The 144,179-nt window shown below is 33.1% G+C and overlaps 10 protein-coding genes across 26 annotated transcripts; 7 read left to right on the top strand and 3 right to left on the bottom strand.

Annotated features, from left to right (window-relative positions):
• Nucleotides 1-80: 80 nt before the first annotated feature.
• On the bottom strand, nucleotides 81-2,837 carry LOC107840214 (LYR motif-containing protein At3g19508). Of its 4 annotated transcripts, none has more exons than XM_016684005.2 (3): nucleotides 2,269-2,670; nucleotides 2,095-2,150; nucleotides 81-458 (listed from the first exon to the last, which is right to left on the bottom strand). In XM_016684005.2, exons 1-2 carry the CDS (start codon nucleotides 2,476-2,478, stop codon nucleotides 2,097-2,099), a joined length of 264 nt encoding a protein of 87 aa, XP_016539491.1. In that variant the 5' UTR covers nucleotides 2,479-2,670; the 3' UTR covers nucleotides 81-458; nucleotides 2,095-2,096. The 4 variants fall into 4 exon arrangements, with proteins under 4 accessions (XP_016539491.1, XP_016539489.1, XP_016539487.2 ...); XM_016684003.2 differs by having other exon boundaries at nucleotides 2,075-2,150; nucleotides 2,269-2,669; XM_016684001.2 differs by lacking the exon at nucleotides 2,095-2,150 and having other exon boundaries at nucleotides 2,269-2,687.
• A 9,195-nt stretch (nucleotides 2,838-12,032) lies between these two features.
• Nucleotides 12,033-16,411, top strand: LOC107879491 (endoplasmin homolog). 3 transcript variants are annotated; one of them, XR_007043744.1, is made up of 6 exons: nucleotides 12,033-13,001; nucleotides 13,449-14,540; nucleotides 15,344-15,464; nucleotides 15,614-15,767; nucleotides 15,850-15,930; nucleotides 16,032-16,276. XR_007043744.1 is itself a non-coding variant. In XM_016726525.2 (5 exons), the coding sequence occupies exons 3-5, from the start codon at nucleotides 15,627-15,629 to the stop codon at nucleotides 16,152-16,154; spliced, it is 345 nt and encodes a 114-aa protein (XP_016582011.2). In that variant the 5' UTR covers nucleotides 13,134-14,540; nucleotides 15,344-15,464; nucleotides 15,614-15,626; the 3' UTR covers nucleotides 16,155-16,276. The 3 variants fall into 3 exon arrangements, 1 of the variants encoding a protein (XP_016582011.2); XR_007043745.1 differs by having other exon boundaries at nucleotides 12,034-13,001; nucleotides 13,583-14,540; nucleotides 16,032-16,411; XM_016726525.2 differs by lacking the exon at nucleotides 12,033-13,001 and having other exon boundaries at nucleotides 13,134-14,540.
• A 31,144-nt stretch (nucleotides 16,412-47,555) lies between these two features.
• On the top strand, nucleotides 47,556-49,435 carry LOC107840213. Its single transcript, XM_016684000.2, has one exon. It carries the CDS (start codon nucleotides 47,708-47,710, stop codon nucleotides 49,322-49,324), a length of 1,617 nt encoding a protein of 538 aa, XP_016539486.1. The 5' UTR covers nucleotides 47,556-47,707; the 3' UTR covers nucleotides 49,325-49,435.
• Nucleotides 49,436-57,898: 8,463 nt separating this feature from the next.
• On the top strand, nucleotides 57,899-58,617 carry LOC107879490. The gene is made up of 3 exons (XM_016726524.2): nucleotides 57,899-58,210; nucleotides 58,308-58,324; nucleotides 58,503-58,617. Exons 1-3 carry the CDS (start codon nucleotides 57,899-57,901, stop codon nucleotides 58,615-58,617), a joined length of 444 nt encoding a protein of 147 aa, XP_016582010.2.
• An 8,120-nt stretch (nucleotides 58,618-66,737) lies between these two features.
• LOC107840212 lies at nucleotides 66,738-70,330 on the top strand. 6 transcript variants are annotated; one of them, XR_007043743.1, is made up of 4 exons: nucleotides 66,749-67,056; nucleotides 68,253-68,371; nucleotides 69,679-69,898; nucleotides 69,998-70,330. XR_007043743.1 is itself a non-coding variant. In XM_016683997.2 (4 exons), exons 1-3 carry the CDS (start codon nucleotides 66,908-66,910, stop codon nucleotides 68,671-68,673), a joined length of 291 nt encoding a protein of 96 aa, XP_016539483.1. In that variant the 5' UTR covers nucleotides 66,751-66,907; the 3' UTR covers nucleotides 68,674-68,718; nucleotides 69,679-70,007. The 6 variants fall into 6 exon arrangements, 3 of the variants coding, with proteins under 3 accessions (XP_016539485.1, XP_016539483.1, XP_016539482.1); XR_001665204.2 differs by adding an exon at nucleotides 68,651-68,718 and having other exon boundaries at nucleotides 66,750-67,056; nucleotides 68,253-68,413; nucleotides 69,679-70,007; XR_001665205.2 differs by having other exon boundaries at nucleotides 66,751-67,056; nucleotides 68,253-68,413.
• A 3,502-nt stretch (nucleotides 70,331-73,832) lies between these two features.
• Nucleotides 73,833-75,133, top strand: LOC107840211 (zinc finger protein 7). The gene has a single exon (XM_016683995.2). The coding sequence runs from the start codon at nucleotides 74,362-74,364 to the stop codon at nucleotides 74,881-74,883; it is 522 nt and encodes a 173-aa protein (XP_016539481.2). The 5' UTR covers nucleotides 73,833-74,361; the 3' UTR covers nucleotides 74,884-75,133.
• Nucleotides 75,134-78,142: 3,009 nt separating this feature from the next.
• On the bottom strand, nucleotides 78,143-85,143 carry LOC107840209 (TIP41-like protein). The gene is made up of 8 exons (XM_016683994.2): nucleotides 84,860-85,143; nucleotides 83,485-83,670; nucleotides 81,898-81,985; nucleotides 80,611-80,724; nucleotides 80,436-80,495; nucleotides 80,311-80,352; nucleotides 80,055-80,183; nucleotides 78,143-78,374 (listed from the first exon to the last, which is right to left on the bottom strand). Exons 1-8 carry the CDS (start codon nucleotides 84,997-84,999, stop codon nucleotides 78,258-78,260), a joined length of 876 nt encoding a protein of 291 aa, XP_016539480.1. The 5' UTR covers nucleotides 85,000-85,143; the 3' UTR covers nucleotides 78,143-78,257.
• A 7,717-nt stretch (nucleotides 85,144-92,860) lies between these two features.
• LOC107840208 (pathogenesis-related homeodomain protein) lies at nucleotides 92,861-101,959 on the bottom strand. 7 transcript variants are annotated; one of them, XM_016683988.2, is made up of 9 exons: nucleotides 101,555-101,959; nucleotides 98,379-99,111; nucleotides 97,494-97,659; nucleotides 97,276-97,399; nucleotides 97,055-97,167; nucleotides 96,396-96,956; nucleotides 94,814-95,083; nucleotides 94,019-94,108; nucleotides 92,861-93,892 (listed from the first exon to the last, which is right to left on the bottom strand). In XM_016683988.2, exons 2-9 carry the CDS (start codon nucleotides 98,846-98,848, stop codon nucleotides 93,191-93,193), a joined length of 2,496 nt encoding a protein of 831 aa, XP_016539474.1. In that variant the 5' UTR covers nucleotides 98,849-99,111; nucleotides 101,555-101,959; the 3' UTR covers nucleotides 92,861-93,190. The 7 variants fall into 7 exon arrangements, with proteins under 7 accessions (XP_016539474.1, XP_016539476.1, XP_016539478.1 ...); XM_016683990.2 differs by having other exon boundaries at nucleotides 98,379-99,106; XM_016683992.2 differs by having other exon boundaries at nucleotides 98,379-99,103.
• A 22,744-nt stretch (nucleotides 101,960-124,703) lies between these two features.
• Nucleotides 124,704-127,454, top strand: LOC107840207 (probable indole-3-acetic acid-amido synthetase GH3.1). The gene is made up of 3 exons (XM_016683986.2): nucleotides 124,704-125,319; nucleotides 125,604-125,705; nucleotides 125,825-127,454. Exons 1-3 carry the CDS (start codon nucleotides 125,000-125,002, stop codon nucleotides 127,188-127,190), a joined length of 1,788 nt encoding a protein of 595 aa, XP_016539472.1. The 5' UTR covers nucleotides 124,704-124,999; the 3' UTR covers nucleotides 127,191-127,454.
• Nucleotides 127,455-135,091: 7,637 nt separating this feature from the next.
• Nucleotides 135,092-142,538, top strand: LOC107840206. Its single transcript, XM_016683984.2, has 6 exons — nucleotides 135,092-135,712; nucleotides 137,012-137,217; nucleotides 138,391-138,664; nucleotides 139,019-139,126; nucleotides 140,933-141,177; nucleotides 142,045-142,538. Exons 1-6 carry the CDS (start codon nucleotides 135,506-135,508, stop codon nucleotides 142,148-142,150), a joined length of 1,146 nt encoding a protein of 381 aa, XP_016539470.1. The 5' UTR covers nucleotides 135,092-135,505; the 3' UTR covers nucleotides 142,151-142,538.
• Nucleotides 142,539-144,179: the final 1,641 nt, after the last annotated feature.

Raw genomic sequence — 144,179 nt, 5'->3', positions numbered from 1 at the left:
CTATAAAGAAGTGAGAAAAGAAAGAAACGAGGATGCTTCCTTCCTGTAAAGCACATTGGCCTTGAACGGAATCTGCCTAATATAGTAACATTTCGACATTCACTATTTCATGAACCTGAAGATAATTAGGGTGCTGTGTTTAATATGTCATACAGAAAAAACTACAATTCAGAAATTAATTCTACCGGATGAATACCTCTAAAAAAGTAAAACACAACCAAATCTAGGAATGATATATGTGTTGAAAATCTGCAGTTTGAAGTTATATTACCAGAGACTTCCAATAAAACTAGTACCAGAGACTTCCAATAAAACTAGACTCACACACTTACGCCCTAAATAAAGAAGAATAATGTTATCATTTCATTGTCTAACAGAGAACTTCTCCCGATGCTCAAGGAAGCTTTAGCTTTGTTGTTAGATGCCACAATACAACCCATCAAGGACCGAAGAGAAACCTGGGTAGAGCAAAGAAAAAGTCCGTAATTATTTCTATAGCATACACACTTAATGCATAGATCAGTGATTCTTTAATTGGAACTCAGATGGTAAGTTATGATCCTATAAACATACTCCCCTAGCAAGATTCATGTGCAAACCGTGTGTGAGAACCATCTCAAAACCCAAATCCTTCAGGAGTGCCCTAAAAATACTTATTGATGCAACAACGTAAGGTGATTAATCATGACAAAAGTTTAACTTCACATTTTAATAATTCAACCTTTACAACTTTACTAAGCACCCCTTTAGAATCGGTAACTCTTCAGGAATAATACTGAGCAGAGAACTGAAGCCTCTCAACTATGGTGTCACTATGACAAACCTCTTGTGTTACCCCAAATACCTCACCATATTAACATATTAGTTTAGTTCAACATCAGCAAGACTCTAAGTGGCATCCCATAATTAAACCTGGATATCATCCACTGTGGTCATGATGTATAGTTTGCAATGTGGAACTGACAATAACTAAGGCGTCTAACTATCAAACAACCCGACTATCATAATGAAGCACTGCAGTATTAAGTAAGATGATCGGCTTCATGAAGGTTTGGTAAATCAGTAAATGTATTGGGATTTTAAATTACCCACACATGTCCAGAAGAAGAAATGAGTCTCCAAGTGTTTGTCCGCCCATTTCCTATCAAAGTACTTGTCCATCACATGTGAAAGTTTGACATGACCTTAGTTATATCATAGATGGATCTTAATAAAAAGACAACTTACCACTTCGGCAGATCTTACCCAATTTTTCTGTCTACCTTCCAAGGCAGGGGTAAGTAAGGCTTGTGTATACACTACCTTCCCCAGGCCCCACTTGCGGGACTACAGTGGGTATGTTGTGAATTTTATTTTGAACAGTTATTAGCAGAACTTAACTATTTCAAAAGCTAGAACCTTTTTGAACTGTAACAATCTTCCAAGACAAAAAAGTTTACACCTTTATATAAGAGTGTTGGTTCTACCTCCATAAGTTACTTTCTGATATATGATAATAGACACTTGGGGTCGTTTGGTGTTAGGTATAAGGGATAAGTAGTCCCGGGATAAAATGATGGATTATTTTATCCCATGTTATGTTTGGTAGGAGGTATTAGTTAATACCGGAATAACTTATCCCATCATTTATCCCATATGCATGGTGGGATAAGTTATCCCGCATAATCCCGGGATAACTAATCCGGGATTAATTCTCCCGGGATAACTATTTCCCAACCAAACGACAATTGAATCATAATAAATGCATACATCTTCCAAAAATTTGCCAGTTTCCAAAAGAAAAAAAAAAGTGCATGCATCTCCCAAAAGTTTGTTCTTTTGATAAAAAAAATTGTTTCTACATGCCCAAGCCCCTTTTCCCTTTTTCAATAACCTCTTCAATCTAAATTCAGCAAAAAACATAAAAATGAAAAGCAATTTGGCCATGACTGCGAGCAGCTAAACCACGAATAACAGAAACAGAGATTCTGAACTCTGAAGAATCAGAAAACTGTATACCAAATATCTATTGCAAAATTTCCCAAATTAAAGAGCAATAAAATAAAACAAAGTTCATTGTGAAATAGTAACAAACAGTCGGTAGACAAGATGAACCATCAAGCAGAGCATATATTCTTCAGTCGATCCGCCGCAGATTGGTCCACCGAATACTACAAATAAGTAGAAATTACAAGTGGGTGTCTCACAGATGCCAAATCCAATCCAATCAAATGCTAAATAATAAAGGGCACCAATGAGTAGTACAATAGCCATAGCACGGGTGTGTACCTTTTTGAGGACCCATATAGAATGGTTGTAAGTGCGTTGAAGGAGTTCTTGGAGAGCATTTGGATCATTAGAGTCGATTTCTCTGTAGTTGACGAAGTTTTCTCTGGCGTATTTAGCGTAGTAAGGCCTTGTGTCCTTTGGAAGTCGCCTCACTAGCCTCAGCACTTCCCGGTAAGCACCTATAGCTTTCTGCATTTCTTCAACAATCATTTATCACTAATGCAATTCCCAAATCTTGATTGGTACTAACGCAAAAATGTTTAGCAAAATCCCCTCAGTCTGGATTGTTCAGCAAGCTATCGAATGTGCAGTGTTATCCTTTTCGCGGATCGGGTTCGGATTTAGGGCCGAATTATTGCTGACCTATTGAAGTAATAATACGTTAAGAAAATTTTCATATACATTTTTCCATGTTATTATACATTCCTAATGTAACGCATGGAAGATTTTTAGTGAAGTATAAAAAAGTTCAAATTATTTTCAAAGATTCCAAATACTTTAATATAATAATATAAATATAAGTAAGTATTTTAGTGTGAGCACATATATATTTTATCATCAAAATTTTCAAGTGGTTGATGATCATCATTTTTACATTTATCATGCAATGTATCTTTCCCTTATGTCAGAGACTAAGAGAGAGCATAAATTTTAACCATATTTGTGGTACTATTTTTTATATATATATTTAAAGGAAAAAAAAAATTTGGCCACAAAAAAATTGACTCAAATTTGATCACAATAGTAAAAAACTCTATTCACACTGTAAACTTTTCATCCTAAATTTGAATTTCTAATATTACTTTATTTAATATCCATTTTTCTATACATTGAAAACTATCCTAATATATGGAAATAGACAATTTATGTATTCTATTTTAATTATAATTTTTTTAATTAGCAATTACATAATTAAATAATAGTCAAATGTAGTAGTATGTAATTAAGAAAACAAAAAATAATTAGTACAGATTTATTTATTAACTGCTAGTTTTTATTTTTTCTTTTTCACGTTTGGAGTTGTTTAATTTTAGTTCAGCTTTTAATTCTGTATAGTTTATACTTTGTGCATATTTTAAGAAATTTAATTAATTTGTTTTATTTATTTTTTATCTAGTTTGACTTTATAATTTTTTTAATTGATGTGAAAATTAGTGTATGAAAATAGAGTTTTAGAAGTGAATTTCTTAAATAGTTACCCAAGTTTTGAAAATTTCCTTCAAATATTACTTATGTTTCATTTAGGATCACAATATCACTCAACTATCACTTTTTTCCTCAAAAAAAACTAAACACCTCAAAAGTCGTCTTCTCTCTTAGTTAGCATGTCATGACATTAAAACTTTTTTAAAAAAAATGCATTACTTTTTTTTTTCTTTTTGAAAAAATCCACTAGTTTATAAAAACAAAATTTTTATACTTAGAAAAACTTTATTGGTACTAAAACTTGACATATATTTTTTCAAAGGTTATTCTTTTGAATGGTCACTCATATTTTTTGAATTCCCTATAAAAATTATTTTTATTTTTATAAAGATAATAACATGACTCAACTATCATTATTATCCTAAAAAAACAAAAAAATTCATATGTCTCTTTCTCTTCTAATTAGCAGGCCATATTATTAAATTATTTTTTTAATAATAGACCTATTTAAATCATCAAACTTATTTAGTCAAAATTATATTCTCATTCTTTTCTTTAAAATAAATATATTAATTAATTAAGAAGAAATTTTCATGCTTAGAAATCTTTTATCATTATTTAAACTTTCAGTTTTTTCTAAGTTAATTTCTTGGATTTTTATCAATGTTTCTGGAGTCGCTTATAAAAATTATTTTTTATTTTTGCTAAGACAATAATGTCACTCAATTATTAATATTTTTCTCAAAAAATCACTAAAGACCTCAAAAGTTCCCTCCTCTTCTAATTAGCATGTCATATCAGTAAACCAATATTTAAAAAATAATAATAAACATATTAACTCAGCAAATTCATTTAACCAAAATAATAATTTTATTTTTAAAAAAATCTATGTTAATTTATTAAGAAGAAATTCTCATACTATTTTTCTAGATGATCATTCAGGTTTTTATATATAATTAGCCTACAAAGATCAGTTATTTTTTAAAGAAAATAATATTATTAAAGTAAATAAGTTATCTAGAAAGTTTAATTTGCGTAAACTAATATGGTAAAGATTAAGTTTTGGTAAAGAATTCCTAAACAGGAAATTTAAACTAGTGCATTTTTTTCAAAAAAAAAAAAAGTTATAATTTTGAGTAAATGAATTTGATGAATTAAATGATTTATTATTTTAAAAGTGTGATTTTAATGGCATGGCATGCCAATTAACATACTTTTAACCACCAGAGTTGGCATAGTAGTTCAGCGCTATGTCCCTTAAGCAAGAAGTCGGGGGTTCGATTCCCGCCTCTGGCGAATAGAGCAAACTCTGTGGCCAGTTTCCTACCGTAAAATGTGCTGACCGAGGAACGAAGGATTAGTCTCACGGCTGCCGACTGTGGGGATACCTTGGGAAACCCAAAAAAAAAATTAACATACTTTGAGGTGTTTAGTGTTTTTTTAGGAAAAAAGTGATAGTTGAGTAATATTGTGGTGCTAAATGAAATATAAGTGATATTGATGTTTTGTATGGCTGATAAAGAGTCAGTATTGTTGTTGAAACAAACATTCCATAGGTTCTCAAGAACATTTGGATTGGAAGCAAATGTGGATAAAAGTTCAATCTATATAGCAGGGGTAAATAACACCCTAAAAGGTGAACTACTACAGATTATGGGGTTTACAGGGGGTGCTCTACCCTTTAAGTACCTGGGAGTACACTCTCTACAAAGAAACTGACAGTTGCACAATGCCTACCTCTAGTAGAGAAATTCTCTGCCAAAATCACATGTTGGATAGCTAGGCTGCTATCTTATGCTGGTAGGCTTCAACTTATCAAGGCAGTATTGTTTGGTATGCAGAGCTACTGGGCACAGATTTTCATACTACCCAAAAAAGTGACAAAGATGCTAGAAGCTATATGTAGAACTTTCTTATGGACAGGCCAAGGGGAGATATAAAAAAAAATAATAGCATGAGAGAAAATATGTCAACCAAGCTCAACAGGTAGACTGGGGGTAATTGATTTGAAACTATGAAATAAGGCTACTATACTAAAACATCCGTGGGCTGTCTCAAAGAAAAATGATACTCTATGGATCAAATGGCTGCACTACTATTATATCAAGCAGAGGCTTCTGAACAATATGTCTACACTATAAACTGCAGCTTGGGTGGTGAGGAAGATCATTGATAGTAAAAAGTTGTTACAACCACGCTTGCAAAGCCAAGAGACACTGATGCAAGCACTAGACAAGCTAGTACAAGAGGGCAAACTCTCAATAAGGAAGGCTTACCTGAGTTTGCAACCACAATATGCAAAAGTTTCCTGGAAAAGCATTGCTTTGCACAAACATATCCATCCCAGGTTCAAGTTTAATCTATGGCTAGCAGTGAGTCAGAGGTTAGCTACAGTTGATCGACTTCATAGAATAGGGATTCAAGTGACACCAGAATGTGCCTTCTACAATCAGACTGTAGAGACATTTGGCCACCTTTTCTTTGAATGCTCCTACAATAAGATGCTATGGAGTACCTTGGTAATTAAAATGGCTAGGTTTCAACAGATGTGTACTGACCTGGAATCAGGAATTGGACTGGATTTGCAAGTTAGCCAAGAGGAAAAATGGATAGGCTAAATGTCACGGCCCGACCCGAGGCCCTGGCCGTGACGGGTATCCCGAACCACACAGGCCCGAGATACCCCTGCCACTCCCCAACCCACTAGTGATATTGTCCGCTCTGGGTTCAGGCCCACACGGCTTTAAAATGCATCACTAGGGAGTAAGGCTTTCTCACTTATATACCCAACATCCCTCCTGTGTTTTATCGATGTGGGACTTCTTCCTAAGTTGGGGTGTCACATACACCCCCCTTACGGACTCAGCGTCCTCGCTGAGGTTTTTCTCACCGAATGGGATTTGCCTACACTCAGGACTGAGGTTTGCCCCGCCTTAGCGGGATTCGCCTATACTCAGTTTGAACTCTGGCCCACATTGACAGGGATGACACAAGAGCGACTCTGATACCATTTTGTCACGACTCGGCCCGAGGCCTTGGCCGCGACGGGCATCCCGAACTACACAGGCCCGAGATACCCTTGCCACTCTCCAACCCATAATGATATTGTCCGCTCTGGTCCCAGGCCCGCACGGCCTTAAAATGCGTCACTAGGGAGTAGGCTTTCTCACTTATATACCCAGCATCCCTCCTGTGTTTTACCGATGTGGGACTCCTTCCCAAGTTGGGGTGTCACACTAAAATAACTTGTTCCACATTTTCTACGACTGTGTATTGCATTTGGAGAGACAGAAACATGTTAAGGCTTCAGAAGGAGAGACCCAATATGGCAAAAACCCGTAGAGAGATTGTACTGCATATGCATGTTCAGGGAAGGAGTAAAGCTACATGGCAAAGCACATTAAGATCATTGAATCATTTCCCTATTTAGTTTTTCTCTGTAATACCTCTTGAATTATGTCTTCAGTAAACTTGCATAGTCTATAGATATATCTTAGGTGGTAGTTGGTCAGCTGCTACCCGGTTATGTAATGTCACTTTTGATTAATAAAAACCGAGAAAATGGTCAAATACCCCTTCCCCAACCTTTACCTTGAATCCCAACTACACACTTATACTTTGAGAAGGTCCTATAACCCTCCTGAACTATTTTAAAATGAAATTATTACCCCTCCAACGCTAACATGGTAAGAGAGTGTGTTTCACTCTCTTTAAGGAGAGTGAGAACGGAAATATTTTATTAAAAAATTATTTTTAATATTTCTTTAAATAAATATATATAATTTTAATTCTTCTTTTTCTTCTTCCATTCTTGTTCTTCTCCAATTCTTCTTCTTCTTCTTCAATGGCATCCAAGAATGGCAATTAATTTTTCTTCTTCTTCTTCTTCTTCAATTCTTCTTTATCTTCTTCAATGGCATCTAAGAACCCATCAATGACAATTAATTTCTTCTTCTTCTTCTTCTTCAATGGCATCCAAGAACCCATCAATGACAATTAATTTTTTTTCTTCTTCTTCAATGGCATCCAAGAACTCATCAATGACATTTCTTTTTATTCTTCTTCTTCAATGGCCCTAAGAACTCGAATTACTTAAAAATGTTGAATCAATTCAGATTGGAAAATAAAGTCAGCGAAATTTTGAATTTTTTGGTGCCATCACTGTCGCGGCTCCATCACTGTCGCGACGCCATTTTGTGAAAATCAAATATTTTTTGGACATTAATTATTGATTTGATTTTGATAGGATTACATATCGTGTGAATTCCATATGATTCATTATGCCATTGAAGAAGAAGAAGAACAGAAGAAGAAAAAGAGGAAGATGATGATGATGATGATGATGATGACATGGCATGACGTGAAATTAATTTTTTCTAGTAAAAAAATAATATATGACGTGGAATTACGTGGCATGACACGTGGCAGCGCGTGTAGATCACAAATCAAAATAAAATCTGGGTATGAATTTTTACAGGGATATATATTCCACTTTAAAATAGTTGGGGGGGAGGGGGGTAATAATTTCATTTTAAAATAGTTCAGGGGGGTCATAGGACCCTCTCAAAGTATAAGTGTGTAGTTGAGATTTAGGGTAAAGGTTGGGGGGGTATTTGATCATTTTCTCAATAAAAGCTTTATTATTGATAAAAAAAAAAAGCATGTTTTGACATGCTTAAAATTTTGTTATTTTACATTTTTCTATAGATAGATATACTAACAAAATACTTCGTGGTTAAATGTTAAAAAATGTTTTGCAATAATCTAACCACAATATTTTTTTTCGTAACATTTGTAGCAATAAGTGTGGCTAAAATGTATTTACATATTTATAATGGTCCAGGACTAAGAATTTGTAATTATTGCTACGAAATTTTATTATGTTGCAGACTATAGTTATAAAGAAAATTTTATTTTACAAGATATATATGTATAGTACGTGATTTTATTCATGACAAATAATTTGTATCTATCTTCATATAATTAGCGAGAAATTATAAAATTTTCTTTAGATTAAGCATATCAATTAATAAAATATTTAGGTATAATAATTTATTTATTCAAATTTTATTTGAAACTCATAAATAATCCTATAAATTTGAATTGAGTCGAATAAGGAACACCTCCAATTAAATGATAATTCTTAAAACACTTGATCATGCTGAAGTTTGAGTGAAACATATTAAAATTTTGTTTAAATTCTTTACAATTAGTTAATTGTAGTTAATATAATCATTTATTTTTAATAAAATTATATTTGAGACTTACAAGTTATAAAATTGAACAGCATCATTGACAATACTAATTACACTAGACCGATAAAGATATTATTTCGATGAAACAAGTCTAAAGTAAAATTTAGTAGAGTTAATTTGTTTAAATTTGTTATAGTTACTTAATAAAAAATAAGTAAATTTAATCACTTATTTATTTAGATATAAATTATTGTATAAATACACTTTTATTATAACTATGTCCAATTATTAATCATTTGTTCAGCTAATTATAACTACATTTATAATAATTATTAATTAATGATTTAATAGTAGACCATAAAAATATTGTTCAGAAAGATGAGGTTTGAGACTTCGTCATAACACTTGATCAAGGTAAAACTTGAGTGAGACATAAGAAATTTTGTTTATATTGTTTTAAATAGCAAATTGAAAGTAAATACATTGTAATTACTTATTTATTTAAATTATATCTCAAATTTGCTAGTAAGACCTGGTAAGCCTCAATCAAATCAAATTATATTTAATCACTTATTTATCTAAATTATATTTCAAATGTACTAGTAAAATTCAGTAAGATCGTATCAAATCAAGTTATTAACACAACTAATTATCTTAGATCGATGGTGTTTGATTTTATAATAAAGATTGTCTAGTCACTATATAGACAAGATATAATATCTCGCTCTCAAATGTAGCCTTTTTAGTTTAGTGTTGCTATAATAAATTTTCATCCACGATAAAGAATGATTATTAGCTAGAAAATTCTGTCAAAATTCATTTCGTCATAACAAATAGTAATGAAACTTGAAGCAAAAACTTAACAATTGCCATAATTTTTTAGAATTTGAAATAGAAAGTACTCATTTAGTTACAATATTTTGCTTGAGGTAATTTATTTTACCTTAAGATTTAGTATTGTTCCAGTAACTTATTATGTCAGAGACTTGTCAAGTTATACTTATGCGAGAGCATCCTTTTACTGATATAAAGATAAGAGCTGATTCCACTTTTCAATTAGTAAATGATTCACATGTATAATTTTTCTCTACCACTTTTACTTCTCCTATATCTTTTTTAAAAAAATTATTATGAAATTAAATCAATATTTTTTATGAGAACTTAATTCTTTTTCTTTTCATAATTTTTAAAAAATAATTGAGGTATGTGACAATTGTGGAACTATACTGGACATATTGTAGGTGAAAACTAGAAGAATTAAAAAATCGAATAACTGAAATAAAAGACAGGTCAAATTTATCGGCGAGCACCTAACATTTAGTCTGTCATACAAAAATATTTTTTTAATTTTTTTAACATAAAAGTCTTTTAAAATTGATAGACAAAAAATACTTTTCTATTTTGTGACACAAAAGTATCCTATCTTTAAAATTTAGTACAAATTATTTAATTTATTTTTTCAGAAGGTGTTTACAAAAATTACTATACAAATACATATATTAGTGCGGAAAATAGTCAAATTACATTTTATTCAATATTACTAATATTAAATTAAAATTATTATAAAGAAATCAATCTAAAGAAAACAAGTATAATATTGTATAACCCCAACAAGTTACGTGTTAAAAAGTAAAATATTAGAAATGTTTCTAATATCATTCGGAATGTAATTAATTTATTTTGGACCCCTGTCATATTTTCTATATGATATATCAAAATTCAGATAAAATTTACCTTTTAATTAACCTGATCAAAATTGAATGACTTTAAATGACAAAAATTAAGAAAAAAATTACTTTTATGTTACAAATTTTTAAATTTGAATGACTTCTATGTAAAACAAATTAAAATAATAATAATAATAATAATAATAGTAATAATAATAATTAAAATATAAATTTTATAATTGGATAAAGTGTACATAATAATTTATAAAATTATATTATAAATATAAAATTAGATAACTAAATCAAAATCATCTTAATAAATTATTATTTTTTAAATAATAAAGTTAGCCTTACAATTTGATAATAACATGTGAAAACGAACGAGCTAAAAAATAAGAAAAACAAAAATAGTTAGTTGAGGAGAAAGAGAAGAAGGTGAAGTGGATGATATGGTGGAATCCACTTTATAAAATCAATTAAATGCTTTCCTGCATAATTAATGATAGTTGTAACTATGATTCATTGAATATAAACTTTTGACTTTTAAGTTTAGGAAATAACAAAACTTTATCTCCCTTTAATTTTAATTTTTTTTAAAATAAATTAATTTATTTTAAAAAAGAAAGGCTATGAAATTTTTTTCACAATTGTGGCCATTTAGCACTAAATCTTTTTATGTTTTTAAAGTCAAATCTTTATAAAACTTTTTAAAATTTGGTACCTCTTAAATTTTTCTTATTCTAACGTTTTTGTATTTATTTCTAGATTTTTAAATTTTTCTTTAAATCAAATTTAGTTGATTTAAATTTTTTAAACTAATGAGAAAAATTTCAGTTGTCATTTATTCTGATTATTTTCTACTAAAAAAAGATTTTACTATAAATATATTTAATTACTGAAAATTTCTAATAAGGAAAAGTTTTATCACAAATATACTTAATTAATGAAGACATCAAAAGGTTTTAACATAATCAAGCAAGAGATAGCTCATTGAGGGTCTGATTCAAGATCTCCGTCAATTTAATTAGTGTTGAAATAACAATTCAAAGATATTTCAAGATTCAAGAAGTACGATGATTTGTTGAAATTTTCAAAAAAATATAAAGATTGTTGTTCATGGTCAACCTTTTAAATTTAGATGTGAGGAAAAAAAATCTTTCTTTTTTACAAATTCAGTTAGTTGATTAAGAAAACTTTTTTTCATTTATTAAAACTAAAAAAAAATTGGTAAGAATTAAAAAGAAAAAAGGGTTATGGAGCTTTAGGAATATGAAGATGAAGACGATGAACGCGGGCAGGGGTGGTGGTGGGGGAGGGGGAGCTTTTCTTTTATTTTTATTTAAGAAATTGTTATTAACATATTTAAGTGTAATTTTTTTAATAAAAATAAAAGAGTGTTTGATAAATTTTATGTGCTTTATGAAAGTGAAGCACACTTTCCTTGTCACATCATTATTTTATGAGGGATTGAATAATTTAGGCGTTCAATAGGTTTCAATTAAGGTGTTTAAGTGAAATCTCGAAAAAAGTTTAAAGGACTATCGATGACTTAAGCCTTAAAATTATGTCTCGCTAAACTGTCGATGTGTAATTTTTGGTTCTTATGAATATGTGACCTGATGTTATTATTGCTCAAATTTAAACTTTTAATAAGTGAAGCTTCAAGTACTATGAAGGGTATTAATGTAATTTTATTTTTCTCAATGAATATCTCTTAAAAAGGGATATTTCAGTAAGTTCACCTTCATCTTCCATGTCTCTTCTTTGAGGTTGCACTCTGTGTGGTGTGTTCTGTATAATAGGGTTCATGCTTAGCAGCAGAGGTGGGCCTACGTATAGAGTAGGATGCACATGCACCCGCTAGGCTTGAGAAAAACTCTGTATATATAGGTTGTATATCTGTATATATACCAGTAAATTTAACTAAATATATGTTGTACACTCTCAAAGACAATTGATTGTGTTGGTGCAATGGTTGAACTTATAGCATAAAATTTTCTTTTTGGGTAGAGGACTTGAGTTCGAAACCCACCCAACTACAATTGTTTTATTGCTCCTTTTCCCAAGTACAATTTGCAGCAGCATTATAGCTGCTCTCTTCCAGACAACATTGACACACATATTATTTATGTATTTTTAATTTTATTCAAAATACAAGTTCTCCTTCAATTTTAAATTGCTCCTTTTCCCAAGTACAATTTGTGCAGCATTATTGATGCTCTCCCCCCAAACAACATTGACACACATATTATTTATGTATTTTTAATTTTATTCAAAATACAAGTTCTCCTCCAATTTCAAAAGGTATAATGCTTATTTTATTTTTATTTTTTAATCATTGACTTATTTTTTATTTAAAAATTAGCAATTTAAAGTTTGAAGGGTTAAATCCAACGTTTTCTTGTAGCAACCATTTAGCAAACAAATCTCTCAGATTTTTTATTTTTGAAAAACTCTCTATTATTATTAAAAATATAAAAGTGCATCGTATTCAAGTACGATGAATAACACTCTTTTGTCATATTAAATCAAATTAATAATATTTAACAATATTAAGTTTTCAAAGAACTATATGTCGAACTTTGACACTATCAATTACTATGTTTAAATATAAAGGCCACCATCAAGCTCAAATCCTGGCTTCGCCTCTGCTTAGCAGTGTGTCGAGAAGTGATCCTGAGTCAATGTGATGAAGAAATTTCACGTTTGATTATCGACATTGAAGGTAATTTTTGTTTAGATCATAAATTTCTGAACTTTTTCCTTTCAATTTTTGGATTTATTTGCTTAGTTTTCCCCCCTGAAGTCTTGATTTTCCTATTTATCCAAGTTATAATTGCCTTTGAATTTACTCTTTATGTGTATTGTGTTTTGGAATTTTCATATAGGTTGGAGAAAGTATTTGAATGTGACTTGCAGGAAACTGTTTGGAGGTGCTGAAAATTAATATCAAAATGCCAGTGTGTGTTATTAGTTTTCTTAACTACTTGCTAATCAACAGATCTCGAAATATTATACTTGAGAAGCATTTCGAGGGAACTTTTATGTCTCTTCACTCTTTTGGAGATCATTAGTTTCCTTCTTTACGTGCATGTTGTGAGCTCGATGTTTTTAGAGTCATTATATCTTTGTGATCTTTCAATTTCAAGTTTCAAATTTCAAATTTGACTAGGGGATGTGTTGAAGTTGGGTAAATCACTTAGAAAACACGAAGAGCTATATGTGGAGCTATGATAAAACTGAAGCGACTTCTGTGGATGAACAAAGGTATATTTTGATGTTAAAGGTAGTTTCATTTGAATGTAGAGCTATGATAAATCTGAGATGACTTTTACGGAAGGAGGAATTTGATGGCTTGTGCTCAAACTGGTTCTAGAAAAACTGTTGCTTTCTGGTTTCCCATCATAAGTGGGATCATGAGGGGCCAATTTCCTAGACATCCACGTTCACTTATGGCATTTCCTCTAGCTCTTATTCTCTCTTCAACGAGGGAGCTCTCATATCAGGTAAGTTTTTTAGGTTATTGGTTTGTATATACTCTAACAAGAGAAGAAAATATGAAGAAGAATTAATTTCTTTGTACATTGATGTATGGTTTACTTCAGAAAATAAGTTTTATCTGAAGGGTTGAGAGTTATATCGTGATCTGCAGATTTATGATGAGGCTAAAAGATTTTCATATCAAACTGGCGTCAAGGTGGTTGTTGCCTATAGTGGTCCAAATATGGAACAGATTTCCACCTTCTCAATATATGTGTAGTAGTTTTTCTTTAATGTTATCAGTCTAAAAAAAATGTAGTTGCTTTTCTTTTTAACCTCTTTTCAGGAAATCTTGTGGGCTCGTAATATAATATAAGAATCTGAGGGTGAGGCTTGAGAGAGATTGCTTCACTGCATTGTTTAATGTGCACAAGTTTTATCTTCCTTTGGTACCATGTCTTACATTTTGCCCTTCTTGATCAAAAAAAACTTTCATGTGATTTATTTCTAACAGTTATTTTATGTCATGACACTATTAACAACTTCGAGAATTAGAGAGAGGCGTGCAGATTATTGTAGCAACCCCTAGACGGTTGGTAGATTTACTTGAGAGAGCAAGATTTTCGTTGAAGATGATAAGATATTTAGCTCTAAACGAGTCTGACTGAATGCTTGACATGGGTTTTGAACCTCAAATAAGAAAAATAGTGCAACAGATGGACATGCCTCCGCCAGGTGTACAACGACTATGCTTTTCAGTGCCACTTTCCCAAAAGAGATTCAGGTTATGTTTTTACATTGACAAACTCTTCATTTATTAGGTCGTTCTGCATATTTGATCAATTCAAATTGAAATAAAATGATCCTAACAATATTTGGTGTGGTTTTTCTGCCACATCTCTGTTGTATTTCTGAGTTCTGTCGAGCTTTTTTAAACCCCATTCTTCTACTCTTTTCCTCAAATCGATGACCATTTATAGCTATTATACATTTTCTTCTTTTCTTATTTCCTGCACCCATATCGTAGTAATGCAAATATGACGATGGGTTAAAAAAAGGATATTCAGTGTGCATTTATTTATTGAAGCAAAAAGAAGATATTGTTCCTTGCATAAGGACGACAACAAGTTTGAGTTTGGATTCATTTATTGTGGAACTACCTTATGGCTATTGTAGAACTTCCTAAGCCCTGACTCTTGTGTTAACTGATGAACTCACGAAGTATAGTTCCCAATAAAATAATTGGTATAGTAGAAAAGTAGTGTAATGTATTTGCTTTGTGAATAAAGTTATGTAATTTGTTTACTTAGAAGTGTGTAGTCGTGTATGATAGGTCGAAAGATACAAACAAAGTAGTGCAAATTTTGTTGTGATAATGCTTGTGTTATGACTAGCCTTTATGAATCATGTAGATTTTTTGTCAAAATTCTGAGCTTATATGTGTTGAGTTTCAATTTATGAATATTTTGAGGCCTTTATTGCTTTGGTCCTGCTTGCTATTTGGTGTAACATGCTTTGGTCCTATTTTTTATTTGGCGTAACGTACTTACTTTGTTAGTAAAGTTGGTGTTTGGTTGTACTTGATAGATCGAAAGATACAGACAAATGCAGAAGCTAATTCTGCTGCACCAGTAGATCCACCAGAGGTTGAGGAAAAGCATGGTGTTGTTCCTAATTATTTATGGACTGATTCTGATGTCGCTAAAAGGTTCATGGAACTGCTGTTGATTCACTTAATTTTTACTCTGATTTTATTTGTTCATTCAATATTAATTACGATAAAATTATGTGCTTAGGGAAGTTGAGTCATTTCTTTTGTTCATTCAATACTAAGTATTGTATCATTATGTGATTCAGGGAAGCTGAGTCTATGTCAAGGAAAACTCTCCGAGCTAATGCGGAGAAGTTTGAGTTCCAGGCCGAGGTCTCTTGGCTTATGGACATCCTTATCAACTCCCTTTACAGTAACAAGGACATCTTCTTGACGAAGCTTATTTCCAGTGCTTCTGACGTAAGTCTGAATTTTAGTTTTGGTGTCTATTCCATGTGAGCTGTAAAAAGTTTGTTCTGAAATTATTTGTTGTTTATTTCAGGGACTGGACAAGATCAGTTCCCTTGCACTCACTAACAAGGAAGTTCTTGGTGAAGGTGATAATACTAAGCTCGATATTCAGGTTAGTGATTCATACCTTGTAGACTTACTCTATCTTTGTTGGTTACCCATTGAGAATTTCTTTTTGAGCTCATTCAATTATGGTTATTTCATGGATTGCAGATTAAACTCGATGAAGAAAAGAAAATTCTTTCCATTCATGACAGATGTGTTGGTATGACTATGGAGGATCTAAGAAAGAGTTTGGGAACCATAGCTAAATCTGGAACTTTAAGAGATTTCTAACATAACATTCAAGAGAAATTTGTTTCTTCATAGATTTCTAAAGTTCAAGAGAAATTTGTTTCCTTTGTAGATTTTTAACATTCAAGAGAAATTCATTTACTTTATAAATTTCCAACATTGAAGAGAAATTTGTTTCATGTATGAAAAAATACTATGAGTGTCTATGTCTCCCATCAGGGGGTAAGGGCCAGAATCCAACAAGGGTTTGGGCCTAATGTATTTCCCCACAACCCATTTACATAAATAGTGTAACAAACAATGGAAAAAATACATAAAGTAGCATACTTAAGTATTAAATTATAAAAAATAGAGATACTATCCATAAAAATACCTGAAGTTTGACCGGATTACCAGTTGAGCATACTGAACTTTGCGGGGGCTCCTATTACCCCCAGACTTTTTTTTTCATATTTTAATGGCATATATCTGCCATTTGGCACACTGCGTGTGATTCACGCGCATTGAGCACGTGAACAGTGTTAAAAACGTTTTAAACTCTTTTTTTTGGCCAAACAGCCCCTTAATTTTATAATTATTTAAAGTTTTATATTTTTATTTAATTTTTCATTCTTCTTTATTCTTTTTTCTTTCTTTCTTTTCTTCAACAATGGTTGCTCCATTGTTGAATTGAAATTTAAACAATGGTTGCTCCATTTTTGAATTGAAATTTAATGGAACTCAATGGTTATAATTTAATGGAACTCGCTAATTGAAACTCAATGGATGATTCGGAAGATTCAAACTCGGAAACTCGCTAATTTAATTTCGAGTTTCATTAATGGAAATTGAATCTTTCGAGCATGAAATTAAATTTTTCGAATCTTCCGAGTTCCATTAATGGATTTTTCGAATCTTCCGAGTTCCATTAATGGAAATTGAATCATGAAATTAAAATTTTCAAATCTTTCTAGTTCCATTAATGATTTTTTTAAATCTTTCGAGTTCCATTAATGGAAATTGAATCTTTCATTGAGTTTTCAATTAGCGAGTTTCATTGAATCTTCCATTAATAAAACTCACTAATTGAATCTTCCGAGTTTTAATGGAAAATTAATGAAAGTTTCCATTCAATTATTTGAAAAAACTTTCTTCATAAACTCAATGGAATCATTTGGAATATTTAATATGGTTGTAATTGTGAAAAAATATTGAAAAGTGATAAAATGGAGAAGAAACGACGCGTGTACCACACTTCCCACAAAAAAACTGGGTATACGTTTTGAGGGGGTATTAATTCCACTTTAAAAAAGTCTGGGGGAATTAATTCCAATTAAAAAAAGTGTAGGGGTAATAGACCCCCGCAAATTTCAATATGCTCCACTGAAAATTTGGTTAAACTTCAGGTATTTTCTTGGGTATTATCCCTAAAAAATAACAACACTTTTATCAAATTGCATTTTGTAGCATATGTATTTGTATTTTTGTAGCAACAGTTTGCAAAAATACAAAATACATATCGATCATAAGGGCAGTAAAAATCATATGTATTTGTATTTTTATAGCAACAGTTTACGAAAATACAAAATACAACTTACTATGTAATTATGAAACTGTTGCTATGAAACTCATAATTAAGGGGATAAGTATGCTATTTCTGAATTTTGTCCATTAAATAATGTTATTTGTAAATTATAGTATATTTTTATTTTTACCGTTGATAGCTTAAATTTTTAAATAAAAAATAGTTAACTATATATACAATTGTTATAAATGTATTTATATTATAGTGAATGTCTATCAAGAATATAGATAAGATTTATCAAGATTTTCCTGGGTTTTGTTCATTGTATCCTCAATCTGATTATCTCTCATTCCTCAAGAGAAATAAGAATTAATCTTTATTCTCTCTATTTATTCTTATTGTTCTTACTTTATATTTTATAACACGTTATCAACACAACTCTACCCAACGAGTTGAGTTTCATATAGTCTACAAATTTGTCCCACGTCTAAAAAGATTTGGTACCAATGACATCCTTAGTAGTAATAACGTTGTTAGCGGTAAATAACCATATATTTTGCTCCCTGTTATTAAGGCTAAAGATAATTTATAAGTCGTAATACATTAAAAGGTATGCAGTAGTAATAAAAAATAATTATGTATAAATTCCTTTTACCCACTAAAAACGTTGAACCATTCTAATTTATCTGCTACACTTTTATTGGGATTTGGCTCCCTTTCGCTTTTAAATTTTTTGAGTTCTTATTGGAGTAATACGGAAAACACATATTCCATTTCTTCAGTTACTTGAAACTCATGAGCATTTTATTTTGTTTGATACCTGCACTAAAAGTTTTAATCTAAATTTTGGCTTTGTCATCTCCAACGTAACATCAGTGGCAGCCACACTTTAATAAGAAATCTAAATTTTGGCTTTATAACATCAGTGGCAGCCACACTTTGATAAGAAACACATGAGCATTTTATTCTTCAGTTACTTGAAACGAAACTTATGAGCATTTTATTCTTTAGTTACTTGAAACGTAACATCAGTGGCAGCCACACTTTAATAAAAAACTCATGAGCACTTTAATAAGAAACTCATGAGCATTTTATTCTTCAGTTACTTGAAACTCATGATCATTTTATCTTGTATGATACCTTCACTAAAAGTTTTAATCTAAATTTTGGCTTTGTCATCTCCAACGTAAAATCAGGGCAGCCACAGTTTAATAAGAGATCTTAAATATATACACATACATAAAAAAAATAATACTCTAATAATTTAGAGTTGTCTTTTTTATTCTTGCATATTAGTTGTTTTTGGTATAGTATTTTCAAAGCCACATAACCTTTAGCTTCACATATTATTATTAATAAAAGCAACAATTTATTCTAATCAATAAGATGTTGGCCATTTATTTTCAATACATCAACTTGGATGTTATTGTTGAAACTTTATTATTAATATGAAGTTTGAGTTATTTAATTCAAAGTTCTAAAACATTTCTAATAGAATTAGATATGTTTCTTTCTTTACTTCTTTTTTTTTTTGAATAATTTTTTTAAAATTATTTTACAATCTTTATTATTATTTCAAGTGAAGGTAAAATAATAAAATTTACCATTAAAATTTTGTGAGGTTTCAAAATTTTGAGGGACTAACGCTTTACTAGTCTTACTTTTAAGCCACCTTTGCGTGACACACAAATGCCTAATCAAGTATTAGTATCTTACTATTAAATGTAAATAATAAGAAAAAAAATACCTAAAATAAAGATGAACGATTGTTGCAAAACTACCAAAGTACCAATCAAATTCGTGAATATTTGAAAAAGAAAAAAATGTAGGTGGTATATATATAATGAGAATAAATAAATAAACTAAGTAGCCAGAGTTGTAAGTAGGTAATTTATTGTTCTAGATATGAATAAGGATTTGTTTTGGTTAACTAAATTTGGACCATAAATTCGTGAATATTTGAAAAAAAAAAAAAAAGAAGAAGTAGGTGATAATATAATGAAAATTGTTATAAATGTATTTACATTATATTGAATGTCTATCAAATAGGATCTATCAAAATTTAGTTAATATCTATTAGAATTTGAAGTATTTATGTGAGAAATTAAGAGTAAATTTCCCTAGGCTTTCTTCATTTATATTATCCTCAAGAGAAATAAGAATTACTCTCTAAGTCTCTATTCTCTCTTTATTATTTTTTTTTATTCTTTTATATTTCATAACATGTTATCAGCACGAGACTCTGTCAAATTATAAATATAAAGGTAATTTCTCTTATGTTATTTGTCTTTTACTACTAATGATATAATTACTGTTGAATTTGAGAAAAAATAACTGATTTGGAACCACTTATATGTTTGTTCATGAAGAACAATATTGTTAAAAGATACGGTGATGAATTTAACTCTCATAAGAAGGCAAGTGATTGAACGTACGAATATAAGCGTGAAGGGACAATATGTTGAAAAAATAGATTATTCTTCAAGAATTATTTATGGTTCTTGTTTTCATGGATCAACTAATGTTGGGATTTGATCCCTCAAAAGCTGAAAAGTATAAAAGGTGAATATGGACCCGTTCACCAGTTATGTGATCTATTAAGATGCATCGATATAATATGATCAATGGTACGTTTATTGTCAACCTGCAGTTTGACGTTCATAAAGTTGCTTGCTCAGTAAAATTGAGTTAAGAAAATAACTTTCAGATTGTGTAATGAAGACAATTCATCTTTATGTTGATGGTTTGACATTGAATGCCTTCGATAAATAACTAAATCATTGCTAATGAGAACAAAACTTCATGTGTTGATCTGAAATATGATATATTGCATACAATAGCACTTGTATGCATTAAATCAATAAATTATGATTATTTCTTCCATCTCAATTGGTTCAAGGTCAGGAACCAGCTATTCCATCTAATAGTTTTGATGTGCGGTAAATGATTAATGAATATATCATGATGCACAAAGATGAAATCCTCAATGAAGATAGAGGTTGAATGGTAGTTTTCCTAACATAAGAGGGAAATTATAAGTTTCTATGAAATATATTAGAAATTATCACGGATCCTTATTTAAAGGATAATTCAAGTCAAATGCCGGAAGCATTTGTTGACTCAATTTTTGTATCATATTTAAGCTACAAGTTCTCCTATTTTGCATTCTTAAAGAATAAAGTCTACACATGCATGAAGCGTGGTAGACTAATCGGTTTCAACTGAAATAATCCTTGAAAATAAGGAGCAAATAATCATAATAAGAAGGCAATGTACTCTTGAAGAGCCTACGACTTAACACTTCATGAAACTGTAATACCCCGTATTTTCCTAGCTCAGTTTAGCTCTCAGTTCACGAGAATTCCTATATAAATTTTTCAATACACTTAGATTTTTCCAGTTTAAGATTTACCAAACTGTAGGAAATTCAGTCAGCTTTCCAACGATATAAAGTTCGCCCAAATTCAATTTTTGGGTGAGAAGCTATGGCCCTTTTAGTAAAACAGTATATATCAAATTGAGCATCATCGCGTCACAAAGATAGGCCAAATGACATTCGTTAGTTTCCAGTGAGACACCTCGATTCCAGCACGCCGCGGTGAAGTTTCAGTTCCCAATTGGCAATTTTTAGTGTGTCAAAGCGATAACGGCGCGTCACACCAAAGTCCATTATGCAATTGTCATTTTTTAGTAGCCCGATGCGATATCACCGTGTCGCGCCAAAAGAGAATTTCGCGATGGTCCATTTTAAACAGTTTCAGCTGACTTTCAGTGGCTCACCGCGATGCCACCGCGTCGCGGTGAAGGCCAAAATCAGGAATCCAGTGATAAAAATTTTAATTCTTTTCAGGGTTAATTTTATCCTTTTCCACGGCCCTAATCAGTCTAAACACGTGATTTAACCCTTGTTGACACTCAATTTTTGCTCTCCGTGCTAAAAATTAACGTCTTCAGGCTTCCTGACAGTTATAGGGCACAAAATATAATTTTCACATATTTTTTTATAATTGATAATAAAAATTGATGTTTATCCTTACTTTAAAATTTTTTTAATTTATTTTTATATTTTTTTTACTCTTTTTAATTTATTAATAATTTTTCTTATTCTTATCAATTTATTATTTCACAAACATTTGCACACGTGCATAACATTACATTTTTATAAAATTTCTTAAATTAATTACATTTTTGAATATTTTAAAATACTATTTGTTGATACTCAATTTTGTCCATCCTTTCTTTTAATTCATTTTCTTGAGCTTCCAAATTAATAGTAAGTTGAATATTTTATATTTCACCACTATTTTAATTTATAACTATTTTTACCATTCTTATTTATGTAATACCATTATTATTACTAATTTTAAAATATTAATGTGTTATCAATAACACTACTATTATTTTATTTTTTTTATTTTTTTAATCGCTCATTGTTGCTTTATTTTTAAGTCTCATATTTATTAAAGTAGTCATGCATACATCAAATTTTTTTATAATTTTTAATTATTATTATTTAAATATATATATTAAGCTAGCTATTAATTTAGAAGCTCAAAAAAATCAATTTAAGATTGAAAAGGACCCAAATAATAAATGGGTAGGAACATGGATTGACCAGCAATAATGCAAGTTGCATAAAATTCGTTGTTGTTTCTGTTAAATACCTTTCTTTCAAATATTTTTAAGGCAAAAAGAAAAAATTGTCTTTCCTTATGTCACATCTAAAAAAAAAAGGTGTCTTTAATGCTTTGTTAATTACAGCATGGTAAAAAGTGTCAAAAAAGGGATCAAGGGAAATCTTTATTTGTTGGTATTTGTCAGATTTTGCAACGTTCAAATTTCAACTATTTTAATTCAAATTTCCACCTACGACATAATACACTACACCTATATATAAATAGACATACACAGCAAAATAGAGAGACTCCATTTTTCTCAACATCTCCTCTCTCTCACACCGTTAACCCATCGGAGTAACCATTTTTGGCGAGGTTCCAACCACCAAACCTTCTTCATATTCCCCTTTACCACAAGACCAACAACTCCATGCCTCCCCTCTCCGTTGTCAGCAATCGAAAGAACCAAAGAAACTACTACAAACCACCACAGCCAATCCATACGCCGCCTCTTCTTGATCTTCACCACTGCTGGCTCGCCGGAGTTGTGACTGGTGAGATCTAACTGAGAAACCACCACGTGCCACCACCCAAGCCCAGATCTGCCGCCATCAGCCACATCGCGGCAGCCACCCCCTTTTTCTTCCCCTTTCGGTTTTTTTCATCAAGAACTGGCCATTAATTGGCCGTACTCACGTTTTTTGGTGTTGCTCCAGCATACGTCGTTGAAGCAACGCCAACCTTTATTTGTCACAGTCTTCGATCTGCTTAATAATTTGCCTATTTTATGGATTTGGGTAGTTTATGTGGTGCTTTAACATTTCTTTTTCTACCTTGAATTCTTGATATTTTGGATATTTGGATTGCCTCTGTTTTGTTCACATTTCGATGACTTTAACACCTTTTTATGGTCCGTGTTGCTCTATTACTGTATTATATAAATTTTGGGGTTGTGTAGTTGGTGCTTCCACCCCTTTATTAATTCTGGATATGCTTGCTGACATATTATACTGATAATGGACAGATACTACATTATTTTTGGCCAACGAAAATTATTATTATTAATTTTGAGGCCTCCATAAATTTAAAAAAAATGGACTTTACGTGTATAAATGCATAATAAAGAAATATTTTTGGGCAATGACGAAACTTTTGTAACATCACGACAAAATATAAAAGGTTTTGTGATTCGTATCTTGGCGAGGCGATTTAGGACGGCCGATTAGTCGAGCAACCATTTTGCAGTCATGGCGAATCTAAAACTTAATCCGAGCCCACACTATTTAAAATTTAATTTGAACCCACTTTTTAACGAAAAATTACATTTTTTACATACCTTTTTTAATTTATTTTTGATAATTATTTATTCATTACTAACATTTTTTACAAGTATTTATACAGGTTATTTGGAATACTCGTCGGGAGTTGCATTCAAAGATGACCTTTTAATTTTGCATTATTTTTTATATTTATATTTACAAGTGTTTATTATTTTGCATTCATCGCTTTTAGGCAAAACTTAGCCCGTTAATACTTACATAAAATAATTAACTTTATCAAGTAATTCATACGTTTACATGTTACATAATCTTTTCTTTAAAACAAGTTTTCTTATTTCGATTTAGTACATATACTAATATAATTTTGTTCATATTTTTACAAAACATATATTATTTTATTACACTTAAATAAAAGAGTCAGGTTAATTAAGTAATTTAAATTTTTTAGTCTTTTCTTCTCAAATAAATTTTACTTTTCTTTATAACTTTAATCAAATAAAAAATATATTACTTGTAAATACATTTCTTTGTATGACATATTATAACATACCTTTCTTTTCGTGTATTATAAAATACTTTTCACATGTATTTACACATTTTATTTATACATATCTTGTACATGTTTTATAACAATATTTTATTTATTTATATACATATACCTTTACATAATTTTAAATATTTATATTCTTAAAGAATTACTTTATAATTAAATACATATTTTATATTATTTTAAATATTTATACCTTCTCCCTCATTGATAAATTTAGTCTACTCGGGTATCATATTTGTGGATCCTGAAGGATGTCTAATCCCTTTCCTTCGGGATAACTTCAACCCTTATCTAGAATCTTAAATTGATTTTTCACAGACTAAAAACATTAATAATACTTGTTAATAAATAGGTTTCCTTATTTTCCTTAAAAATTAGGTGGCGACTCTATACAATTTTCATTCTTTTAGAGTCCATAACGTCGTACTTGTTTTGACCTCGGGTAAAAATAGGACATCGACAGAATGACGACTCTGCTGGGGAAGCACAATAGGTTCTAACCATGATTGAATCGATTTTCAATTGAGGGAGGTATTTTTACATTTTTTTTATATGATTAAATTTTTTGATTCCTTACGTGTTACACTGCAAATTGTGGAAATTTTCTCATAAATTTTTTACATTTTTTGTCCTTAACATGCTTACTTTAAGATTTTTATGATTTATTATGTTATTTGTTTTACATATTTTTATATCATGCTATGTGTGAAAGGATGCAAGCCAAATCCAAACTTGTGTTCCTTATTTGTTTGAATAACACTACTTGTTACTGCTTTATCACTTGCATTTTCCTATCGAGTCTTTGGCCGTACAAAATTCACACACTGTGGTACACGCGAGGGGTGTACTGCACTCCTCCGAACCTTCTTTGGATTCCTTAGTTTCAAAGTCAGTGCAGTTAGGTTAGTGCACCTTCTCGCAAATTTTTAGTCCTACTCTTGAATATTTAGGGAAAAATCCTACTCTAGTAATAGGTCATATTGCATATACCTTAGGCGGGACGGTCCAAGGTATCGTCTTCGCAACTAGGATGCCACCCTTTCGTCAGAAGGTTATGAAACCTTTATGACATATTTTGTGTTAGAACTGATTCAGATAATCCTGAAATCGAACATTAATGGATTTAGAACAATCAAATTGGCCTTTTTTTTCTCTTCCTTCATTCGACATCATTTTCATGTCAATAAACATAGAGTATTACCCAAACTCTCAAATATTTGACACCATTTTCATGAATACAGAGCATTGTTAAAACTCCGCTTCACAAGTATCTTTCTCAAATTTCATGAAAGCCGAGTGTTCTAAAAATGCTTTGTTTTCGTTTGACTTTCTCTTCAAGTTCTCAGATAGGGAATGTCACTAAAAAAACTCCACCTAGGTCTAACTTCTTTTGATCCAAACTAGAGTGGAATGTTGTCAAGCATTCTTCCAATATTTGATTTCTTTTTTTAGTGAACAAACGTAGAATATTATTCAAAACTCTACAATAATTTGACACCCTTCTTCAAAACAATGAATGTGGAATATTATTCATCTTCACCCACTTCTAACTCTTTCCAGCCAATGAGTGTGAGGCATTGTCGATACTTTTCCTCCATTCGATATCTCTACCACAAGATCCTCATTCATCAATAACGAGACTTGAGTACTCACTTCTTTAAAGGCATCATTGTATCCCGCTTCTATCAATTCTTATCGACTATACAAACCTCTTTTAGCCACCCTTGTTGGATATATTCCCTTTTCAAGAAAACTTAACATTGTTCTGAATCCAAAATGTGTCAAAATCTAGATTTATCTATATCAGTTTATTTGAACGAAGGCCTACCTCTGGCAAAATGAGGCTCCACAATATAAGATGCACTTACTTGATGTTGTCAGAATGTGCTTGTCTATCGATATGAACTAACTCCTTAACTTTCATTTGTGTTGGTATTATCCCCCCGACAGAGGTTAATTTTGTTGATCGATAGAACTAGCCGACTTAAGCTATATATCTCAAGGATGAACACCAATACCATCGACCAGACCAGAAGTGTTCCAACCCCAATAAACGTATCAGGGATTTTCAAAAGACAAGATAATGCAGATAAAGATAAACATATGCTTCTTTTGGAGCAACAACTCGAGATGTTAAGAGGAGAACTGCACCAAGGAAAGGATCCCACACATCCATCCACGGCTACTCTACCGCGCCCTCCTAATATTTTGTCACTAGAAACTCCAATACCTAAACACTATCAGTCAGTACGACCTCCCACAATGACTGTTGGTTTAACAAATCCATCATCCCCATTCATACGCACCCCACATCCAAATATTGTCACATCTGCTTGTTATATTCAACGAACAAATCATGCTACCTTTCAAGAACAATATATTTCTCTAATATGAGTGACTGAGACACCCATTTTCACCATGCCCGCTAAAAGTAGGCTTCTGATAAGTGCAGGAACAAAAGAGGGGAATGACAAAATCGTAAATGAGCTTCGTAACCTAAAGCGAACGATGAAACACCTCCAAGAAACTTAAGTCAGCAAGCATTTGGACTATGAAGATTTATGTATCTATCCAGATGTTGATTTGCCAATCGGGTTCAAGCCACCTAAGTTTGACTTGTTTAATAGAACCGGGGATCCTCATACTCATTTAAGAGCGTATTGTGATAAATTGGTAGGAATTGGAAAAATAGAAGCTCATAATGAAGTTGTTCATTAGAAGTTTGTCTGGTGAGGCTCTCATTTGGTACACCAAAGAAGACCCTCGTCTTTGGCATAAATAGAGCGACATAGGTGAAGACTTTATGAATCGTTTCAAGTTTAACATAGAAATCGTACCTGATCGACTTTCCCTCACGGTATACAAAAGAAGACCTCTGAATCATTCCAGAAATATGCTCGACGATGGAGGTCCGAAGTAGGAAAAGTTGAACCACCAATGGACGAAGGTGAATTGACGAAATATTTTATCCGTAGTCAAAAGGGTATCTATTTGGAAAATATAATGTCCACATTGGGGTAGAAGTTTATCGATTGTGTCAAAATGGAGAATTTTATTGACGAGGCAATAAACTCTGGAAAGATTAAGTTGACAAATAACTCGAGCGAGTCTACTCGGTTAGAGTTCATCAAAGGCGCCAAGGTGGAGAATGAAGAAGAAGTATCTATTGTGATACCACACCACTCAATACCTGAATCATCCAATCACTTCAAAATCCTGATAACGAGCCGATACAATTACCGAATCACAAACTACATCATGCCTATAATATCCAACAAAATTACCTTCAACCCCAAGCTCCCACATACCAAAATCCACCACAACTCTGTGTTCTAATCCAAGTGTCAGTTTATCAAAATCATACACCTTCTGCAATTTGACAAAATTCAAAAGGTAACCGTAATTGAAGCCGTACTTAATTTGTTGAACCATTGACACTTTTGTTTGAAAGATTGAGAGGCGCAAATTTGCTGCAACTCGAGCTAGGAAAGATTCCAAACCCATTGCCTAAATGGTTCGAAGAAAGAAAAAAATGTGCTTTCCACTCTGGAGTTTAGGGGCACGATACTGAAGATTGTAATAGGCTAAGGCATAGAATTGAGTGCTTGATTGAGATCGGGGCAATCTAATGTGTCGAAGTGCAACCAAATGCAAATTTTGATCTGGTGCCCAGTCATGAAAAAAGAAGATTATATATGACATGAGGGACACCATCCTCCATGCTAAGTCAGCAAGGCCTTCATAATAAACCACTTTACAGAGAAGCGCTAACTTTAGCGGGAATACGATGGAAATGAATTCAAGTTGATCAACTCAGAAATAGGCAATATAGACCTATATTTGAGGGCAAGGATTCCCCTATGATTATCATATAGCAGAACTACGTTCTGACCTGATTTCTCATGGTGAGATACGTAAGCAACCCTCATTGGGTTCAGTCATACTTAAGTACAATCATTTCTTCTTTTGTAATTGGAACTACGTGTGACCTGATTTCCCTCGGCGGGATACGTAGGCAGCCTATGTAAGGCTCGGTCCCTTTATAATACAAAACTCCATTTTTCCCTAACGATGAGTGAAACATGAATGCGACGGTATCCAGAAAACTCAACACAATCCATCAAGACCATCCCGAGATACGCAGCGAAGAATCATCGAGAAAGTCTCTCCAAGAGACTGGGGCAAAATTTGAAGAATGTTTTAAAGATCAACGAAGGATAGGACGTTCAAGTTGGAAATGTTACAATCAAGGTTGATTTGTACCAGATAACGCAAGTCATCACTAAAGCTACAAGGCATCAACAGACTGACCAAAAGGGGCACCCCGCTTTAAAGACATATTTAACTGACAAATGATTATGTAACAATTAAAAAGGTTGTTATGTCTGTTCTTGCAAGTTATTTATTTTCTAACAGGTACACAAAAGGACGACTGTAGTGGACCCAAAAAGAGTTCATATACGAAGACACCCACAAGATAAGAAGACTATCAATGAGGCGCCCAAGAAATATTTAGAGTTTGCACGGAGAAGACTCGCGCATGTTCCCAATCCTCTTACTTTCATCAAGACGCAAGTCAGCGAGACTACATATGAAGATAGCTTATACAACGTGTTTACTACTCTTCCACTCAAAACCATGACATGAAGGAACCGAAATTGAGATGCAAATCTCAACGCTTGATCGACTCCAACAACCTATAAAAGCATCAATCAAATTAAAGAATGCTTTAATGCTAAGCGTTAGCGCAAAAAAAGAAGTGATAGGATTTTGAAGACTCTTACACAAGAGAAACCACTCCAATAAATGACCAAATGAGATTTCAAAAGCAAGATCATGATTATCAATCTTACCATTCTCCATCCACCCATCATTGTGACTAAATTTTCTTGATTCTCCTTACGCAGAATTACGTTTTGACCTGATTCCTATTCTAGGATACTTTGGCAGCCGAGACAGGCTCGGTCATATCAACAAAATATTCTCTCCATGCTTTTAAATTTCATTTATCATCTCAAGCCACATCAATCGTATCGCTTTGACAGAGTCTTAGAGCAAAGATCAAGATGGAGAAAGTCCCCACCAAAAGACGTAGTAGTATAAGCACAATATATGGAGTTAGGAAGTGTCACTACTCTAAATCCCGAATAGATTACCGATTGTCTAAAGATTTAAGGACGAGATAGCTGCTAGGCTGAGTTCTCGATCAATGCAGAATCAACACCCCCTCCTCAAACTAAAAAACTTTCTTTGAGCGCAGGTACAATGATGCTGCAGCAAAGTTCAAACATCATGGAAGCCAGGAAAATGCTCAAGGAGGCACGTGTCAAGTATCTTACAACATTCCATCAGAAACTCAACATCACATCTCTATCACAAGCCAGGAAGCCAGGTTTTATCAATTCATTTGCTAATACTTTCTACCTCTAAAAGAATTTCTTGATTTTTTGCAGGTCGCATTAAAGGGATATCCCCATTAAGACTCGTTCATCAAGTACTAACAGTTGTTCTCAAAACTCTAACATAACACAGGGCAGTCCGCCCCAAACAATAGGACAGGGCAGTCCGCCTCAAACAATAGGACAGGGCAGTCTGCCCCGAACAACAGGACAAGGCTGTCTGCCCCAAACAATAGAACAGGGCACGCCCTCCCCCAACAATAAGGCATATAATACAACTTTCACTTTCTCAATTTACATTTCAGCCGGCGGAAGCTATTTACATTTCAGCCGACAGAGGCTATTTACATTTCAGCCGACAGAGGCTATTTACATTTCAGCAATTTCTCAGCCGACGAAGGTTATTTACATTTCAGCTGGCGGAGGCTATTTATATTTCAGCCGACGGAGGCTATTTACATTACAGCCGGTAGAGGCAATTTACATTTCAGCCGACGGAGGCTATTTACATTTCATCAATTACTCAGCCGATGGAAGCTATTTATATTCCATCAGCTGCTCAGCTGACGGAGGATATTTACATTTCAATTACTGCTCAGTCGACGGAGGCTTTTACTTTCAAATAGCTACTCAGCCGACGGAGGCTATTTATATTTCAGTTATTACCCCGACAGGCGGATTGCCTTAAAAACAGAAACAATACTAGAACATGCAGTACAACGTGGAACTATTCTCTTAGCAGCAAATTGGGGCAAGCTAGCGGAATGTCAGACATCCCTAGTTACGTCAGGAATTTCGGCGAAGAAACTCAACTCGACCCAAAACTCTCATTTTTTATAATCCTTATTATCATCACTCAGTGTCATGTTAATCCAATACTGGGGCAATCTTTGAAAATTCACAGTCTCCTTTCCCCTCAAAGTCCCCAGCAAATATTACTTTCCATATCTCCTCATTTCCAACTACCCAAACAGCTAATTTTGGAACACGCACACGTATTCATTCCATTCGTGTTAAAATCTTTGCTATCATCCTTGAAGGAACCCAGTGTCACCATAACTCTACACTGGGGAAAATTTTGATATTTATCAAAACTTTGCTATAATTCGAACTATAAATGACCTGACTTCTCATGAAGCCCGAGATATGTAGGCAGCTCAGAAATCGAAGCCCGGCCATAATCTTTCAAAAATTTTGTTTTGCCAGAGAACAAAATTGGTTATGTCAACGTGATTGCCCAAAGATTTTCACATAAATCTTTGTCCACTCAGGGGCAACTGTTGACACCCAATTTTTGCTCTCCGTGCTAAAAATTAACGTCTTCAGGCTTCCTGACCGTTAAAGGGTACAAAATATAATTTTCACATATTTTTTATAATTGATAATAAAAATTGATGTTTATCCTTACTTTAAAATTTTATCAATTTATTTTTATATTTTTTTACGGGAAAAGACATCGTTTCCACCCCAAACTATACTCGAAAAGTCGAAGACACACCTAAACTATACTAGTGACCTATTACACACCTAAACTATAAAAAAGTGAAACTATTTACACCCTGTCAGGCTACCATCACTTGCATGTGGTGTAGTGTTTTACACGCACTGCCACGTCAGCACCACATCAGTAAAAAGTATAACTTTTTTATAGTTAAGGTGTGTAATAGGTCACTTATATAGTTTAGGTGTGGATTCAACTTTTCGACTATAGTTTGGGGTGGAAACTATGACTTTTCCCTTAATGTTTTTAGCCGTTTACTTTTGTTATTTAATAGGCTGGACGCGCCTAAAATAAGTGTAACACACGCGCCTTAGAATGAGGGTTGCGGGGAGGTAATAATATCACTTTTTTATAGTTAAGGTGTGTAATTGGTCACTAGTATAATTTAAATGTGGCTTAGACTTTTTGGATATAGTTTAGGGTGGAAACGATGCCTTTTTCCTTTTTTTTACTCTTTATAATTTATTAATAATTTTTCTTATTCTTATCAATTTATTATTTCACAAACATTTGCACACGTGCATAACATCACATTTTTATAACATTTTTAAAATTAATTAGATTTTTGAGTATTTTTAACATTTTTTATACTTTTAATATTTTTTACATTTTTTTTCATAATTACAAATCAATTTCTACATGTTTGCAAAAGCTGAGTCGAATCAATTATTTCAATACAAATGCAATAATAATTTGGTGTCTTGTCACATTAATACAAATAGTATTTCTTGATACCCAATTTTGTCCATCCTTTCTTTTAATTCATTTTCTTGAGCTTCCAAATTAATATTTTATATTTCATCACTATTTTAATTTATAACTATTTTTACCATTCTTATTTATGTAATACCATTATTATTACTAATTTTAAAATACTAATGTGTTATCAATAATCCTACATTTTTAATCGATCATTGTTGCTTTATTTTTAAGTCTCATATTTATTAAAGTAGTCATGCATACATCAAATTTTTCATAATTTTTTATTATTATTATTTAACTATATATTAGCTAGCTATTAATTTAGAAGCTCAACAAAATCAATTTAAGATTGAAAAGGACCCAAATAATAAATGGGTAGGAACATGGATTGACTGGCAATAATGCGAGTTGCATAAAATCTATTGTTGTTTTTGTTAAATACCTTTCTTTCAAATATTTTTAAGGTAAAAAGAAAAACTTGTCTTTCCTTATGTCATATCTAAAAAAAAAGGTGTCTTTAATGCTTTGTTAATCACTGCATGGCAAAAAGTATCAAAAAAGGGATCAAGAGAAATCTTTATTTGTTGGTATTTGTCAGATTTTGTAACGTTCAAATTTCAACGGTTTTAATTCAAATTTTCACCTACCACATAATACACTACACCTATATATAAACAGACATACACAGCAAAACGGAGAGACTCCATTTTTCTCAACATCTCCTCTCTCTCACACCGTTAACCCATTGGAGTAACTATTTTTGGCGAGGTTTCAACCACCAAACCTTCTTCATCCTCCCCTTTACCACGAGACCAACAACTCCACACCTCTCCTCTCCGTTGTCAGCCACCGGAAGAACCAAAGAAACCACTACAAACCACCACAGCCAACCTATGCGCCGCCTCTCCTTGATCTTCACCACTACTGGCTCGCTGGAGTTGTGACCGACGAGATCCAACTGAGAAACCGCCACGCGCCATCACCCAAGCCCAGATCTGTCGCCATCAGCCACATCGCGGCAGCCACCCCCCTTTTTCTTCCCCTTTCGGTTTTGCTCATCAAGAATTGGCCATTAATTGGCCGTACTCACTTTTTCTGGCGTTGTTTTGGCATACGCCGTTGAAGCAACGCCAACCTTTATTTGTCACAGTCTTCGATCTGCTTAGTAATTTATCTATTTTATGAATTTGGGTAGTTTATGTGGTGCTATAACATTTCTTTTTCTACCTTGAATTCTTGATATTTTGGATATTTGGATTGCCTCTGTTTTGTTCACATTTCGATGAATTTAACACCTTTTTATGGTCTGTGTTACTCTATTACTGTATTATATAAATTTTGGGGTTGTGTAGTTGGTGCTTCCACCCCTTTATTAATTTTGGATATGCTTGCTGATATATTATACTGATAATGGACAGATACTACATTATTTTTGGCCAATGAAAATTATCATTATTAATTTGAGGCCTCCGTACATAAAAAAAAATGGACTTTACGTGTATAAATGCGTAATAAAGAAATATTTTTGGGGAATGGCGAAACTTTTATAACATCACGACAAAACAAAAAAGATTTTGTGATTCGTATCTTGGCGAGGCGATTTAGGACGGTCGATTAGTCGAGCAACCATTTCGCAGTCATGGCGAATCTAAAACTTAATCCGAGCCCACACTATTTAAAATTTAATTTGAACCCACTTTTTAACGAAAAATTACATTTTTTACATACCTTTTTTAATTTATTTTTGATAATTATTTATTCGTTACTAACATTTTTTACAAGTGTTTATACAGGTTATTTGGAATATTCGTCGGGAGTTGCATTCAAAGATGACCTTTTAATTTTGCATTGTTTTTATATCCTTGTATTTGTACAAATATTATTATAATAAAATTTTATTTTTTGGGGCGTTGGGCGGGAATGCTTTTATACATAATTTCATCGCTTTTAGGCAAAACTTAGCCCGTTAATATTTATATAAAATAATTAACTTTATCAAGTAATTCATACGTTTACATGTTACATAATCTTTTCTTTAAAACAAGTTTTCTTATTTCGATTTAGTACATATACTAATATAATTTTGTTCTTACTTTTACTAAACATATATTATTTTGTTACACTTAAATAAAAGAGTTAGGTTAATTAATTAATTTATAAATTTTTTAGTCTTTTCTTCTCAAATAAATTTTACTTTTCTTTATAACTTTAATCAAATAAAAAATATATTACTTGTAAATACATTTCTTTGTATGACATATTATAAAATACCTTTCTTTTTCATGAATTATAAAATGCTTTTCACATGTATTTACACATTTTATTTATACATATCTTGTACATGTTTTATAATAATATTTTATTTATTTATATACATATACCTTTACATAATTTTAAATATTTGTATTCTTAGGGAGAGAAATGTAGGAAGAAAGATAGAGAGAATAAGAGAGTTAGAATAAGTAGTTTTAGGCCAAGGTTAGGGGGTGGTAACCGCTTCCAGTTCCATCAGAAATTCTCAGCCTCAAATCCTTTTTCAGCTAGTGCACCAGTTCCAAAGTGTCAGGCTCTGAGTCTCAGGGTAGTATAAAAAGAGGTCGTACCAACCCACTTTGCCAAAAATATGGTAGAAATCATCAGGGTGTTTGTAGAGCTGGTAGTGGTATGTATTTTGGATGTAGTAAGCCAATCCGCAAGATGCGAGAGTGTAAAGTAATAACTCAGAGGGGAAAGGGTTTGCGCCAATAGTGTCAGTCTAACCGTCCCCTAGTTCCATCCGATCTCTCGACTCAGTAGGGTTGATACAAGCATGAAGAACACAAAAGAATACAATGCATGGTCAAAGGCTCAAGCTTCAAAATTGGCAAGAGAGGGCAAACCAAAATTGAACCTTGAATGCAATTGAAAGAGGATTTCACTTGTATTGGATATTTGGTAAGAAAGGTGTGCTTGAGGAAGTGTGAGTCCTTTGGGTCACCTAAGATAGTGGGTTGAGCTTACATTGGTGATGTGTGTTTGAAGGTATGATACACCTTCTAGTGCTATTCATTGATGGAAGTGAGGGTCTCTCTACTATCTTTAGTTTATGCATCTCTTCTTCATCTCTTTTCTTCTAAGTGTGTTGTTTTTTCTTTTGTGTGTTTGCTGATTTTTGCTATCTAGTGTCCATTTTCGTGTGTTGATAGTCATTAGGCTATCACTGCCACTTCCAGTGCCACCAGTGGTTAACACCAGAATAAACTGTGTACACTCTAGTCTCGTCATGATTAGGAAAGTTCTCCTAATATAGTTACGAGTACGTTACAAACCCTTCATATTCTTATGTATTCTTTATTAGACTTGGAGCCTTACTTTCTATTGTAACTCAGTATATATAGTTGTTACTTTTGGTGTTAGTCCCGATACTCTAGTAGAGCCCTCCTCAGTGCCTACCCCAGTAGGTAAACATATTCCAGCCAGACGAGTATACAAAAATTGCTCGGTTACAATATTCCAGAAAATCCCTTCAGTTGATTTCAGTAATAGAGTCGTTCAGTTTTAGTTTCCTGATAGACCAATCATTGAATGAAGGGGTAGTACCTTAGTGCTTAAGAGTTAGACGTGTTTCTAGATTCTTTTTGGAGTCCTATGACAACATATAACCCAGAATTAGAAGTATGAACCCAGGAGTTTAGCAGCAGTAGAAAGGTTGGGATAGAGTTATCTGAATTCGGGCAGGCTATATTTCATGGGGCTTGTTGCATGAAACGTGAATCAATAAGCTTGAAGCAATGTATGCAAGAATTTAAGTTTGTTGATTTGAAATATATATTGTTGATGTAATGTAGTATGTGTAGGCTATGATGAAAGTAGTATGGTTATCAAAGACTTGGGGGTATTCATGTTACGTGTTAGAATCTAAGTTTAAATCTTTAAAGATTAAACTAGTAGAAAGAAGAGTTGAGAATTCTAAGTTAGTCAGTGTTGAGGTTGCTATATGATGATTGTCGGGGTAATAGAAAGCTAAGAATTGTGTATCAGAATGAAGTACTAGCAGTGGACCTTACATTATTAGGTGTAGTCCTTCAGGATGAGTTTAGTGTTTATGAGTATTGTTATATCTCAGACTCTAGAGTAAAGTGGTTTCAATTTGATTTAGAGTTTATTAAGTGGTTCGCAGACTTAGAATAACGGCTTTAAGCTAAGGGGGATATGGTAGAATAAGTAATTAAGTCGAGCTTTCATATTTTAGTAGTAATATCGGTATGTGTAGAAAAGCAGTGAGAGAGGATGATGCCCAACCATCTTTACCTCAATGCAAAGTTTTGTACTTCAGCTATCACGATATCTACTCATGTCTTACCTGCCAGCTCTATGATCATAGCTCATACTCGTACATATTATTGAAAATCATGTGCGCTCACAGGTCTTAATATAAGGAGTTCCAGTTCACTCAGTGCTATGAATCATGTTCCATGAATACAGAAACTCCAAATTCAGGTCATGCAGCTCATGATTCATGTACTCATGCTTTACAGTATGCTCAGTTCCCATGACTCATGCTACACTCCTAATGATCAGCTAAATTCAGATTATGTCATGTATATCCTTAGTTTAGGTCTCTTGATAAATACATGATGTTGATATTCTATTCCTTAGGCCTCAGTTAAGTGTCAAATTCGATATAGTGTCCATTCATGCTTCAGGTCCTCATACTTTAACCTTTCAGTGAACTCTCCTTATGAAATGATGTAGTAAGGAGCAATTACTTAGATCGGAGAGAGTAAATGTTTCATGTTAAGAAAAGATTATTGCATGCTTGTTTTACATGAGGCTGTAGTTATAAAGATAGGCTTGAATGTCATGTTGGTGTGTAAGTGAATAAATATATTTCGCATAGCGAATGGCTAGTAGGAGGTTGTATTTAGTTGTTAAAGGGAAAATCAAAATTATTCAGGAGATGGAAAGTTATGAAATATGGTGTGTATTGAATTCACGGCTTAGGCTAGTACTACAGTGTTATGTGTGCATTTCATAAATTTGAGTAGTCTTGAACATAGTGGGAGAATTTAGTCCAGCTCAGACCTCAGTAGTTAGAGTTATTAGAGCCCATGTGAATATTTTCAGTATCCTCAAGTGAAATGCGGTGTTGAAGTAGAAATTATAGTTGAGGGAATAGTTGAGAGAAGTGGCTAAGATTGCAAGTTAGTAATTGCAGTATATAAGTCTTAGTAACTCTATCTTAGATGATATTTCGTAGGCCTTGCTTCATATTACAGAATTTTATCCATGTTGTGATTTCTTATTCAGATGTCTTATTCAGACCATGCCAAGATTCCTTGCTCCCTAAAGTCATTAGAACAAAATAGAAAGAGTTTCAACGAAATTCTCTAGTTGAGTATAAGTTTTCAGCATGAGTTAGTCCATAAATCCAGCAATTTAGATTAGCAGTCAGACAGACAAGTTTGTATAGTTTCCTATCTTTCCATCTATTCGTACTATCCGAAGTCTTATGAATATGACTATTCTAGGATGGAGCATCCTGGTAGTTGCGATTTCAGCCCAGTTCATGTATCATGCCTCAGTTTTAGATCCCAGATATTTAATCACGATTCCATTTGTAGGTGCCTCGTGCATCATCTCAGTCTTTCCTCAGTATCTAAGCAAAGTCAGCATCCTTCGGGGGACATAATATCCCAAGGGAGAGATGCACTATAATCCCCTGAGCTTTTATATCCTAAACCTTTCATTTTCTCTTTACATAACAAGATCCAGTTTGAAGTAATGGGTACTCATAAGTTGACTCTCCCGTTCCAATCTCAGTCGTATGACCATTCCCATGTCATGGCATGTATTCAAGGAATCAGTTCAGTTCATGGTATTCAGTTCATGTATCATGTTTCAAACTCAGTTATGTTCTTATATTTCCGTTCATGCATGTTCAGTAAATGATCTCAGGTTCATCAGTATTCTCATCTTGAGGTAACAGTCTTCCTTAGATTTACTCAGTTCCATGCTCAATTACCCTTACAAACTTGGTATCAATTACCCTTGCATATTATCTCTATGACAGTCATGCATTCAAATTTATGAATCAGTTCAGCCATGTACTCATGCTTCAGTTAGGCATGTTCAGTATAAAAACTCAGTTTATCAGTAGTTTCGTTCATGTAATCATGATTTAGTTGAGTATGTTCAGTATGTAAACTCAATCTATTAGTATTCTCAGCTTAATCAGTCTCATTCAAGGACGAATGTTTCCTAGGGGGAGATATTGTAATACCTCGTATTTTCCTAGATCAGTTTAGCTCTCAGTAAACAATAATTCCTATATAAAATTTTCAATACACTCAGAATTTTTTAGTTTAAGACATATCAAAGTGTGGAAAATTCAGTCAGCTTTCCAACGATATAAAGTTCGCCCAAATTCGATATCCGGGTGAGAAGTTATGACCCTTTTAGTAAAATAATATCTCAAATTGAGCATCATCACGTCGCGGATATAGGCCAAATGACATTCCTCAGTTTTCAGTGAGACACCGCGATTCCAACGCGTCGCGGTGAAGTTTCAGTTCCCAATTGGCAATTTTTAGTGTGTCAACGCGATAATGGCGCATCGCACCAATGTCCATTTTCGCAATTGTCATTTTCAGTAGCCCGGCGCGATATCACCACATCACACCAAAAGGAAATTTCGTGATGGTCTATTTTTTAACAATTTCAGCTGCCTTCCAGTGGTTCACCGTGATGCCACCGTGTCGCGGTGAAGGTCAAAATAAAAAATTCAGTGATAGAAAATTTAATTCTTTTCAGGGGTAATTTGGTCTTTTTCCATGGCCCTAATCAGTCTAAACACGTGATTTAACCCTTAATAACCTAGTTAAGTCATTATTTTATTTAATTTTCCCCAAAATCAAGAACACTTTCTTCTAATTAACAAAACCCTAGCCTTCAAGAATCAAGAGCAATCCTCAAGATTCCCATAAAAAATCTTCAAGAAGTCATCTTTCCAAGTATGTCAGGTGTTCATCCATGGGCCCTTACCACCCATGGAGTTCAAGAACCCTTTTTCAAGAATACAAGTTTTCAAATTTATGATTTCCATGCTTGAATTAGATTGTATGCATGTTCATGATGTTGTTTGGGTTTCAGTCCTTGATTAATTACAAGTATCATGAAATTAAGATAGCATGTGTGGCGAATTATGTGATTCTCATGTTAAACCCTTGAATTAACAAGTTGAATGTTGTATCCATGATATTTATATATGTTTAGTATTTTATGAAATAATCATCCTCCCCAAGTGTTTGTTAAAATACCTATGTAAATTGAATAGTGCAATCATGATATGTTAGCATATTTTCGATTTATGTACAAGTTCATGTCTTGCAAGTGTTTGACAAAATATCTCAATGAATGAATCATGACTAAGTGACAAGCTAGCATGCTTTCAAGATTGTGCCATGTCTTACAATTGATGTTATCGAGTTCTGGGGGTATTTAGTACCCGAAATCTAGATATATACCTAGAATCACAGTAGTTACAGAATAATCTCAGAAATATCACAAACAGTGGTACTCAATCAGTTACAGAACTCAGTGAAACTCAGTCCAGTTTAGTTTAATAACCAGTGTCATTTAATTGGGAGTAGGATTCAGCACCGAGCGAACCCAATGATAGGGGCTCACCTGTCAGTAGAGGGTGTGATCCTAAGTAGAAATCCTTGCATTCCAAAATTACGTAGCCAGCGTAGGTTGAGATATCAACCTACCAGTTGAGGGTTGATAAGGTGTTTTACGTGCCAGTTGGGGGTAATACCGTTCTCATTTGGGCATCTGCCAAATGAGGGTGACTCTATAGCCTATTAGTACCCGTGGCACAGTATTAACATCCTTCCAACTGGGATTACAGATTGTACCCTAAGCAATTCAGAGAGGGGCATATTGGTTAGATTATTACCTCTCAGAGTTTCAATTTTAGTCTCAGCAAAGAACTCAGTTCAATTCTATAGAATCAGGACTGTCAGAAACAGTCACCCACTTATCAGTAATTTAGTTATCAGTAATCTCAGATATCAGTTTCTCAGTTATCATAACTCAGTACTCAGTTTTAGTATAAATCTCAGATACAGTATATGTGTATATGCACAGTATAGCATAATCAGTGTTTACAGTAGCTTCAGTTACCCATGTATTCTGATTCAGTTATATTCATATCACTCAATCAGTTATTATTCATACATATGAACCCATGCATTTCAGTATTACCTCATCTAGCATACCAGTACATTCCATGTACTGATCGCATACTCTTTTCTTGCGCTATGATGTATCATATCATAGGTTCGGACACTCAAGTTCTTGATTGCGCTTAGCCAGATTCAGTTAGCAGCAACAGACTCAATAGTGAGTCCTCATCCATCGAGGATATTATTTATTTCAGTATTACAGTAGACTTAGTATTCTATTAGTCAAAGTTAGTTGGGGGCTTGTCCCATCAATTCCACATTCAGACAGTTTAGTTAAACGCTTTTCAGACTAGAATAGTTCAGACAGTATTCAGATTTTAGATGTTATTATCAATTGCTATATTTATTAGTATTTAAATTATGAACCTAATGAAATTTCATCCTAACTTCCGCATTATTTCAGTATTATTATTCAGTGCTCACAGCAGGTACCAGTCATGGGCTAGTTTGCGGTCCTTCGGGGACGTAAGCATCGTGTGGTGTCTGGGGTGCAAACTCGGGGCGTTATAGAAATCTTTTAAGAGGTTCAGGTACCTGAAAATAATAAGGTGATGAGATGTCAAAATGTTATGTCGCATTGTGAACCGATACAAAATGAGAAACCGTTGACGATATCTTTGATATAATATTGTTGCAATATTGTAAAAGATTACGAGGATCTGAATTCTATGTTAATTTAAGTATGCTGACGTATAAACATTTATAAAGTGACATGAAATAATGCATCTTGATAAGCATAACACTTACTTAATTTGCAGTTCAGACATTTAAAGATGTCACACATATTGATATTGTCACTTGACAAAAATCTATATGAAAATCCTTAAAGGATTTAAAATGCTTGAAGCATAACAAGTTTCTGGGAAACTTGTTTATTATCCTTATAAGAGATAAATTGATGCTTGAAAATTATTGAAACTCTTGGAGAGTTTTCAAAGCAATAGATTATTTATTGACATGAGAAATATACCAAATTAAATTGGTTATGAAGTACCATATCTTAATACAATTGATGCACTAATATATCTTGCAAATAGTACAAGGCCTGATATAGGCTTTTTGGTTAATTTATTAGCAAGGTATAATTCTGCTCCTACTAGGAGAAATCGAAATGGGATCAAACACATGATCTTATTTTATTTTAAAGATTGCAGTCTCGATCTTGCTAATTATGTTGATGTTGTGTATTTATTTAACCCGCATAAATCTCGATCTCAAATATGCAATGTGTTCACATGTGGGGATACTGCCATATCTTGAAGATATACAAAATAATCTATCTAGTCACTTCATCGAACCATGCTGAGATAATAGTTATTCATGAAGCAAGTCGAGAATGTGTATGTTTGAGGTTCATGATACATCTCATTCGAGAAAAATATTGTTTGAAATGTGATAATGTACCCACAATTTTATATGAAAATGATGCAGCATGCATAACACATCTTAAGGGAGGATTCATAAAAGGAGATAGAACGAAAAACATTTCACCAGAGTTTTTCTACATACATGAGCTCCAACAGAATGGTGATATTAATGTGCAACAAATTTGTTCAAGTGACAATATGACTAATTTATTCACAAAGTTTCTCTCAATTGTAACTTTCAAGAAAATGATGCATAGGATCGGGATGCAAAGGCTCAAGGATGTTCTCGTTATGAGAGTTAATACGCGTTGTACTTTTTTTTCCTTACGAGGTTTTGTCCCACCGAGATTTTCATTTAAGGTTTTTAATGAGACAACCTATATGCGTATTGTTAGAGATGTGTACTCTTTTTCTTTTACCAGATTTTTTTCCACTGAGTTTAACTAGTAAGATTTTAGTGAGACGCATTATATATCAATTAGACATTCAAGAGGGAGTGTTATAAATGTATTTACATTATAGTGAATATGTACCTGTCTAATAGTGAGAAACTAAGAGTAAATTTCCCTGGACTTTCTTCATGTATATTATCCCTCAAGAGAAATAAGAATTATTCTCTATTCTCTCTCTTCTTCTTTATTTTTTTATATTTTTCTTTTATATTTTATAACAAAAATAAATAAACTAAGTAGCTAGAATTGAAAGTAGGTAATTTATTGTACTAGCTATGAATAAGGGTTTGTTTTGGTTATAACTAAATTTGGACCATTGATTTTAAAATGGGACATATACCCAAGTATCTCATATCCAAGTATAACAATTTGGATAACGAAATAGAGCCGGATAAGTTTGAAACGAACACAATTAAAGAAAATGTTACTTTTTAAAAAAGGAAAAGTATGTAAGTGAAAAATATTATCCTAAAAATATTTATGTATAATCTGAATTAATAATAGAGTTGAGGTGGGGCCCCCAACCAACCCCCTCTCCTCCTCAATTTTAAAGAACTTATTTTTTTAAAAATGTTTTATAAAAAATTCAGAAAAGACTCAAAAAATCCTGAATTATCAGAAATAGCTCAAAAATGCCCCTCGTTAGATTTTTGGCTCAAAAATACCCCTCCATTAAATATTTGGCTCAAAAATAACCCTTCCTTTAACGGAATTCGAAAAAGGATCAAAAATACTCCTGAACTATCTGAAATGGGTCAAAAATACCCCTCTGTTAAATATTTGGATCAAAAATACCCCTCCCCTTAACAAAATTAAATTATTTCGATTGAATTAAACCCTAACTTTAACTTTTTAACCCTAATACTTTAATTTTTTTTTATATAAAAGTATTTTTTAAATTTTAAAAATAAGATAATGCAAAAAAGTATTTGAATTATAATATAAATTGGTTGAATTTGATTTGAAAAATAAACATACATTTATTCTAAGAGGTATTTTCACTTTACATCTTTTTAATCTTTAAAGAAATTAACGAAATATAAATTAACGAAATTAATGAAATATAAATTTTCAATTAAAGAAATTAACGAAATAAAAATTAAATGATGAACTTTATATAAATTAACGAAATAATCGAAATAATTTAATTTCATTAAATACCCCTCTGTTAAATATATGGCTCAAAAATACCCCTCCCCTTAATGAAATTAAATTATTTTGATTGTGTTAAACCCTAACTTTAACTTTTTAATCCTAATAATTTAATTTTTTTTACATAAAAATATTTTTTTAATTTTAAAATAAGATAATGAAAAAAAGTATTTGAATTATAATATAAATTGGTTGAATTTGACTTGGAAAATAAGCATACATTTATTCTAAAAAGGTATTTTCACTTTACATCTTTTTAATCTTTAAAGAAATTAACAAAATTAACGAAATATAAATTCTCACTTAAAGAAATTACCGAAATATAAATTAAATGATGAACTTTATATAAATTAATAAAATAATCAAAATAATTTAATTTCATTAAATATCCCTCTATTAAATATTTGGCTCAAAAATAACCCTCCCCTTAATGAAATTAAATTATTTTGATTGTGTTAAACCCTAACTTTAACTTTTTAATCCTAATACTTTAATTTTTTTACATAAAAGTATTTTTTTTAATTTTAAAATAAGATAATGAAAAAAAGTATTTGAATTATAATATAAATTGGTAGAATTTGACTTGGAAAATAAGCATACATTTATTCTAAAAAAGTATTTTCACTTTACATCTTTTTAATCTTTAAAGAAATTAACAAAATTAACGAAATATAAATTTTCACTTAAAAAAATTACCGAAATATAAATTAAATGATGAACTTTATAAATAAATCTTTCATTCATCAGAGCTTTACCCTTGCTATGAAAATTAACAGTGTCCTATAAATCATGGATCATATTATCCAATCCCATTAAAAGAAAAAATTATAGTAATTATCCAGTATTTTTCTCAAAGTACTAAATTTATCATATTTAAAGGGTAATATGATAAAAATATTTTTATTTTTTATTATTTAATGTGTCAAGTCAATAATAGATAAGTAAAGATAAATGAAGGAGTAATGGTTACTTTGTCGATTCTTATATTTGCGTGCACCGCTAAATCCATTCTAATAAAATCACACTTTCGTGGAGTACGAGTTTAAAATCACTTTAACAATTAAACTCTCTCGGGAAAATTAAGCCGTGAAAATTCTGCTAATTAATTGACAAAAACCATATATAGAAATTAAAGCAACACGTACGTCTAATTCACGAGGGTCCATTACTTCGTTTTAAGGAATTGAGCGTGGAATATCGTATACCGTAAAGGCCAGTTGCACGAATCATGATCAGGAACTCCCAAACGATACTGGAAAAAAAAACTCAAAAAATGGTAACTTCTTATACTTTCATCCAATTTATTTCTCTTAGTTTATATTTTAGTGCATTTTAAAAGAATATCTTTTTTCTTTTGTGCAACTTTTTATAATTTTAACTTTCACATATTTAAGACTACTAGTATAGTTTAAGCAACTTTACGCGTGTAACTCGCTTCAATGAGTTTAATTCTATAAAAACACTTTAATATTATAAAAGAAAGTATGTCTTGATTAATAAATAAACTGATGATTTTATAAATACGAAAAATGCTTAAATGAAAAATTTATATATTCATACAAACTCATATAAAAGTACTAATCTTAGCATACGCGTTTCACGCGTGTAATTTGCTTCAATAAGTTCAATTTTATAAAATTAATTTGATGTCTGTTTTTTTTTTGACGAAAATCAATTTCTGTTTGACTAATAAACTTAGAAACAAAACAACTATTAGTATTTGACTAACTATAAATAGTTGACAAAAACTTTAAAAGTTCTTTTAAATGTATTTTTCTCAAAAATACTTTTAAAATAAAATTACCTTTTTTTAGTTCATGAAAATAGTTAACGTTAAAACTCATTTAATTTGTTAAATTTATTTTAATCCAATCCCTCATCCTTTGATCTAAGGTATTTTCAAACATATACTTAATTATGTAATCAGAGTGTCTTTCATGTCATTTAATATAGGACCTTTATAATCAATTAATATTTTATTTAGATTTTTTTATTATTTAAATGAGTTTTTTGACGTGTGTTTTAACATAGATTGCAAATTCATGTAAATGACAAATATGATTAATTGAGTAACAACTCAACAATTTAAATTTAAATTAACAAAAAAAATTTCCTAGCCTACAAAAAGAATTTTTTTTCAAAAATTGGCCTCATAATCATTTTCATGAGGTATTAACATACCTTATAATGCAATACATGTGCACGCCCACAAAATCAAATCATTCTATTAATCAAGCACAAACAAATATAAAATATTTTTGTTCATAACAAAAAAAATGAAAATTACGAAGATCCATTAACAAAAATTACAACTTTAACTCATAAATTTCTATACTAAAAAATATATTTGTGAACCTAGAACATAATTAGAGTTGAAATTGAATAATATGGTGTTATGCAAAGCTTACATTACAAACATTCACAAAATAAGATTATGAAGAAAATTATAATAAAAACAAACATAATATTTAATATAAATAAAATAAATACCAACCCTTTTGGAAGTAATTACACTCTCTCCCGCTTTTTTAATTATTTTACTCTTTCTCCTTATTAATATACATAACATAACCGACATATACATAGCATTCTGTGTATATGTTGGGATATGTTAAGGGAGTTGAGATTTTTTGTAATATTAAAAACATAAATTGTGTATTTGTATAATTTTTAGTATTTAATATGCTTTAGTTAAATGACTTACATATTAAAAAATTAATATTACAAACACAAAATCTAGAGGAAATAAATTCTCCAAAATATAGTATCATAAATAAATATATGCAAACTATAAAATCATTAGAAAGTGTCATTAGTTTTAAAATAAATAATTTTGTTAGAAGACTCTAACTTCGACTTATATATAATTAAAAAAAAAAAAACAGATAGTAGAAAGAAGTTATGTCCCAATTTTAATCTAATACTTTGAATGAAAAAACATGCTTGCAAGTTGCAAAACATCATTTATTAAGGAATAATAGTTATTTACATTGATTAAAAAAAAATTACCTTTATGATCATGTTTCTTCTGAGAGGAACGCTTAGAGCTGACTTAATTTAGATCATCGTGCCATATACCTTAATAAGATCAATTTTGTTGTCTAGCTCATATTTGACTTTGCTTACTTTTGATATATCAATAACCTGCATGAACGCATTGTGGAGATCACAATAACACCAAATTAAGATTTCCATATAGACAAAAATATAGTAATAAATCCTTTCTCATTTTTTTATACTCATTTACATGAAAGACTTAATGATCCCAATGTGCTAAAATCCCCCACAATTGAGATAAACAAAAAAAAAAGAAATGAAGAGCCTGTCGACGGTCATTTTTCTCAAGACGACAAAGATATGGAAACAATATTCAGCTTATGACCGTATTTTAAAACAAATACTAAAATAGTGGTGGATGGTAGAAGAAACAGGTTATGGTAGGATGCATGGATTGTCATACTCCTCAAAAAATACAATAAATAAAGTTTATTAACAAATATAATGATGATATGTTAGATCTCATGATTTATTCACAATTAAACTACATACATATAATAAAAAATTAAAAGAAAATTCATAAATTCATATAACAAAGAAGGCTAGAAAACTCTAGTCATGAACGCAAGAAGAAAGCTTTAATTAATTATAAATTATTAAAATAAAAAAAATTTCAAGTAAACTTTGATCAAAATACGACTTAAATAGAATTAGAGACATTTTTATATAAGATCAAAAAAATTATATAAGGTAAAATTTTATATGATTTAGAAGTTTTATATAAGGTAAAATTCTAATTGATTTAGAAGTGTTAAATAATACAATTTCATATCTGAATCAAATAATTTTTTTCCTTTTGCATAGATTTTTTTTTTTTTAAAAAAAAGAAAGATATTTTGATTAGTAAATTTTTTTATTTTTTTTTTAAGTTTCCATGCGTGTTTCCTTTTCAACAAACATAATTTTGGTTCTTAATTCTTTTTCCCTTTTACATCACTTTCCTCCTAAAAAATTGCATATAACTCCTAATAAAAAAATTCAGACATTATATTTAATTCTTTTTAGGTGTGGGATTTTTATTTTTTTTTAATCCTGAGTATTTAAATAATAATTTAATGATAATTATTTTTAAAAAATAGTAAATAACGATTTTGTTTATTATGAAGTATTTTAATGAAGGACAAAAAGTTCAAATCACTTTTCTAAGGGTCTTTACACTTTTAATATATTATAGATTATAGATAAGATTAAATGATTTTTGTAAGCAAAAGATTTAAAATTTCTTATTACTGTTTGTTAAACTTCATGATAAGTCAAAATCAGTCAAGCAAATTAAAAGGGAGTAAACATTATCTTCTCATACATTAAATTTGTGTTGCTCTCGTCGAAACCCATGTCTCCATTTTGTCATTGAAACATCAAATATGGAAGGTTGCTAACTCTCCACACACACTTTCTAATAAATCTCGTAGAAATTTGGCATGCATGCATGACTCGGACGTCCCTCCTATTTTTACACCACATAAGTCTCTATCCCAATTTAGTATAGAAACCATAAGAAAAAACAAAATTTGTATGTTTTCCCCACTAATGCACTTCTCCAAATACAAATCAAATTAAAATAGAAAATTATTTACTGGAAAAAAAATATATGGAGCATTTAATGCAGTAGAACTTAAACCTCATAAACACCCAAGTCCTTCCTATAACCACAAATTCTTTCGGACATAATTACCTCCATGTTGGATACCCTCTATTCACTCATTCACTTTGCTTCTTCACTCTATATAATCTTGCATTCACCTTAAACTTCCAAAAGCAAACAGACAACAAAATCAAAACAAATTATGGATGTTTGGTCTTGGATATGTGAACTTCCTGACTCCGAAAAATGGAGTACTACTGAGAATGACGATAATTCCTCTATCACTTATAATCTTGCCACTTCCATAACCAATTCCAATCAGTCAATTCAATTCAAAGCTGAGAAAAAACTTGAACCTAACTCAGAGACTATTAATTCTTCATTAGTCTTCTCTATATGTTTGTTAGGGTTTCATGACACCTCTCAAGAAGAGGTGACTGTCTGGGTTTCTGACACGTGTCCTCTTTCCTCAGACAAGCCATTCTTGCCACTTGTTCTACAGCTGCTTCAAGAAATCATCTCATGTTCACCCACGGCGCATGGTAGCACATGTCCACGTTCGCAGCTCCAGAAGCTCCAACCCGACCCGGTTTTGTGGATCTTTGATTCACATTCACCCGAATCATTCTCAAACTTCTTCAATCTCATCTTCCTCACGCGTCTTTTCTGGATGCTTGCGTTCGACGCGCCGCCAGCGGTGGGGTCTCTATACTTCCACTCGCTGCTAGCTCCGAACCTTGAAGCCTTTTCGTGCAAGCACGCGCCAGTCCTTCGAACCTTCTTTATTTCAGTAGGGACTGACGTGGAACTATGTTTCATGCGCACGTTTGGGTACATGTTAGCAAAATGGTTGATTTTAAGGGAAGTTAACGGCGTAGGATTAAAATCGTTAACGCCGTTAGCACCTCATTACCTTGGGTTCTCCTATGCCACGGAGGCTCACGGGTTATGGATCTTAAAAGGCTACGCGCCTGTTAAGGCAATGAAAACCAGGCGCATGAATATTGACAACTTTCAATTTCCTGTAGTTGAATCAAAAGAAATTGCACTAAAATATACACTTGCCCATCAACAGCTTGAGGCTGTGATACAGTTCGAATATACAGTCGGATTCTATGATGGGTTTATTCAGGTTAGGGCCCGCTTGGATAACATACGTCTTGGTGTGGCAAGATTGGGCTTTAACAAAAATGACGATGATGAGGACTCTTATTTGCAAGAGAAGCATTTTCCATCTAGGATTCGAGTTTGGGTTGGGCCAGAAGTAGGTGCTAATTATGTTGGTGGGTTAAGTCTGGGCCGGTCCACTAACAACGTCGAGCGCGAATTCGAGATGCAAAGAGTCTTGAAGGGCAATTTCGGGAATTCAAAACAATCGGAGGTCAAGACAAGGGCAAAAATGGCAACAAAATCAAAGCTGAAAAATTGGAGGTGGGACCAAGAAGCGGAAGGGAATGCGGTCGTATACGAAGCGATATTATGCGACCACGTGTCAGGCTGTGAGATTGCCACGTGGAAGCCGGTTAACGGGGATGAAAAGAATAATCAACTTATGAACAATTTCAGAGGAAGATATTTTGGAGGGAATAGGGCATTTACTAAGAAGGGTGGTTTGGTATTTGCAGGTGAGGAATGTGGTGAAGAAGTAGGATGGAGACTGAGCAAAGAAATGGAAGGAAGTGTGTTGAAGTGGAGAGTAGGGGGTCAAGTATGGTTAAGTTATTGGCCTAATAATGTAAGAAGTTCATACAATGACACAAGGCTTGTAGAATGGTGTGATGAGGTAGATTTGCCTTTGATTCCTGGGAAAATATTTTAAGAATAATATTTAATTAAGTGACTAATCACCTATTTTATGTAATAGTAATATATTGTGTAAGCTTGTGTATATTATGTATGTTTATGGGAATAAATCTTCATATTTGATGAAGTGTGTGCAGCTTCTAATTTTTTGGCTATATGTTTATAGGAAATAAAGCTTGTTTAATTAATAGTCATATTATAAACGTCAATTCAGTAGTACAAAGCTCTTTATGTATTTTGAGCATATTGAAAGTAGGGGTGGACATTCAATTTGATTGTTAAATATTGATTCGGTTTTTCGATTCTCAGATTAACAAAAAATGACAATCATAATCAAACCAAAATTATTTCGGTTTTTACAAATTCGGTTCTGTTATGAAATAACTAAAGAATAAAGAAGAAGAATAGAGAGAGAACAGAGAGTAATTCTTATTTCTCTTCACTTGAGGGATGAATTACAATGAAGCAAAACCATTTTATTTATAAGAGAAAATTAACCTTGGGGTTTGTAACTTTTTCTTAAATAAACATACACAATATATGATAAAGTAGATATTCACTATATATGGCAAAGTAGACATTCTGTATATATGGTATATTTATAACACTCTCCCTTGAATGTCTAATTGATAAATAATGTGCCTCGTTAAAACCTTACTGGAAAAAATACAGTTGAAAAAAAAAACTAGTGAAGGAAAAAGAGTACACATCTCTAATAATACGCATATAAGTTGCCTCATTAAAAACCTTACAAGGAAAACCCAGTGGGACAAAATCTCGTAAGGGAAAAAGAGTATAGCGCGTATTAATTCCCCCTAATGAGAACATCCTTGAGCCTTTGCATCCCGATCTTATGCACCATCTTCTTGAAAGTTATAGTTGGAAGAAACTTGGTGAATAAATCAGCCATATTATCACTTGAATGAATCTGTTGCACGTTAATATCACCATTCCTTTTGTAGCTCATGTGTACAAAAAAGCTTTGATGAAGTGTGCTTCGTTCTATCTCCTTTGATGAATCCTCCATTGAGATGTGTTATGCATGTTGCATTATCTATGTATAAAACTGTGGGTGCATTGTCACATTTCAAACCACATTTTTCTCGAATAAGATGTATCTTGGACCTTAATCATATACATTCTCGGCTAGCTTCATGAATAACTATTATCTCATCATGGTTCAATGAAGTGGCTAGATAGACTGCTTTGTATATCTCCAAGATATAACAGTATCCCCACATGTAGATATATAGCTTATTTGAGATCGAGCTTTATACGGGCCAGATAAGTACCCAACATCAGCATAACCAACAAAATCGGGACTACAATCTTTAGAGTAAAATAAGCCCATACGTTGGATCTTATTTCGGTGTCTCCTAGTAGAAGCAAAACTATACCTTGCTAATAAATTGACCGAAAAAGGCTATGTCATGCCTTGTAGTATTTGCAAGATACATTAGTGCATCAATTGCACTAAGATATGGTACTTCATAACCATGGAGTTCCTTATTCTTTTCTTGAGGTCGGAATGGATCCTTATTAAATTTTTGCATGTTTCTCATTTAAGCAAATACTCTATTGCTTTTGAAAACTCTCCAAGAATTTTAATGATACTGGAATCATCAAATTATATCTTATGAGGATAATAAAAGTTTCCCAGAAACTTTATATGCTTCAGGCATTTTGAATCCTTTAGGGATTTTCATATAGATGTTTGTCAAGTAACAATATCCAACATGTCAAGTGTGACATCTTCAAGTGTGTGGACTGCAAATCAAATAAGTTCTACGCTTACCAAAATGCATCATTTCAGGTGACTTGATAAATGTTTCTACGTCAGTATGCTTAAATTAACGTAGAATTCAAATCCTCATAATCTTTTACAATATTGTATCAAAGATATCGTCGACGATTTCTTATTTTGTATCGGTTCACAATGCGACATAACATTTTGAGATCTCATCACTTCATAATTTTCAGGTATCTAAACTTCTCATAAGGTTTCATGAAGTGTTATGTCATGGGCTTTTCAAGAGCACATTGCCTTCTTATCATGATTATTTGCTCCTTATTATTTTCAAGGATTATTTCATTTGGAACCGATTGGCCTATCATGTTTCACGCATGCATAAACTTTATCCTTTAAGGACACAAAATAGGAGCACTTGCAGCTTAATATGAGATGCTTTCAGCATTTGACTTGAATTATCTTTTGAATGAAGATCCGATGATAATTCCTAACATATTTCATAGCTACTTATAATCTCCCCTTTTGTTAAGAAAGCTAACATACATACTCTATCTTGATGGATCCATCTTTGTACATCATGGTACATTCATTACTTGAATACCGCACATCAAAACTATTAGATGGAATAGTTGGTTTCCGATCTTGAACCAATTGAGAGAGAAGAAATAATTATAATTTATTGGTCTAATGCATACAAGTACTATTGTATGCAACATATAATATTTCATACCAATACATAAAACTTTGTTCTCATTAGTAATGATTCAGTTATTTATGAAAGACATTCAATGCTAAACCATCATTATCAAGATGAATTATCTCGATTACACAATCTGAAAATTATGCTCAATTTATATTGAACAAGTAACTTTATGAATGTCAAACGTAGGTTGACCATGAATGTACATGTGATTATCTTATTGATGCATCTTTTCAACATATCATAGGATAGGTGAATGGGCCCTTATTCACCTTTTATTCTTTTCAGATTTTGAAGGATCCAATCCCAAAATTAGTTGGTCCAACCAACTTATCATGAGAACAAGCAACATTAAAGTTCATGAAGAATTTTCTAATTCCTTAATATATGTTCAGTACTCAGTATGCACATCTTCGAGATATCGCAATCGTTCATGTCAACTTATGAACTTTTAATCTAGTAAACTCCAAGTTTACCATGATATGTGTTTTTGCTTTAGTAAATTTCAGATTTACTATTATATGAATAAATTTCAGAGTTACTACTTCAGAAGTAGATTTTAAAATAACTCATCTCAGCTATTCTGCCTCTTTCGGAGGTGAGTTGTCATACCATCACAATCAAGTACACGTTTATATTAATAAGTTTCACTAAATATTATCACATTCACCCCAGAGAATGGATCTGTGCTTATAATAATCAAAATTCACATTTCCCAAGAATAACATATAATCGTGTCTTGAGCCTATCAATTATGATAGCTTATATATCTTATAACCTTTTTCATCATATTGTTACTTAAGGAGCTCATCATATTGCTACTTCAAGAGAAAATTGAGGCATACATATGATGTAGAGAATTTTTCTCTAGCACATCTTATAATCATAATAAGCGTGCGAAAAATATTATCACTTTTGATGATTATTATCATATTGTCTCTCCATATTTATATTCGTGCATTCAATCACTTGTCTTCTTTCAACAATGAAGCAAGTTGTCAATTTTCAGATTTATGCTACCACATTCACTTCATGGAATAGAGCATATTAATGGAATATGTTTCATGACCTTTTATTAAACACCCATTATTTTGTCTTAGCCATCATAATATCATTAATATGGTGTATTGAGATTCAAACTCAACATCTTATCCATATAAAGACGCCTTAGGCATAAATCGATGGGACTTGAACCCAAATATTATCATTTCTTTTGATAATATTGTTCTTGATGAATGAATTTAAAACATAAATGGTTCCAAACTAATTATTTTTCCTCAAATCCAACAATAATTATATCATTAATAGAAAAATACAAATAACATAAGGAATTACTAATCTTGACCTTTAGATTTATAATCTCACCTTATTTGACAGAGTCCCGTGCTGATAACATGTTATAAAACAATAAATAATAAGAAATCGAGTAGAGAGAGAATAGAGCGTAATTCTTATTTCTCTTCACTTGAGGGATGACTTACAATGAAGCAAAATTCCTTTATTTATAGGGGAAAACTAATCTTAGGGTTTGTATCTTTTCCACAAATAGACATACACAATATATGGTAAAGTAGGTATTCACTATATATGGTAAAATAGACATTCACTATATATGGTATATTTATAACAGGTTCGATTGTTTCAGATTTGTATTTCGATTTTAAAGATTAAAGTAGTGAGCATTTAAAATTGGTGATTTTTCTAGAAAAATAAATTTATTTTTTCAAACCTATTTTTCATTCCCAAATATAATTAATTCAACACGCGTGAAATAACTATAAATATCGACCTCGCTGAGTCGCCGCCGTTAGCGTGACGGCAGTGGCTGCCCTCAACAACGACTACCGACGGCAGTAACGAACTGAGCAAACGACTGTTGTTGGCGATGTTGAAATTTCAAACGAACTGAGGATGGTTGAGCGCCGCTGCAGCCTTCACGTTAATGTTAGGATCTAAAGTAAAGCAATATATTAGGATTTAGGGTTACTAAATGATTATAATTTATGTATTTGTATGTTATATCAAATTATATTATATTTTTAGTATATTTACATGTATAATAAAAAATATATATAAATTATAATATATTATTTATATAATTTTGATTTTTTGATTTATCCGTTTTTTTTTGAAAAATCCAAAAATCAAACTGTTTAATCAAATTTCTAAAATTTGAAACCAAAATCAATTCGAAAAATTCAAAAATCGAACTAAAATTAAATTTTGGTTCGATTTTTCGATTTAGACCAAAATATGATTAGCCCAATTGAAAGACACTTGTCAAGGCTGAAATATGTAAAACACAGACCAGCCAAAAACATGTCCACAAAAAAAACTCTATAATAATCTTGTAATTAAAACTTATTTTGGGTGGACAACTTAAGGTCGGGAAAAAGAATATAGATTGAGAAGAATCCAATAAGGATAATCAATCCAACAATAAAAATTACCCTAAAATTTCTTCATAAACAGTTACTCCCTCCATCCCAAATTACCCGTTTCAAATTGAGATGTCACATTGATTAAGAAAAAATAATTAATAACATGGTTAATTTATCATAGTACCCCTATTAAATGATGTTTATATTTTAATTTGAAAAAAAAATAATTAATGCAAAGGGTAAAGCATGAAAAATTTATTTTGTCTCTTCTTGATTTATGAAAAAAGATATGTAAAATAGAAAATTAAATTAGAAAATTTGAGACGAATAGTTTGGGACGGAAGGAGTACTATCAAATACTCCATGTAAATATTACATGTTCCTTGCATAGGGTTATAGGAGTACAATATCGATTTTTCCTGTCATATGTGTTATATTTACATCTTCAAGCATTTTCCATCAAAATACATGAATATCTGATTTTGTCTGAAGCTAGAGCTTGAGCTGATTGGTTTATTCTAAAGGTTGCGCTGGATCGTCTTGTTTGAAAATAAGTTACTACTTATATAAGAAGTAGTGTACAAAAATTAATAATACATATACACATACATACATACATACATACATACATATATATATATACATATATATATATATTATTTTTTGTTGGGTGTTTGACTCGTTGCATTAAAATTGATATACAAAATATTTTCTTTGTATTTTTATTTATCATATTTCACTTCTCAAGAATAATTTATCACGATGAAGTTACAATTAAAGTAAAAATACGTATTAATTAATTATGAGTTAGTGATAAAAGTATAGTGAAAAATATAGGTGCGGATAAGTTTTTGTCCTTACAATGACTATTTTCTAAGAAATGAATTTCGTGTTCTATACCCACCAATAATTGCAGAAAGCTACGGTCGTTTGAGATGTGGAATGAGATAAATAAATATATTTCATGAAATTATTTTATTTCATCTTTTATATAGAGTAGTAATTTTATTATTTTAATATAAATAATGAATAAAATAATTTCAGAACAGCTAATTTTCTCAAATCAAACGTAGGATAAAATTGACACCGAAATTATTTTTCTTGTCGCATGTACCAAAATATTCACCATATGAAGAAATTGGACTAGTTATGCAAATTAATCATGTACAAACATCATAAATCCCCTAACTTAAGAAAGTAATTACACAAAATTCCCTCTTATTTTCTCTCTCCTGAATTTTGACAAATATACTTATACAATCGTCTACACATTATACAATCGTCTACACATTATACTTTGATGGAATGTATAATGAAACTGTTATTCCTAAAATTAAGGTAATTGAAATCAGTAATTATATCACTGTTCCTTAATTAACGATAATAATTAGATATCATTAACTCATATATGGATAAAACTAGTAATTGAAATTTGAATTTCAAAAAATAAATAAATCTACAAGTCAAATATATTTTATGTATTATTTGATTGAAGATCTAGAAACGAAAAAGGTTCTAGTGCTGAAAAAAAATTCTTCAAAAAAAATCTCAAATAACAACAAAATTGTTCTACATGCGTTCTTCAAAAATTCAAAAAGCAACATGAACATCCCAATATTGCTGCGGCATTCTGAAATTTGGGAGTCAGAAACTAGTTATAAGTCATACAAAAGTGACGCAATAATTGTTTCGGAAAGTATTACTTTGTTGAAATTGATTTCTACTATCGCCATGGAGTTGGATATAGACGAAGTGCGTAAAAAAATTGAAGTGAAATATGTGGTTGAAGGAAACTCTTCTCCAATTGTAATAAGAAACGACAATGGAGTGAGGGTTTACGTTGATTTAAAGAAACAACTTGCTGGTTTGGTTAATTTTTCGCTTTGTATTTCAAGTTGCGACAAAGCCAATAGTGAAATAGAGTTTGATAAAGCCACTGGTTCTGTAATGTGTATCGAGTGTAGTGAATATGATTCGGTTGCGTTAACAGTTGTTGAAACGGATAATCAGTATGCTCTATATATGCCTGAAATGAAAGTTAAAAACTTCATTACTGATTGCAAGAATACTGAAATAATGGTGAGTCAGATATACAAGGATAAGGAAACTCTTGTTTCAGTAATGGCTAGACACGCAATAGCGAATGGATTCAACACAAAAGCGAAACGATCCGACAAAAAAAGGTATGATGTCAATTGTATCTCCTGATCTTATAACATATTGATTTTTTTTATGTTAAGAAATTTATGTTGTGTATTTTTGTCAACTGTTGATATGTAATGCTATCATACGAATGTATAATGTGATATTTTATGTGTTGGGTAATGTATAATTAAATCGTGTCAGGCGAAGAAATGTATGATGCATTGGTTTAATAGATTGTGAACTCGTTTGTCTGTTATTACTGTTTTTTTAAGTAAAAATTTTAAATGTATAAATTAAATTATACATTACAGAGATATGTATAATATAACTGTGGCATTGAAAGTTTTTATTTTTTTGTTATTAATATTTTAATTTTTTATATTTCTATTTTATACATTGATTAAGTTTTTATTTGTTGTCGCAGATATCTACTGATAACATGAATACATACTTTATGAAATTTAATTCTTTGATTAATGTGTTGTATTATTTATTTATTTTTTATTTTAAAAAAGTATGTATAATGTAGATTATACATGCAGAGAAATGTATAATATTACTGGGCAGTTGCTGGAATAAATTTATTTTCTTTATATTTTCAAGATTAATATTTTTAGTTAATACAATGACTAAGTTTTTATATTTTGATGCAGCTATGTACTCATTTGTCGTAACGAAGATTGCCAATGGGTTATAAAGGCCTCTTGTATGAATGAATCAGAATTGTTTGTGATTAAAACATTTGTTTCGGAGAATAGTTGCAGTCTTAGGGACCGAGTACTGAATAATGTAGTTGCAACAAGTAATTTTGTGAGTGAATTTACTACTCCAAAATTAATCAATCACAAAAGAAGACACACCCCCGCGGACATTATCGAAGAGATGAAAGCTGTTTACGGAGTCGACATTAACTACATGAAAGCATGACACGTAAAAGAGAAGGCGGTTGTGATGCTTAGAGGTGTACCAGCAGATGGATATAGAAAAATGCCCTGTTATATATATATATGTTGAACCAAGTGTATCCCCAATCGCACATTCGGATGCATAAGGCAGTAGATAACGAGTTTAAATGCTTATTTATTGCATTGCGTCCGATGATTAGGGGTTTTGAATTTTGTAGGCCTGTTGTTGTTGTTGACGGGGCACATTTAAGCGGTCCATATGAAGGAATAATTGTATCGGCAAGCACATTAGATGGTGCAGGTACTGTGCGTTTAAATCAAACCTTATACATTGATGTTTTATTTATAATAAATCAAACCTTGAGTTTATTTTCTAAAAAAAAATTATTGACTTTTTTAATTTATATGTAGGTTGTATTCTGCTATTAGCTTACGGTGTTGTTGATTCAGAGAATGACAACACGTGAATTTGTTTTTTTCACAAGTTTCGAGAGGCATTTGGTGAAAGAGGCAACATGTGTGTTGTTTCAGACAAAAATGAAAGTATCATAAAAGGTGTAAGCATTGTTTATCCTAATGTCCCTCATCTAGCTTGTATATGGCATTTATGGAAAACATTTGCACCCATTTTAGGAAAAGCAAAGATAGACTTAGTGACATTTATTATTCCATGGCTAAATCTTATAAAAAAGAAGATTTTGAATATATTATGTCAAAGGTTGCTAAGGTTGATCAAAGAGTTAAGGAATATCTGGAGAAAACTGGGTATGAAAAATGGGCTCGGTGTCACTCTCCTGTAAATAGAGCTAGAATGATGACTTCAAATATAGCCGAATGTATTAATGGTTGTTTGGTTGAGGTTAGAAAACTTCCTATTCTAGATTTCCTAGAAGAAGTTAGAATCTTATTTGCTGCATGGAATTGTAAGAACAACGAAATTGCATCGTACACAAATACAACTCTTGGCAGAAGATTTGAAGAAATTCTAACTCATAATGGTGTTAAATCTTTGCGGATGACGGTATGTGTTAAAATAATTATGGAACAAAAACTTTATTTTACATTAAGTGTATATTAATATTTTTGCATCTGAAACATGTTATGGCTTTTGGTAACAGGTTAAACCAGCAGGGAGGTATCTTTATTGTGTTTATGATTCAGGATAGAGGTACATTGTAGATATTGAGCGTGGCACGTGCAATTATGGTCGATATCAAATTGATGAAATACCTTGTCCACATAGAATTGTCGTATTAAAAAAGTAAAAATGTGGATGTAAAGGATTATGGTCGTTATTGCTCTAAATTGTACAGGCCACAAACCATAGTGAAGACATATAAACTCCCGATAGTTTCAATGCCAGACAAGAAGGATTGGAATGTTCCATGTTTTGTTGATGATGAAGAAGTTTTGCCGCCCAAATATTGAAGACCTCCTGGTAGGCCTAAAAAAGGAAGGCATCTGAAATCAAGTGAATCATTATTTTCAAATTCAAACCGCTGCGGTAAATGCGGAAGAGCCGGTCACAATCGTAGGACTTGTGGTTTCTTTCCAAATGAATCATGATGAAGATATTATGTTTTTCTACATGTTGATTGTTTGTTTGTTTTTAGTAGTATAATCATATTAATTAGATTTCTTTGGAATGTTGGAACAATTAATTTTAAGTTTTTTGGTTGATATTTGAGTTTCACTTGTTCATTTAATATTTAATAGTATTTGAATAGATTGTGTAATTTTTTGTTTATCATATTTTGTAACCATATCACTGTAATTTTCAACTGATTGGTGTAGGTGTTATGTTGACTGGAAAATATAACATTCACTTAAAAAATAATTGAAACATAATATGTACGAATTGTTCTACGTTAGTATTTAATGAGTAAAAAATGTATGATTTAGTGTTATACATTGTGTTGGTTTATTATCTTTCATAGGAAAAAATGTCATTCTAATCAATATTAATTGTTACACGTTATACGTTTATATAAAGAATGGTTTTGTTCATTTAAGAATGTATAAATTAGATTATACATTTGTATCATTGTATGAAATTGTGTAATACTTTATAAAAGTGATTCTGTTAAACTATGTTTGAAAAAATTGTTTAAGAAAATATAAAGTGTGACAATAGGAATATATGTTATGTGTAACATATATTTAACGTATTAATTATTAGTGTAATGTAGTTTTACCTTAAAAGAAAATTTACGTTACAGTAAAAATATTATGTGTTCGAATGCAATGGCAATATATTTTTATTTTTGTTTGTACAAGTAAAAAAAAAAGAATATAAGGCAAACTCAAATTAGATAAAAAAAAAAAGTTTGTTTCATAACAGTATTGTGTAAGAAACTGCTAATCAATTGCTTCAAAAAAAAAAAAAAGACATACATAAAATGTTCATTAACCATAAGAAAGTATTAGTGGAAATGTATAACATTAAACACCAAAATAAGAAATAGTTCTTTCAATGCCAACAATTAGAAAACATTGTCACTCTAAAGTAACAATTGCATTTGCTTCAATTTTTTCGATAACACTTTTCCTTAGTCGAGGCGGATCTCCATTATCACTCGTGTACTCTTCATTTGCCTTTTTCACTCCGTTATACCACAGTAAGGAAGCATAGAGTGCGCATTGGCATGCAGAATCAAACCCACATGAATGAACTTGTAGTCCTTCTCTTAATATTTCTGCATAGGCATACACAAATACGCCACAGTCCCTGCTTTGAAAAAAACAAATAATAATAATGATCAGTAAATCAATTCTAACATTATTATACATGAAAAATAAACTATAATTTACTTACAAACTATCAGACGCTTGTTGTGGGATATTTTGCGCATAGTCAGCATCAAATGGGATTTCATTTACAAGACCAGTTTGCTGAGTAATCTTTCCTTTGTAAGCTTCAAGTGATGGCCAGTCAGTTCGCTCGATCTTATCATAAAAGCCATTGTCTGACAAATAAGTTGGAAGCATAACTGCAAGCTTTTGTATTTCAATTGGAGGTTCTTTTTTCCTTTTACTTGACAGTGAGTCATACACACATATTAATCTTTCCTTCAAAACAATCACAGTAAATACCCAATAAAATTTTTTACCGCAGTTAATTGAAACATATACCTCATCAACCATATATCATGGTAATCCAGCAGGCATACAGAATCCCTGAATTATATTAGCAATAGCATCTTCATTCTTAGCCACTACAATTGATTCTGCATAGTCTTGTTGCGTAGATAGGTCAACTGCCGGTTCCGCTGGATAATAGCGAGTATGTGTTTTCTCAACATATGTTTTAAAGAAGCAGCTTGTTGTTGTATATATATAATTATCACCCAGCTGAATTTTTTATTTCTTTCTCAAGTGGTAGAAGATCACATCTAAATGCTACAAGTGAAAACAGGATAAAATAGTAAAAACAAATCAAAAAAATAGTAGCTTCGACCTTAATTGTTGAGTAGATGTATGATATACAACTATGCTGTAGTTACATGGTATTATACATGACATGTTGGTTAAACTTGAAGAAATTATAATGAAAAATACTGCATGTATGATATGTTATTATACCTTGGCTAACATGTATAATATGCTATTATACATACGTTTTCATGTATGCTATGTTATGCTATTGTTGAATATTAAGTATCAGCAAAAGAACTTATGATATGGATAATAGTTAGAATAAGTTACCTCATCGTTCCAGCATGTCTTGCGTTCAGACATCAAGTAAAACTAATTTTTTGACTGTGGATATGCAACGACAAAGTCCAATTTTTCGTAACCCAACCCAGAAGCATTTACTCGATAGTGGTTGTCCGTCTCTTTCCTGAAAAATAATCATTGATTATATATGACAGTAACCCTTAAGATTAAGATGACAAAGTATTGTTAGGCAAAAATATAATACCAAATTTCTTACTTGGCAGAATGAGTTTTCAGCAATCCTACTACGGCAATCCACTGGGAGTAATCAATCATCAATTCGTAAGGCAAATCTTGGTTGATGTTGTACCCATCAAAAGCATACTTCAGCTTCTCCTCTTTATCGATATCCACCGTATCCTTAGAGTTAGAACCATACTTTGAAATGTATGGTGACCTTAAAACCCTGGACTTCTTTCTTTCTCGTTTGACAGGTGCTTTTGATTTTGAGGCCTGAAGCTTCTGAACTTAGCATCAGGGAAGTCAGGTGGAATCCGACTGTCTAGAAGGTCCCAGTGTCTTTCGGTCATTTTATTTGAAGCACCAACATCCAATGACTTTGTAGTCGAAGGTGTTGACAGACCAAATAAAAGTGTATCTACAGCTGATTGTATTGAATCAGTTATTGTCCCACCAACTTCATCCTACGTGAACACATAAAGATTTGAAATGTATACATAAAATATTTGAATGTGTAACTATAATAATGCTTACAATATTTATGTTAGAAATCATGACAACATCAATATAAAAAAAAATAGAAATACAGTAGAGAAAAAAATTAATACATTCCAGTTGGTTCAAATTCACAGAAAAAATTTGATATGCACCAAAGAAATAACATTAAGTCCCAATACGTACTTTTACAAGGTCGAACACGTAGAACAATATTTTTGTGTAAAAAAAAAGTAAGTGTTAAGCAGAAAAAAATAACCTGAACATCTGTCACATCAGTAGATTTCTAATTTTTCAAATTCACTTCAGTAACATCTTCTTTAGCGGTTAAATTCACATCCTAAATTAAATAACAATTATCGTGTATTAACATTTATTTAAAGTATAATGTAAAAGTTTGTGATGAAGTTTTACACCAGTGATAAGAAATTTATATCTGTAATGGGTGCATTTGAATATATAAATATATCAGTAGTAACAAATGATGTAATATTTGATGCACAAATGATTTTATGACATTAAAAACATAAATATGTATGATGTTAATCATGAACTACAATCTTTATGTTAATGAAAAAGTTTGTATGTTGGATGTATGACTGTTCTTGATACATTCAATTGAATGTTTTATGTAGATTTAACTGTCCTAATATGAAGAAGTTAGAAGAAACTACATGTGTATAGAAACTTATAGTAGTAATAAAACAATATTAGGGACATAAGAATACCGACAAATCTTCTACAGCTGGAATGTTCTTTTTTCCCAACTCTTCATCGCTATATTCTTCTTCATATGCCATAATCTCATCCTATTATTTATGTGTTAATTATCAATATCCAAGTTGCATGTAGATAAAAATTTGTATTTATTAAGACAACTGTTAAACAATGTGCAAAATATTGAAAGCGTCTAGATCACTAAACTGTTAGTCATGTATGATGGATGTTTATACATCGACATAATTAGATAACAGTTACTAATTGTATGATGTTCAGTTATACTTTCATAAAAATAAATCAAATCAACATTAAACAATTGTTAGTTATGTATGAGGGTAACTTATAACCGTGTAAGGTTAATATATACACTACATTAACAAATGTATAAGGTTAACTTATTCATCTGAAAATTAATATAATCTGTTAATCATGTGTGATGGTTACTTATTAAACAACAGTTAGTCATGTATGAGGGTTGTTTAGATGTTTAAATATTGAAAGCGTCAAGATTGATACAACTATATATTCAACCGATAAGGTTAATATCTTTTTTTCAAAGATAAATATAATGTACATAAAGATACCTCCAAAGCTTGAAAATCAGAACAATCCTCATTTTTAAAATTATCCTCACCACTTGCGTCCTTATCGGATGCATTCACATCCTAAATTAAATTACAAGTCACTTTAATTAACAATTCTTCATAAACTTGTTTTCGGTGATTCTTGAATGATGTAGTTTAAGTATGTGTAAATGACATTATTATTAACGAAGAAATTCATAAATAACATGTGTTTTGCTGAAGGAAAATGTAGAAAGTTTAATGTATAACTGATCATTATACATTCAACTTAATGTATGATGAAAAGTTAAACTGCACAAATTTAGTACGTAACAAGTATTCAGGAAAAAAATACCAGCAATTGTTGCTCTTCAAGAAGGTGTTGCTTATTAGATTCTTCATCACGAGACACTTTCATATCGTTTAGTGATCCCTTATTATAATCTTCATGCTATTTTTAAAAAAATATATTTATTTTTTATAAGGTAAGTATGTTGATTTATAGTAAAAGAACAACATAAGTGAGAAAAAGTACCTGCATATCAGATTTATGTTGTCTTTTCTATTTGTTGGATCCGTCTTCTTGACTTTGTTATTGTTCATCAATTTTGTCCTCCTGTATAACAGCAAAAATCTGAATGTATGAAGATTTCATCAACGTTATGCAAAATATAATGAAATTAAGTTGTTATACCTGTGATTCCTTATTTTGTTCATTCTTCAATGCTTTGACAACCTCAGCAGGTATTTTTAATATTAATGTAACCAGTTCGGCCATCTTTTCAACAAACTTATCACGTAAAGGAAAAAAATTTAGTAGAAACACATCATACTATTCTGATAAAATGTACGATGAAGAAACTAAACTTACACATTTGTTGATGTAATTCTTTATTTCATCACCATCTAAACTTGATTTAGAAGTCCCTTCAGGCTGTGTGGATGATAAAGGAACAAACTTGTGCTGGTGACTCTGCGGAGAAACACCAATTTCTACATGATGTTGATGTTGAATTTCAGACACACCAATTTCTCCCTTGTCTGGTGTATCCTTATGCTTTTCACGATACAAATCAGATCCATGATGTACTGCATGACCACATCCAAATGTATCATCATCCATCATCGCTTGCTTTTCTTGATCAAACATGACAGTCTTTCTTTTCTTCAAAGGTTGGTCAGGTGATACAGGCGATTCAAAACTAGCCTTCATAAGGATTTTTCGCAGCGGTATAGTGCTGAAATCACCAAATTCTTCAGCAATGATACCAACACGCTGTTAAAGTTCAACTACTGTCCTTTTCAACTTTCCAGAATCAGATTTCGAAGCATAAGTTGTTGGATCACATATCTCAAAATCTTTTGAAAAGGACAAATTCAATCTGCTAACTTCATCGGTTGTAGGTTGTATATTCTTGTAAAAATGCTGGAAAGAATAATAAAAAAATAAAATATTTACAGATAAATGAAACGACGTGAATAAACAAAATAAGTACAAAGTTAAAGAATTACCTTAGTGAACATGCCAGACATAAAAGATTCATACTTAGGCCTTATACACTGCACCGATCAGTTTAGTATTCTGGGAATAGCGTTCCTCTGACGGACAACAATTTTTTATTCTACTTCGGAGCAGCACTCAAACATCCAAACATTTAGAACGTGTGGCATTCCACCCAATGAATATAACTGCTTCACAGTGTTGAAATCCTGTTGCCAGGAACTCATTAACTTTTCAAATGTGACCTTCCCCCATGAAAAGTGAATGGACCGACCGTCCTCAACAATCTGAAAGTGCGCAACACTTATTGGTGCTTCCTTATGCTGAGAAAACATGAATGTATGAACAAAGAACAATATCGCTAGGTTCAGAGCACCTTCAGCGTTATCCAAGTTTCCATTTTGCACCCATGTTATCAGTTTTGAACAAGTTATTGCTCCTTTATTGTAGGAAAAATATCTCAACATCAACGCTGATTTAGATGATGAAGTATACATATAATTATCAATATTATCGGTACACTTCAGACCGTTTATAATGGCGAACTCAAGCATTGTGAATTTGAGGATTTCCCCTTGTACCCAAACATGAAGCTCGTTTTTGTTATCCTGCTGAATTCCAAGCATGAGTAGGCATTTTGAAATCTGTCTTATCCAGTTGCACCGTGGCAAATCCAAAAATATGCCAAAAATCGTATTTCTAAATGTTTCCAATATATTTTCTCCAAAATATTCCTTTATCTCTTCCTCGAAAGCACAGTTACATAAGCTCCCCATATGCAATGGGTGTGGTGGGATTTTATCAATTCGGTATTTCATGCCCTGAAAAAGAAACATAACATAATTAGCTAACAGTTAAAGATTGTATGATGTTCATTTATACTTTCATAACATAAATCAGACTAACATTAAACAATGGTTAGTCATGTATAATGGGTAAGTTATAACTGTATAAGGTTAAAATATACACTACACTAACACATGTATAATGTTAACTTATACATCTGAAAATTAATATAATCAGTAAAACATGTGTGATGGTTACTTATTAAACAACAGTTAGTCATGTATGAGGGTTATTTATACATTGACAATTAAATTATTAGTCATGTATGAGGGTTAATTATACATTGACAATTAAACAGTTAGTCATGTATGAGGGTTATTTATACTTTGACATAATTAGCTAATAGTTAGTGATTGTATGATGTTCATTTATACTTTCATAACATAAATCAAAAAGTATGATGGTTAGTCATGTATGAGGGTTAATTATACATTGACAATTAAACAGTTAGTCATGTATGACGGTAACTTATACATATAAAATTTTAAAGAGTACCCTAATTAAACAACATATACAAATGTATGATGGTTATGTATAAATCTAACAAATTATGACTGACCAAAACATAAACAGAAAATACACATGTATGAGGTAACTTATACATTTCAAAAATTAATATCAGCTTTATTAGAATGTATAACCTTTACAATAATATTTCAGATCAACTATATTATACATTCCTTTGATGAAACACTAATATATGGTGTAATATTATACATGTGTCAAATTACACATACATTCATAGTAAATACCTTCGGCAGACGTGGTCGGCTGGAATCGTCAAATTTCTTTTTACTTGCTTTTGAAGTAGACTTCTTCGATTTAGAAGCAGCCTTATCCGTCAATTTCTTCATTGTAACGGGGTCATTTCTGTGTTTTGATCGATTCTCTATCCAATCAGGATCCTGTTCATCAAATGTAGCAGAAACAGATCCAAGTGAAATATCTTGTACAGTTGTATCTAACTGAGTAATTCCTAAACTAAAACTTGGAGGATTATCCATTACCAAATAAAACTAATTTAAGTTAACAGTATCGTAAAATTGAACTAAAAAATAAGAAAATCTCAGATCTAACTTGTATCATATGAAAAATAATGAAAAGATGAACTACTTAACTTGAATAAGATTGAACAATACTATAATTTGAACATGCAAAAAAAACAAAAAACGAAAAACCCCTGATTTGAAAAAGTTGAAAAAATAAAATAAAAAAATAATGAAGTACAATATTAAAAACAAGAATAACTTACAATTTGATAGCGACAAGTAGATTTTACTTCAAGTATGCCGTGAAAAAAGGGGTTTCAAAAATGGAGTAAATAACGGTTTGATAATGGGAGCATAAGGGAGTAAAAAAGGGAAGGATGAAATCTGTTGTTACATGTATAATGTTGATGAGAGAGAAAATACTCAATAAAGGAATTTTCGTAATTATTATGAAATTTGTGTAATTACTTTATTAATTTGGGATTTTTTGTAATTATGTAATTTAAATTTGTGTATATATATGTAATTCTTAGATTAATCATAGTCCCTGGGTTTACTTGGGCCGGCAAGTACACGTTCATTTCCCTGGTCAAGCGCAGCACCGTAGCATAACCCTAAACCCTAATCTAAACCCACAAAGAGAAACTGGCTCACCATTTTGGTGGGTGTATTGGGATTTCAATCAAAGAGAAGTGAGTCGAGCAGGTATGGCTTTGCGTGGTTCCTTTACGAGATCACTCATTTCCACCGTTAGGGCTTCCACTTCCCGTTCATCTCCCTCAATTAACCGCGTTCGCACTCCTCCCATCTCCGCCCCTCGTTCCAACACGCGCCGCTTCTCATTCACCACTCCCAGGTCATCCATCTTACTTACTTTTGAAATGAATATGCATATAAATAGAGAGGCGTAGTATTTTTTGTTATTGAACGATGAAATAAAATTAGAATTACATGGGCGAAATATCAATTAGAACGGTGGGAGGTGGCAGGTATCCCGTGGAATTAGTCGAGGTGTGCGCTAGCTGGCTCGGACACCACGGTTATAAAAAAAATTTATAGCAGAATGGATGGATGACTGACCACTGTAGCTAGTTTTTGATCGAGGCGTATCAATTATTGTTATTGAATGATGAAATTAAACTGGGATTGGATGGAAATATATATTAGATGGGGAAGATTGGCATGTTAATTATACTAGCGTGTTAATTGTTGTTATTGAATGATGAAATAGAACTAGAATCAGATGGGTGAAATACAGCGTAATGGATGGGGAAGATTGACATGTTAATTATATTGGCGTGTTAATTGTTGTTATCAAATTATGAAATAAAACTGGAATTAGATGGGTGAAATACAGCATAATGGATGGGGAAATTGACATGTTAATTATATTGGCGTGTTAATTGTTGTTATTCATCAGAGGTAGAGGTATGGACTGCGTACATCTTACCCCCCCAGACCCCACTAAGTGGGAATACACTGGGTTTGTTGTTGTTGTTGTTGTTGTGTTAATTGTTGTTATTGAATGATGATGGGTGAAATGCAGCAGAATCGATGTGGAAGATTCATACTAACCGTTGCATCGAAGGGTGTATTCTATTGGTCATTGAAGTGGGTTGAGAGCCATGAGGTCTCAAGTTCAAATCTCAACAGAGACAAAAAAACATTAGGTGAGAGTTACATGGTAGCTTTCGTTGGTGGGAGGTGACAAGTATCACATGGAATTGGTTGAGACGTATTAGTTATTTTTATTGAATGATGAAATAAAACTAGATTTAGATGGACAAAGTATAGCATAATGGATGTGGAAGATTCATACTGACCACTGTAGCTAGTTTGTGATAGAAGTGTTCTATTTTTGAACATGTGTTTTTTTTTTTTGAACATGGTGATGGAAGTGTTCTTTTTGTTGTTACGAATTCCATCAATATTATTACTTTTCTTTGCCTAAAAATGAATTCCATGAATATTGTATTTAAGATTTGTTTCTGCACTCTTCTCCCAAGAAATGAAAAAAAATGTTTTATCACGATTTTTTCTATATCTGGTTAGGACATTGGGAGCTTTGGGGTGTACTCAGTCATTTTTGCCGTTGCACAATGTGGTAGCTGGAACTCGATTGACTTCTCACTTGACAGTTAACGTGCGGGCTTGCTGCGAGCTGTATCACGGTACCTTCCAACGTTCTTGTCAGGATCGCTAATAGTTTCTTTGTGAGTCTTGTTCTGTTTTTAGGTTAGAAGAAATAAATGATTATGTTTAGAAAACAGTTTTAGACTTTGTTTCCACGATTGTGTCGTCTACATCTGGAATTGCTCTTTTCAGCGTGCTCTTTATGTGCGTAGCGAGAATGTTGTTTGCTTTTTCATTGGTGAACTGAGTGGTGTTCTAGATAAATATTGTTTTTGTTTGTTGATATTGGTTGTTAAGAAGGAATTGGGGATTTATAGGGAGGAATGGAAAAGATGGGTGATGCCAGCAGCACTTCCAAACCTCCAGTTGGACATTTTGCAACATTGTAGGTTTCTTATATTCCACCTTCCCTTTTTTTTTAAATGGTTTTTGATAATATAATAGCATCCTAAGTTAGCAATTCTGCATTGTTGATGAAAATAAATGTGCATTGAGTGGGAGAAATGATAGGTCTTGAGAGTTTGAGTGGCCTTATAAGAATTAGGTAGTCATTTGATCTATGGGAGCTATTCATATGTCTGTATGATCGGAGCTGTTTCGTTAGTTTAAGCCGAGCATAATCATGGTGTTTTAAGGAAGTTCTAGCCAACTTTTGTCTTTCTGCTCTTTTGTTGTATTATGACACTATTGTAAATTGTTAGTTATTTCCCAAATATTCCTATTCATTTCGTAGTATTGAAATAATAGAAATTACCTCATAGTTCAGGACGGTTTCTTTCTATTATAGACTGTAGATCTGTAAGTAGTTCAAGACAGTCTCTCTTTGCTATTTTGTTTTCAGATAAATGGAAAACTTCTATATTTTGTACAAAACCTAAACAAGCAGACTTCCATTTAATTCAGAAACATCACCTAATGAGCTTCTTGTCCACATTTCCCCCTAACATTTATGAACTGCAGACCAAAATCAAGCAGCTTTCCATCAGCAACTTTTCTCTAAATAGCTTCCTCCTATTCATTCGCCTAGTAGAAGTTTAGTGTTAACTAGGCGTAGGATCACTCAATCAAATCCACTTAGAGTGCTGTAATATAGTGTAATATTCTGATCCAGACTTGCAGATGCACCATTACCTTGATTTGTAGCTTTGAGTGCTATGTGGAGTGTGTCATTGAACAAGATTTCTATGTCAAAGAGTATCAGCACGTTTCCATTTGTTTTCGATAGTGGACCTAAATTGCATGAGTTGCTTTTGGAGCCTGGCAGCCTGTCACTATTAGAATTGCTTTAGTAGTTCCATAGACTTGCATTAACTAATACAGATACCATATGATTTATATCTAACAGGTACTTGAACACACGGTTACTGGAGCAGCACAAAGTTGCTTGAAGTTTATGGTAGTCTTGGCGGGTAATGCATCTCTGACAATCTGTTTCAGATGCAGAAAATAATAGCTGTAATTTTTCATGTTCAGAAGATAAACTAGAAAATCTGTTTTTGATGGGCAGTGTCATAGAGATCAAATTTATTTCAGTTTAGTGCTCATTCGTGCTTGACCTATCTTATGTAAGCAATTCGAGATGCTTCTTTTTCTGCATTTCTTTCGCAATCTTGTATGATGTCAGAGTGGGAGTTTTACCAATATGGCTGATAAATTTGAACCAGGTTAGCTGTCTATTGTGCACATACTTTTGGAGCAATCGTGTCCCTTACTGGGACCATCTTTTATTGTTAAACGATACACTGGACTACTGGAGGGATGATGGGCAGATCTGCCTAATTACTTGCTTTTGCTGCCTTTTCGTTGAACTTCTATAGAACCCTTACTTCTATGTTGTGTAGATTTGAAAGGTCATTTCTGTTATGCCTATCCAGGAAAATAAATTAGATTTTTATGATGATAGCATTAATCAATCAGTACTTGTGTTCAACTATGTAAATTATTTGTATTCAAGTGGTGGCCAGTGAGAACAATTTCTAAATTTTTTATCTCGATGAGGTGAGAAAGAGCAAATGAAAAATAGTAGCTTGTAAAATCGTCAGTCAAGTACTGGTCCAAAATAAGAAGGCGGGTAAAAAGTGGAACCTGCTCCTTACAGTGTGCGAACCTTAATAACGAATACACATCATCAATGGGTGTGATGAGATGATGTAAATTCGTTTTCTTCATCTTTAATTAGAGGTGTTAAGGTTTGTATTATGGAATGAATAACCTTTCAGCAGCGGGCCCCTTACCCATCTGCCTATTATGGATGTATTCAGATATTGAATGATCAAATTTGGGAAAGAAAAAAAAAAATACATCAATCAACAAACTTGGGAAGTATGTACTCCCTAGTGTTTATTTTACTTGTTTATAATGAACTTTGTATCGCACTGTTACCTAGTGGTTAATATAGACAAATATTAGGTGATTTATCTTCATTTATTTTGACATTGATGAATTGAGGGTAAAACATTAAAAAAAAAAGCATTTTTTCTTAGTATACTAAAGTTGACAAGTAAAAGTAAAAAGTATATATTCAATATAATAGACAAGTAAAATTGAATGCAACTAGTAGGACTCGGCATCGAAAATAGACCAACAAGGGACTGCAAATTTTTCAGTTTATTTTGTCTTTCCAAAAAATGGAATAAAAGGCTTTCCGATATCTACACAGCTAATCTTCAAATTCCTCTTGATCTTTTATTCAGGGAATCTGATGTGACCGCTATAATTCAAACTCTTCTGCCGAATATATTATTCCATAAATTACAAAATTTTGGATTAAATTAATGTAATGAGTTACTCAACACAACACTTGCCTTTATATTTAATCAAAACTAAAAGTGTTGATCGCAAATAGAAATCGATACACCTTCAACCAGTATTTTAATATTTTATCTGAAGTTCAAATACTAAAGTCCAACATAGAGGAATCATTACCCATATTTGCAAATATACTTTAATAGAATGTATGGCCAACTTGCTAATGGAAAAACTGTCTCCGTAAATCTATTAGTGATTTGGTAACCCCTCATGACAAAGAATGGTCGAAAAAGATGTATCTTTCCAAAGAGAAAAGTTTGAGTAAACAAAAAAGTAATTTGGCATTTTGCTTAAAGGTGGTCCTCATGATGCCCCTATGAGCTTACCCATGATATGATACCTTCTTTCTCTAAAGTATGCTAGCTAGTCTCATGCAAGTCATCAAGTACTTCATTGTATCTTTACCATAGTTGACCTTGCACTTGCTCAACTTTAATGAACAATTAAAGATCTCCCCAACATGGTTGTGATGGAATGGTTGGATTCCCCCACCTTTAACCAGAAGATTTGGGTTTGAGTTCCCAATATACAAAAAAAAAAAATCCCATTAAGAGCACTGCCCCAAAAATGGGTTATGCAATGCACCAAATTTAAATCAATCGAACTTCAATGCATGGACTAAAAGGGGACACAAAAAAAGAAAAGAATAATTAAAAGATCTCCAAGTTACCCAAGTACATTCAACCAATCAAGAAGAACATCTATCGTTTTCATTATCTCATTCTCTCCGTCCGGCCAATAATCAACAACACCGCCTACTCTTTGGATTTCATCCCTTTGCCACTTTAAAAAAGAAAAGCACCATTTTGGCTTCCAATTGCCCAATCCTCCAATGCTAAAAATTCTCTTCATTTTATATAGGCCCCCCACTAGAAAGAAGTGTCTAAATCATAGAAAAAAAAAAAAATACTTTGAGATTCCTCCATCTCTTTTTGGGAAACCATAGTTCAGAGGAAAGGTTCTTTGAGATGAAGGAAAGGACATATACATTGACTAGTCGCATCATCATCGTTATCCTCCTCAATATATGCCTTATCAGTTATTTCATCAATTCTTCAAATTAGGTCAGCAGACCTATTGCTTTCTTTAGTACCTATAAGCCAAGGAATAAACCTAACTGGTACTTTGGACCACATGGAAGCTTTGGAAAGTTGGAATGCACCCACTTTGGTGTATCGTACATGTATCACAATACACTAGGCCAAATAAGTTTTTTCATAGTACTACTAGGTCTAAGGACCACTTACTTTCCAATGATCTTTTTTGCTAATGATGTACGGATGATTCCTGTAAGCCTTGATTCAAGGAAAGACACGTCGAACTACCAAAACCAATAGTGTGAACTAGCGATCGGCATAATAATAGTTGAAAAAAATATGGACTACCAAGGTTCAACGAAAAGCGCTAAGAGATCCATTCTCATATGTCTACGTCTTGGTACATGGTGCACGAAAACTGGCTCGAACACCAACCTTATTGTTAAGTATTCCACATCGGAAAAAGGATGGGTAATTAGTCTCCTTACATGAACTTGGACAATACTCCCCTCATGAGCTAGCTTTTGAGGTTAAGTTAGACCCAAGATCCATTCTTTACACCTTATTTTTTTAAAAAAAAAATGGCAACCCACTAACGTAACATATAAAGAAAGAGGGATGTCTACTTCGTGAGGCATTTGGGATGTAAAAGTAGCATTTCATTTTCTGGAAGTGAACTAATGACGGAAGACACTAATCAGCAGGAAAATCCGAAACTGTTGTTGAAAATGTCTGGAAACAGACAATCTTTAACATACATTGAACTGATTATTCCCTTCAACATATGTGACAGCATAACACTTCCTTACGTATGAACCTCAACCAAATATTTGGTGCTCCATAAAAGAAAAAATCATCGATTGACAGTAACCAAATGATCGTTCTAGGTTCAGCTGCAAAAAGTTTTTATTTTTCAGATAACAGCGGGACGGTGGTAGCCCAGGTCTACTTGTTTTAACGTAGACTATTCCACTGTGTACTTATTACCTCCCAACAGATTCAGTTGCAGAAGATTGATCTGTTTCTCAACAGAACAAATATTTTACTCAATTATTGAAGGAGAATATCTTTATCTCATGGTAAACTGGGGTTTCTGCTGTTCATATACAATGCCCACTATTCTGTCAGAAAGAAACCCCAACATGAAGACACCCACATAGATACTCATGTTTAGAAGAAAATACTAAACAAAGTTGGAAAAGATGCTATCTCATCTCTTTACTATTTTAATCACTATTATTGCCAAATCTTTGGACCCTACCACTCCATGAGACATTGAAACAAGGCACACTCAATTTAGTATGACTCTACCACCACTCACTCCAACATCTACATTCTGCTTCCTAAAGCTTCTCATTCACTCATTCTTTCACCCGGGAAACAAGTCACTGCTGGTGGGTTCCATCTTATAATACTTCCACACCAACTTAATATGAAAGTTTTCGCAAGCTACAAATTTTTACCCCAACACGATCAATAATAACAGGAATAATAATGATGGAGAGAATAAGAGCAGGAGATTTATTCCTTGTATCCTGCTCTAAAAATTAACTAATTCTTCAAAGTGGACAAGCTTCAATATCAAGCTGCCAAATCCAAAAAAAACACTGCCTTTTAAAAGGATATTAGATCCATAAACTTCAGTCATGTGATCACTAAATTCTTATCATACTGAATACTAGCATAATCTAATAGTACATCTTATTTGACAGAGTCTACATTAAAAGCAACTACACAGCAGGCAAAAGAAACTTTAGGACTATGATTAGACCATAAATTGAATCACAATGATTCTCAACTTCGGTTAACTCCAAAGAGAAATTGTTAAAGGCGAAATTATTTGATTAGATACATGAGAAAAATAGAAGAAGTGGGGGAATCGCGGGCTTGACAGGGACGGCAGTGAAACATGACGTAAGCATTGTCCCCTGGAACACCAAGCCTCACTAGGTGGGGACAGTGAAAAGAGATATGATAAATTTCAATACCTAATCTCACCTTCACCTCCAGCATGATCTCATTTTTATTCCTTGCCTCTCTAATCTCAAGCCCTTTAAGAGTCCGTCCTTTTGGTCAGTATCTCCACAAAGCCTCTTCCCACATCTCAATATTTCAAATTGCCTCTTCAGTTAAATTGTGGGGAGGGAAGAAAAAGGACTTCTGTAATTGCAACATCCAGCAGAATGAGAAGTGCTGAGGATGGCAGCCGAGGAACTTCAATACTTGATCAAGGTGAGTGGTTGAGTTTGAGCTTAGGAAGAAACTCACCTTCAACATCAAAAGAATCCGAGTCGCAAACAAGACCTACTCCTGGCAAGGTTTTTTCATGTAACTTCTGCATGAGGAAGTTCTACAGTTCACAGGCTCTAGGAGGCCACCAGAATGCTCACAAGAGGGAAAGAGGAGCAGTGAGACAATATCAGTCCCAGAGGATGATGACAATGATGGCCTTGCCTTTCAACAATCCCATGTTCAGATCTCTTGGAATGGTTCCCCACTCACTTGTGCATAAAACAGGCAGAGATGTAAGTACAACTGTGGCAAGGTTCAGTGAGGCTAGTGTAGGCTTTCAAACGACACCTCGTTCTAATCCAGTAGATGAAGGATTGGACTTGAAATGGCCAGGGAGTTTTCGACTAAATCCACAACAATCAGAAGACCAGGCCTCAAATACAAATAAGATTGATCTGAATCTCAAGTTGTAATTATTCTACTCATCTATCGCAAATGGAACTATTATATCCTCTCCTGTAACAGCTTCAGCTTGGTTCATTATTAGTACTTGAACCGACTGTATGATCTGAAAAAACCTGTTTAGAGTAAAGGATCCTACAAAAGTAGTGCTCCTAAATGTCAAGATTTCCAGCTTAAACCTGTCAGATGAATGACACCTAAGATGTAATCTGTACTTTTCAGTTGCTTTTATTCCTATTGCACTTAGAACAACTTTTTTAACGCCTTACTCTCTCCCAATTAGTGGCAGAAGGTTATTGAATTATGCAATTACAATCTTTTGGTATTAACCTTCAGCAATCTAGAAACTCTGACAAATTCCAATTAGAATTTTAGAGGAAACATCAATTTTCTGTCTTGGTTTATTGATGATTTTATAGGAAACAGCCTTCTCAAGGCAGGGGAAGGTATGTGTACACACTACTACCCTCCTCAGACCCCACTTGAGGAATTACACTGGGTTTTTTTGTCGTTGTTGTTTATTGGTGAATTTAAAGAGGAACATTTGCAAAACAAAGAAAGTGAGTGCATGAAACGGAGCACTGAGGTAATAGTGCAGATGGAAGCTATGTGAGTCCTCATACTGAGAAAAATATTTGATCAGATGTATGGTTAGCAACATCTAAGAAAAGGATATGGATAGCTCTTCCCTACTTTCTATTTTAGAGGGCGGTGGATAGTGTTCAGAACTAAGTCGTCACAGAGTACACTGGGAAAAGGAATGAATGGGCCTTCACTTCTATTGTTTTCAACATGTCAAATGTAAGTTGGACTTCTTTCCACTATCGCATGCCAAACAAACAGAACCAAAATGCCTTCGGGTCAGCAACAACACTTAAGTGCGCTACACGAAGCAGCAAACACAGAAACCCACCAATTGCACCACTCTAGAATTTTGTTAAACTTCTGCCACACATACATAAAACACACAAGTTTAAATAAGAACATTTTATATTTTCCAGTGCCAAAATAACAGAAATCTAGGCCTACTTTATTCAGCACCAAATTCAGCAAGCCATTCTCTACAAAGTGCTTCAAAAGGTTGGTGTGAAAGCATGTCGGTAATCACACTACATGTTCAGAGCTGTACCCTACTGCCATCATACTCTACAGAAATAGCCCACCTACTAGTAGTCAACTCTCAACTTTCAGACTGCCTAATGCATAAGAGATAACAACGTAAGATATTATCTCATTGTAACATCAAATGTGCAATCAATGCAACTTCAGTGACATACTTCAGAACCCACATGACCAGTTTGAGTTACAATATTTCACAGACAGTAGCAAAGAGAACTTTTTTTTACCCACCTCTAGGAGCTCCCACCCTTTTTGCTCCGTTGGTGACTCGAACCCACAACCTAAGGGTTTGAGGTGGAGGATTCTTACCATCCAAGCAACCCCTCTTGTCTAGCAATGAAAACTTGACTTCTCAATTTGGCAATTTTAAAGTTCCGAGCAACTCAAAAACTTTGAGGAAGAAGTGGCGCTTCCTCAAGTCATTGCATACCGTGCACTTTCTCATAAAAACTTTTCTACGGAAGAGGTAGTGCGCTTCTATTTGACATGAGGCAGTTAAAAGGAGCGCTAGCACAGGTCATAACACCTTCATTCCCCTCCCACCCCCACCTTGAAATTTTGATGTTACTTTTGATTGCTTTGAAGCTTTTATCCTTTGTATCGATTTGACAAAAGCCACCCAACACCACTTGATCACCAGTTTAGATATTACAGTCAAGAGTTACCTATACTAGGAATGCAAACTATTTTGCATTATAAGCTTTTGTTAACAATGGTACAAGATTCTGTAGAGCTTATAACATTTTTAGGGAATTTAATTCCTTTCACATTTTGCAAAATTACCACTCACCACCTCTGAGGCTCTGACCACTACATTTATTTCTTTAGATGCTGCATACATGCTTGAATGTACTTCATAAACTTATTTGCTCTGCCCCACACCATCTAAGATATGCCAGTATGACATACCCTTGAAGCTAGCGTCCCTGCTTAGCCTACTAATGGCAAATGCCCTTTAGATCTCATCATTTCCCTAGCTGTACTAGCATAGACCATCAAATGTGAATGGACTTTGCAAGCTTCCGGACATAGATCAGAACCACACCCCATAGTTGAAGGCAATCTCTTTTACATGTTCGAATAAAGCCTTGCAAAGAAAAAGTTCGAAGAAAGTAATTATGGGAAAAAAAGTTGGCTAGCAACTGACGTGTAACTAGTACCCTGAACCAACGCCACCACCCTGGCAAGGAAGACTTCTATATATTCATCTTAGGTTTGCAACATGTCCTTTCAGCCTTGATTTTTTGGGTAACAAACAAGCACACAAAATAGTTCTGTTGATGAAGGCAGTGAAATTCAAACTTAGAACCTCTATCAGCTCTGAGATCATATTGAATTATATGAATGTCTTATCTAAAAGCACAAATTTTTGTATTTATTTATTTTACTTCTGAAATAATAATCATCATAACTTGAAGATTATAATCATAAATGGGTTCTGATTCGTTCACGAATAATATTTGCTCCTCAACCAAAAGTTAAACCACTGATTTGTTTGCTCAATTGGATCTTATACCAAGGGAGGAAGTTTAACGAAAAATATACTATGTGCTTTTCATTTTTAACTTTTTACTCAGCATAACTCTTCTAGTGCAATCAAAACACTAGCAGCAACCTCCTCCCAAGGAAGCCACTAAACTTACAACACTTAATCCCTGATGAGATGCCAATAGACAATTTTATTGGCTATGCTAGGAAAAGACTCTGATAAAACCACAGATGCATCATTTTGGGAGTTCGAAAATCAAATGCTCGCAAAAGAACTTTAGTTGGGAAGGCGCAGAGTTTCAAAAGTTTATCATTCATAGAGCCTTTTTCAACGGTGGTGTCCGGCCAGTTTGCATGCACCTCGATTATTCCACCGGGTATCTGTTACCTCCACTAGCACAGATACCGGGCAACTTTGCCTATCAAGACCTAGGTAAATGGGAAAAAGTCACCCAGTGTTTTCATGGCTCATGCCTCATAGAGCATTTTGGTTCTTTTGAAAAAGTCCCAAATGTAATAGTCTCTACTGTGTCATTCCACTCTTCCACTTATCCAAGGCGCCATGTTCTTGCACTCTTTGCATGTATCAATCGTGTGTGATTTCTCTTCAAATCTAGACCACACTTACGTGGGGAAGATAATTAAAGGTCGGAAGAAAAAAAATTAAAAGCCGGAAAATCAAATAATTCCATAAATTCGTTGAAGATAATTATCGACTAAATTCCACAAATAGGAGGAACATAGAAAGAAGGATCTGATACAACAATGTTGAGCACACCTAGTGCTTACATGGTATTTCAATACTGAGCTTTTGAGCCTTCTGCATTATGATGGGAAGCCTTTCACTAATAATGCTTGGATCGCTATATGCAGCACAATCAGAAGGATATCCTTTCTGCAAAAAATAAGAAGAATCTGAAAGGAAATTCTACAAAACAAACTAGAAGTTGAGTAAATACAATCCAAGACCAGAATAATCCTAACATACCCAATATATGAAGTGCTAACTAGATACAAACTTTGAAATCTGTTCTTCCATCTTTTTATCCAGCATTATCTTATGCCTTTCAATGTGAAGAATCTGTTGACTGCTTGAGGCAATTGTAGGATCAAAAAATCAGCAAGGATCTTGTGGAATACAGTTGCCATCGGGTATGTATTGGGTTTTGTGGAGCGGAAGAAATTCCAGATGTTTTGAAGGGAAAGCTGTTTCTATACATCAGCTAAAGTACAAATGACTTTAGTTTTTGGCTTTTTGGTGCAATATACAGGATTGAAAGGAGGTAAAAACTTGTTTACTTGATCAAAAGAAAAAGTAAAAGGAGGGAAACAGCGAGTTAGATTTTATTGACTCAATGCGGGAATAGGATCTGTCCATTCTTTTTGTTTTTGGATAAGGGGGTCTCAGTAATTTTGAAGCAGCACTATCTTAGTACATTGCTGTTTACAGTTTTACTATCTTTAGTTACCATTTTTTAAGAAAATAGATACAAAGTGCAAATATAAGAAAAAATATCTGCTTCACTTAATTGAACCAACTAAACTGAACTCTCTCAAAATTCCTACCATTGAGGTCATAAATAGGGAGAGTGTATGCCATATAAATAGTGCAGACATTAGTTTCAAGAAATTCGACATTCAATTGTCAAAGCTATTTTGAGATTTTGGTCAAAGGGAGCCCAACTACTTCTCTTTGACTTTTCCCATCTCTTTATATATCTTTTTTACTATGCGTACTTGCACAATAGGGCATCTTTTATAGTGGTTTAGGCCATTTCTAGAAGTATAACTGAGTCCTAGTAAAATTGATCTTTAGAATGTCTAGTTACACCTTAATCCCTTGATATTCTAAGGCAGCACGAGGTTTTAATCTCCAAGACTTATGCTTCTTGTTATTAGTTGTAATTGAAACATGAATTGTAATGTAATGGTCTGGTTATGAAGAAGATTGTGATTTGAAAACGTGGAGTGTATAGATAGCTTTCTACCCTTATGAGGGTAAAGAGGGGACTGTCCACCTTCCCACCCGTTTTCTCCTACTTGCTCTTCTCTTCTTTGTTTCCTGTATTTCTTCTCACTGCACTAGGATCTGGTTTCCTGATCTCCGTAAGGCACTACAGAGGCTATCTTATTCCAACTCCTAATCTGTTCTTTATGAAAATCCTCCCGAAGCCAGTCAATTATTCTGCTTTATGTAACTAATTTCTACACCACAGTCTACAGAAGGAGTAGATGAATGATTTCTCCCTAAAAATACAAAGATAAAGAAAAATATAGAATGTCTGCTCAAACAATAAGAAAATGGTCTCCAGTATGCCAAAAACCCTATAATGTCTATGCTATAGAACATATTTGGAAGGCACAAGAAGTTACTGACAACGCAGATAGCAAAATTAACAACTTTGAGATCGATAACAAATTTTAGCAACTGTGGAAATCTAGTGTCATCATCATAGACAGATCAATAGATCTATATAGAAGTGGGAGGGCTGGGGAGGTCTCCCTGGTACTACTCTTTATCTTTTTTAAAAAATAGATCTCGCTGGTGCATGTAGATAGATGATATTGGACTCACAGAAGACAAGGCTTGAAATGTGGCTTCTCTCCAGCAGCTTTCTCGGAGAATAACTGATTTCATATGCTCCCCAAACAAACAATGTAAACGAGTGTCTCTTAGCCTCATAAGCACTCCATCAACTCTAAGCTGTGTAATACATTCAACCATCAGTAACATAGATTAAGAAACAATAAATTGGTTGCAACTAATGGGTTCCCCCGGGATCCATGGTATTGATTGTTTATGTAGAAAATTTTCCAACAGAGCCACTCACCCAGAAACGCAGCAATAGGAACCAACCACTTGGCATGACTCTCTAGAAATACACAGAAGTTGTTCATCAGTGAATTGAAAGTCAGACATATTGATATGACTTAACAAGAGCCAGAATAACATTACCACTTTCACAGTTAAAAGTGAGATTCCATTATCAGCAAGTTCATCCTCATATAAGATGATCTGTTGAACGAAAAAAAATGAAATCAACTTGGGTACTAGATAGGCAACAGAATAAAAAAGGGACAATACTGTTCAGTTACATGACCCACAAATCACCAAATTCTGATTCACCAACCTCATCATAAAAGAGAATAGGTTCTTTTGATGCCAGTGCAACCAAATCAATTTTGTCCATGCAATTCTCCCATTGAAGACTGCTGCTGCTTTCATTCGATAACCCTCTAACAAACTTATTATACAAAAGCAACAAGAATAGTTCAAATAACTTGAGTTTGACAGCGAAAGAGCAATAACTAAAAGAAAAGATAGAAAAAAGAAATATAAATAAAAATGCCCTCGTTCAAGCAAATTAACATTCCAAGTGATCAGGGATTATTGGTAATGTGTAACTTAAAATGCAACATTCTGAGCCACTGGAGGATAGCACAAAATAACTGATGAAACAGCCTAACTAAGGTAGCATGAATTAAACCACCTGGCATATTAGCTTTAACAAATTAGAAAGTGAGAATGAACAATAAAACATCCTCAAAATTACTTCAAATAAATTAATTTTCCAAGTGAAAGCGATTATTACTAAAGCGTAACTAAAATGCAACATTCTTGACTAGAAACTGAATCATGGAACTTCCCTGAATGTGGTTTGGCCCAGGAAACTCGTATGGAAAGTCAAAAGTCCTTTCAAGGTTTCTTGTTTTATCTGGCTGGTGGCAAGGAAAACTTGCCTGACCCAAGAGAAGTTACAAGGAAAAGGTCTTCAGATTTATTCAAGATGTCCATTATGTGGTCAAGATGGTGAAAGCAATGAGCATAGTTCTTACATTGCAAAACGACTACAAATCTGTGGTGCGTGTTATTTTGTACTCTTGGTATAAACTGGACTATGCATAGTTCTTTAATTGCTGGAAGAGTGTGGGTAAGAGAGCATGTGAAGAAGATCCATGACAGATCATTCTAGCTTGTGTATGGTGGACAATATGGAAGAAGAGAAATTCAAGATACTTTGAAGACACTAGCAATCCTATCCAGGAAATTAGGATGAATTGTCTTAGCCTCTTCTCTTTTTGGTGTAAACTGAACATGTGGGTGGAAGTAGGTGAACTGGTAGATTTAATAGGCAAGGTGTAAATTTTTGTTTTGTTCAGGAGCCCCCTTATACTTTTGTATGTAAAGTTCACAACTTAGTTCCATTTTGTAGCCGAGTCTTACTGTTAATACAAGTGATTACCTTTAAAAAAAAAAATGCAACATTCGATTCACTAACTGGAGGATAAGGACAACGCGTAACCAAGGTAGCAAGTTTAAACCAGCTGGTGTATTAGCTTTAAAAATCTAGAAAGTGTAAGTGAATAATACAACGTCCTCAAACTTTAGTATTACTCCAATGATATAAGATTCAGACCTCGGCATTGCTTTCTACAGTTTCACTTCCACTATAAGGTGTTGTGAAGGTATAGTCATAGTCAAGCACCACCTGTTGCAAAGGTTTACTGCAAACACGGACAAAAAAGAAAATGAGAGAAAGATAGAATCAGGTAAAGAAAGAGAAGGGCAATAATTCTACAGCCAATGCATGAGTTACTTGTCAAAGATAGCAGCATTCATGCAAATATAGCAAATGGAATATGGCACTAGCCTAGAATAAAGTATGAATGCAGGAGCGTGGATCTCAAGAAAAAGGCAATGACAATGATTCTAATTCATCTAGGACCGTTGTAAACTTCACCATGTCAACACGTCATAGTAAAAGTACACAGCAACAACAACAACAACAACAACAAACCCAGTATATTCCCACCAAGTGGGGTCTGGGGAGGGTAGAGTGCACGCAGTCCATACCACTACCTCTAAAGAAGTAGAGAGGCTGTTTCCGATAGACCCCCGGCTCAAGACACAGGACAATATACAAAAACATCCAAAGTATGAAACATGATAAAACTAACATAGATACGACATCCACAAAAATAATGTACATTACCAAACAGAAGAAACCAAAGCCCCCCTAACTACTGACTACGATTCATCCACCCACCTTATCTCTCTATCCTAATGTTTTTCCTCCAAACCTTTCTATCCAGGGTCATGTCCTCAGTGAGCTGAAACAGCTCCATGCCACGTCTAATCACTTCTCTCCAGTATTTCTTCGGTCTACCCCTACCCCGCGTGAAACCATCTAATGCCAGCCTCTCACACCAGCAAACTGGGGCATCCGAGCCCTTCCTCATCACATGACCAAACCATCTCAACCTCACTTCCCGCATTTTTTCCTCCACCGATACCACTCCCACCTTCTCCCAAATAATCTCATTCCTAACCTTGTCAAGCCTTGTAAGACCACACATCCAACGCAACATCCTCATTTCCGCCATCTTCAACTTTTGGATATGAGAATTCTTGACTGGCCAACACTCCGCTCCATACAACATAGCCGGCCGGACTACAACTCTATAAAATTTGCCTTTAAGCTTGGGAGGCACCTTCTTATCGCATAAATGATTCTAATTCATCTAGGACCGTTGTAAACTTCACCATGTCAACACGTCATAGTAAAAGTACACAGCAACTTAAATAAAAATGAGATAGATGGAGGGCTTAACTAAAGAGGATCCAGAAAGAATGATATGTTAAATAAGGATGAAATTTGATATAAAATGCAGTTTTGTAAATTTGAATATCAAAAGCTTTGGTTTCCCTGTTGCTAATCTCCCCCCCCCCCCCCCCCCCCCCCACCACCACCCCACCGGGACTCCACCCTCTTTTCCGACCCCTATACCTCCCAAAATAGAAGCTGAAATTGGTACTCACTCCTGGCACACAACGTAAGCTGAATGAGTTCTTTAGAAAATTTAACCACCCGAAAAGAAGTGCACGCTAACAGCTATTTCAGGGTTTCTGTGAACCTCACAAAAGATATTCCTCTAGTATATCCAGAAATATTAGCAGATTACTTTCTTTCATCAGCTGAAACTAACTGGAAAGCTAATAATACCTTCTGAATTTCCATTTTGCAGCTGCTGGAACTTCAACAGGTGGTAATGCTTCGTGTTTCCAACCAACTAGAGCATCGAATGCATTAAAGTGAATTTTTGTTCCAGTATTCACATGTTTAAGCACCAAAGAATTGTCCCCAAATACCATCTCTGGCAAGTGAGAGGTGTGAAGTTCTTCTTCCCATCTGTACACATATCAAGCCATTAGGGAGGTAATAGACCCTTTCAAGATATTGAAGAGATAAGTGGTCTTGCCTAAAAGAGGATATGAGCTATTATACACAAAAGCATAAAAGTCCACAAAATAATTGTTCTATATAGAAAACGCATGGCAATTTCTTTTCTGTGGGGCTGGGGAGAGTTTAAGATTTAAGGATTCTTCTTCACAGGTCATCTGTCACATGCAGGAATGGAGAAAACAATGAATGTTCACTGAACCAAATTGTTTAAAAACCTTCATCAATATGCTGCACTCAACCCAAAATTTGCAGGGATTCGTATACACTCGGATAAGAATCATTAAAACCTCAGGCCTAAGTGATGAATCATTGAAATTCAGCATCATGAGAAGTTTCCAAAGGCAGTAGAAAGGATTCATGCAATATGAAATTGCATATTAATCCTCATCCAGATATCTTTTGTGACTCAGAACAGTTCAGATTAAGTAGAGGAAAAGGTTATAACTCTACTTTGGTAGCAACAAAAGACTTATTTCATGTTTCACATCCTAACCAAGTCCTACATTCCTACAGTAGTCAATCAATCAAGTGAATCAACTATGCAACATTCCAAAATAAATGCTTTCATCAGTACTGAGCTACTCCGTCCATTCATTTTTACCTATAACGTTTTGGTTTTCCAGAGTCAGTTTGAATCGTTTTCGAAGCTAAATTGAATAAGATTAATTTAATATTACAAAATTAAAATTTAGCTATTTAAAAACAATACGAAGAACACTTTGTAAGTTGCAATTCTTCTAATATTAACATGATGAAAAAAAATACTATAAGTTTGACTCTCGAGAAGTGAAACTTTGACAAGTAAAAGTGAACAAAGGAGTAATAAGTTTTATTCGTCCAACGAAAGATTGCTCTTTGGCAGACGTCCTGCTTGTTTTCATCCTGAGTAGAATACAACAGCCCGTACGAATTTTAAAGCTAAAAAGGGAGGTAAAACAATCAGTTTTCAAAATAGAATTTGTATATAACCTTGTTTAAATTGCTTATACGTGAAACAACCAAGTTGCTTCGCAAAAACAAAGGAGTGCTTAATCAATTGAACTAATTTTCAAAGCTAATTTGAATTAGGTTAATTTAACATTAAGGAAAAAAATAAAATAGAATTGCAGAGAAATAGAAAGGGGGGAAAGAGTACTGTTGAAGCTGAAGAGAAGTGAGAATTGAACGCTTTCGAGACTCGATTTCCCAGCCGCGAATGAAGAGTCCACAACGTCCGTCCGGCAAAGGCTCAGCTCCGGCGGCCTTTAATTCTTTCTCATCACTCTTCCACTCCATTTTCCGGTCGACCAATTAGAAAAGGTTTTGACAATTTCTTCTAAATAATAAACAGACTAAGTTTGGAGGGATCCAAATATAGTATTTTATGGAAATAACAAATAAGTCAAAAAGTTTCAAAAATCAAACTCTCCTGTCAACTTGCCAATATTAATTAAACTCCCTCATTTATTTAATATACTCTATCCATTCCAAAATTATTTAACTTATTAAAATATAATACACATCTTAAAAAAAAGACATAATTTGATAATATTTTTTTATTCTTACCTTTTAAACTCCAAAACATTAGTAATGGTCACTGAACTCATCCTTGAAAATTTAATTAATAAAGGGTAAAATTGAAAAAAATTTCCAACATCTATCTTTTTTTCTGGAGAGAATGGACAAGAATAACCACTCGGCTAAAAAATTACAGCCGAGTGGCCATTGATTTTGAATTTTCAAAATATAGCCATTTAAGTCATTTTTTGCTACTGCCTTTATTTTTTTTCTCGTCTTTTAGCTATTTTTTAAAAATTGTTGCTGCACTTTTTAAAAAAATTCATTGCTTGCCCTCTTTTTCTGAAAAAATCTTTTTGTCTTTTTTTCCATTGTTTTTTCTTTTGCAGCTCTATTTAAAAAAAAAAAAAATATTCTTCTAATTGGTGTAGTTTTTCTAACAATCAAATACGATTTTATAATATTGTAATTGTTGTTCTTCTTTTTTATCAATCAAATACAATATTTGATATCTTGATACCAAATACAAATACATATTTTATACAATAATTGTATAAAAGTGTATCAATTGAGTATAGAGACTGCATGTGTCCAATTGGGCCAAATGGCTACAAAATGAAAATAAATTCGGTCGACTGGCTCCAATTATTCACATTTTTAAATTATGGGTCATTTCTTTTCAAAGTGGTCAGCCCATGTCTTTTTCTCTTTTTTTTTAGTAGGCAAATGACATTATATTAAAATATAAGCAACCAAAGTTTACAGAGAGGTACTTTGTGGCGGAGCCACTGTACAGGCATTGGCAGCAGTTTGTTTTATTCCTGATCCGTCTAATGGCTGATCCTCTAACTATATCAGCATGCAAAATATCCTTTATAGATGCAGGAGGGTCACAAAGTAGCAAAGGTCCCACAGCAATAATAGTAGTATGTACATTCTTTCTTGCCATCACGTTCGCCAACTTATTTTGTTCCCTGTAAACGTGTTTTACTTGAGGATTACCCAGAGCCCTGAGCAGGTACCTGCAATCAGATATTAAAAATGAGCCTACATTAGATAATTCACGTAACAGATTAACTATTTGCTGATAGTTCAGATTTATTTCCAGCGAGTTAAACTGATATTTGAGTGTTATTGATTAACCTAATAGGAGAGCATGGAATTCGGACTTTAAAGGATCTGAAACGGAGATTTGGTTAGTAAATCCTAGAAGCTAGGCTTTATTGCAATAAGACTTCCGCTATAATGGCATGATTAGTTCCAGGACTAAAGGTCGAATTCGTATTAAGCATGGTGGATTCAGGTGCTGGTGGATTCCATTTGACATACATAGGAATAGTCTGCTTTGCAGGCTTTGTCCTTCCTGCCAAGAACCAGAACTCAGTTGTAAGAGGAATGGCCCGAGCCAGGGTAATCTGAAATTGCAAACCTTCAAAGGTGCATTTATTACGGCCTAACCAGATTGACCATAAATAATAATCGAGGATAACTTTTGTAGGAACGGTCATGGTGAGGGGTTGGTGAGGCTTAACTTCGAAGAGTCTACGGAGCCAACCTTGGGGGTGCGGGTCCGTAAGGGTCGACATGATGCTCTCAATTTGAGTGGAGATGTTTAGATCCAACCAAAACGGCTTAACAGATTTGCAATTTTTAAAAAGATGGGCGACCGTTTTAGACAAAGAGTGACAAAGAGGGTATAGAGGAAAAGGAACACAGTTGGTGTAATGGAGGTGGAAGGCGGTAGGGAGACGATTATGATATATAAGCCACAAAAAGTGTCTGATCTTTGGCGGAATGATTAACTTCTAGATCCATAAAAAGTCAATGGCACGTTTATTTGCTGGCAATCTTTGATAGTTAAAGCATTATAGCAAGACGCAACATAAAGACTTTACTTTGTGTAAGTCCCCAGATAATTCTGTCTGTACAGGTGTCATCATAACGTGGAAAGTAGATTGAATTGATGCAGAAAATTGTGGCCTGAGGAAGGTCAAATGAAAGGTCAGAGAAGGACCAACCATTGTCAACTCTGTAAAAGTTAATGTTGACTTTCGATTCATGCTGTTGAAGGGATCCTTGGATGAAGATGCGAATAGAGCAATTTGGTCCAAGACATGGGTCCAAATAGAAGTTTATGTATTTACCATTTAAAGGTTGCCATTGGAGCCCTATTTGACATTGCGCCCAACCTATCCTGAGGGCCTTCCAAATTTTGGAGTTGGCACCTTTGCGCCCTAAGTACTTGGATCGAAGAACCTGAGCCCAAGGGTTTTTGGAATGAAAGACGCAAAGCAGAGGAAGCTAAGAGAGCTAGGTTCTTATGAGCGAGTCCTTGGATGCCTAGGCCGCCAATGTCTTCGGGTTTCGTGACATCTTTCCACTGTAGGAGGTGAGTCTTGGTTCAGGTTGCAGTGGCACCCCATAGAAAATTCCTTTCATAGGCTTTCATTTTTTTGATAATATACCTCAGAAGATGTAGGAGGTACATGACATGGATGGAGAGGCTATTAAGAGTAGAGCGGATAAGCGTAGTTCTCCCGGCAGCATTAAAAAAAGGAGTTTTCCAGACTGCTAAACGATTTTTGAAGTTATTCAAAAGAAATTAGAAGTCTTGTCTAGCCGGCTTAGATGTAAACATTGAAAAGCCTAAATATCTGTCAAATTTATGACCCTCTAGGATATTAAGTTCGCGGAGTGCCATATCCTTTGCCTAAACAGGAGTTTTTTTGGAAAAGAATAATCTTGATTTAGCACAATTTATTTTTTGACTCGAAACCAACTCAAAGTGTCTAAAAATTGAAGAAATGGTGTTACAAGTGGTAGAGTCAGTTGCCGCACATAGGATAATATCATTAGCAAACAATAAGTGAGATATTGAGGGGGCCTACACACTTATTTTAATAGGGGTCCACAAGCAGTTTTCAACTGCAAAATCAATTCTGCGAGAGCAACATCTATCTTGAATAATAAACAATTCAATTATTTTGAACATTAAAAAATACTCCAACAATTCAATTATTTTAGAACGGAGGGAGTATAATATTTGTTTTATCCTTATTATATCAATATATCTATATAATACCTTTTTAATATTATATATAATTTATTTTCTTAACTCAGATTTTCAACTATTATTTAAATAATATTATAAGTAAAGTAATATTTTTATGAATTTGTCACAAAATTTAATGATATTTGATGACCATTGTTTCAATATTATATGTATTAAGCGTATGTATATATATGTACATGCATGTGTGTATATTTTTATTTTCGCCCACTCTTTTACTCCATGCGTTTTGTATACTATCTGACCCTTCTTAATATGCCACATTTTATTAAGAAAATTTTAATTAGAGGTGTATTTTATCAAATTAATGTTCATTCAATTATTTTGAACATTAAAAAATACTCCAACAATTTAGTTATTTTGAAACGGAGGGAGTATAATATTTGTTTTATCCTTATTATATCAATATATCTATATAATACTTCCTCCGTTTAAAAAAGAATGACCTACTTTGACTTGCCACAAAATTTAAGAAAATAAATAAGACTTTTGAATCTTGTAGCCTTATATTAAAGTTGTGTCAAATGTACCAAAATATCCTTAAATCTTGTGGTCCTAAACATGCCATGTGGAAAGTTGAAATTAAAGTATTGCCAAAAAAGTAAAGGGATCATTCTTTTTTTAACCGATTAAAAAGGAAAGTGGGTCATTCTTTTTTAAACGGAGGGGTAACTTTTTTTTATATTATATATATTTTATTTTCTTAACTTAGATTTTTATAATTTTTTATTTAGATTCATTAATATAATAAGTAAAGTAATATTTTTATGAATTTGTCATAAAATTCAATGATGTTTGCTGACCATTGTTTCAATATTATATGTATTAAACGTGTATATATATATATATATATATATATATGTACATGTACATGCATGTGTGTACATTTTTATTTTTCCCCACTCTTTTACTCCATGCATTTCATATATTATCCGACCCTTCTTAATATGTCACATTTTTTTTTAGAAAATTTTAATTAGAGGTGTATTTTATCAAATTAATTTTATTAATAATGCTTTGAAATTTTAAATTTGACTACTACTACTCTATGCAGTTGTTTAGAGTAAATTTCATCCATGATCACTTAATTTTATATCTATTACGCAAAAGTCACTTTTCTTTCATTCATGGTCATTTAACTTTGTGTCTATTACACAAAAGTCACTTTACTCTACTCCGGCCATCACAAAAGTCACTATGACCGAATTTTACAATAATCCCACCGAAAAAATGACGTGGCAACCTTAATTAGTTCTTAATTTAAATTTAAGAGAATATAATATATTACACATATCTTGACCTTTTTTATATGTGTCCAACCCAATTTTTCTTATGGATTATATAACAGAAGAATATCAATTTCTCAATATATAGATTAGGCTACCTAGAGAAAACTATTTTCATAAAAAAACAAAAATTGATTGATATTTTTATGAAATGAAATTATACTTATATACTTTTAAAATCCTCTAAAATTGAGACATGTGTCGGTAAATTATTTTTTCCTCTAATATTATGGTATGTAGTTGATAAAAATATTTTTCTTTCTCTAAAACTGTGACATGTAGTTCATAAAATTATTTTTTTCATACATTCTTTTTTTTGCCACTTGGTCCTTTGCATTCGGTATATCATAATAATATGATAAACTACTCTATTTATTGAGCTTGTCTTTGTATTTTTAATTGTTTGACTAATTAATCAATTCTATTAAAAGTTTTTATTATAATATTCAATTTTTGATAAATTACATATTGTTTAATTAATTTAATTGCTAAATATAAAAATTAGATATCCTATAATTTCTTTATTTTTTAAAGTACTTATATTTTATAACTTTTATTAACAAAACTGTTAATATAACATTATTTGTACAAATTTTGACAATACTTATTTAATGACACAATTAAAAAGATTTTATTTTAAAACTATCTTTAGCATGTTTATTTATCTTCAAAGAATTAAAATAATTTTTTTAAAAATAATATCATATATGTATTTCTATTTTATGTGTTTTGAAGAATTTATCTTGTTTATCACCATTTTTTTATGCACCTTTTTGGCAGATTAATGAAATATTATGAAATGTTTCATACTAATATCAACCAATTTTTTTTTATGAAAATAGTCTTCATTAGGTAATCTAATCTATTAAGAAATTGGTATTCTTTCATTAAATAATTCATAAGAAAATTGAGTTGTGCACATATAAAAAGGGTCAAGATGTGAGTAATATATTAGATATTTAGTTAAATTATGATTAAGAATTAATTAAGGTCGCCACATCATTTTTCAGATGAAATTATTGTAAAATTCGTTTATAGTGACTTTTGTGATGGTCGGTGTGAAGTTAAATGACTTTTGTGTAATTAATGAAAGAAAAGTGACTTTTGCATAATAGATAAAAATTTAAGTGACCATTGATGAAATTTACCCTAGTTATTTAATACTAAGTGTATAAATAAAAAAATATTTACAGATTCTCTTGATTTCATAAATATAATTGTACAAGTAAATTAAAACAATTATTTTTAGTATGAGGGTCAAGTAATATAGAACGGTAGGGGTATTCTCAATTGTCTATATAAATAAATACGTTTTGATTGTCATTAATGGATTATTATATAAATTATAGTTTAAAATAATCTAAAATCTAAACAAATATACAACAACAACAAACCCAGTGTATTCCCACATAGTGGGGTCTGGGGAGGGTAAGATGTACGCAGTACATACCACTACCTCCGATGAGGTAGAGAGGTTGTTTCCGAAAATCTAAACAAATATAATCTTTAAAAATTTAACCTTAATTTAATTAATTATTCTATATTTTCTGTATTTAAATATATATTTGTATAATTATTAGTTATTATTATCTGTTATTTTCACTTGTATAAATAAATATTAGAGTTTTGATATTTATTAATAAAATTATTTTTTTCATTATGCTAGTTCACTTCATTATAGAACATCATTAACTTATATACTTAATTAGTATTTCTCGCCTTTTTTTCAACCAAAATGTAATATTTATGTTTTTATAGAATTTGTTACATGAATTTAAAAAATGAAAATATAATAACTTTTAAAGAAGTAAAAAAAGTTTGATAATGAAAAGGTACAATAGACATTTTAAAAGTTTAGTTAGAATAAAAGAAAAAGTTTAATTATTGTTCAAAATTGAGAAGAAAATTTAATTTTTAAAATAATATTGGAGGGTGAAAACAATTTTCATCTAATTCTTTTTATAAAAACAAATGCAAATTAATTAAAAAATAGTTCTCTGGTTAAAACCTAATCTTAACACATACAAATAGAGGAAAAGTTTGTTAAAAATAGGCTCATTAGTCACTTTTTGGCCATTTTTTTTTTTTGAAGTACTCCTTCCTCTCAAAATAAAAGTATTGTTTTAGCTCAAAAAAACTGAAGATAAACATTGCAACAATTTCCGAACTTTTCGCTGATACAAATAAAATTTTAAATCGAGTGTCTTAACACAAAAAGGAAATTTAAAAAAAAAATAAAAAACTCATGCATCCGTTCATGATAAAAAGTTACGTTAATGGCCAAACAACCGTATTGGTGAGCCATCAATAGAATTTGTTTATGTTGAAAGTCACCCACGTTTTGTCTATTTTGGTTCATCCAAATGTTTTGTACTCCTTTTTACTCTCTCCGTCAATATTTACTTATCTATGTTTGACTTGACGGGACAAATAAAAATAGACACCTATTTTAACATAAATTGGATATATAAAAGCGAACCAAAGAATAATATTTATCCTTTAAAATGTGACCCTTTCTGACTCAAGACTTCAATTTATTAAAGAGCACTTTTATTAGTAATTAAAGTAAATACCTTATATCTGACTAATCTTCTTATAAAAAATGCAAATGGCCAAATTAATTGAAAGAAACTTACCGAACAGTTACTACTATTAGTTCAAATAAATACATTTTTACCACGAGAAACTGTAAAATTTGATTTCATTTAGCATAAAAAAACAAAAAAATTGCAGACACAAAGTTTTCATTAATAAGATTTAATCAATACAAATAAAGTGAAATCAAAGGAGTAGCATTGAAGATCTAATGGACCGAGTTCTATATAATAATTTAAACAAATAAAAATGTATTAAACTGATTCAAAGGTGCTGATGTTCTTTATTACCCTAAAGATTGTAAAAGAGAGAAATAAAAAAAGACATTGTATAGAAATATAAAAGGAAGAGGAGGAAAGGATTGTGTTTATGGTCCAGAAATAAGAGAAATAACGAGAGCTTGGGCGTTTGGTTTAAACTATCTTTGAACATAATTAAAAAATCTTATAATTTCAAATATCTTTATCCTTAATTAAAAAAAATCTTATGATTTCATTCTTAATTAAAGATCTTGAATTTATTTACTCACCGTCCAGGATATCCTGTCGCAAATAAGAGCCATATACACCCAACACTCAAACACAAGGTGCAATTTAGCTCTCAACAAATGATACTGTTGCATTTAATGTTTCTCCAAAATGAGGATGGTTGAGCAGCAGCCCCAACTGCACATTGGAAACCAAACAAATACTAAAAAGGAAGAAAATTTTAATCTGCAATACGTACAGCATACCATGTCTATTGTACGATTGAGACATAAAAATGTAAAATGTGCAGAAATTTAAATATCATAGCTCCAGTAATCCCTGCTACATTCAAATATCCACCTTTCATCACTGCTAAGAATAAAATTCTGCTACATCCAAATATCCATCTGTCTACTCTGTTTGATGGGAGGGCTCCACACTTGGTACCACAAACTCCCGCATGATCAGCTATACAGATATCAGAAAATTTCTAGCTAGATCATATTCCACTCGAAGTATTCGAACAATCCAGAATTGGTCACTTCCAGGACTCAGCCTTGTTTCTGCAACCTGCTACTTCTACGGACGTTCTGAGAATTTGGGGTATCAACCTTATCATTCGGCTTCTTAGGAGTCTTGTTATGGGGAGTGGCATCCGCTCCTTGATCTGTTGTATCAACATTCTGAGAGTTCGCGGTACCAACCTTTGCCTTCTGCTTCTTAGAAGTTTTGTTCTGGGGGGTGTCATCTGATCCTTGATCTGTCGTATTGTCATTCTGAGAATTTGCGGTACCAACCTTTGCCTTCTGCTTCTTAGAAGTCTTGTTCTGGGGAGCGTCATCTGATCCTTGATCTGTCATATTATCATTCTGAGAATTTGTGCAACGAACCTTTGCCTTCTGCTTCTTAGAAGTCCTGTTGAAAGGAGTGACATCCGATCCTTGATTTGTCGTATCAACTTTCGCTGTTGGTTTACCAGATTCTTTTCCACTGGCATCTTGTATCAACACATCTCCTTCGCTCTTATTTACTGTATGGCATTTTTCTCCATTAGAACATAAGTTTGGCGGTTCCAATTTCTCAACCCCATTGCAGAAAGCATCATTCATGTTGCTTTTAGATTCAGTTCCAAGTGGTTCTCCAATCATCTTCGATGAGGATGGAGATTCTCTCGACACTTTCTGACTCATAATTGTGTCCCAGCGAGAAGAATGACGCTGGCAATGACGAGCATTTTCAAACCACTTACTGACCTGCATATTTAAAAAAGGAAACTAAGGGAAAAAAAGACAGCAACAAAGCAATAACGAAATACAAGTGACCAAAAAAAAAAACGAGGAAGCTGAAAATTAACACATGCCGGGGAAAACTTATAAAACCTGGTAAGCTGTCATTCCTAATTCTTTGCCCAACTTCTCCTTTGCGCCACGGTTAGGATAATTATTTTCCTTGAAGGATTCGTAGAGCCTCTGAAACCCAAAAAAGCATTAAGCTGAAGTTGGGAAATGCATGAAAACTGACAAAGAACCTAGTGAACTAGAAAATTACATGTCAATCCTAAACTAGTTGGGTCAGCCATATGAAGAATCCTATGTAACCAGGGGCAGAGCTAGCCCTTTGGCAGGGGTTCATCCGAGCTCTCTTCAACGGAAAAATATACCATTTATACATGATTAAAATTATTTTTATGTATCTATAATAGCTGTTGAACCCCCTTATAGTTGAAATCATGGCTCCGCCTCTTATGTAACCATTATGGTTTTTTCAGTCAAATTTCATTCAAAAACTAATCAATTTGCCTCTTCAAGCGAATTTTTTCTTTTTTTTAAAAAAAAAAAGCATAAAAAAAATCATAAACTTGTACAGTTTTTGAGAAAGAAAATCTTTCAGAAGGCATCAACATATTAGGCAAGCACCGCTATAAACAAGTTTTGCCTTCCTTTTTGGGGGCATCTAAAGAGTAAAAAACTACTGCTTAAAAGCTAATGAAGTTAGTTTATCTTATCCATTGTAAAAAACTTCTTCAAAGATGACAAACTAAAAGCTAATGAAGTTAGTTTAATTTCATTGGAAAGTAAGATGTTGACACCACTGGAAGGGATGTCACTGAGACTAAAAACACTGAACAGACTGTGTAAACAATCGGAACCAGGGTAAAGTGCACAAATACATACCTTGGTGGCGACTTCTCCATATGCCTTTCTTTTACCACTTGAACGAGATCCAGGGGTGCTCATACCTCCAACTTTGAGTTTCTCAGAGAGTCCACTATCAGAAGTATGTCCACTCCCTTTCTGTTTCCCACTTTGGTACTGGATATCTGCTGTAGTCGAACTAGGAGAAGCCATAGCACCTTTGGCATTTCTGAACTTTCTCACCTTGGGTGAAGGACCACCCTCATACTCTTCATCACTAGAGTCAGAAGATTCATTTCCATATGTTTCCTTCACATAACAATGAACCCGAACAAATAAATCCAATCAGGTGGAAGAAAAAGATGAGAAGGCATGTTGAAGAACACAAACGTATCCATGATCGGTGAATATATGACGAGTGTACCATTTAAATGAAACAAATCAATTTTCGATATAATAGATTTTAGTTTATGTTCTACAATAAAGAAAAATAGTATGTCCCATTAGATATGCACTTTCCTCAAATCCTCCCAACAAAATAGCAGTTAAGCCATCAGAATTTTAAAATCCAAGATAAGTGCAAGCTTGATATTCTACTTGGGCTGTGCCAGAGTAGTCGTCCATCAGCTCCATTTCAAAAAGCAATGACATGATGTTGGGTCTAGTAAGGAGACTTTTTGCAACAAAGCCACTAGCTGAACCACATCATAGGAAAGTTACAATGTTTCAGGGAAAGGAATCCCATTCTTTCCAAGAGATGACCTTTACATCAAGGAGCCACCAAATAGGGAATATATGAAAGAAGGCTGGCCACTGGAGACTGTGAGAACATACCTCAGCAACCTAAACATTAGTCATGCAGCTCTATAAAAGAAAGAACAGTCCTCTGCTAAAATGATAAGTGCTTGACTGCTTGTACAACTTAAGCACCTATTATAATGACTTGGATCAATTCAGATGTCAGAATTAAATTTGAATATTGTCGATAATAGCTTGTGTTGTTTTTCAATCGAACCCTTTCTGTAGTAAATTCAGTGACCCAGTTCTTGTATAAATGCCATGAACAATCTGATAATTTGAAACTTCAAACCACAGAAAGATATTACAATACCCAATCACAAATAGATTAAATGTGAGTCCCAACTCAAAAGGTGATGTATATTTGTTCCCCTCTGTGGAATAGGCTCCCATTACAAATTTTATATGATGAAATCAAGACAAAACCAGAAAATTATGTTAGTGTGAAATGACCACTCGAGGATAGGTAAGTTGCATTTAGAGAAAAATCTAGGAACTAACCCAAACCTGTGTGCTAAAGAAGACCCAGGGTATGATATAGAATATGACAATCTCATAAATGATGGCAGAAATAAACTGATCAAGAAAATTTCCATGATCAATGCCACTAGAGTTTCCAGGTTCTCCTCCAACAAATACGGATATTCTACATGGAGTATGTCAGTAAATTTCATGCTCTGGATCTAACCAGTAGGAGATTGACCAAGGCAAGAGCATGTCAAGAGGGTTGAAATGTACTACATTAGTTATATACACAAATATTAGATAATTAGATGACATATATGTGGATAATTATATAAAAACAAAAATAAAAGAAGCTTACATCGTTCAACTTTTTGTAGTCCAGCCTCTCTATGTGCCTTTTGGCAGAGACAAGAGGGCTCACAGACTGCATGAGATATGACAACTCATCCTTCAGCAAATTCCTTTTACCTTTGCCAACTTTAGCTTTTTCCTCTTGGGAAGCCGAATTAGGCATACTGTTATCTACTGAACTGGAAACCCCTTGCTCATCACCTCGCAACATATCAGTATCAACTATCAAACTAAAATCCTCAGAGTCGGACGTAAAATCGGAACTTGAACTTTCTGTTTTAACAGACTCATCCTTATCTGGATCATCAGGATTAAAGTCATCATCTTCTGAGTCTTCAGAAGAAAGCGCCAAGATCTCATCATCTTTAGGAGGGGCTTCTGCCAAGTCTTCAGATGCAGAGTAAAAATCAGATTCATCAGAACTGGACTCATCTTCGGAATCATTTTTTTCTACATCTGGATTTTCAGGGTTGTAGTCATCATCCTCCGAGTCATCTGATGGAAGTCCAGAAATATCATCTAGCTTTTCCCCAGACGCAGCAGCAGCAGCTTCCTTGGGATATACTTTCTACGTATTAGAAGAGGACATTTAGAAACAACGCTTAAGACCATAAAGATGAGATATACTAAGTGCTGATTATCCGGAAAGAAAGATCAAGACATGACCTCCCAGCTATCGGTGACGGAAAGGTTTGTTCCTTGAAGATCATTAAGCAAGTCAATGCAGTCAACTTTGCAATCACAACCAGGACAAAGCCAGCCTTCATCATCAGGTGGAACTGTAAGCATAGCGAAGAACAACAGAACCATGAGTCTGAGGAAGTAATTTGACACTTGATAAAACAAAAGCTACCAGAACAACTATCAACGGGATAACTGAACATTACTGTCTTCTTTAAGAAGAGGTGGCTCCACACACAACTGGTGAAATCCACGCTCACAAGTGCCATCACAGAGGATAATATCATTATCAGCTGGCAGATCCATAGAGCCACACTTCGCACAGAATATCTGCAGAAGAATAAAGATGCCCGAGTAATCCAGTTATCGCATCATAGAACCATGACCAAATCTAAAATTATAGCAGCCAACAAACATATCCTACATCTTCGCTGTCAATCTCCCCTTCATTGTCAAATAAAGATGCTGGAAGCCTCCCTTGAGCAAGTAATGTATCAAGGCGTTGAAACAAATCTCTAATTTTCAATTTGTAACGAAAAATATGAGTCTTGGCTCGTTGTAGCTCCTTCTCCAGCTTAATCTTTTCTAAGCTGCAAGAGTGCCGACACCGTAAAACCCAATAATGACTTTGAAAAGTATGTTCTCAAAATTTTATAATAAACAAGAAAATACAGCAAAATTGACATGAACATGATTACTATTATACAAGTGTCAACAGGCCAGATAATTTTAGGCTAGGTTAAGCAGGCAGCTGCAGTAAAGGGTGAAGCACCGTGCAATAGAGCAGATACTTATAGAAATAACAATGCACTAGGCCTATTAATATACATATTCTCCCCACCTTATGAATGTGACATGACGCAATAAAATATAATCAGCTTATTAGGGCAATAAAATCTAGTGGGTGATAAACCCAATGTCCTTAACCTAGAATATTTCAGAGTAACATCTATCAGTTCAATGGACTATGGTAGGCAGTACTACCAGCTTCAAGATATCAACATATCTTCAACTGTGGCTTCTTTTGCCCATTTTATCAACCTATGAGGAAAAGGAGGAACAGGCTTAGGAAGTGGTAATTCCTTCTTTTTCATCAATATTGATCCAGTATACTGTTCACACTCAAATGGAAATATTGCTTTAGGGTAACAAGCTGCTACGAGCAGTCCAGTATTTAGAAGTCAAAATACCCTGTATAATAAAGCTGAAACAGGGTACAGAAGATAGCCTTTTCCAACCTTCATTAAGCATGCATCAATTAATTCTCACATATTTTACTACATAACAATTCTGATAAAAGGTAACGAACCTTTGTCCTTTCCAGCCTTCACCAGAGTAAGCTTCAATCAAGGTCTGCTCATATGTTATTCTATGTAACAAGTACCTCAGATGGCCCCTTATTCTTGTGAATTCATTCACAGCTATATCCTTACTGTGTTTTTTCTTTCTCCTTTTTCTTCTCTTTTCCTCAGCAGCATCATGAGTTACTACAGTATTATTTGCCTCAGAAGCTCCAGACTTCTCCTTGGACTTCGAACGTAGAAGTCTAGTACTGCTGATAGGGGTTCCTGAAATAGATTTTCTTTTTCTAGGCTGACCAGGTGTTTTCTCTCGACATTCTGATTGGTTAAGATTTTGAACTGCGTTGTCACATGCTTCTCTCGATTGTTCAGCACCAGGATTTTCAGACATACTACCTGCTGATGCTGAGGAATGGCCCCCAGCAGCTGTTCTTGCCACCTTTTCAGGTGATACTGCCGTGTTTCCAAGAGTTGACATCTCAGTTTGATCTTCTAGCGGAGGTCTTATCTCTTCCTGATTGGCATTACCAAAAATGTCTTCACAGGAGAGTTATCCTACACGTTAATCCTACTATCCCTTCTTCCACTAGTTTCTTCTCTTCATTTTCATCTTAATGACCTGTGTGCTCAAGTGATAAACACATTCAATGATACAAGATCAGTAGAACTTCATTCTCCCAATTGTCACAAAGAAAATGCCATGGCGCTATACTCCAAACTGAAAATTCCAATACTGCTTCTCTGACAAAAAAAGGAGGCATGAGCACATAAATATCAAATCAAAGTTGCAGTTATTTAAAAAAACATCATTTGATTGCACCAAATACTTAAAATGTGAGAGATGAACATAAAAGCTCATCCAATTAGGCACTTAAAATAATGAGGATTGATATATGACACAAAATTAGTTAACACTTGGTTGCTGGCATTTTCTCTAACGTGTACATTGTGTCACATGCAACTAAAAAGGCGCTATTAAATATTTGAATTGTATGATGTAAAAGGAAATATTCTATTATTTTGCTTGTGAGAGTATTTCTTGGTTTCATCCAGTCATTAATAAATTGCACTACATTTGACTAGACTTCATAAATGCAACTGAGCCAAAGAAGAACAAAGGCTAACTGATCTCCTTCTAGTAATGAGGATATGGCAGTTTTCAAGTAGATATAAGAGGTTTTCCCACCAGAGAAAACTCGAGGCCCTGTGCAAATGAATAAATGTATCTTTGGTGACTACAAAAGCATACTTTCCTGAAAAGTTTGTCCCATAAAAAGTCCACATTCCTAAATACAAACCCTTCATAATAGATTTTATTTCTTTATTCATAGAAATTAATACCGTACACCTTCTTTTGAAACTGATATATAAACTTGCTAGCATTCACGTTAATCATCCTATAAAGTTAAAATAGGACATCAAGACAAAACAAGAGTAAAACTCTTTTCTGGAGCAATGCTGGCACCGCCATTCTTGGAATCCTCAATTCAGGAGAAATTTTAAGGGTTGGACGATGAATGACCTCATGGCGTTGTTATTTAAGCTATCAAGGATCACTGTCAAATCTCGGGTATAAGATAGGCTGGAACGGGGACTCTGAAGAGGGGAACTTTACAGTGAAGAAAGCATATGCTCATCTCTGCTCAAACAATGAAGTGATAAACACTGGCCATGGAAATTAATCTGGAAAACAAAATTGCCTACAAAAGTAATTTACTTTAACTGGATTACTCTTATATAAAGCGTGCCTCACCCAAGATAATCTTAGCAAAAGAAAGATTCAAATAGTAATAGGTGCTACATGTGCTAGGGTAGGGTAGGAAGTTAGTTAGATAGTTGACCGCTGGCTCGCTAATTCTTCTATACTATTAATCGTAGTACTAACCTTGTGGTTTCTTGTCCTTTTAGGTTTGGTTATTATTTGTGAACACTTCAATTATCATTTATCTTGTTATGACTACTGTTTAGGATGATTTGTCAGGTCATTTTTAGTATTTTGCATAAATGTCTTCACTTCTATTATTTCTTTCCCTATACTACTTTGTATTTTGTGCCTTGAGCAGAGGGTCAGAAACAGCCGCTCCACCTCTAAGGTAGTGGTAGGGTCATTACACTGGGTATGTTGTTGTGTTACATGTGCAATTTGGATTCTGAAGGTGTTAAACATGTCCCTTTGCATTGTTCTGCAGCATACGATATTTGGAACATGTTCTTCTCTATTTTTGGAATAGCTTGGATCAAGCCTAACAGCATCAAGGATTGAAATGATCATAAAGGATTGAAAGGGTACCTGCTGCAGTGCTACTATATTTTGGTGCATCTGCATGAACAGAATCGAAGATGTTTTCATGGGATTTCAACTCTTACACGTGTACTCAAAGCAAAATGCTTAATTTTTTTGTTTACTTGGCTCAAGCAGGCCCCTACAACTAGGTTGTGTTGAACATTTGGATTGTGTCTGCTCCTTATTCATTGAACAGTTATTTTGTGTATATGAGCAGGGGACTATATCCCTCTCTTGTAATTTTTGCTTGCATCTTCTGGATGCCTTTAAGGAATTGCCCTTACTTCATCAAAAGAAGAGTAAAACTCAAAATTGATTACACATTCATGAAGTGAAAAGAGTATCATGATTTCTACTTAATGAATGTCGGCATATCTCCACTAAATTGTATTTACTAGAACTGAAAGGGAAAAGGAAGCTAGATCTTGGTTCCTCCTCTCGTATCGAGACTGATAAAAACATACACTTTATTTAAGACGTGCATCTAAACGTAGTATTTGCTTTGTAATTCACATCATACATTGCAGCATGGGAGTGACATGAGATATCTATTCAGTTATCTCCTTACCAAATGGGAAAAGTTTCCTTTTTCCCCCTTTTTCTTAAACTCATTTTCTCATCTATCCAAACATTTCTCTTTAGAAACTAATATGTACCAAGAGAGACAGATAGAAGCTTGAGTTGCAACTATACACAATATCTAGCAGCCAATCCAGATAGGTCAAACAATTTAAACGCCATTGCATATTTACAGCTATACTAATATTGTCATGGAATACGCAAAGCAAAAATAAAGGGTGTAGAATAAAAAAACCTTTTACTCAAGCATGCAGAACTAAATAGACAAACTAAAATCCAGCCACTTTGTGAGGAAAAGAAAAAGAAAAAAAAAACACTAACCAACAATAAACAATCAAGCTGCAAATCCATCAACTTGAAACGGAAAACGTAGCAATTCCACGGAACCTTGAAATATTTCACAAAAAGGGTAAGAAGCTGTCAAGGATTACCTTAATTTGCAGAGATGGAAATCGAGTTTGAATGAAGAATCTGGGAACTAGGGCTTCAAAGTGAGGTTGTATGATTATAATTATTTTTCTGGATGAAGAAGAGTGATTTGAGTATGAAAAGTAGGAAAAATGGATGGTGAATATTGGTGTTAGCGAGGCATTTTCTCTAAAGCCGATAACAATACTTATACTAAGATTCAAAGATGAAATTTAACATTTTCAGTTTTGCCGCGCCGCCGTTGTTTCCCTCTCTTTCGCTTCACCCTTCCTATAATTCCGGATATATGCTTTTTTCTAAGTGACAGGCTAGAGGCCCTAATATATATGGGCTTCAATTTGATCCAATTCTTTGGGCTATTGGGCCCAAGAGGTTTTTTAGGAAAAAATATCATGAGGCAAGTAGGCTAAAATAGTGGGAAAAAAATCATTGGGTGTCTTTATTTGGTCCTCATTTAAGTAATAACCATCCTCCAGGCTAAAACAGGAAAAAAAATTATGAGGTATCCTAATTTGATAGCCCCATGTAGGTAATATCCACTCTTTAGGCTAAAATAGTAATAGTAAAAAATTCATTTGGTATTTTAATTTGGTCACTTCATTTACATAATTCCCATCCTCCAGGCTAAAACAGTAAAAAAACTATTAGGTGTCCTAATTTGGTGACGATGACGAGAATGCTTTGATGGATGTGTGGATAGGGCTGGGCATAAAATACTGAAAATCAAATTAACGAATTAAAAAAATTGGTATAGTATTTGGGAGTAAAATTTTAACATTTCAGTATTCGGGATTGAGTTTGGTTCAAGATATTAATACGATTTGGTATTCGGTATTTACCAAATATCGAAAATATATATATATATATATATATATATATATATGATTAACGGACCCAGTAGACAATAGTATTAGTCATTCCAAAAAATCTTTTAAAACTCGATAATATATTCGTAAAAAAAAAAAACAAAGAGAATACTAAATAAGGTTTTTACTAAATATACTATTTGAAGTTTAAACGTACATTTGCACTACTCCAACTTTAATGTGGTAAAATCAAATACCGTACCGAACCGAAGTTTAATTTATCGATTACTGAATTACCGAATCGATGTTCATAAGTATGGTATGTGGTATCTATGTTCAAATATCGATTATCGAATTACCGAATCCAAACTTTGAAAATACCGAATGCCTACCCCTATGTGTGGATGTACTAGAAAATTTAAGATTAGAAATAAAGTTATTCTAGATAAGGTGAGAGTGACTTCAGTGGAAGCCAAGATGAGGGAAGCGATGTTGAGATGATTCGGTCATGTGATGAGGAGGAGCACAAATGTCATAGTGCGGAGGTGTAAGTGGTTGTCTAGAGATGATTTCAAGCGAGATAGATGTAGACCGAAGAAATATTGAAGGGAGGTGATTGGACATAACATGGAACAGCTCCAACTTATCAAGGACATAACATTGGATAAGAAGTAATAGAGGAGGAGGAATAGGGTGAAAGGTTAGTCTGAGTTTAGGATGTTATATTTTTTGATGTGTTACTTGGAATATCTTATTTATGATATTATTGGATATGTTAATTTCTATGGTATCTTGTTCTTTACTTTTCCTTATCTAGATTGTTTGATTTTGAGTCGGGGGTCTATCGGAAATAACCTCTCTACCTCACATTTGAGGTACTGATATGGACTGCATACACTTACCCTCCTCAGACCCTACTTGGTGGAAATGTACTGGATATGTTGTTACTGTTGTAATTTGGTTGTCCCATTTAGATAATATCCACCTTTTAGGCTAAAATAGTAAAAAATTCATGGAGTGTCCTATTTCGATCGTTTCATTTGAGTAATATTTGTCTCATATTTTATTTTTTGCACGAATATTAGGTATTAGGTAACTTTTTGCAGAAAAAATATATTTTTTCTTCGCTTCTAAATACAGACATATATGACAATTTTAACATGTATCCCAGTTCTGTATGATTGAGCATAGCTGCATAGTCATGCATCAAAAATTAAAAGAGTGTTAAATGGGGTAGTTAGATCTCTTGTTATTTTTTGACAGATTAGTGAATGAGGTTCTTTGTGGTAGGAGGAACATAAATTTCAAATTCATGTTTTTAAAAATAGATTTGTGTGTTTAAATTTGAAACAAAATTATTCTTAAAAAGGATTATCATAGACACATATATATCTAAATTTTCAACCCATTTTCACATGTAGGTCCGTCAACACATTGTGAATTTATATTGGATGATGTTGGGTTAAAAGTCATCATACAACATTACTTTTGTGGCAAAATATCGGATCAACACCGAAAAATATAAAGTTTGGTCAGATCTGAAAAAAAGAAGTGTATAACGTTTTATATATTGATAGCTCCCTTATTTAGTGGCCGTTTGACCATGATTTTTTTTTTTTTTACTTTTTTTTTGAAATTATATGCGTTTGGTCATGAAAATTTTAAAAATAATTTGAAATTATATTTAAAAAGTGAAAATAAAATTTCGCTTCTTTCACTCCTACTTCTCTCACAAAATTTCAAAAACAACTTCAATTTATATTCACGGCCAAACAACTCCAACTAGGAGTGTAAAAAAAACGAATCGATAAAAATGTTATTGGGTTATTGGTATTGGGTTAAATTTTTTTTATTGATTTTATAAAAAAATTTACTGGATAAACGGTTCGGTTTAGTTTATTGGGTTATCGGTTAAATCGATAATCCAATAAAGATATGGTAAGTTACTGTTTGAGTTAATGCATAAATATGTCCCTAAACTTGACACTAAATTATAACTTTGACCTTAAACTTTGATAGTGTACGAACAGGACCTTTAACTATTCAAAACCTGAACAAATATGACCTTCGATTTTGCAACCCCATGCGTGAGTCTCACTCGCGCCTATGTGAAAAGGTAATTCAATCACACAGTGTCATATCGTTAAAAAGTCTGACTTGGAGAGAGGTCATATTTGTGCAGTTTTGAATAGTTAAAGGTCATATTTGCGCACTGTCAAAGTTTTGTTTTCTGTGTTAAAACGACGTCGTTTTTAATTTATTTATTATTATTATTTTATTTATTTTCATAGCAGCAGTTTCTAGCTTTTTTTTTAATTAAAAAAAATAATCACTAGCAAGGATCGAACCCGCGCAGTAGGCTGAAGGAAGCGCCCGAGAAAGACAAATAACTCCACTGGACTATCTAAGTGTCTTGTTTCACGCGGCTCAACATTGATATATGTACATAAATATACATTTTCTATCTTATATATATACAACATAATTTTTACCGAGGGTGTTCGGGTGAACCCCATGAAAACCACGTAGGTTCGCCCCTGATTAATTTAATAACGTTAATTTAATATACTACTACTATCCTTAATAACATTAATTTAATAACGTTTTATTAAAACTATAATTTTTTATTATTAGTATAGTTTCATCTTTAATTTAATATTTAAATAAATAATATTTAGATATATTATATAATTTAAATTCGTCCTCTGCTTTATAATATATATACATACCCGCGTGATTTTTTCATATGAGGCTGACCCGCCTAATTAATAAATCTTCAATATTGCTTTTTTTCCGCAATGATAAAAGAAATTAGATGTCATTTTCATCTTTGAACCGAAAATAATGAAAAAATAACAGTGAAGAGTTATTTAAAGGTCATATTTGTGCAGTTTTGAATAATTAAAGGTTATATTTGTGCACTGTCAAAGTTTATGGTCATATTTATGTACTATGCCCTTGGATTTTAAGCTGTACACGCCCAATTTTGCGTGATGAACACACGTTTTGCCACGTAGGATCGGAGGTCATATTTGTGCAGTTTTGAATAGTTAAAGGTCATATTCGTGCACTGTCAAAATTTAAGGTCAAAGTTATAATTTGGTGCCAAGTTTGGAGTCATATTTATGTATTAACTCTTACTATTTTACCCCTATTTATGTCATATATATAGAGAGAGATACATACATACATACACACATAAGTTTGAAGATTCCTGTAAACTAAAATGCATTGCGTAGGATTTTAATGGTAACTAAGATTTTATTTTTTTTATACTAGTTGTTACTATTTCTATTTTATGAGTATTTTCTTATTGGTTAAATCGAAAATCGAGTCATTAAGGATAAAAAATCGATAAAAAAATATCTTATTAGTTTTACATATTTAAAAATCAAAAATTGATAAATCGAACCAATAACACATAAAATCAAATAGAATCAATCGATGCACAAACTCTAACTTCGATTTCAATTCTCTTTTTAACTCCAAAAAATTATGATTTTCATGATTAAATGAGACTTTAAAATATAACTCTGATCATGAAGTTTCAAATTTCACTAGTAAAATCTCAAGACATGGTCATATGTATAATATTGAAAATTTATGAGTGGCCTTTTCAATGACGATGCTAAAAAGCAGACTGTGGTGCTATTTACCTATAATCTATAATAGATTAAAAGTATGAATACCCTTTGAAAAGTGATTTAAATTTTTTATCCTTCATTAAAAATTTTTGTAATAGAAAAAAATATTTTTTCACCTATTTCCTTCAATTATTATAATATAATATATTGACTATAATAAATATACAAAAATAAAACTCCTAAATATATGAAAACTTATATATGGTCAAGATTTTCTAATTCTTTTTTATTTTTTAATTAAAATGTATAATTGGAAAGAAGTTGCTCTTTGTTAGAATTAGTCTTTAAATATTCTCCACGTTGATTTCCTTTTTTAAAAGAAAAAATCCGAAAAAAGTAAAAAAAGAAAACATAATAACACTTAAAAAATCCTTTTAAGAAGATGTATAATTGGAAAAGAAGTTATTCCTTATTAGAAGTAGCCTTCAACTAATTACCCGCGTTAATTTCCTTTAAAAAAAAAAACTGAAAAGGGAAAAAAAGAAAACACAATAACACTTTTGTAAACATATTTGATTTATCTATATTTATAATCTATAATATATTAAAATTATGAAGAATTTTAAAAAAATGATTTGAACTTTTCGTCTTTTATTAAAAGACACTTCTACAAAACTGTTTTTTCACTATTTTGTTTGATTATTATTTTTTTTATTATATTAACTAGACTTCTAAAATATATGAGACTCCTAAAATATCTGAAAGGAGAATCAATTAATCTTTTTCTTAGAAAAATACTCCTAAAATAGGAATCTATTAAGAAAATACTTCTATAAATATTGAGATGCACGTTAAACTACCGAATAAATCAATTACTTATTTGGAAAATATGATTGGTGGATGCTTAATTTTCTGACCCTCAACTTCTTCACTGTTTTTGTCAACATAATAGAATTCAACGTGTGTATATATATATCTTTTTTGTTTTCATTCAAGTCAGTCTTGAGGGTCAAAATTTTCGCTCACACAAGAATTATTTTCATTCAAGTCAGCTTTGAGAATTTTTTTTACCTAAAGGTTAGGTTTAATTGTATTATTTTTATATTTCAATTTTGAGAATTTTTTTATGTGTAAAAGTTAAGTTTAATTGTATTTTTTTGATATCTCTATTATAGTATTATTTTATTATAGTTTACAGATGGTAGATGAGTGTCAGACGGCTTTGAGAAATTTTTTATGAAATTATATTGTTTTAATGTCTCTATCATCGTATTGTTTTGTTGCAGTTTACAGGTAGTAAGAGGGTAGTAGGCGAAATTCTATGAATTGAATGGGACTTCAGCTTAGTAGATGAATGTTGACCGGCTTTGACAATTTTTTTTGGTAAATGTTAGGTTTAATTAAATAAATTATTCAAAAGATGTTGAATTTAATTATTGTATTTATCTTTGTTATTTAGACAAATATTATATTTAGTGTAATGTTTGAATTCAATAAAATAAGGTACACGTGCGAGGCGCGTACACCTAAACTAGTATAATAAAATATAAATTCACCTTTCCCATTTTAAAAATGTGCCTTTTACAAGATTATATTGCCACAATTATATACCTTATATACCTTTTATGTTTTTTTTTATATATCTTAGTTACGTACAAATAAAAATAGTTGAATCACATTATATATTTGAGTGTATACAACATACACATTGCTTTATTGTTGCATAACCTTCCAGTATCACATTTACATTCGAAAGTTGAGACTTGTATTTATTTTTGTTCCACCCTTGAAATGTCAACAAATTTATCGAAGTATGACCAAGCTTGTAAATCACAAGGGTTATAAAATCTATTTGCTTATCTTTCTCGATTTCAGCGAGAGAATTTACCGTTGCAGGTAATACATTAAAGCCATTACTATTCTAGGTCTAAACCACTTAAAAGTTAAATTGTAATAATAGATAGACGGTCCTATTTACTTATACAAAATCAAATTGACACCAGTGTTATCATCACCACATTAATGTTTCTTTAGTTAATAGTCAGCTAGTCTCGCATACAAAATGGTATGCAATTTTTTTTTATTGAATGAATGGAAATAAATTAATGCTAGAAGGGAAACTAGATCATAAATAGGGGCGGCTCTACCCTTATAAGAAATAGGTCACCGTCTTAGGCCCCCAAATTTGAGGGGCCTTATTTTTTAACAATAATAGATTATAGAATTATTTTTTTTACAAAAATATTAAGTATTACTTGTGGATAAAATATTTTTTTTAGATTAATGAAAAGAATATTTAAAAGTTTGATATATATAGAGTACTATATCAAAAGAAAAATTTAATGTATAGATTATGTTATTAAGTTAAAATGTATCACAAGAAAAAAATAGATTATATAATTTTAAAAATAAACTTATTAAAAGAAAATAATCCAGAAACTTAAGACCTTCGTTTAATTTTGGCCTAAGGTCACTAATGTGCTTGAGCCGCCCCTGATCATAAATAAAATCTTATTATACAATATTTGTAATATTTTTAAAAAATATTATGATCGAGAATGTAGATTGTATGTCTAGTTCTCTTTTGAAGGAAATCTAGATCATAAACGAAATCTCATTATGCAGTATTTAAAAAGAAAAAAAAAAGATCGAGGATGTGGATCTACTGGCTCGTTCTCTTTCGAAGAAAAAGTAAATCATAAACGAAGTCTTATTATACAGTATTTGAAGTATTTTTGAAAAACATTACGATCGAGGATGTGGATCTACTGATCAATTCTCTTGGGTTATTTAAAATTAAGTTCTTTTGAATTTGTAAACATTATAGTTTTAAACTTATCACATGCTATATAATCAGTGTTAAAGACTTGTGATCATGGACCACTTCAAAACAGTATCATTTTTTGTCCCAACAACTTATGTTAAGATATCAGTGATGGTGGACCACTTGAAAATAGTGTCATTGGATAAGTGCTCTTTGTGTCAAGGTTCCATGATTTTGGACCACTTCAAATCAACCCTCATTTTAGTCCCAACACGAAGTATGTCTTATGTTAAGTTTCATGTAATGGTCCAAGTCCGAAATAAACAGTCCCCTTAGTTTCCTTTTTTTTCAAAAAAATAATTCTTTAATTAATTTAATCGTTTAGGCTAAGGTCTAAATATTTTTTGAACAAATTAAGAATCTTATAGAATATATTAGACCTTAATTTGAAATACTGTAAGATATTATAACATATAGACAATAATGTAATATTTATTTTGCATGTAAGGTCAAGAAATATGTATCGAGTAAATATTAGAAGCGAGTCTAACGACGTAATTGAAAATGGTAATATTCTACTGACAATATTTGCTCAAACCTGTAAAGAAACAGGACAAAATTTAAATGAAAACTTAAAGAAGGGATACTTGCGTAAATGAGCTCTTTTGAATTTCCTTAACAAATTGTAAATATTGTACTCAAGAATGAATTTCTGTTTAGATTTTTTTGTTGAGTTTAACTTTTGTGCATCGTCAGTGTATAAAATTTTTTACACTATCAGCTAACTTGACCTGCTATTGCAAGTTACCCAATTATTTACATAATTTTAAAAGAAAAAATTAGGTAACCTGCAATAGCAAGCCAAGTTCACCTGATAGTGTAGAATATTTTTTACACTGACGGTGCACAAAACTTAAATTCTTTTTTGTTTCACCACTGAAAAAATATCTTAAATAATAATATTTTTCATTTTAAGACTTGATTATACAAGTAATTTTGTTAACGTTGGCCTAATGGATGATCCACGAGGCCCACAGTCATCCAGATCCGGAAAGCCCACATGATTACTTTTATACATTATATTTTTTATTCTTTTATGTTATTGTGTAAATATAAAAAGACGAGACCATTCTAAAAGCTTTCAGATTTTTCGATGGAATGAAATATTTTTCTCTCTCTTTGTCTTCACAACTTCTATGATTTTCAGTTCGCATTTCAATGACAATTTCGAGCTATGAAACTCTAACATGGTATCAGAGCCAAGATTTGTGATCCTTACATCTTCCTCTATCTTCCGATAGTACCCTTGAAGGTGTTCATCAACCTGATCTCACGCGAAAGTTCAATTTTTTTTCCCCGATTTTTTGGGGTGTTTCTTTCTCAAAGTCCAATTAGACCAGACCTTACTTTTTCAGGTTGCGAAGAAGGGCGGTAATCCTTTTTTTTTACTCTGATTATTAGTTTACACTGTGAATCTGTCGATTTAGTTCTAAATTAGGAACTTAGTATATTGTTTGTTGTAAGATCTAGCTTGTGTGCTCTTAGATCTGCTGTAATTTGCTTGTCATTAGTCGATTCGTATAAACATGTCTACAAAAAATGTGAGTAGTAGTTCGGGATTTGAAAAGTTTTTAGCTTCCCCAACCCATCCCTTGTATCTGCATCCCTCTGATAATCTTGGTACTCATTTGGTGACTCCACTATTTGATGGTACTGGCTTTATGGTATAGCGTAAGAATATGATGATGGCTTTATCCATTAAGAATAAATTGGGGTTAGTTACTGGGGCTGTGTCTAAACCTGCACTCAATTCCCCTTGTTTTTTTTTTGTTTTTTTTTTATGAGAGATGCAATAACATTTTTATGACATGAATTGCAAATTTATTATCCACTGAACTGGATACCGATGTTATGTATTTTGACTCTGCAAAAGACATCTGATCTGATATAAATGAACGTTTTGGTCAGTCTAATATGACCAAATACATTCAGATTCATGAAGAGATTTACTCTACTGTACAAGGGTCTTCAAATATCTCATCCTATTTTACTAGATTGCGTACCCTTTTGGGATGAATTGAGTACCTCGTATATTGGTCCTATATGTACTTGTGGGGCTTTAGGGAAGTTCATGGAACAACAAAAACTGTTTCAATTCCTTAGTAGGTTAAATGATGAGTACTCTTTTTGTAAGAGTAATATGTTGATGATGCCCATATTACGTTCCCTTAGTAGTTCTTATGCTATGTTGCAACATGTTGAGAAGCAGAATAAGTCCTCTTTTCTAATTCCTGGTTTCTTTAATGATTCAGTTGCTTTTATTTCAGTGTCTCGGAACATTTCTATAGGAAGAGGCTATAGCTAAAGGTTTCACTTTGATTCTAAGAGAAACCCTTCCTCATTCCTGCCACATGATGCTAGAAGAAATCAAACTGATGGAAGAAAGCCCCCCACTTCTAATTTTGGTCTTTCTACATCCTCGCCTATTTTCTACAAATACTGCAAAAATTTTGGACATCTAATTGATAAATGCTACAAATTTCATGAATATTCTACTGATTTCAAGTTTACAAAGGGGAGGAAATCTGTATCTTTTGCACAATCTGAAAGCTCACCTGCTGAGCTTTCTGCCTCTTTTGTCAAAATTAATGATGGTGATTATAGACTGATCAAGGACCAATTCCAACATTATCAACATCTTCAGTATCTCCACAACACATCTGATAGCAAGTCTCCCATTTCCAAATCATGGGTCTCATGACCATCATTCTGAGGATTTTGCTCATTTTGTAGGTGTGTTCAATCACCCTACTGTCTTATCCACTATTTTCATGCTAGTGTAGTATCTAATCTAGGTTTAAATCCTTGGATCATTAACTATGGTGCCACGAATCACATGACTCTCCACAAAACTTACTCCACAATATAATTTTTTTAGATCTACCTCTTTTAATTAGTTTTCCTAATGGGTACCAAGTCAAAGTCGTGTCAACTGGTTCATTAACACTCATACATGACATGACCTTGCATAATGTACTTTTGGTACCATCCTTTCAATTTAATCTCATATTTATCCACAAACTTCTTTCTCAACTTAATTATACTGCAATTTTCATCAAATCTAACTGCATTTTATAGAGCCCTTCTCTGAAGAAACAGTTAGAAATAGATAAAGCTGCACATGGGTAGTACTATTTTGCTCCACCTGATCCCATTTTTTCTTCTGTTCCTTGTAGTTTTATTAATCTTGTTACTTATAGTTTCTCTTTACATCACACTAATAAAGCTGATCTGTTTTGACATTAAAGGCTTGGTCATATTCCTTATCACAAAATGAAATCCATTGATTTCTTAACTGGAAAATATCTCCCAAAGAACATTTTATTTGTGATATATTTTCTAAGGCTAGACAACATAGATTGCCTTTCTCCTCTAGCTCTTCTCATTCTTCCACCCTTTTTCAACTTATTCATATTGATGTATGGGGTCCATATCACACACAGACCTACAATGGGTTCAGGTACTTCTTCACTTTAGTGGATGATTTTATCTGACTCACCTGGACACATCTCTTATCTTTCAAATCTAGTGCTTCCTCTGTGATTAAAGCTTTTGTGTCCATGGTACAAGTCCAGTATCATCACACAGTTCAAGTTTTTAGGTTCGACAATGCTTTTGAATTAGAAAATAGCACTGATCTACAATGATTTTTTTCTCTTCATGAAATTCTCCACCAGACCACCATTCCACACACTCATCAATAAAATGGAATTGTGGAAAGGAAACATAAATATCTCCTAGAAAATTTCAGAGCTTTACTATTTCAGCCTAAGCTTACTTTGAAATATTGAGGTGAGTGTGTCTTAACTAGTACCTACTTGATTAATAAATTTTCATCTGCCCCTCTGAATAATATCTCTTATTTGGAAAATCTTTATGGGGCCCTTCTAACTTATGATCATTTAAAGAGTTTTGGCTGCCTAGCTTATGCTGCCACTTCTACACCTCTTAAAGATAAACTGAAGCCTAGATCCATCCCTAGCATCTTCTTAGGCTATCCTTTTGGTAAGAAAGGTTACAAATTGCTTAATCTCTCTAATTTCTCCATCTTTTACTCTAGAGATGTCATATTTCATGAGAACATTTTTCCTTACCCCACCTCTTCTGCTTTCTCTTCTCTTTTTCCCCCACATCTTGTTTTTGTTGATTCTTCTCCCATTGTTCCACTTTCCACCACCATTCCTACTCCCAATTTACCCCCCATTCCTCTCTTCTTCCTCCTCCTCCTAGGAGGAGTACTAGATCTTTCCATTCCCCTTCTCATCTTGCTGATTACATACGTTCTTCTTTTCTTTCCACATATGATCCTATCCAGATCAATTCCAAGGTAACAAGGTTTCCAGTGTTGACCTACATATGCATGAGCCTTTATTTTACTAGCAGGCTGCTTCTAGTCTTGCTTGGCAAGAGGCCATGCTACAGGAATTTAGGGCTCTTGAGGACAACTATACATGAGATATTGTTCCCCTTCCTTCTGACAAGAAGGTTATCCCTTGTAAATGAGTGTACAAAATCAAACAAAGGTCTGATGATACTGTTGAGAGGTATAAAACTAGGCTTGTCATTAGGGGTGATACCCAAAAAGAAAACACTGGTTATCATGAGACTTTCTCTCATGTGGTCAAGTTGATCCCTGTTAAATGTCTATTATCTCTTGCTGTTAAACATCACTGCACTATTTTTCAGTTGGATGTCAACAATGCTTTTCTTCATGATGACCTTCACGAGGATGTCTATATGAAAATTTCCCCTGGCCTTGACATTTCTGCTTCTTCTTCTTGTGTAACTCCTTTGGTTTGCAAACCCAGAAAGTCTTTATATGGCCTCAAACAGGAATCCAGACAGTGGTTTTCTAAACTGTTTGAAGCCTTATTATCTCGAGGCTACATTGTTAGCAAAAATAATTGTTCTCTCTTCACTATGTCTTCTGGTGATTCCTTGGTTATTCTGGTGGTTTATGTGGATGATATTCTGCTGGCTGGTTCCAACATTACTGAAACGAACAACCTAAAGTCTTTCCTTGATTAACAATTCAAGATCAAAGATTTGGGTTTCGTTTATTATTTCTTAGGCTTGATAATTATTTCTCATGATGATGGTTATCTTATGCATCAGCATAAGTATACTTCTGATTTGCGGGATGAGTTTCTTTATTCCAATTTCACTCATGTTGCTTCTCCTTTGGAACCCTCTGTGAAGTTGGCTCCTGATATGGGTAATTCACTGCCTGAACCATCTGTTTTAGGCGCCTTGTTGGTAGACCCAATTTTCTTCAACATACCAGACCTGATATTTTTTTTGCGGTACAACACCTGAGTCAGTTCTTACAGTCTCCTTGTGTTGATCATATGAAAGCTGACATACATTTTCTCCGATATCTGTTGAACGCTCCAGATCACGGCAGTTTTTGCGTGCTACTCCCTCTTTCTCATTGTTTGCCTATTCTGATTCTGGCTGGGCTGCCTGCCCTCTTTCTAGGAAGTCAGTCACTGGTTATTTTGTGGTGTTAGTTGGCTGTCCTATTTCTTGAAAAATCAAGAAACAACGTAACCCACTATTTCCCTCTCTTCTTCTGAGGCTGAGTACCATGCTTTACACAAAATTGTTGCTGAAGTTGTTTGGTTGATTCGTTTATTTACTGACATGGGGCTCACTATTTTTGCTCATGTTCCTATTTTTTGTGATAGCCAGGCTGCATTGCACATTGCTATGAATCCTGTTTTCCACGAACGGACGAAGTACATTGAGATCGATTGCCATTATGTTCGTGACTGCCTTCTTGCTCAGTTTATTTCTCTTCATTATGTTCCTTCCGCTGATCAGCTGGCTGATGTTATGACTATATATTTGAGTGGTCCGCTCCATCGTCATCTCCTTTGCAAGCCGGCCTCCAGCTTGAGGGGGGGTGTTAACGTTGGCCCAATGGATGATCCACGAGGCCCACAGTCATCCAGATCCGGAAAGCCCACATGATTACATTTTATACATTGTATTTTTTATTTTTTCATTTTATTGTGTAAATATAAATAGATGAGACCATTCTAGAAGCTCTCAGATTTTTTGATGGAATGAAATATTTTTTTCTCTTTTCGTCTTCACAACTTCTAGGGTTTTCAGTTTACATTTCAATGGCGATTCCGAGCTATGAAGCTCTAACAAATTCAGAATTGAACGGTAACACGTATAAAACAAAGATGTCGAATATATACAATACCTCTCATATCAAAAACATAAGAGAGCAGCTATTAAAGCTTATGATGTCTCAATCGTCAAAAAAAGAAACTAAAAAAGAAGAAGAAAGTAGGGTAAAGAACATAATTTTTTCACAGCAATTGATTTTGTAGTTTTTTGTAAATTCTTTTTAAATTTTATATTTTTCACATCAGGCTTATACAACACCACCTCATCAGGCTTTATAATTCTTCTTTATTTTATTTTATTCATTATATGAGATTTTTTTCCTTTTAATTCATATCAATAATAATAATATGCTATAAAATCATTGGGAAGACGATAAAATTTCTTTCATTAGTATCATTTTTTTCTATTTTTTATTCAACTTTCACTATTTCTTATCCGTCCGATTAATTCATATTCACGCCAGTTACAAACACGTGAAGAAGGATAGAGGGAGGATGTTTCCTTGACGGCAGTTTTTGAAGACTGTGCAAATGGATGAGTAATCCTTCACGTGCACTCTTTTGACTTGGAAAAAAGCCATGGAGCAAAATCTACTCCCAAGTACTACTTAAATTCAACTACCACAACCCATTCTGAAGCTTCCCATTTCCCTTCCCATCCCTCTTACTATTATATTCCCACGTTTTTTCACGTATACAACTTGTTATCATTTTCTTCTTAGCCATCATCACCTTTCCTCCTATTTCATTTTTCTCTTGAATCTAATTTAGCAGACACAAAAAATATTGTAAGATGATTTTCTTCTCTGTGTCTAATGAAAAAACTAATAATACCGACATATCTGCCTAATCCTTGGTACGTATGGTGTGTAGAGTTGCAAATTGTAATATCCAAGGATGAACACACGTTACGTGAATAAGCAATGTTATTTGATCCTGCTTCGTTGAAAAATTTACTAACTATTTATATGTAAATGAATATTAGTAAAACAAATATGTGCTTGTCAAAAAGAGGCGGATTTAGGATTTAACTTTTGAACCCAAAATCAAGAGGCCAGTATATAAAACTTTTTACAAGTCCCTCTCATCCACTAGACCAACAATAATAATACACTTTGTTTATAGATTTTCAACTTATAATTTTTATAGAGTTACTAGATTTCTATATAAATACTAGATCCGCACGAAAGTTACTGGGTTACGTTTCAAAAATCATGCATACGCTGATAATATGCGTACTGATGACTGGTGGGAAATAATTGGTACCTAATGGAAGCCTCGTACGTAGGCGAAAGGTTATATCGGCCACTATATATTATTCAGTTTTCGTAGTCCAGTTCGATATGATTCACAACGCTGTTTTGTGTCTTTAAATTTGTTACGTCAAGTCATTGAGTCAAGTGGAGATTTTTGTGTTGAAAATTAATTTAAAAAGGTGGAGATTTTTGTTGTTTGGTCAATACACCTAATTATTGGTTACAATTGCAACCGACTTTGTTTTGAGTTCTTATTCATCCAGTCGTACTAAAACACAATAATTAGGCTTAATACTTTTCTTCCCTCTTCTGTGTTGTATAATTAGTAATCTTTCCTGTGGCATTACAACAATTAATAATAATTGTGCATGAATAATTTTCAGTCTAACAATAATGAATAATGATCGCCTATTTTTTTTCTTAGACATAATTGATGATAAGGTCATGGCCGTTCTTTGTTCTTTTTAAATAGAAATTATTTATGATGTTAGACGCTCACATTGTTTGAGATAGGGTTATAAATAATTCTCACCTCTTTTATATTGAGCTAAATTTGAAGTTGACCTAGATTCAATATTCATTTTCGTAATTTGGTATTAGAGTCACCTCCATCCATATTATTAATTTTGCATTGTTTAGTCTCATGTTATGCTATCGACAATGTCATGTGTTGGTGTTTCGGGCGTGCAACATGGTATTAGACTAGTCCCATATTTGTTGATTTTGAGAAGGAAACATGTATCATATTTGTTGATTATATAAGGTTGTTATTTCAGTCTTTGTATAATTTTAGATTATCCTCACTTTTATAATGTTAGACATATTTTTCGGGCTCACCTTTACAATTTAATTATATACAATGTCCACTTTCTTAATATATGATTAGGTTTTAGAAAAGATGAGAGTTTAACATATAAACCATTTTAATTTATTGTTGGACGAAATCAGTAAGTAGACACTGATATTTTGTATGTGTTTTGCAATAATCAAAATATTTCTTCTTATTATATTATTTATTATACTTTAGTTAAGTCGAGGATTTATCATAAATAATCACTCTATCTTCTAGGGGGTAAGGTCTTGGGATATGTTGTTGTTTCAAATGATGTATCTAACTATTGGAGGGTAGGCCATAAAATATACGAATGTCAATGGTCTTTGGCGTACACTACACTCTTTACTAATTACATTATTTTAGAAAGTTCAAAGAGTGTAGGCAAAACTTAAGTTAAAAAACATACTAGGAGTAATTAAAACCAACAATGATAATTAGTGACAAATTAAAGAATGCATTTACACCTAACCAAGTGGTATGTTAACCTAATTAGAAGACACACAACGAACTATTGGCGCAATTTGCTTAACAACTAAAATTAAATTATCATACTTCATAGTGACTTGGTCTGGACAAAGTTCATAACGCGATAGGGACGTAGGAAAAAAAGTGCATTTAATTGATCAACTTCAAGTTTGATTAGGAACTAATTAAAGCCCAATTAAAGTTCCTTATACCAATTATACATGAACAACCACAATGCTACTTTGCCCATGACATGTTCTATTATTGCTTTTGGAACCGTAAGTCATTGTCTTCACAGTCATTTTTCCATAAATACCTAACCAAGAAAACATGCCCTAAAAGGCTTAGAAAATAGTTTCCTTTTCTCTTTTTCACCCTTTTGGAGTCTTGACCGTTGAAAATTAAACTCGAGCTTAACTTTTATACACTGATAATACAACAACAACAACAATAACATCATATCAAGTATATTCCCGCATAGTAGGACCTAGGAGGGTAGAGTATATACAGTTTATACCACTATCTTAGAGATGAGGTAGAGAGGTTACGTTGCTTCTGATAGATCTGCAGCTCGACTTTTTTACACGGATAGTGTAAAATAGTATAAAGAAAGACATTTGAACTTGCATGTGTGAAAGGTTGAATCAAGCACGCAGGCTCCCTCATGTTATAAATGGTTAAAGTACATTGGTTAAATGATGTTTGATTATGTCATATATATTATAAAATGATCCAATAACTAAAGGGTTTTGATTAATGGAATATAATGAGGTATTGGCACGAATGTCTATCTAGAAATTTTATAAGGATGTGCTTCAAATGAACAAACAATACTTTTACCTGCATGTTGGGGATGTTATTATTTAATTTCCATTTATTTTATTTTCTAAGACAAGAAAGACCACCAAATAGTACAACAACTACTTTTTATCTTCAATAGAGAAAGTATGTAAATAATTTTATTTTGGAATAAGATGGAGAACCCATTTCCTAAAGTATTCACTTTTGATGTCTTATGTTAAGTTAGGGGGGACAGGGCACGTTGGAAAATTTTAAATATAAAGGATCTTATCAATAAAACTTAAGTGACGAATTAAGATAATATAACAAAATAGTCAAAGACTTCCTTGCTAGACTGGTGGTGGGCTAAGGAGTGCGTACGTACGTTTTGTCGTTCTTCAAATTTTACTTGTAAGGTTATATGGAGTATGTTATTGTTGTTAAAGATTTCCTTGCGAGATTGATAGAGATAAACCCGTGTACACCTTACCCTTCCCAAAATTCACTTGTAAGACTGTTCTGAGTATGTTTTTTGTAGTGAAAGACTTTTCTTGCGAGTATGGTAGGGTTAAGGACTATGTACACCCTACCTTTTCTAGACCTCACTTCTGGATACGTAGCGACAGATTCAAGATTTTCAGTGAGCAGACTCAAATTATTAAGAAATAAGCTTACAAAAAAGTCAAGGGGTTTTATATCTATGATATATACATATGAAATAATTTTGATCGTATTTATATAATGTAATTTTTCCATGAAAGAGGATTTTAATAAGTTACTTTCGATACACTAGTTCCTTATTTGTTCGTGGGACAATAATGAGTATGTTGAATTCGAAGACTTCCTTGCAAGACTGGCGGATAGATTAAATATTAAAGTGATGTTTTTTTTTATTTTTTTTATTTTTTTATCTTTACTTTTATCATATTGCTATAAGGAAGTGTTTTTCGTGTTGTTCAAAAACTAATCCAGTTTATATTATCCTCTACATGCCAAGTGTCAGAAATTTTCATCACATACACTGTTAAATAGTTTTCTGGACTTTTCTTTAATTTATCTTTGCTCCAACCAAACGATAGAGCACTTCCATTAAGGAAATAGCTCCATTATAATAGAGGTTGTAATAATCCAAAAAGTGTGGGTTAGGTACATGCTCATCATCATCATCCTCTTCCTTTTATCGTTAAGCTATATTAATAATATAATATAGATAAATGTCGTTCCTCCAGCATGAACGATGCCTCTTGGTTTAAGTCCAATATAGATAATTAAATGCAAAGTTTAGTAAGTTTGTGCATAACACGACTCAACTCGGTCATCTATAAGATTTAAATTTGAAAATTCTTAGCACTTCACAAAATTTTTACATAAATATTTATACTTTGCATCAAAATAATTGGGTTCGAGATAAATCTACTGCCAGAAGAGTCTTACCCACCACTTGTTTAGTTGTAAGCCGGCCAGCTGCATTATTGTGGCGGTTATTTTATTAATCTCGTTTAACGTTTTGGTTAAGGAGTTGCAGTCAACACATTGGGAACATTATTTGATTTTCAACATAAGAAAAAAGCTAATCACAGAAAGAATCTGTACAGTTGCCCATTTATTAAATTGTAGCATGTAATAATAATATTACAACTATTCAAGAGGCAGTTTACACGCGGGATTAAAATAATGAAAATCTAGATAGATAGCTTCTAGTATTTGTTATAGTACCAACAAGACCAAATACTTCAATTAAGCAAATTATGTCTACCTTTCCGGGGATTGAGGGCAAGTACGAAATGTCCTATTAATGGCTGGACTCAAATTAGTTTACATAAAATATTAATTACATTACTATTAAGATAATCAGAATCTAATAGTAAGTTGGCTAAGCGTGGAGTTGTACGTACAAAATGTCCTTACTGGAAAACATTATTAAACACGTACGTACATAGAGTTCGTTTTAGATCCTATTTTAAAGATTTCCCTGTTAGTACTTAATTACTTTGAAGAGAAAAAAAAAAAACATTATTATGAGAATAATTAGACAGCCTGAACATTTATGACACATAAACGTGTTAATCTGTATAATTAGAGTGTTTATATATGTATTTGTGCACCGATCAACGAACTCACAATCTTAGAGTTGGAAGTGGAGGTGCTTACCGTTCGAGCAACTCCTTCCTGTCCATGTTGTGAAATATATAAATAACAACTGCGTTCATGTTGAAATATTTATAGATACTTTTATTTGATTTCTTAATAGATACATAAGGTTTGTGCAAAAACTATTGAATTTCTGTGAACCTGCATATCTCATCCTCTAGATCAGCCACTACGGATGATATTGTAAATATTTTTTATACTACTAGGTTATAATAACATGTACTCTTTGATATAAGCTTGATAAATACTATGTACAACTTAAAAAATAAAGTATCAGTAGCTTGTTATTGTAATTCATTAATAACATGAAAATTCTTTGTAGCTTTAGCGTGCATGTATAACTTAAACTTAAAACTACATTCTTTTGTAATATGTATTAACGTTATTACGTACAACAAAATTATATGATACGTAATACGTAGTACACAATAAATATGCCTACGAACATCCATCCCCCTCAATCAAAAAGTGGAGATGGTACTTCACATGAAAATCGACTTGAGGAGAAAAAAATAATGAGAATATATATCTTTTGTTAAAGTCACTTAGCCAATATACCAAAAGCATATTCTCAATTTAGTGCTGAATATAGAAAATGTGGGCTGATTCATAGATCTAAACAAGGGCGGAACTAGAATATCGACTATAGGTTCTGCCATATTTCGAGTCCATAAGCTTAAAATTTTCACTTCATGTCTTCGAATTTGAACGAAGAAAACTAACAATCAGTATATTTATCATACTTACATGAATACAGTACCATGGAAAATCGTATACAATACGATATGTAAATGCAAGAAAGTATGCCTACAGATATACTTAATTGAGTGTTAGAATTTTGAGACTGCATAATATTTTTGCGAAAACAAAAGAAACTTTATAGCCAGATTTGTTCTAATTATAACACAAGCTTAAGTCCTTAACCTGGGAGGATAAGGTAGAATCTATTCTATCTTAATTTTTGCATTGGATGTCTTTAAATTCTTTTGAATTAAGCTCCATATTCATTGTACCAAAAAAACAAGTATCAAGCTCAAGTCAAAAATGTATTATTGTCTCTCTCTATATGCCGTAAACAATATATCTTATTTCTTGTAGGAGTATCATTTGATATAAAGTAGTACTTTTCTTTTCCATTAATAGGAGTATCATTTTTTGACAAATGAAGATGTCATTTTCAATAAATAAAGAAAAGAAAAACGTTTGTGTAAACCATCCGTTCCTGGCTTGATCTTATCTCTTATTCTTTTTGGTTTTGCATTTGTGCGATATTTATATTGGAGCTATGATTAATTTGGATCAATCACTACATGGCCATTCTCAAGATGGTGCTCTCAACATAATTTTTCTCATATTCAGAACTCAAATCCAAGAACTCTAATTAATAATCGAGCAGTTCCACCATTATGTTTTTCCATATTCAAAACTCAAATCCAAAACCTCTAATTAATAATCGAACAATCCCACCATTGCAACCCATGTTAACTCAAGTCAAGATAACAAATTCAAAACAAACTCATCAGCCCCACCAAAGCCAAAAAAAAAGGATTGGAAAAGTGATCCACCTTTAAAATGAGGTTGACAGTTAGTATTCTCTAACCATATATTAATTACTTGGTTGAATTCTACCAAATTACTAGTTTTTAATTGCAATTAAAAACGACATCAGAATTTAATATAAGTCCCACTCTGCTACCTCAACAGTAGTTTTAATGATTAGTGTAATTAACAAAGAAAATAAATGTTACACTGCAATTGCCGCCTGAATGTTCCTGGAGGCTTCTGATCTTTTGTTGATGTGCAAGTGCAACAATATAATCCTGAGATTCCACCAACGAAAGATCAACATAAGTTCCAGGAACTGCAAACGAAATTACCAACCACGTGATTTTAACATTATATTTATATATATTAACAATTACCACTATTCTACCACTTTGCTTGGATCTATAACCACTTAGCTAGCACACTCCACAGTTCACAGTCCAAAATCCAAATCCACAAAATAGTTCAATAAAAGGGAAAGAAATAATAATGCGTACTATATAACAAAGTGTGTGAATATTACTTTTAAATTAAGCTCATTAATGCCGGGCCACGTAGAGAGAGGGCTACTGTACTCATTGTGTACTCGTATTAGCAAACCACAACATAAGGCAACCCTATAGATTATGAGTTTAATTTTTATATATCAAAAACAATATAATATAAAATAATTTTAGTTGATTAGATCAACTAAAATATAACTACCGACTTGTATGATACAAGAAGTTTATCAATACATTGATGCATGGTAATATAAAAATTATTTACAATGTTTAAATACATAAATTATATATCATACTCTTCATTTACGTTATTAATTTAAGTATTACTGTAATATTTAAGTGCCTTTAATGATGCTTATGCAGGATTCGGACAATTCATGGCATTGCTGATGATACTTGCCATAACTTAAATGGCAGCGATGGTTCTTTGTTCAAATGTTTGAAATATAATATTAGTTCGTTATTGACCAAAAAAAAAAAAGTATTAATACTCCTATCAATTATATATGTTTAAACCCATGCAGTTTAAAGCTTAGCAAGCAAGTAGGGGTGTGCAAAAATCAAATCGATTGATAAATTGAACCGATAAAAATGTTATTGGTTTATAGTTATTAGGTTATTGGGTTAACGGGTTTTTAATAGTTTTATAAAAAAAATTATTGGGTTATTAGTTCGATTTGATTTTTTCTTATTGGGTTATTGGATAAACCGATAGTCCAATAAGAATATATATATATATATATGACTTATTATATATTTCTCTTAATTTCCCTTTAATTTCTACAAATTAACAAACTTATTATTTTAATTATACAAACTCTGAATTTCTCCTAACATTTAGTTCTAACTTGAAGATTCTTGTAAATTAAAACACATCATGTAGGATTTTTGGTTGCAACTAAGATTCATTTTTTTTCATGTTAGTTACTACTATTTCTATTTTATGAGTATTTTCTTATCGGTTAAACCAAAAATTAAACCGATAAACCGAAAACCGATAAAAAGTATCTTATTAATTTGATTATTAGTTTAACATTTTTAAAAATAAAAAATCGATAAACCAAACCAAACTGACTGAAGCACACCCAGCAAGGATATGTTTTAGAGTATATCATCGTATATGGTTAATTAATTAATTAATTATAAGCCAAGAAAAAGGGACAGAATAACTAGATCGTTTGATTTCTAAGATGCATGCATGTTGTTGTGATATGTTCAATCAAATGCATCACTTATTATTAGCTTGCTTATCCTCTTCTCAGATAACAATATCAATATTCTTTTGATCTCTTTTTTTAAGCATTATTTTCGAGAGAAACTTAAAATATCATTTTATATGCATCATTTTGTTTGGACGATGCATGCCATATGTATTAAGAAGGAACAACACTTTTTGTTCCTCCTGCCTTGTGGGCTACTTGCATAATACACGCAGGAAAACACAGCATTTAAGTGTCTGTTTTCCTGTATGGGATATTAATTTCATATTTTTATTAATATAAATATACAATTTCTTTCTATCAATTTACATAACACGGTTGAAATTTCAAAGATTAGCCAAGTTTTTCTGACCAAAATTTCATTACATGTCTTTTATAGATTTTAAGTTATACTATTGTAATTTATACTTTCTTCGTTTAAAAAAGAATGACCTACTTTAACTTGACACAAAATTTAAGAAAATAAAGAAAACTTTTAAATTTTGTGGCATTAAATTAAAACTGTGTCAAATGTACCAAAATGTCGTTTAAACTTGTGGTTTTAAACATGCCACGCGTAAAGTTGAAATTAAAGTATTGTAAAAAAAAAAGAATCATTTTTTTTTAAGCGAACTAAAAAAAAGTAACTCGTTCTTTTTTAATCGAAGAAAATACTACTCATTATTTTGTTTACGTTGTTTTTTTAAATATGTTCTCAAGTCTTGTCAAAATATACTGAATGTATCTTAAGTGGTCATGACTCATGTAACGGAAAATGAAGTGGGCGATCGCAGTCGGGGTCCAACAATTTTACGAGAATCGAGCCGCGTGGTTAGGTGATGCACCACCCCAGTCCAAAACCAAACCGTAAGCTGTGTCCCAGATGACGTGGCTTATATTGGGCCCCACATTGCACCCCTAAATTAGGGCTTTGTAGACGTGTTAAGGGCCCCCATCTTGTCCCCTCTTCACTAAACACCATTGATATTACAAAATTGTCCACGGCCCCCGCGTCGACTTCCTTCCAACCTTCCAACCTTCTTTTTGTTTTTGCCGCCCTTTTGGGCCCCACATATGACATGGCACGTGACGTGTCACCCACTCTTTCCTCTCCTCCTATTTATACACCCCTCTTACTCCATCCTCCGCACACCTTTTCCATACACAACTCTCCCAACTCTCTTTAAGTAATTAACAAAGAAAAATCTCTTTCATTTCTTAATTACCTTTTTTTTTTTACTCTGAAAATATGGCTGTTGATTCAGTACTTTCATCTCCATTGGGTCCTCCTGCATGTGAAAAAGATGCAAAAGCACTTCAATTCATTGAAGAAATGACTAGAAATGCTGATGCCGTTCAACAAAGAGTCTTGGATGAGATATTGACTAGAAACTCCCAAACGGAGTACCTCAAGCGCTTTAAACTTGACGGCGTCAGTGACCGTGAAACCTTTAAATCCAGAATTCCGGTCGTAACTTATGAAGATCTTCAACCGGAGATTCAACGGATCGCTAACGGCGACCGTTCGCCTATCTTATCCGCTCATCCCATCTCTGAATTCCTCACTAGGTAAGCAAACTGTCGTTTTATTTTATATGACACTATTAATAATTACTTATGACGTGTAAGTATTATAGTATCTTTTATTGCAAAAATTACATATATATTTAGTATAGTCACACAAATTAAAGTGGAATTACTAGACTATTTTTGAAATTATTTTGACGTCACAAATAATTAATGGTACGAAAGAGTACCAGCTATATAGTTGGATAGCTCTTTTTATAAGCAAGATATTAATTTACGTGCCAATTATTGATACACATATTTTTTTGTATTATGTTAACGTACAGCTCTGGAACGTCAGCTGGTGAAAGGAAATTGATGCCAACAATTAAAGAAGAGTTGGATCGTCGCCAGCTACTATACAGTCTTCTTATGCCAGTTATGAACTTGTAAGTATAACAGACAATAATAAATGCAAAACTAAATACAGTTACGTTACCCCTTTTGGTATCCGAATTATTTGGGGAACATAATACATATTTCTTACGAAACTTCATTTACGTGACAGATACGTGCCTGGATTAGATAAAGGGAAAGGACTATACTTCTTGTTTATCAAGTCCGAGACGAAAACTCCAGGTGGGCTATTGGCCCGACCCGTTCTCACAAGCTACTACAAAAGTGAACATTTCAAGAGCAGACCTCATGACCCGTACAATGTTTACACAAGTCCAAATGAAGCAATCCTTTGTGCTGATTCCTTTCAGAGCATGTACACTCAAATGCTCTGCGGTCTCTACGAGCGCGAGCAAGTTCTTCGCCTTGGAGCTGTCTTTGCCTCGGGCCTTGTCCGAGCCATTCGGTTCTTGCAGCTCCACTGGCCACAACTTGCTCATGATATTCGGACTGGAAATCTGAACCCACAAATTACAAACCTCTCTCTTTGTGAACGCATGGGTAAAATTATGAGACCGAATCCTGAGCTAGCTGATTTTGTTGCTGGTGAATGTTGTAAAGAAAATTGGGAGGGAATTATCACAAGGATTTGGCCTAAGACTAAGTACCTTGACGTAATTGTCACGGGTGCTATGGCTCAGTACATTCCTACTTTGGATTATTACAGTGGTGGGTTACCAAAAGCTTGCACTATGTACGCAGCTTCCGAGTGTTACTTTGGACTCAATTTAAATCCCATGTGTAAGCCCTCGGAAGTTTCGTACACCATCATGCCAAACATGGGGTATTTCGAATTTTTACCCCATGACTCTACAACAACTAACTCCTCACCTACCAATCTCGTTGACCTTGTCGACGTTGAGGTTGGAAAAGAGTATGAGCTTGTCATCACAACGTACGCTGGGTTATACCGCTACAGAGTCGGAGACATTCTCCGAGTCACCGGGTTTCATAACTCAGCCCCTCAGTTCCATTTCGTCAGGAGAAAAAATGTTCTATTGAGCATTGACTCTGACAAAACGGACGAGGCTGAGTTACAGAAGGCCGTAGAGAATGCTTCGAAATTACTCAGGGAGTTCAATACCAGCGTGGTCGAGTACACTAGTTATGCAGATACAAAGACAATTCCTGGTCATTACGTGATTTATTGGGAGTTATTAATGAAAGATTTGAAAAATTCTCCCAGTGATGAAGTATTGAACAAATGTTGTTTGGCCATGGAAGAGTCACTCAACACAGTGTATCGACAGGGCCGAGTTGCTTGCAACTCAATTGGTCCGTTGGAGATTAGGGTGGTGAAAAATGGTACATTTGAAGAACTCATGGATTATGCAATTTCAAGGGGTGCTTCAATTAACCAATATAAGGTGCCAAGATGTGTGAATTTTGCACCTATTTTGGAACTTCTTGACTCAAGAGTAATGTCAAGTCACTTTAGCCCATCGTTGCCTCAATGGACACCTGAACGACGTCGTTGATGTGGAGAAGTGTTTATTAATTACACATGCATGATCAGTAGGAGGAGAGTCGATGAAAGAAGATTCCCTAAAGTTTTTTTTTTTTTTTTTCTTGTCTTTTTTTATTTTTTTAATTTCGTTGTCTTACTTTTGTGACTAGATGGGTCCTGATTGTAACTAGACGAGGACGTTCGGCAGAATTAGGTTTGTACGTTATGGCTCAGTTAACCTGTGAAAATGATGTAACATCCCAAGCTTGTTAAATGAACTGTTTCTTTGTTCCAAGTTTAGCTCACCTTCGACACAACTAATTTTTCTTCATATTTAAAAATTACACAAGTATGTGTGATAGAAAAGTAAGAGGTTCGATGAATTTAGATTTAAATTTTATAAGTTCAACATTAGCACTAACTCATTATTTATTGTGATTCTAAATATCTTTACTCATACCTTTATATTTTAAACGATGGATAAACTCGAACCTTGGTATGGATCCGCTCATGGATAGGATTTATACACGTTTTTATGTAAATTTCGAAAGTCAACGACTTCTTAATTTCTGAAATAAATTCATAAATTTAAAGATCATTAAAAATAATTAATCGCAACTCTTTAGTTTAAAATATTTCATATATATTCCAAATAACTTTTAAGTTTTAGCCTCTACAGACTAATCATGTACACTACTAGTCAGTACTCTCTCCGTTTCGAAATAAGCGAATTGTTGAGGTATTTATTGGTGTTTCAAAATAAGTGAATCTTTGAATTTTTTTCCAAATTTGCCCTTATGATTTAACAATCAATTAACTTTTGAAAAGGTATTACAAGGTCAACTTTTTTTTTTGGGGGGTAAAAATGGAAAGTTGTGTTAAATTTATATCTTTAATGTTTTTTCTTTAATATGTGTGCCAAAATTCAACAATTTATTTATTATGAAACGGAGGAAGTATGTAGTTTAACTCGTTGCAACAAGTTTATCAGAGTATCGTTTTTCAAGTTATCAAATTATGTTTCCTATAAATTGTTATGCATACAACTTGGTAATTTAAAAATGATATACAGTGTAAATGAAAATAAGTTAAACTCCATTGATATATATTACAAATACTAATATATAATGCCATAGAAAAAGAAGCGGGAGGGATTATTTTGCTCTATGTTTTAAAATATTATCTGTTCATGATGAACATGACCCGTCCATGGAAAGTGGAAGGTCCCCATCAGTTCATTTATATATTTTAGGTGCATTATTGAGCTCTATTTTATATCTGTAACATGTAATTTAAGTTTGTCTACCCTTAGATACTCTTGCTAGGCTTTTAGGAATCCAACTCTTTTTCTTTTTTGGCGTTAGAAAGCTTAGTCACTTTATTCTAAGTTTATTTAGTTTTTGGGTTTTTAAGCCTTTAGTTGCCTCTAACTAATACTCCATCCATTTAAAAAATAATTGACACTCTTCTTAAAAAAAATTTATTTCGATTTAGTTGTTCCCTTCATGAAATCGAGATGATTTTATTATATTCTTCCAATACGACTCTTATCATTAAATGACTAAACAAAGTTTATATACTCAAATTTATATTTTCAAAGCATAATTAATAAGACTAATTTGATAAAATAAATCTTTAATAAAACCGTTTTCTTGAAGAGAGTGACAAGTGAAGTGTCAATTATTTTGAATTGGAGAGTGTATTTTTCTTGGTCTAATTGATCAGAAAAAGGAGACATTTCTTAAAATTCTATATATGCAGCGGCCTGCTTGACTCGACACAGAAATTCAATGGGAAATTCATCATGGATAAAAAATTAGTTAGTTTTGTCTGCTATATAATGTGGTTTTCCAACTAACAGCAATAAACAACGAAAAAATAGAAAAGGAATATTAGATTACTTGATAATAGAAAAGAATTTCACGAAGAAGTACCAAACTGTATCAAAATATTGATAAATATTAATTTCAGACATAAATAAAAAGAAATTTGAAGAGCTTGTGAAAAGAGGAATAAATTAATGATCTTTTTACGAGGAAGATTATCTCGATGCTTCTTCCGTCTCATGTTATTTGTCCACTTTTCTTTTTACACCTCCTAAAAAAATTATAAATCAGACGGGTCGTTTCAAGAGGAAGATTATCTCAATGCTCCTTCCGTCTAATACTAGTGTCCACTTTCCCTTTTACACCTCCTCAAGAAATCATAAATTTAACCTTTTAAAAATATTCATCGCAGAGCTTTCAGTATATATATGTGTGATGAACATAATGCCATCCATGGAAAGTGAAGGCCCCTGTCTCTAGCTATGAATAAGTGAGTGACACGATAACTTCTTCTAGTATATGTATTTTTCAGTTGCATTATTGAACTCTACCAGTTAACATACTGTAATTTAATTACACTAATATTATCCGTAGATGCTATTGTCATGCTGTTAGGACTACTATTTTTTTTTTTGTTATTATTGGTTTTGCTTTTCATATAAGAAAGTTGATCAATCCTTTTCGCACAGATTTTTTTAAGCCTATACTATGTGGGTCTTAATCAACTATACAATTCTTTTCGTCCATCTTTACTGGTTCTAATTATTAAATGTAGACGTCAAATAATATTTATCTATTTTAGAAAATCAATGAATAATTTACCATTTTATTCTTGGTATTAAATATTATTCACTATCCAATGCACTTTACAGAATATTAAACTTATTATTCACTCCGTTCGGATTTACCTCAAACTATTTTTTTAATTTAATTTCTATTTTTACTTGTCATTTTTAACAAATTAAGAAAAATAATTTTTTTTTAAAATATTTTTTTTTCATGTTTCACCCTTAGCATTGATTATTTTATTCTTCAAGTCATTTTTACATTAAGAAAAAGGACAGTCCGGTGCACTAAAGAACCCGCTATGCGCAGGGTCCGGGAAAGGACCTCACCACAAGGGTGTATTTAGGTTGTTTCCAGGGCTTGAACCCGAGACCTCTTGGTCACATGGTAGCAACTTTACCAGAGAATGTTTAACACATCTATTATTAAACATCAATTAATAGTGGAAATATGGTAAAGTCATAGTATCAATCACTATTTTCTGAATGAGTGTGTCATGTTAAAAAATGACAAGTAAAAGCAGACGAAGAAAGCATATTTAAAGGGTAATATAATGATAAAATTACTCCTATTATTCATTATTTCTTAAAGTGTATCTCAAGTTAATAGTAGACAAATATTATTGAACAAAAAAAATAATATATCAATGTAATCAAAAAGGAGAAAATGTACGCAGATTTTAATGAATTCGGCTCCTCTCCATTTCTATTGTCTCCATTTTCCTCAAGTTCTTACTTGGATGAGAGACACGTGACATGAGTTAGAATAAATGGTTAAGATTTAATAACTAAACTAAAATTCTAACCATGATATGAACAATAAATATTTTACCTATTTGCTTCCAAAATTTTAGTAATTCAACAATTATTAGAATTACAAAATTATTTTTATTCATAAATATACTTTTAAGAAAAAATTCTCTCTATTTTTTTTTTTTTTTTTTTTTTTTTATGTTGTGTTCTATTTTCATACTCACCGTCTATCTTCCAATTTCTTTAAGTTAATTTTTTAATTTCATTTTAACTATTAGATACATTTTCTTTAAAATTAGTTATGGTTATAAATGGTGAACTTCAATATTTTTAATAATCAATTTTTTTTTTCTTAAATCAATCAACTTATTTTTAGTTATGCTAACTGAATATTTTTATTATAATATCGATAATGCTCGTATTATTGTAATAATTTTCTACTCAAAAATTCATATTTATGAAAAAAAATTTACTGTCGTCATAATTTTGGCTTTGTCAATTTTTCTTATAGCTAATTTTTTTTTTTTTTGGACGAAGAGGAAAAATGATAAGAGCTAAGAAATTCGAAAAAGAGAGAAATAATAAAGTTTTAAAAATGATAAAGGTGTATCTATTAATTTTTTTAACCATAGAATATTTTTTTTAATCATAGAGTAATTTTTTTTTCTAGCTACATCATGGTTAGGAAAAAAAGTAAGAAGAGAGAATTTTAAAAAAAAATATTTATGAATAAAATAATTTTGTCGTTATAATTGTGGAATTATTAAAAATTTTAGAAGCAAATATATAAAATATTTATTAACCAAATCTTAACTATTTATTTTAACTCATGTCATATTTCTCATCCAAGTAGGAACTTGAAAGAAAATAAGTAGAATGAAATGAAGAGGAGCGGAATCCGATTTTAATTACCTATAATGATTGATTATTAAATATTAGTAATAGACTGGAGTAAATCTACTGTCTGCCTGCTTATTGACCTGAAACCAGAATTCAATGGGAATTTTAATTATGGGATAATAAAGAAATTTTTCAGAGTCTGGTCCACTGTCTAAAATGGTTTGCCAACTCATAGCAATTAATGTTGCAACATAAAATAAGGTGAGGGCCTTGCTGATAAGGGTGGCTATGCTGTAACAAACTCATTAATTTTCGAATACAATATAGTTAAATTTATTTTACCATTCACAAGCTAATATGTTTAACAATATTTTCAAGACCGCTAAGATATCCGAGGCGTAGAGATGGAGTACGGTAATTTCTTTATACAAGAACAAGGGAGATATTCAAAGTTGCAATAACTATCATGGTATTAAGTTGTTGAGTCACGCGATGAAGATTTGGAAGAGGGTGGTGGAGCGAAGGTTGAGGAAGATAGTGCCTATTTCGGAGAATTAATTTGGATTTATGCCTGGTCGATCGACGATTAAGGCAATTCACTTTGTGCGGAGGCTGGTAGAACGATATAGAGAGAGGAAGAGGGATCTGCACTTGGTGTTTATCGACTTGAAAAAGGCGTATGACAATGTTCCTAGGGAGGTTCTGTGGAGATGCTTGGAGGCGAGAGGGATACTAGTGGCGTACATCCGTTCGATTAAGGACATGTATGAGGGGGTAAAGACTCAGGTAAGGACGGTGGGAGGAGATTCCGGGCACTTTTCGGTCTTGACAGGGCTGCACCAGGGATCGAATCTTAGCCCATTCCTATTTGCCTTGGTGATGGATGTGTTGACGCAAAATATACAAGGGGGGGTCCTTGGTGTATGTTCTTTGCGGATGATGTAGTTTTGATTGATGAGGCGCGCCGAGGTGTTAATGATAAGTTGGAGGTTTGGAAACAGACCCTGGAATCTAAAGGATTCAGGTTGAGTAAGACCAAGACGGAGTACTTAGAGTGCAAGTTTAGCGACTTGAGGCAAGAGGACAATGTGGTGGTGCAGTTGGAGTCACAGGCAGTTTGTAGGAGGGATAGTTTTAAGTATCTTGGGTCTATGATCTAGGGAAATAGAGAGATTGATGAGGATGTCTCTCATCGTATTGAGGCAGGTTGGACGAAATGGAGGCTTGCCTCGGGAATTTTATGCGATAAGAAGGTGCCTCTTAAGCTTAAAGGTAAATTCTATAGAGCTGCGGTCCGGTCGGCCATGTTATATAGGGCGGAGTGTTGGCCTGTTAAGAATTCTCACGTCCAAAAGTTGAAGGTTGCGGAAATGAGAATGTTGCGTTGGATGTGTAGATTTACGATGGCGGACAGAGTCAGGAATGAGACTATTCGGGAGAAGGTGGGAGTGGTTTCGGTGGAGGATAAGTTGCGAAAAGTGAGGTTGAGATGGTTTGGTCACGTGATGAGAAGTGACATGGATGCCCCGGTCCGTAGATGTGAGAGGTTGGCCTTGGAGGGTTTCAAGCGGGGTATAGGTAGACCAAAAATGTACTGGCAAGGAGTGATTAGACGTGACATGGAACAGTTACAGCTTACTGAGGACATGACCCTAGATAGAAAGGTTTGGAGGAAAAACATTAAACTAGGAGGCTAAGGTGGGTGGTCGAGTCGTAGTCCGTAGTTAGGAGGTTTAAGGATAGCTTGGTTGGGAGTTCCAGTTATGGGGGAGGGGGTCCTTGGGTTGTTAATTATACTGTTTTTTTTTTTTTTTCTTTTTTTTTTTTGTGAATGTTGGTGCTTTTGTTACTTTAGCATATTGCTTGCCTTTTGGTTAATTATACTTTATTTTTGTGGATGTTGGTTCTTTGTTCTTTATCATATTGCACGACTGTTGGTCTACGGTCTTTTGTCTTGAGCCGGGAGTCTATCGGTAACAGCCTCTCTACTCCTTCGGGAGTAATGGTATGGACTGCGTACATTTTACCTTCCCCAGACCCCACTATGTGGGAATATATTGGGTTTGTTGTTGTTGTTGTTGTAGAAGCTAAAAAAACATAGACAAGTCTGAAATAACTTCCTAGTAGTGTAATTACGTTCGAGTCAGCTTGTGAGCATGCTAATCCTTTATGCTTAGCTGAATGCGAACTAAAAATTCAGATTTTAAGACCTACAACTTCGACTAATCTCACTTTACCTTTAATATGAAATAAATCGCAGTGATTACAATGGCTTCTCAAACAATTTTTTCACCGCTTGATTCAATAAAGATAATATCTAAGCTTTAATCAATGATTTTGTCAATTTGTATAGTATACAGCTCGAATATAGATTAATATATATTGCCCCAATTAATAAGTACTCTCATAATTAAGATTATTTAGGATGGGCATTGTAACTGGATTAGTTGAGTCCAGTCAGAAGTTGGGACCTATCCTTGTTAAAGTGGGCTAATCAAGTATTGGCAACCCAAAATACCAGGCTGGGTCTGGCCCATTGAGGAAATGTACTCAATTTTTTTTATTTTTTTTTTAACTCTGGATAACCCCAATCGCTACAACCTCTGCCACAACATCTGTCTTTCGGGTGAGCACTCTGTAGTGATCACTGGGTAAATCTCCCACTGTATAATAGCTTACAAACCACACAGGAGATGTAAACCGCACTAGGCAAACCCTGTGCTACAGTCTCGACTCAGATAACATTGAGGGGGGATCGAACCCGGATCATCTGTGTGGATAACCACTCAAAATTACTAAAATGTCACTTTTAAGTTTTAACGATTGATATTTAACATTTTTTTCTCTAGACGTAATTTAGCTTAAACTTTTATAATTTCTTTTATAGAATTGTTGCGCTATTTGAAACCTACAGTGTTTCATGATATGTGCAAAACAATTGCAAACTTTTAGGTAATAATAATACTATTGATAGGAAAATAAGAAATAATAGAAGTGTGTATTGCATTTTGTTGAATATAGCTTCATTCATTAGCCAAATGATTTAAAACGGGTGCTTAACTTTAGTATAGTAGAATTGGCATGAGTTTATTTTGCTTTTAGTAGGGACCTCAGTTGCTTTGATTCATCTGGTAAAGAACAATAACAATATGTGAAAATCATGTCAATAGGGTGGGACTTTGTGAATAATTTAATGAAATTGTTAGAATGAAGAGATTTTTAAATTTTGTCAATCTAACATAATATGTGAATAATTGAACATTCACTAGTATTGTCAATTTAATACGACTTATAATAGATACTTTAATTCTTTAAATATATGTAAAATAAAAATGATACTTAACATCATGCACTAACTTACGAACTAGGCAAGTTTGACAATCCAACATAACTTGTGAGCAAATCAAAGATAGACTAAAACAGAGATTATATTTAAAGTCATGTCACGCCCCGATATGATTTGTGAATAATTTTAAGATATGCAGAACGAAAGTTATACCTTAAGGTACTCGTTAATTGGTATGACTCTCAAATAAGCAAGTTTATCATTTGACATGCCAATTATCCAATGTTAAGATAGGTAAAATGAAATTATATCCTAAGTATTGCCTGCTGATAGAGACATGGTCAGAATTTGAAGCTTATGATTTTGAACTAACACCAAACTCTCAACGTGTCTTAGTACTACGTTCACAATTAAATGTTTATTCATATTTAATGAATTTTCTAATTCAAATATAAAATTTACGCAAAAACTATTAGGTTCATCTAAATCAATAAAAATTACTCTACCTCCATCTATGCCACTAGAAATGACTCATAAATAAGGTAAGTTTATCAAATCGATATAATTTGTGAACAATTTAAACACAAATCGAAAGAAAATGGTGTTTACGATCATGATCTTCACGAAGTTATTAGTATATTGCAAATAATAGCAACCTACTGATGCTATTAGTCAAATCATCCATTTTTTAGCAATCGACGTTATCCATACGTTTCATGTGTGTTTTCCGGATCACTTTTCCCGGGTCGGATAAATATGGAGTATTAGTTTTCCCGGTTTTGGATCAGAATCAGAAAGAGGACACAATAGATAGAGAGAGAGAGAGAAGGAGAAGAAGGAGCTATAGTGGTTGTCAATGGCGGCAGCCTTCTCCTCCTTCTCCCTCTCCAATTCTCCTCTTACTATTAAACCTTTCAAACGCCTATCTAGTTCTCCCTCACTCTCTTTTCTTCACCTTTACTCCACCAAAATTCCCAACAAGTCGTTAACCTTAAGAACTTCCACGATTGTTGCTTCTTCCTTCGATGGTTTCAGTACCAGCAATCACAGTTCTCAATCAAAGGTTAGTTTCGGCACTTAATTTACATATCCTAATTTGTTTTTTCTCTTCTGATTTTGTTAATTTGTTGAGGTACTGTTTTGATGCGAAACATAATTTATGCCAACTGGATTCTGATTTGTGTGTTGTGAGCATTGTTTAGCACTTCAACCGAGCTGGTGTCACCTCCGGACCTTAACACTCTGTTTGGATGGTTGTTGCATATTATTTATAATGTAGTAGTTCAGATTGTATTATTTTCCGTGCTCGTCATACACCAACAATTTGAAGGATAAACCTACATTAAAAGTTGAGTACGGGGCAGAGCTACTATGGAAAAGTTGTATAGAGGATAAAATAATAAAGACAAAATAAGAAGAGAATAACATAACAATGTGTCAGATCAAAGCGGTCGTTACACAAAATGAGACTTTTCGTTGTTACCTAACGATGAATTCCATGACACGATACAGTAAAATTTAAGTAATAATCAAAACACCAATCACAAAAAAAAAATTGTATTTAAACTAACAACAGAACACAATACAATAGGTAACAACCATCCAAACAAGTTGTAAATGAGAACTGTTTGGTTTAGAGGTGAATTTAGCTCATAAACTGTGGCTGCACGTGTACTGACTGGTGAACTTTGACAATATATGTATTCATATTGAAACTTTAAATAACCTTTTTTAGAAGAAGTTTATGTAAATTTGTCAGTGGTGTATTCTTTGGCTATAAATTCTGGATGCTCTCTGGTTGGTTGAGAGATGAGTTTTAACTACAAAGAAAATATTTTGGTTTTATAGTTTTATTCATTTTAAAGATTCAGGCTTGATGCTTATGACAGCTGCTCCTTGGGTTGATTTACGGCTGCATATGATCTTTTATTCTGTAACTTATTACGGTGAATGAAATTGCTTGAAATTGTTGAATATCATTAACTGCAGAGGTTTGTCATTTGTCTTATTCAGCAAAGCTATGACATTTTTCTCAAAAAAGTACTTTTATATAATATCATGTAGGCAACAGTTATAGAAATCATATCTGGAGTGGAGTTGCATTTATGTTCTTTAAGTCCATTATTACTGCAAAAGCTTTGAGGTTTTATTTATTCCATTAGAAAAACAAGTATTCTCGTAATGATGACTTGACTTTAAAATGTGTTTGCTTGTTGTCCCTTTTATATGTTGCACAACTGATGGTTATTCATTCACAAATAAGCAATCTTGGGAATTGTTCAGTAGGAAATATTAGCACAATGCTGAACTTGATTAAAGATTGCTCTTCTTTTCCTTTTTTTGCTTCTTTATTTCTTTCCAGAAATCAGTCCTCTCAAATTTGATACAAGAGATAGAGCCTTTGGATGTGAGCCTTATTCAAAAAGATGTACCACCCACAACAATTGATGCAATGAAAAGAACCATATCAGGCATGTTGGGCCTGCTTCCATCGGACCAATTTCAAGTTCTAATTGAAGCTTTGTGGGAACCAATCTCCAAGCTTTTGATCTCGTCAATGATGACTGGGTAGGCTTTATATTTTAACATGAGCTCCCCTTGTGTCTTCCCATAACCTGATCATGCTTATGCTTGGTAGGATTTAGTTTTAGGGATCAACAGAAAGATAGAGGATAGAAGATTGGTGAAGATTATAGCCCAGTATGTTCATCTTACTTTAATAGCCATTGTCGTTTGCCGGGGCAGATTTACCTTGTGTGAAGGGGTGTCACGTGACTATACTTTTCCTTTATTCTCTTTAGGATTGTTTCTCCTATTCAAGGCAACTGAAATCCTACAGAGCTGCGTCTGTTTTTATTTGATGTAAAAAGATGGATCCAGTTGTGTAAGATTTTATTTACCTTGAAAACGAGAAATGATGTAATACCTAAAACCTAGATGAATGAAGTTGTGTTAGATTAAACATCATCCTTTTCTTTTGTTACCTAAAACACTATAGTCCTCTCCTTTACGTGAAAATATCAAGAGTGTAACTAGGCCTTAATCCGATGTCAGATGGCGTTGTTAATGGTCACTAACTAATGGCCACTAACCATGTCACTCGACCTGTATCAGTCAGATTTTATAAATTCAAGTTCTCTAGCATTAAGAGCGCTCTACATTTTTCGTTGGCATAAAAATCTCTAACAACAATAAAAGATGCCTAACGAACATTGGACCTTATGTATATGGACCAACATGACTAAACTTTGATTCCAACTAATTGGTAATACCTAATTGGGTTTTTTCTCCTGCCAAGTAGAAAACAGCAACAGAGAATTAGGATTGTTAGTTGGACATAATTAGTAGGTAGTGTTGGTGCTTCTATAGGTTGGCATCACATTGGTGTATGAACACGAGGCATAACTCAATTTTGTATTGGTTCTTTTTTGTCTTCCTCATATGAACAATAATTTGGGTGTGTTTGATGTGGGGGATTTCCTGGAAAATGTAACATTCCCTGTGTTTGCTTACCTTGTTGTAAAAAATGTTTTCTTTTAGAAAACTATTTCCACCAAAAGGACATGGTAGTTTGATATGATGCTCGTAATTTTGTTGGGACGGGGGAAGGGGAATGATGAGAAATGGACTGTTGTTACAAGATAATAGAAAAAAGAAGCTTGAATTGCTTCTGTTGCTCATTCTACTTTCTACCTGGATTAAAAGGTGTTGCATTAATCGCAATCCATTGTAATTTTGCAGGTATACACTTCGAAATGCTGAGTACAGGCTTTGTCTTGAAAAGAACCTTGAAATATATGATGGAAACATTGGTAGACAAAAGCCTGAAGATTCTATAGTTGGAGATGAAACATTGTTGAAGGAGAATATATCGAGCAAAAAATCAGAACCTAAACAACCAACATCAGAAGGAAAGAGTGAACTTTCATCTGATATTCCAGACGTTGGTAAAATGACCCCTGAAGCTCAGCAATACATATTAGACCTACAGTCTCGCTTAGCATCTTACAAAAAGGTAGAATTAGCTTGCCAGTGTATGCACCATCTAATCTTTTTTATCAAGTAAAATTTCATTAAGACTGCATCCAGTAGATCCTGAAAATACATGCAAAAGTCAAATGGGTTAGCTCCAGTAGAGATCTTCCTGCATACTTACTAGGGGACTGCCAGAGTTAAAAAACTGATCAAAGTTATTTACAGTATGTTGGTTGCTCCAGCAGAAAAGAGTGAATACACATTATATTCATGGTTTAGTCCCCTCTAATTGTAGGGTTTACCGCCAAAACTGCTTGCTAGTTGTCATATATATTTCTTGCTTCATCTTGTCTGAACATTAAATTGACCTGTCTGTGGTTTTTATGTGTGGAAGGAACTCTGTGAAGTTAAGACGAAAAGTGCAGCACTTCAGATGCAACAATTTGTAGGTGAGGAGAAGAATGAGTTATTGGACTACTTGAGATCATTGCTTCCGGAGAAGGTAAATTGCTCTCTTTCTGTATAAGATTCAGCTGTCCTTACTTATGACTGCATAAGCAGTTTATACTACTACAATGACAACTACTACGTCTCAAATCAAGCTTGTTGGGGTTTGCTGTATGAATTTCACTATGCATTTCGTCCATTTGGAGCCTTTCTGTTCCAATTTTCAAGAGGTTCTTTATATTTTCTACTGACATATACAACAACAACAACAAACCCAGTGTATTCCCACATAGTGGGGTCTGGGGAGGGTAAGATGTACGCAGTCCATACTGCTACCTCCGGAGAAGTAGAAAGGCTGTTTCCGATAGACCCCCGGCTCAAGACAAGGAATAATAAACAAATCCGTAATAAAGCATGGAACAAGATGACATATATTTTCTACTGACATATGAATCAATAAAAAGATTAAAAAGGCCGCTAATGACTCTTAGCAAACGCTAAACCTGATGTAAGCCTACCAACACGACTAAGCTCAACCCTCCAGATTTTAAAGAACGACTAAGCTTAACCCTAATAGTTACCTATATGGATCTTTTGCATAAACCTTTTATGTATGTGAAAAGATATCCAAGGGAGGTGACAGATTCAAAACATTACAGGGAAGGTGTTCCACGGCTCCAACTTTGTTTTCCATTAATCTGCTTGGATACTAGAGTTCTTGTCAACGCCCCACCCCCCACCCCCCAAAAAAAAGAAAATAGACTTCTTGTTGACTTACTGATGTGGATGTGATGGAACAGAAAGTTAATGAAGCAATTTAAGAGAGATCTTTTGTTACAAGCTTATTTTTCGATGAATTTTTGGGATAGAAAGCGCGGTTAAGGTTGTGAAAAAACCTTAAGTTTCATAATGAAATAGGACCTTATTAGGTTGGACTTTCCCTTTCTCTAAAAGAAACAATAGAGTTATGGACGATGTTGAAAATATATATGTGGGATTTAAAGTGAAATACCGTCTACTCAAATTCTTCTTTCTACTAGAGAAAGAATTAAGAATTTCACAGCTTCTCTTTTGTTCATATCAAGAATAGAAAAAAGATGTTTCTCTCCCCCCTTCTTTATTTTTCTCTATTTGATATTCAAGAAATCCCCGAGGGTTAGTGGCGCATGGTTCAAAACTCCATGGATAATGGGCCTGACCGTGTACCTTTCTCCACTTCAATATCGGAGTTTTGTACGTGACAGGGTTTAAGTAGGTGTTTGACCATGAAAATCACAATTTTTTGAAGTTGTTGTGTTTGGCCATGAATATGAATTGAAGTTGTTTTTGAATTTTTGTGAGAGAAGTAGGAGTTAAAAAAGTGAAAACAAGAAACTTGTTTTCACTTTTCCAAATACAACTCCAAGTTGGGAGTTGTATTTGGAATTCTTATGGCCAAACACCATTTTTGGAATTAAGTGAAAAATTTTCCAGAAAAAGGTAAAAAATGCTTATGGATGCTTATGGCCAAACGGGGACTAAATCTATGGTGTGCGCTTAACCCACACATCACGCGCTGCACTTCTTCTATCCCTTCTTTTCTTATGCATAATTTCGTTATTTAAGGCTGGGAGGATATTTTTTCCTATGATATTAATTGATTTTACTACCAAATCAACAATGCAGTTTGTTTTCTCGACTTAATTCTCTATGTTTTCTATCTCTTGCTATGCTTTCTCTAGCTTCCACAGTTGTAGTTGATCTCGTGATTGTTCACACACTCCCTTTCTTAATTGGAAGTTGGGAAGCTTATATCTTCCTTATCCGTATCTTATTGTCTTCCTTTCTTTTTTGCTTTGCTCATTATCAACATCAATGCAAGGTTGCTGAGCTATCAGAACCAACATCCTTGGAAGTAAAGGAGACCATCCATTCAGTAGTTCATGGACTACTTGCAACTCTATCCCCTAGAATGCATTCTAAGGCCCCCGATTTATCAGATAATGCTTCTGCAGGAACTGTAAATGTTGGAGCTGAAGATTCCATAGATCTTGTTGAGAACACGTCCATTAACTTCCAGCCTCAGATATCATTGACTCGAGACTATTTGGCTCGTCTGCTATTTTGGTGAGAATACTTTCTCAATGATCTAATTTTTAGATTGCAAAATGGTGGGGCCTTTCCCCGGACCTAAGTTGCGCGAACTCTTCACTTTCGATGCCGCACCCGTGTCGGATTCTCCAAAAATACATTAGTTTCGACGAATCCGACACGCACCTGTTGACATTATTGAAGAGTCCGAGCAACATTACCCCGGACCCTGCGCATAGGGGGGAGCTTTAATGTACCGGGCTGCCCTTTTTTTTTTTTTTAAAAAATGGTTATCAGTGTTCTGGTTGTACAAACTGCGGTGTTGAGAAATTTGTTGTTAATTGACTAGGTTTCTATATGAACGACTTAGGAACGTAAGTTCTATAGCTATTTAGGTTATTGGTTCTTGAAAAAGAGTAATTTCTGGATACCTAATACAGCTCATTTGCACTTACTATGTCGTATTTGGGAAATTCTGTTAAGGTCAGAATAAGGAAAGTTTCATGAACAAGTATGAGTCAAATGTTCTCACTTGCTCCAATTGTATTCGGTTAGCTGCAACTTCTGTTCTGTTTCCCCACTCTCTTTCTGTCTTTATTTTCCTGCTTTGGTCAGTGTTTGCCTGTCAATCTTATGCATCTGTTAATCTACTGCCCAGTTTGTTAACTATCTGAAGGTGCTCTTGTGATCTTGTAATGTTATGTGTCTGTTACTCGTGCTTCCCTGCTTGTTGACTGTCTATATGTGCTACTATGTTGGTTCATGATATCAAACTATCAAGTATTTGTTTTTCTCAATATTCTGAAAGCCCTTGGTTTTCTGTCGTTGAGCTGCATGCTGAATTTCACAACTCCCATTTGGCATTTAAAGTAACTTTGACTTTCTCCCTTGATAATTCATCAGGTGCATGCTGTTGGGGCACTACCTTAGAGGTCTAGAATATCGGGTGGAGCTTACTGAACTGTTGTCCTTGCCATGTGGCTTAGAGAGCAAAGGCTTGAGCAATTAGCAAGTTGATAAAGTGGCCGAGAAAAGCATCAATAAGCAAGTTGATTGTGAGCTCTTCTCTTATTTTACTTGGCTGACTCTGTAAATAGGCGAGTTTGGTTGACTAGTGTGCTGGATAATACGGTTCTGCAAATGCTAGTAGGCGATTCTGTAATTATTTGATGGGATATAAAGACTGGCCGTTGTTTCTAGTCTGTCAAGTATGTCTACTCCTGTTATTTGGATTTACAAATGCATGTTTGGAGTCTGTTGATGGAATATAAAATATGTAACTTGATGTATGACTAGGTGAGTATTTTAAGGCTGCACTAATGCTAAAATGTTCAGGATGTGCTGTTCAGAACTCATTTTTATAACCAGATAAGAATAATCACTTATATTTATTACTATAGGTTTTCTATTTTCCTTTTTCCCTTTTGAAGGAGTATTGCGGGCATTGAAAACAGGTCTTTGACTTTATATTGTTGTAATGTAATTGGTATAGTTCAGTACATATGCGAATTAACCCACTTAAATGCCTGGACATTCCTTCACAATTTGTTTGAAATAAATGGAGTTATTATGAGATGGCGTCTAGGATGTTTAAAAGCCTAAATCTAGTTCTTCATTTGGTTATTAGTAACCATCCTTTTCTATGAATTTTTTTACTCCCTAACTTAAGCTCTACTTGTCTACTGTTGACTTGTCGCACACCTTAAGAAATAATCAATAATATGATAATATTGATACATCACCTTTTGGATATAATAAATTTAATGTATTGAAAAATGCATTGGGTAATGAATAAACATTTAATAGCAAGAGAGGGTAAATGGATATAAAATGATAAATTATTCATTGATTTTTAAGTTTTGTTAGACATCTATTTTTAATATAGGTGAACAAATAAAATGGATGGATGAAAATATAGGTGAACAAATAAGATGGACGGATGGATGGAGTAGTATAAAAGCTTTTTTCAGAAGAAGATGAGATACATGTTACAACATATATTAGACGTTTTACCGGAGAACTGACTTGATATTGCAACCAAAAAAAAAAAAGATTGTTTTGTTATACCACTGCGTGTGGTGCATAGTGAAGGAGAACCTCAAGAGTGAATTTTGTCATTCATTGATTCTGTGAGAATACCTTTGTGGTGGGTATCCTTGAGATCTGTCTAGAGAACAAAAAATGTGTCCTGATAAGAGTAGATTTGTCATCTTATAACTTTGCACTTGTTGGTAGGTGAGATGCAAGATGAGCAAGTTTTTTAACCGCACAACTGAATCTTGTTTGGCATTTTTACTTGGAGTCGTTCGTTGTGCTTTCTTGGCAGTGCTTTTAATTTTCGATGATGGAATCAATAACTGAAACACAGCCCTAGTGTGACGCCCCAAAGTTTTGGGGCCTGTCACCCGCCAGGATTGTGCATGCCAACTAGGCCGCAACCTTGTCAGCTATGCAGGCGGCATGTGCTGAGGGAATATGCTGAAGTCGAAGATGAGGCAAAAGGGCATAACATGAGGCAAAAAGCATCCATATATGTTGCATGACATGTCCTAAGAGTGCCAAGGTGATTTGGAGAGGGCTTGGTATGAGCCCAAGGGGGAGGTGGCATGGTGAGGATCGTTTGCGGTGTTCGATGTTAGCGCCGTGCCATTTTGAGCTACAAGTGGAATCTAAGGATTCCGGTTTAAAGTGTTGATATTAAGGGTACCTTATGTATGCTTACCAAATTTGGGGTCATTTGGAGTCCGTTTGGATAGGGGCTTGACTTGGTCAAAGTCCAGTGACATTGTCGTAATTTGCTGATTGGTCCGAAGGCCATAACTCGTTCCATGTGTATGGGAATGCGGTGAAACTTCATGAAGGTGTGAAGGAAGTCAAGAGAAAGGAGTAGGAACAAACGACACCCAATTTGGAGGTAGGACGAATGATCTAAGCCCCAGTACAGTTCTCGGGCAAAATGATGTCTAGTGCCAGACATTGGGATTATTTATTTTAAGCATATATAAGGGGGTATACATGGTGACAGCTTACTAGCCTCC

Source organism: Capsicum annuum, chromosome 8 (assembly GCF_002878395.1).
Source record: "Capsicum annuum cultivar UCD-10X-F1 chromosome 8, UCD10Xv1.1, whole genome shotgun sequence".
Lineage (NCBI taxonomy): Eukaryota > Viridiplantae > Streptophyta > Magnoliopsida > Solanales > Solanaceae > Capsicum > Capsicum annuum.
This window is presented reverse-complemented; position numbering and strand designations above follow the sequence as displayed.

Coding starts and splice junctions, on each gene's coding strand:
- LOC107840211 (XM_016683995.2), top strand. CDS start 74,362: ATGAGAAGTGCTGAGGATGGCAGCCGAGGAACTTCAATACTTGATCAA.
- LOC107840212 (XM_016683996.2), top strand. CDS start 66,908: ATGGCTTTGCGTGGTTCCTTTACGAGATCACTCATTTCCACCGTTAGG. Junction 67,057..68,252: donor TTCTCATTCACCACTCCCAG/GTCATCCATCTT, acceptor ATATCTGGTTAG/GACATTGGGAGCTTTGGGGT.
- LOC107840209 (XM_016683994.2), bottom strand. CDS start 84,999: ATGGAGTGGAAGAGTGATGAGAAAGAATTAAAGGCCGCCGGAGCTGAG. Junction 80,725..81,897: donor CTGTAGAAAGCAATGCCGAG/GTCTGAATCTTA, acceptor TTGTATAATAAG/TTTGTTAGAGGGTTATCGAA. Junction 80,353..80,435: donor CACTTTTAACTGTGAAAGTG/GTAATGTTATTC, acceptor GTGTATTTCTAG/AGAGTCATGCCAAGTGGTTG.
- LOC107879490 (XM_016726524.2), top strand. CDS start 57,899: ATGTCAAAGGTTGCTAAGGTTGATCAAAGAGTTAAGGAATATCTGGAG.
- LOC107840213 (XM_016684000.2), top strand. CDS start 47,708: ATGGATGTTTGGTCTTGGATATGTGAACTTCCTGACTCCGAAAAATGG.
- LOC107840214 (XM_016684001.2), bottom strand. CDS start 2,478: ATGATTGTTGAAGAAATGCAGAAAGCTATAGGTGCTTACCGGGAAGTG. Junction 459..2,268: donor CTATATGGGTCCTCAAAAAG/GTACACACCCGT, acceptor TGCTCTACCCAG/GTTTCTCTTCGGTCCTTGAT.
- LOC107840206 (XM_016683984.2), top strand. CDS start 135,506: ATGGCGGCAGCCTTCTCCTCCTTCTCCCTCTCCAATTCTCCTCTTACT. Junction 138,665..139,018: donor GCTTAGCATCTTACAAAAAG/GTAGAATTAGCT, acceptor TATGTGTGGAAG/GAACTCTGTGAAGTTAAGAC. Junction 141,178..142,044: donor TTGGCTCGTCTGCTATTTTG/GTGAGAATACTT, acceptor ATAATTCATCAG/GTGCATGCTGTTGGGGCACT.
- LOC107879491 (XM_016726525.2), top strand. CDS start 15,627: ATGTCAAGGAAAACTCTCCGAGCTAATGCGGAGAAGTTTGAGTTCCAG. Junction 15,768..15,849: donor TTATTTCCAGTGCTTCTGAC/GTAAGTCTGAAT, acceptor TGTTTATTTCAG/GGACTGGACAAGATCAGTTC. Junction 15,931..16,031: donor ATACTAAGCTCGATATTCAG/GTTAGTGATTCA, acceptor CATGGATTGCAG/ATTAAACTCGATGAAGAAAA.
- LOC107840208 (XM_016683988.2), bottom strand. CDS start 98,848: ATGTCAACTCTTGGAAACACGGCAGTATCACCTGAAAAGGTGGCAAGA. Junction 97,400..97,493: donor GGGAGATTGACAGCGAAGAT/GTAGGATATGTT, acceptor ATTCTTCTGCAG/ATATTCTGTGCGAAGTGTGG. Junction 96,957..97,054: donor CCGTCACCGATAGCTGGGAG/GTCATGTCTTGA, acceptor TCTAATACGTAG/AAAGTATATCCCAAGGAAGC.
- LOC107840207 (XM_016683986.2), top strand. CDS start 125,000: ATGGCTGTTGATTCAGTACTTTCATCTCCATTGGGTCCTCCTGCATGT. Junction 125,320..125,603: donor ATCTCTGAATTCCTCACTAG/GTAAGCAAACTG, acceptor GTTAACGTACAG/CTCTGGAACGTCAGCTGGTG. Junction 125,706..125,824: donor CTTATGCCAGTTATGAACTT/GTAAGTATAACA, acceptor TTTACGTGACAG/ATACGTGCCTGGATTAGATA.